The sequence below is a fragment of the Poecilia mexicana genome, unplaced genomic scaffold (assembly GCF_051168715.1).
Source record: "Poecilia mexicana isolate PSO_F unplaced genomic scaffold, ASM5116871v1 scaffold_18, whole genome shotgun sequence".
NCBI lineage: Eukaryota > Metazoa > Chordata > Actinopteri > Cyprinodontiformes > Poeciliidae > Poecilia > Poecilia mexicana.
Window position 1 is genome coordinate 26,119,117 of NW_028263387.1, and position 137,793 is coordinate 26,256,909.

General features: G+C 39.8%; 13 protein-coding genes, 2 long non-coding RNA genes and 6 other non-coding genes across 30 annotated transcripts; 13 read left to right on the forward strand and 8 right to left on the reverse strand.

The window, feature by feature from the left end:
- Window positions 1-1,954: 1,954 nt before the first annotated feature.
- LOC106926820 (tripartite motif-containing protein 2-like) lies at window positions 1,955-14,428 on the reverse strand. Its single transcript, XM_015001959.2, has 13 exons — window positions 14,271-14,428; window positions 13,256-13,404; window positions 12,185-12,365; window positions 11,821-12,080; window positions 6,605-6,743; window positions 6,158-6,343; window positions 5,020-5,215; window positions 4,711-4,814; window positions 4,447-4,614; window positions 4,184-4,352; window positions 3,907-3,977; window positions 3,681-3,821; window positions 1,955-3,606 (listed from the first exon to the last, which is right to left on the reverse strand). The coding sequence occupies exons 1-13, from the start codon at window positions 14,367-14,369 to the stop codon at window positions 3,454-3,456; spliced, it is 2,016 nt and encodes a 671-aa protein (XP_014857445.1). The 5' UTR covers window positions 14,370-14,428; the 3' UTR covers window positions 1,955-3,453.
- trnaa-ugc (transfer RNA alanine (anticodon UGC)) lies at window positions 10,135-10,207 on the forward strand. Its single transcript has one exon. It is a non-coding gene; the product is annotated as a tRNA-Ala (tRNA).
- A 7,254-nt stretch (window positions 14,429-21,682) lies between the features above and the next one.
- Window positions 21,683-25,396, forward strand: LOC106926807 (uncharacterized). 2 transcript variants are annotated; one of them, XR_001420152.2, is made up of 8 exons: window positions 21,701-21,764; window positions 22,470-22,505; window positions 22,707-22,820; window positions 23,750-23,828; window positions 24,030-24,077; window positions 24,279-24,325; window positions 25,054-25,116; window positions 25,312-25,396. It is a non-coding gene; the product is annotated as an uncharacterized LOC106926807 (long non-coding RNA). The 2 variants fall into 2 exon arrangements; XR_015766136.1 differs by lacking the exon at window positions 23,750-23,828 and having other exon boundaries at window positions 21,683-21,764.
- LOC148154362 (small nucleolar RNA SNORD14) lies at window positions 22,546-22,638 on the forward strand. Its single transcript, XR_015766319.1, has one exon. It is a non-coding gene; the product is annotated as a small nucleolar RNA SNORD14 (small nucleolar RNA).
- On the forward strand, window positions 23,865-23,956 carry LOC148154363 (small nucleolar RNA SNORD14). The gene has a single exon (XR_015766281.1). It is a non-coding gene; the product is annotated as a small nucleolar RNA SNORD14 (small nucleolar RNA).
- On the forward strand, window positions 24,116-24,207 carry LOC148154364 (small nucleolar RNA SNORD14). Its single transcript, XR_015766292.1, has one exon. It is a non-coding gene; the product is annotated as a small nucleolar RNA SNORD14 (small nucleolar RNA).
- On the forward strand, window positions 24,394-24,486 carry LOC148154365 (small nucleolar RNA SNORD14). The gene has a single exon (XR_015766313.1). It is a non-coding gene; the product is annotated as a small nucleolar RNA SNORD14 (small nucleolar RNA).
- LOC148154366 (small nucleolar RNA SNORD14) lies at window positions 25,151-25,242 on the forward strand. The gene has a single exon (XR_015766302.1). It is a non-coding gene; the product is annotated as a small nucleolar RNA SNORD14 (small nucleolar RNA).
- Window positions 25,397-26,380: 984 nt separating the features above from the next.
- Window positions 26,381-31,971, forward strand: rnf175 (ring finger protein 175). Its single transcript, XM_015001960.2, has 9 exons — window positions 26,381-26,492; window positions 26,820-26,857; window positions 26,939-27,080; window positions 27,758-27,912; window positions 28,299-28,406; window positions 28,905-29,025; window positions 29,292-29,425; window positions 29,564-29,665; window positions 31,209-31,971. Exons 1-9 carry the CDS (start codon window positions 26,472-26,474, stop codon window positions 31,327-31,329), a joined length of 942 nt encoding a protein of 313 aa, XP_014857446.1. The 5' UTR covers window positions 26,381-26,471; the 3' UTR covers window positions 31,330-31,971.
- Window positions 31,972-34,552: 2,581 nt separating this feature from the next.
- On the forward strand, window positions 34,553-50,011 carry LOC106926823 (serine protease FAM111A-like). Of its 3 annotated transcripts, none has more exons than XM_088015454.1 (5): window positions 34,553-34,736; window positions 45,447-45,527; window positions 45,657-45,719; window positions 46,817-46,864; window positions 46,969-50,011. In XM_088015454.1, exons 1-5 carry the CDS (start codon window positions 34,734-34,736, stop codon window positions 48,853-48,855), a joined length of 2,082 nt encoding a protein of 693 aa, XP_087871580.1. In that variant the 5' UTR covers window positions 34,553-34,733; the 3' UTR covers window positions 48,856-50,011. The 3 variants fall into 3 exon arrangements, with proteins under 3 accessions (XP_087871580.1, XP_087871578.1, XP_087871579.1); XM_088015452.1 differs by having other exon boundaries at window positions 34,561-34,648; XM_088015453.1 differs by lacking the exon at window positions 34,553-34,736 and adding an exon at window positions 35,440-35,642.
- Window positions 50,012-53,879: 3,868 nt separating this feature from the next.
- Window positions 53,880-60,910, forward strand: LOC106924265 (serine protease FAM111A-like). Of its 3 annotated transcripts, none has more exons than XM_088015455.1 (6): window positions 53,883-53,987; window positions 54,515-54,660; window positions 56,998-57,071; window positions 57,192-57,245; window positions 57,823-57,876; window positions 57,978-60,910. In XM_088015455.1, exons 3-6 carry the CDS (start codon window positions 57,003-57,005, stop codon window positions 59,841-59,843), a joined length of 2,043 nt encoding a protein of 680 aa, XP_087871581.1. In that variant the 5' UTR covers window positions 53,883-53,987; window positions 54,515-54,660; window positions 56,998-57,002; the 3' UTR covers window positions 59,844-60,910. The 3 variants fall into 3 exon arrangements, with proteins under 3 accessions (XP_087871582.1, XP_087871581.1, XP_087871583.1); XM_088015457.1 differs by having other exon boundaries at window positions 53,887-53,987; window positions 54,515-54,609; XM_088015456.1 differs by lacking the exon at window positions 54,515-54,660 and having other exon boundaries at window positions 53,880-53,987.
- A 691-nt stretch (window positions 60,911-61,601) lies between these two features.
- On the forward strand, window positions 61,602-67,419 carry LOC106924274 (uncharacterized). 2 transcript variants are annotated; one of them, XM_014997889.2, is made up of 6 exons: window positions 61,602-61,803; window positions 63,007-63,063; window positions 63,147-63,218; window positions 63,336-63,398; window positions 65,565-65,636; window positions 65,715-67,419. In XM_014997889.2, the coding sequence occupies exons 1-6, from the start codon at window positions 61,777-61,779 to the stop codon at window positions 67,035-67,037; spliced, it is 1,614 nt and encodes a 537-aa protein (XP_014853375.2). In that variant the 5' UTR covers window positions 61,602-61,776; the 3' UTR covers window positions 67,038-67,419. The 2 variants fall into 2 exon arrangements, with proteins under 2 accessions (XP_014853375.2, XP_014853376.2); XM_014997890.2 differs by having other exon boundaries at window positions 65,718-67,419.
- Window positions 67,420-70,567: 3,148 nt separating this feature from the next.
- LOC106924266 (DLA class II histocompatibility antigen, DR-1 beta chain-like) lies at window positions 70,568-79,155 on the reverse strand. Of its 3 annotated transcripts, XM_014997875.2 has the most exons (6): window positions 79,054-79,155; window positions 75,688-75,960; window positions 74,824-75,037; window positions 72,303-72,370; window positions 71,262-71,387; window positions 70,568-70,950 (listed from the first exon to the last, which is right to left on the reverse strand). In XM_014997875.2, exons 1-6 carry the CDS (start codon window positions 79,097-79,099, stop codon window positions 70,922-70,924), a joined length of 756 nt encoding a protein of 251 aa, XP_014853361.2. In that variant the 5' UTR covers window positions 79,100-79,155; the 3' UTR covers window positions 70,568-70,921. The 3 variants fall into 3 exon arrangements, with proteins under 3 accessions (XP_014853361.2, XP_014853360.2, XP_087872266.1); XM_014997874.2 differs by lacking the exons at window positions 70,568-70,950; window positions 71,262-71,387 and having other exon boundaries at window positions 72,017-72,370; XM_088016140.1 differs by lacking the exons at window positions 70,568-70,950; window positions 71,262-71,387; window positions 79,054-79,155 and adding an exon at window positions 76,977-77,245 and having other exon boundaries at window positions 72,017-72,370.
- Window positions 79,156-80,570: 1,415 nt separating this feature from the next.
- Window positions 80,571-81,983, reverse strand: LOC106924267 (RLA class II histocompatibility antigen, DP alpha-1 chain-like). The gene is made up of 3 exons (XM_014997876.2): window positions 81,598-81,983; window positions 81,068-81,349; window positions 80,571-81,000 (listed from the first exon to the last, which is right to left on the reverse strand). The coding sequence occupies exons 1-3, from the start codon at window positions 81,950-81,952 to the stop codon at window positions 80,861-80,863; spliced, it is 777 nt and encodes a 258-aa protein (XP_014853362.2). The 5' UTR covers window positions 81,953-81,983; the 3' UTR covers window positions 80,571-80,860.
- Window positions 81,984-85,439: 3,456 nt separating this feature from the next.
- On the reverse strand, window positions 85,440-90,635 carry LOC148154367 (toll-like receptor 2 type-1). Its single transcript, XM_088015867.1, has 11 exons — window positions 90,377-90,635; window positions 90,150-90,306; window positions 89,725-89,874; window positions 89,214-89,417; window positions 88,999-89,121; window positions 88,435-88,585; window positions 88,019-88,183; window positions 87,763-87,942; window positions 87,552-87,681; window positions 86,989-87,517; window positions 85,440-86,306 (listed from the first exon to the last, which is right to left on the reverse strand). The coding sequence occupies exons 1-11, from the start codon at window positions 90,633-90,635 to the stop codon at window positions 85,910-85,912; spliced, it is 2,445 nt and encodes an 814-aa protein (XP_087871993.1). The 3' UTR covers window positions 85,440-85,909.
- Window positions 90,636-92,234: 1,599 nt separating this feature from the next.
- On the reverse strand, window positions 92,235-100,707 carry LOC106924268 (toll-like receptor 2). The gene is made up of 12 exons (XM_014997879.2): window positions 100,548-100,707; window positions 98,844-99,112; window positions 98,358-98,514; window positions 96,694-96,843; window positions 96,399-96,605; window positions 96,196-96,318; window positions 95,378-95,528; window positions 95,073-95,237; window positions 94,809-94,988; window positions 94,578-94,718; window positions 94,001-94,503; window positions 92,235-93,298 (listed from the first exon to the last, which is right to left on the reverse strand). The coding sequence occupies exons 2-12, from the start codon at window positions 99,109-99,111 to the stop codon at window positions 92,905-92,907; spliced, it is 2,439 nt and encodes an 812-aa protein (XP_014853365.2). The 5' UTR covers window position 99,112; window positions 100,548-100,707; the 3' UTR covers window positions 92,235-92,904.
- A 1,432-nt stretch (window positions 100,708-102,139) lies between these two features.
- eslec (eosinophil lineage-specific marker) lies at window positions 102,140-104,799 on the forward strand. The gene is made up of 5 exons (XM_014997881.2): window positions 102,140-102,425; window positions 102,946-103,037; window positions 103,227-103,361; window positions 103,635-103,740; window positions 104,545-104,799. Exons 1-5 carry the CDS (start codon window positions 102,140-102,142, stop codon window positions 104,610-104,612), a joined length of 687 nt encoding a protein of 228 aa, XP_014853367.2. The 3' UTR covers window positions 104,613-104,799.
- Window positions 104,800-106,121: 1,322 nt separating this feature from the next.
- Window positions 106,122-111,422, forward strand: fgb (fibrinogen beta chain). Its single transcript, XM_014997884.2, has 13 exons — window positions 106,122-106,314; window positions 107,387-107,410; window positions 107,511-107,617; window positions 108,486-108,585; window positions 108,896-108,964; window positions 109,114-109,228; window positions 109,456-109,562; window positions 109,657-109,771; window positions 109,871-109,990; window positions 110,073-110,195; window positions 110,281-110,375; window positions 110,523-110,713; window positions 110,804-111,422. Exons 1-13 carry the CDS (start codon window positions 106,231-106,233, stop codon window positions 111,033-111,035), a joined length of 1,482 nt encoding a protein of 493 aa, XP_014853370.2. The 5' UTR covers window positions 106,122-106,230; the 3' UTR covers window positions 111,036-111,422.
- A 997-nt stretch (window positions 111,423-112,419) lies between these two features.
- LOC106924272 (fibrinogen alpha chain) lies at window positions 112,420-115,137 on the reverse strand. Its single transcript, XM_014997885.2, has 4 exons — window positions 113,990-115,137; window positions 113,455-113,638; window positions 113,231-113,376; window positions 112,420-112,841 (listed from the first exon to the last, which is right to left on the reverse strand). Exons 1-4 carry the CDS (start codon window positions 114,287-114,289, stop codon window positions 112,464-112,466), a joined length of 1,008 nt encoding a protein of 335 aa, XP_014853371.2. The 5' UTR covers window positions 114,290-115,137; the 3' UTR covers window positions 112,420-112,463.
- A 130-nt stretch (window positions 115,138-115,267) lies between these two features.
- On the reverse strand, window positions 115,268-123,159 carry fga (fibrinogen alpha chain). 2 transcript variants are annotated; one of them, XM_014997883.2, is made up of 9 exons: window positions 122,954-123,159; window positions 121,469-121,693; window positions 120,977-121,081; window positions 120,165-120,348; window positions 119,827-119,972; window positions 119,020-119,118; window positions 118,591-118,743; window positions 117,471-118,089; window positions 115,268-116,467 (listed from the first exon to the last, which is right to left on the reverse strand). In XM_014997883.2, the coding sequence occupies exons 2-9, from the start codon at window positions 121,517-121,519 to the stop codon at window positions 115,794-115,796; spliced, it is 2,031 nt and encodes a 676-aa protein (XP_014853369.2). In that variant the 5' UTR covers window positions 121,520-121,693; window positions 122,954-123,159; the 3' UTR covers window positions 115,268-115,793. The 2 variants fall into 2 exon arrangements, with proteins under 2 accessions (XP_014853369.2, XP_087872387.1); XM_088016261.1 differs by lacking the exon at window positions 122,954-123,159 and having other exon boundaries at window positions 121,469-121,702.
- Window positions 123,160-124,530: 1,371 nt separating this feature from the next.
- Window positions 124,531-128,306, reverse strand: LOC148154368 (uncharacterized). The gene is made up of 3 exons (XR_015766276.1): window positions 128,217-128,306; window positions 126,246-126,418; window positions 124,531-125,766 (listed from the first exon to the last, which is right to left on the reverse strand). It is a non-coding gene; the product is annotated as an uncharacterized LOC148154368 (long non-coding RNA).
- Window positions 128,307-137,793: the final 9,487 nt, after the last annotated feature.

Below are 137,793 nucleotides of genomic sequence, written 5' to 3' on the forward strand. Positions count from 1 at the left end.
TACACAAACTGACAATCAGCACAAAATCGAAAAAGAAACAACAGATTGATGAGAACTATAATTTTAATCTACTTATTCTGTTAAACATGCAACTGTTGGATGGCTACAGTAAATCTGCGAGTGGACTGAAGAGCCACAAGCTAGTTAGCATTTAAAAGAGACTGAATGAGTTTTAATTAAAAGCTTGACAACATAGATTTTATCTAGTGAGCTGTAGTAAGTGTTTAACCGATAGTTAACTACCTACTATTAGCTAGCTACCTAGTTTTAACTAGCTAATTTGCATGTTTAGCTAGCTAGTTTTAGCCAAGTTAAAACTAGCATGGTGGCTAGCCAGTATTAGCTAGCTAGTTAACCATGAGGTGCAGCGGTCACTGTTTTCAAACTGGCTAACTTTTGTGTTATTCCTTTAAGACGTGACAACTTTATTTTCAAAATTAAATAAATTAATAATTAAATAAATAAGACTAATTATTCCAACCACAACAGACGAGGCAATCGTATTTTGTTTCAGACAACTTGATGAAATGTATAAAAAAACAATACGGGCACTTAAGAAGTTCAAAGCACATGGTGGAAACAATCAAACTGCAAGATAAAGAACCAAATGAAAGGCAAACAATAAACTAAAGTCATTTGTCAGTGGGATCGTCAAGCCTAGATATGATTAAGATAATAACTTCCTATTTTTGATTTATTGTGGAAACCACTGAAAGATATGACAATATTTAAAATGTTTTAGCTCAGTGCTGACATCATCTAAATGGCAGCTAACTGGTTTATGAGTTGTTGGAAGATATTCACTGAATCCTCAGCACCAGTATTGCTCTTCAATGCTCTGTGCTAATGAGACAGGATCTCAAGAGACATTAAAAATTAAGATTGGCATCATAACTGCAGACCATTGAGAGAGGAATCGACCCCTACAATAAAAATGGATGGGCATTAAAAAAATCAATGCAGGAGCTGTGAATATATTGATCATTTATCATGATTGATGACTGATACAGTGTCCAGGCAGTTTATTACGGTGTTCGAGAAAATACTCTGCAATTTTGCAAAAATAGTGACTGAAATGAATTGGTTATCAGTTTTAGGCGTTTGGATACTGTCAGCAAAATAACCAATTTATTTTTGTCATGGTAAGACTTTATGCGACTGGACCAGATCATTTCCTCTCATTAGTCAATCTGTCCAGGATATTATCTACAATCTCATGGAAAGGAAAACAAAACCCAAAAAACTGCAAGATCAGTGTAATATTTGCACAAGTATTGATGGTGTTGTCTCCTTTAAATCCCTTTAAAATCATCACTTTGGAAAACATTGTTTTTGAAATTTCACTGCGTTAAACCTTTAGACCAGGTTTTGGGCTATCCTCAGTACATTCTGCAGCATTCTGTCCCTGAATGGTCCACATTTGGTGCAGCCTAAATATTTCAACAGAAGGCAACATGACTTCTAAATGCTTGAATGGAAGCATAAGGTGATAACAAGAGCATGCTTCTCCAACACTGAGGTATTGTTTCAACATGAAAAGACGTGTGAAATTCTACAGTTTGAAACTCGATGGAACTCTAAACGCGCTCTAGAACCGTGGACGTTAACAAAAACCCAAATCTGAACATTCTAGAAGCCCCGCCTTCTCTTCACAGTTGCCAAGACAACAAGCAGAGATATACGTCAGTGATTTGAAATGTTTTTACCCGGAAATGTTAGAAATGTTCTCACAAATATATAGGATAGATTTATAGAGCATTTTCATTCTTCTGTGTAAGACACAACTGCACACACCAAGCTGTGGGTCGAAGCCGTTTCCAAAGTCCCATTCCACGAGTCAGACAGTCAGACAAGCAGTTGTTTATAATGATGAATCTATTGTTCAAGATCTTTAAAGGATTCAATCTTATGGGAGAAATAAACATTCCATAATTAAAACAATCCATATGTACAAACAATGTCCAACAAGCTAGAAGTGGTCCAAAGCAAAGGAATTCATCCAAATTTACCAAATGCCATCCTAACTACAGAGCCGTCACTTTCAAAATGGAGGTTGGAGAGTCGCCATTGGTCTGCAGTTTGCAGACTATTAGGAGCATTGAACATGATAAAATAAAGAAATGTGGCTACAGAGGGGAAAAAAAAACCTCATATGGAGTTGATCCTCCTATTCACACTTCAGTTTTTATGGATTTTTTATTTGATGTAAATATCACTGAAAATTTGCCTACTTTTTAATATTTTTGTAAAGCATGTTTTAAGTATTCAAAAGAAAACAGAGCTTAGAGAATTTAAATATGTTGACGCATTGATACGCCAATCAATGGCGCCATTCATTTTCGTTAGCACTAACTGGCCGTACCTTGAAGACGATGGATGTTAGCATCAGCAGTAGTCCTGAGATGGTTTCCACTGTGTGTATTAATGCATATTAAGGTATATTTGATCTATTATACTAGGTAACTATAAGAGTTTTTAGAGAGGGTCTCCGGTAGTAAAAGATGGCTGAGGTCCCTAACCCTTCGTAAACTTCTGAGGTTTTCCATTCAAATTTCTGAGTTTTAATATTGATAAATGCATACCTTTAATTTTACAACTTTACCACTCTTCCACATTAGAGAATATCCATCATGTTTCTAGTAAATATGTAAAATTAACTGCTCTGTGGCCATATTATTATTTTTTTAATCTACAGTGGCCCTAATCCTCTCATACTTTTTTAATTTAGTGAAATTAAGTGGAATTCCTTGGGTCGTAATCTTGCTCAGATATTTACATTTCCATCACATCTCCACTGAAAGCCTGATCAGTTAAAGCTGACTGCTTCCTTAAAGACCATCTGAGCCGTAGATATGAAGCTTTAGAACAATAAACAAAGAAAAGTCAAAGCTATGGACCCCTTTTACCTCACCAGACATTATTTTGTCTTTTACATACAATACATCAAGGCAGAACATTGTCAAACTATCAATAATTCAAATCATTCCCACCAAATTACATCTGCATTTATGCCACTGACGTTTCTTCAATCCAACATTCACAACATAGATTTAATATGCAAGGTTTCCAACGTAGGTCTTCTTCCTTTTTTGCAAACATTTATATTCAATACTTGGCTGGTCAATCTTTTCCGCTTTAGGTGAAGGCAGACATCTTTCATTAAAAACAGGAATTTGTTGCTGCAAAGTACTGCAGACATACGCTTCTGGAGGGGGCAACACTTCACCTTCACCTCTGGCTTCATTCCTCCAGACCTCACCAGGATTAGACGTCTCCTCTGAAGTTCAGGTCATGTAAGGACGGAGGCCGAACGTTTTCCTTGGCATTTCTTTCCTTCAGTTAATCCATCAGGACAAGTTCATGCAATGGATAGATGGAGTTAAACGTTGTGAGCTTTAGCTTTCCGCTCTCACCACTGCCCTGCTTGTTCTCCTACTTCTTCACTAGTCTTCATCATTGTAGGTAGCGGTAGACCTTGAAGCAATGGTTACCAGAGTCGGCGACCACCACATGACCGTCCGAGGTCAGCGCCAGGCCTTGTGGGCCGTACAGCGGGTCTGCTGATGTGTTGATGTAGGACAGGAAGGAGCCGCTGCCATCAAAAACCTGAGAAAGTTCAATGAAAATGAGAAATAAAACTATGGTTTGTTGCTAACAAGCTGCATATATCAGTGTTGTACCTGGATTCTGCTGTTGCCCCAGTCAGCTACAATGATGTTCCCATTTACGTCCACAGCTACACCAGTGGGAGCGTTGAACTGGCCGTTTCCTTCCCCGTTTGAGCCAAACTTCAACACCAGCTCTCCCTCAGTGGTAAAAACCTGACAGCACACAGATAGCAGATTATGTTCAGTGATTGATTTGCCTCTATTAAAAACAAAGGGGTGACTGTAATTGGTTGCGTACCTTGACAGAGTGGTTATGGAAGTCTGTCACGATGATCTCATTATTCTTGTTCACTGCTGCAAAGTGTGGACCTTCAAGACGAGAACAAGGAACCAATCAGATGTTTCATATCAAAATGTCTTCCCTTCTTGAAAGGATTAGCCAAAAGATTAAAAGCTTCAAATGAAACCTGTTCTGTGTGTAGAACTGAACAATTAAACTCCAAACATACTTAGATTTACAGGAGATTCTAACACATTTTAATTTACACAGCAGTTCAGTGGAAAATCCGGTTTACCTGCAAACTGCTTGTCACCATTTCCCCGACTCCCAAACTTAGCAATTAGCTTGCCAGTCAGCTGGAAGATGAAGACTGTACACGCCTTGTTGTCGACCACGATCACGTGACCATTTTGGTCCACAGACACGCCTTTTGGCCCCATAAGTCTCCCTGAGCCAAGTTTCGCCTGGGACAGAGCAGATGTACCAGTTATGTCCAAAACATGCCAAACCAGCCATGATGGAAAAGAAATGTAAGCATTGAGGAACTGAACAACTTACCTTGAACTTGCCCTCGCACGTGAAGATGCTAACCCATTTGTTATCATAGTCAGCAATGATGATGTCACCGCTCGGGTGCACAGCGACCCCGGTGGGCCGCTGCAGCTGGCCAGGAGATCGCCCACGCACCCCAAAACGACTCCTAAACTCACCTTCATTGGAGAAAATCTGAGGATCAAATGAATTTCTGAGTCTGAGCCTGAAACTTAGCTTGCATTGAATTTACCTTTGTGAGACGTGAAGACTGGATGAACTGAAGTTTACCTGAACACACTGATTGTTGCTGTCAGCTATCAGAATCCTGCCGCTGGAGGAGGCAGCCACTCCCTGAAGGTTGGTGAACTCACCCTTATTTCTACCCTTAGTTCCTAAAAAAGAGAAGAACATACTACTAAAGACCAAGAAGTTGTCCATTGTGTTGCTAATGAAGGTACAAACTATTGACCCAAAGTCGCCTCCTGAGTCTGTGAACCTGTACCAAGCATCACCAACATATTTAACTCCTTCTAGCACGGTTACCATGCAGATGGGTGGCCCAGATTATATGTTCAAGAGGAAATTATTTCTTCTCACCAATCTTGAAGATGAGGTCGTCCTCGATGGGATTCTGAGTTTTTCGTCGTGGGGTTCCCAGAGCGCTGCTGGCCCTCTTGGAACCTTTCTTCTTCTGGCCGGGGGACTTTCCTCGCCTCTTTGTCCCGTCAGAGGAGCCTGTGGACGGGGTGGCATTGGCTGCTGAGTTAGTTGCTGTGGTGGTGGATGGAGACACCTGGAAAACCCACAGAGAAAAGAAAACAATAGATATTGGTTAAACTTTGACAGCCACATCAAATCTATCATAAAAATATTTAAAAAATATTTCCAAAATTAGACGACTGATGTCCCTACAAGATTCTGAAAAACTAATTCATGCCTTTGTCTTTAGCAGGCTCGATTACTGTAATGCCATTTTTACTGGATTATCAAAAAAAGCAATAAAACAGCTGCAGCTTCTTCAGAATGCAGCTGCAAGAGTCCTGACTAAAACAAAAAGAGATCAACATATCAGTCCAGTTCTGAGATCGTTGCACTGGCTCCCAGTTGCTAAAAGAATAGAATTTAAAATCTCTTTATTGGTGTATAAAACTCTACACAACAAAACCCCAGATTATATTACGGATCTTCTCCAGCCCTACATACCTCCCAGACCTTTAAGATCAACTGAGTCAAACCTATTAGTCATTCCGAGAGTCAGAACAAAATACGGGGAAGCAGCTTTTAGTTTTTATGCTCCAGCCCTCTGGAATAAGCTTCCGGCTCACTGCAAGTCTGCCCCAACTTTGAGTTTATTTAAAACAAGGTTAAAAACATTTCTATTTGAAGTTGCCTATTCTTGAATTTTTTTTTTTTTTTTTTTTTTTTTGTGTTTCTTGTCTGATTGGTATTGTTTCTCTGTAAAAGCACTTTGAATTGTCTTTGACTGAAAGGTGCTATATAAATAAAATTGCCTTGCCTTGCTTTGCCTTGCCTTGCCTTGCCTTGCCTTGGTGTAAACATGTTTCATAAATGATAGCCTCAAAGTGTGGGTTGAATTTTTGGGCATCATAGAGTAAACTGTATTATTTTTCAATATTTTCCATATATATGTATAAGTAAGCATACTCTATCAAAGTTACAAAATTTCAATAAATCACTGATCCTATGTCAGATCAGGTGTGTTAGGTCGACCCACCTCGACCTCGACCTCGGACGCCTTGGTGACGGTCAGCTTGAAGGGACTTCCTTTGATGTGCTGGTCGTACAGGCGGAGAGCCAGAGAGAAGTTGCCCTCTTTGGGCACCGTGTAGACGAACTCATATGTACCGTTCTTGTGGTCCAGAATCTCGCCATCAACAATGCTGCCGTCGGGGGTGAATACCTGCATCGACACACGTTTTACTGAATTTTCTGAAACATTATCAAGAAAATAAAATCATGCAGTCAATTTGTAGATTGATTTATGCCTTCGCAGGTGCTATCATTGTGTAACATCAGCAAATAAGAAGTATTATTTGATATATAGAGATGGACACATCTGCTGAAGTTCAAATAATTAAGTATTTTACTCAGTGTCTTTAAATCCAGTAGATCTCTGCTTAGATTTTCCCTCTGTCTGTACTTTTATTTTTCTGAAACAAACCTCAGCTGATAAGATGGCATTGCCAGTCTTGCAGGCTCCCCCTGACTTGTCTCTTGTTACTATAGTAACTGAAGCAGGATGTCCCACAATGCACTGCTCCAAGCCGGTGCCCATGGCTTCACTCTGACTTGCCACAGCACTGAGGAAGAAAATCAGGATTAGAGCAGGGTATGCTATAGAACACATGTGCCAAACTCAAGGCCCGCGGGCCACATGTGGCCCGCCATGTCATTTTATGTGGCCCGCCCCATCATTTTATAGGCCGATGATTTACTTAAAATGGGTTTTGAGCACAAATTGACTACAAACTACATCTCCCACAATGCATTCCGATTTTTACCAGCCAACATTACGGCTTCTCGCCACTAGAGAGCAGCAGAATCACCTCAAGCTGCTTATTGATTTTCCCAGCGAATAAAACTGAGACATCGACAAGCTAACATCAAAACGTCCGAGAAAAGAAACATCAATTTACAAGTAAGACTGTGAATGAAGATGTGTGTGAGTTGGTGTCAGGGCGGCAGGTGGCGCTAGACGTTATCTTGACCGACAACATTAAAAAAAATAATAATAATAATCGGTCATGTACTATTTTATCCGTGAAATTACAATCATATTAACATCGGCTATTTAGTCGCATTTTATGCGGTTTAGTTAATATTCACCGTGAATCCAGATCCCATCACAAATTAAGCAGATAAATGTATCCACATCTAAGCGACGTCACATTTCTAAGTCTTCGCAACGGCGGAGCCACGTCTACAGTGGTAGAGCAGCGCACTGCGCATGTTACAGTCTGATTAGCTTCTGCATCGTCATTTATTTCCTCCAGATAAACTACCGGCTCCTCAAATGGATTAACACAACGTTGCATTCTCTTTAGTTTTCTCTGGTCTGTAATGGAGACTTGAATTTTCAACCAAAAGTTTGTAATGCTCTTCCTAACCATTTTTTATTTGTAAGAATTGATTTTACTTTTTAGTCATTTAGCCAAGACTCTGTAGAACACATGTGTCAAACTCAAGGCCCGCGGGCCACATGTGGCCCGCCATGTCATTTTATGTGGCCCCCCCAGCGTTTTATAGGTCCATGATTGACTTAAAATAGGTTTTGAGCACGAATTGACGACAAACTACATCTCCCATAATGCATTCCGATTGTTACCAGCCAACATTACGGCTTCTCGCCACTAGAGAGCAGCAGAGTCACCTCAAGCTGCTTATTGATTTTACCAGTGAATAAAACTGAGACATCGACTAGCTAACATCAAAACGTCCGAGAAAAGAAAAATCGATTTACAAGTAAGACTGTGAATGAAGATGTGTGTGAGTTGGTGTCAGGGCGGCAGGTCGCGCTAGACTTTTTTTGTTATCCGTTATCTTGACCGACAACATTAAAAAAAAAAAAAAAAAAAAAAAAAAAAAATTGGCCCTGTACTATTTTTATCCGTGAAATTATAATCATATTAACATCGGCTATTTAGCCGCATTTTATGCGGTTTAGTGAATATTCACCGTGAATCCTGATCTCATCACAAATTAAGCAGATAAATGCATCTACATTTTTCTCCGTAGTGACAAAAAAACCACTGACTGAGGCCCCAATAACTTTTAATAAATTAAATTAAGCGACTTCACTTAAATTAACATCACTTCACCTGCTGGGGTCTGAACAACTTCCTCCTGGTTCCCATCTGCAGAAAAATCTGCGCTAATTCATCAGTCAGTTGGATCTGTCTGATCCAAACAGATCAACTGAACTCTGAGTGTTTTACCCTGCGGGGTCCGGTGTGCGCTTTAAGGATTTTTTTTTTTTTTCGCTTCTCCGAAACGGACATATGTTACGTCTGCAGCTCCTCCAGAGCGCCGCTCTCCTGGGTAACGTGAACCCAGAAGGCTCCATTTGTTAAATCCGCTGGATGAGTTACTTCCAGCGGTTTTTAATTCTTCGCAGTGGCGTAACGTAACTGCCTCCGCAGTGGTTGAGCAGCGCACTGCGCATGTTACAATCTAATTAACTTTTGCATCGTCATTTATTTCCTCAAGATAAACTGCCAGCTCCTCAAATGGATTAACACAAAGTTGCATTCTCTTTAGTTTTCTCTGGTCTGTAATGGAGACTTGAATTTAACGCGCCATTTCAAACAAAGGTTTTGAATGCGCTTCCTAACCAGAAGCTCCAAAGAGTTGTTTAACAATATGAGGTGTTCAATTTATTTTTAACATTGTATTTTCATACATTTTATGCTAGGGGTGCCCAAGTCTAGTTTTCCAGAGCTACTATGTGCAACTTAAATGAGTTCCTTCTCTAACACACCTGGATCATTTACTCATCATAAGGCTCTACAGAACTGAGTTGCTGCTAATGAGGGAAGTCAACCTTTTGCCTGGGGTGTGTTTTAGCAGGGATGCATCTAAAAGTTGCAGTCTGAAGGACTGCAGCTGGGCACTCCTGATTTGTACCGTCAATGTGGCCCTTTGAGGGTGGCCAATATGCTGAAGTGGCCCTCGGTGAAATTGAGTTTGACACCCCTGCTGTAGAACAATTTGTCTCTGCTAATGACATTTGCAATATATTGTTTGATCCCAGGCTTAGTTTATGGACTGAACAGACAGAAACAGTTACCATTATACATTTTGAACTGTTGATTTTGTTTTCCAACCATTTTTAATTTTAAAGTGTTGATTTTATTTTTGAAACCTTATTTATTTGTAGTGTTGATTTTACTTTTGAACCATTTTTTATTGTAAAGTGTTGATTTTATTTTTGAACCATTTTTTATTGTAAAGTGTTGATTTTATTTTTGAAACCTTATTTATTTGTAATGTTGATTTTATTTTTGAACCATTTTTTATTGTAAAGTGTTGATTTTATTTTTAACCATTTTTTATTGTAAAGTGTTGATTTTATTTTTGAACCCTTTATTTTGAAGTGTTGATTGTGTGACCTTACTCATGAATTGCCCCACACGGGGTTTGAACCGACGACCTCCGCATTACCAGCACGGTGCTCTAACCTGCTGAGCTAACTCACCTACCTTACAAACTGTTGAGTTTCCATGGATTTAAGAAGAACTTACATGATCTTACCACAATGAAGATTTGATTTGATAAAAGTGTTTATATTCTAATGTTTTTCAAAACAACATACATCATATTTTATTTTCCAGAGATTTTGTATTTTGAAGTGTTGATAGTATTTCACAGATATTTTTTATTTTAATGTGTTAATTTTATTTTTGAACCATCTTTTATTTGTAAGTATTGGTTTTATTTTATAGCCATTTAGCCAAGTCTCTGTAGAACCATTTGTCTCTGCTAATGACATCTTCAATACATGTTTTGATCCCAGGCTTAGTTTATGGACTGTAATGTGAAATTAGGCACAAGTATAAGTCTGACAGTTTGTTCACCAAGTTACTGTGCTCTCTGAGAGGATCTGTAAGTATTTGACATTGTTCCATGCCCATCGTTGACTTTAGTCTCTAACAAAATGTGGATCATCTACCAGGAACACTGCAAACAGCATGAGTTTCTGTAGTGTAGTGGTTATCATGTTTGCTTTGCATGCAAAAGGTCTCTGGTTCGAAACCAGACAGAAACAGATTTTGCACATTCTATTCATCACAGGTGTTTACTAAAGGTCAACAAGGGTCTGTGGTGTCATGGTCTGTACTCTGAATCCAGGCATCTGAGTGCAAACCTCAGTTGAAATTTCCGTGCGTTGCATCTCACATCATCAACTTTGGAACCTCAAACTGAAACAAAGCAGAGAAGTTCAGTTCCTGTAGTGTAGTGGTTATCACGTTTGCTTTACATGCAAAAGGTCTCTGGTTCGAAACCAGACAGAAATGGTTTTTGTAGGTTATGCATCTCTTGGGGTGCAGTGAGACAACAAGAGCCTTCCTCTTTTGTGATGGTTCATTTGCCAATCGACTTCAATGTCGGCTTCTTTGAAATCGAAGCTACTTTACTTCAATTACCAATTCTATGGCGTAATGCATATTTGTCTACATCTACATTTTTCTCATAGTGACAAAACCCACCCCAATAACTTTTAATAAATTAAATTAAGCGACTTCACTTAAATTAGCATCACTTCACCCGCTGGGGTCTGAACAACTTCCTCCTGGTTCCCATCTGCAGAAAAATCTGCGCTAATTCATCAGTCAGTCGGATCTATCTGATCCAAACGGATCAACTGAACTCTGAGTGTTTTACCCTGAGCGGTCCGGTGTGCGCTTTTACCAGGATTTTTATTTTTTTGTTTTGCGTGGTTTTGCTTCTCCGAAACGGACATATGTTACGTCTGCAGCTCCTCCAGAGCGCCGCTCTCCTGGGTAACGTGAACCCAGAAGGATCCATTTGTTAAAGCCGCTGGATGAGTTACTTCCAGCGATCATCGCAGTCCGCAGTGGTTGAGCAGTGGACTGCGCATGTTACAGTCTAATTAACTTTTGCATCGTCCACAACGTAGCATTCTCTTTAGTTTTCTCTGGTTTGTAATGGAGACTTGAATTTAACGCGCCATTTCAACCAAAGGTTTGTAATGCGCTTCCTAACCAGACGCTCCAAAGCGTCCGGTCCATAACTCTTCAACTCGCTGTCAGCTCCCGGTCAGAAAGACGCATTTAGTTCAGAGACCATGAGATGATATTCAGAAAGGATTTTTTTAAATTAATTTTTTTCAGTTGCCTCAGAGACTAAATCTTTGCATAAAGTCTATAATGTCTGCCCATGTGACTTGTTTTTATTATTTGCTTGCTCACCTTTAAATATTTAAATATTGTAATTTTTAAACTGAGCTGTGATTTTATATCCATGGAAACTCAAATGTAATATTTTAAACTTCAATACATAAAATCAGTTATTTAACAATATGAGGTGGTGTTTAATTTATTTTTAACATTGTATTTTTATACATTTATGCTGGGGCTGCCCAAGTCTAGTTTTCCAGAGCTACCATCTGTAGCTTTAGATGCATTCCTTCTCTAACACACCTGGACCATTGACTCATTATAAGCCTCTACAGAACTGAATGAGGGAAGTCAACCTTTTGTCTGGGGTGTTTTAGCAGGGATGTTCTCCTGATTTGTACCGTCAATGTGGCCCTTTGAGGGGGGCCAATATGCTGAAGTGGCCCTCGGTGAAATTGAGTTTGACACCCCTGCTATAGAATAATCAGCGCTTTGTTGTATTTTCCATCTGTATCGTCACCTGGTTGTTACTATGGTCCCCAAGTTGTGAATGGACTTCCTCAGTCCATCCGTCTCCATCACCAGGTCCAGCTGGTCGTTCTCCTCCGGCTGGCACGGCATTCTCAGAATAGCCAGCTCCTTCAGCCTCTCCTCCAGCTCATGCTCCACCTCCAGGGTCGCCACGCTCGCCTCCTCAGCCAGAGCTTCCTCCGTCTGGGTGCAGGTGGCCGTGATGTCCCCGTCTCCACGCGTGAGGTTGTCTATCTGGGCTTGGAGGACCTAAAGACAGGTGGATCATTCTTCAATACTTCAAAGTTTCTCTTCCTGCAAAGTCAGAGCACAGTCCAAATGACTGGGAAATACACTGCTACATCTGTCTACACCTTTTGTTTGAGCCCATATGTGACTTCGAGCTCCATGAGAAGGACGCTCTTCCGAACGTCCAGCTGCTTGTGCAGGTCCTCGAAGCTGGACTGGATGTCCTCTTCGATGGAAGCTCTCTGGTTGTTCAGCTGCTGGAGAATCTCCGAAACGAGGGACAGAGCATCTGAAATCTGGGGCAGTCTGCAGAGGAGGACGGGAAACGATAATTTCATACTTAACTGCTCTTGTTTTTGTCCATTTCATGTATTTCATTCTTAAACAATCAGCAAATACTTAAATTTGTGCCCTTCATGTGTTGTGTTTCCCCACATGGCCACCAGATGTCAGTGTTTCCCCATTTGCTATATCTCTGTAGCTCAGAGGAAGCCAAAACCACCATGCTGTGCTCCGGTTTCCTGGGAAGTGGAAACTCAGGGCTGGATTTGACATCAGATTCAAGGTAAAAGAGCTCTAATTAAGAAGTTGGAATTCCAATATGGCGGCGTCCATAGACATTGTTTGCAGTAGCCCTCACAAACATCATTTTAATCTTTAATTTCCTCTAGCAAACATTACTTTTAATTAGTTCAGCTCAGAGTTGCAGGCGATACATTTAACAATGATTTTAGACTCACTTTTACATGTGTGTCTTGTAAAATAAATATCTTTCCACCACATCTTCTATTGATGTGTGGAGCGGCCATATTGAATCGTAAAGTCACCCTTACAAGTCATAACTGGGGAAGTTGGGGTTGCTCCAGTTTCCCAATGGGAAATCCCAGTTCGAGGTGCGTTCCAGTTGATTTTTCTGACTGGAAAGTCAGAATTTAGCATTTATGAGTACAACTGGAACACAGTATTAGTCCTAAAAGGCCAGTATCCTGCATGTTTTAGTTCTTGTTTCCAACACCAGAGGCGTGCTAACAACCAGGAAGAGAGCTAAAACATGCAAGATACCTCCTACTGGACTTTGGTCACCCCTACTCAAGCTTTACCTCATTTATGTTCTTTCCTTTTCCTGTTTTAGATCTCAACAGAAATATTATCATAGAAATGTCCATGTGTGGTCTTCGGGGTTTCTCTGCTGGTACCTGTTCTGGACCGCCCCGAGCCTCTCCTGCAGCCGGCTCCGGTGCTGCTCCAGGGCCTGGCTGAGCGCCACCTTGGGGTGATCCTCATGGGCCGGTAAGCAGTCCTCACACAGGGCACACTCACAGGCCGAGCAGTACAGGTCAGCCACCTGCAGGCAGGTTATATGCAAACAAAATAAATGTAAAACAAACAAAGCAAAGGAACAGTAGTAAAATATATTTGCATGTTCAAAGGAGTGGGCAGAGGTGTGAACTTATTTTTACACCCACCCCTGTCATGGAAAAAAACCACTTTAGCAAGAGTCTGGATGAGAAGAAATAAGAAACGTATTAAAACCTTGCAAGGTGAGAACAGAAATACAGAGTCAAAGGGTCTGTCAGTCGCCTCTGACCTACACTGGATCTGGCTTCCTTTTATAGGTTCTGGTCAGACAAGAGAGACTTGATTGGACAATAGGTGTGAATCCCTGATTGTTATATCAGGGATTCAGTGGAGCCCATTCAGATGGTCTGGCCATTTGTCTATTGTTAAGGAAAGGAGGTTGTTCTCTGCTAAAGAGGGCAGATAAGTTCTGCATGGGGAAGCAACACTAGCTCGTCTCCAGGATGAATGACATCCCCTGATGGCACCGTAGACGTCTATAGGAGAGCAGCTGGACCAATCTGATGATGAGATCCTGCAGACACATGATCTCATCATCAGACACAATCTAAAGCACAAAAGGGGTGAAGAGCTCATTATAAAATGTTCCTTTACAACCCTCTTACATCACCAGCCAATAAATGTCTATTCATGTTACCATTAGGATTAATATATGGATTCATTTTGTATAATCATACACACATTATATCTATTTCACATATTTTATTATCAAGGTACCCATATTATTAAGCTCTGATGTAAATACTGTTGTGTTTTTGGTTTAATATTCTTTTGTAATGTTCTTATTCACTATTGTGTGTTTTTTAAATGTCCAGTTTGGTTCTTGTGTTGGTAAATCTGGTGTCATCTCACCTTCCCTGCATGCTGCAGGCAGCTGTTCTTGCTGGGCGCAGCCTCCAGGACGGTGCACTCCTCACTGCTGCTATCTGGGGAGTGTTGGTGGGCCTCCATCTGCGCGGGGCAGCCTGCTGGGGGGGAACCTCCACACACGCCCCTCCCTCCTCACCGCAGCCAGGGGAAGACGCTTCACGGTCAAGCTGAGGGTTTGTTGTTGCTTTGGTTTCTAACAGGTTCTTTATCGCGACTCTTTTTGTGTTTTACTCCATTATACATTCAGGAACATTTAGAAAACCACTCCAGTAGAAACTGTTGGCACATTCTGAACATAAAGATCTGCACTGATCTTAGGTTTGATTGGTTTTAGTCAGTAATCCACATCAGTGTTATTCTTCTGTAGAGTCTGCTGTCCCACATTCCTGATTAAATATGGAGTCCATGTAAATCACTCTTCCAGTTCCAGGTGTTATTTATCCATTGAAACACCAAAAAGAAGCAGGTGAGAAGCAGATTGTTTCCCTTCAGGAGTAATTTAACTGTAATCAGTTCAACTGATTTCATTTGAAGAGATCTGAGGATGAATCCACCGATTCCTGCAGGGGAAAAATAGAAAAGAACGACAGGAGATAAAGATTTAGATAGGAAGGCAGATAAACATGTAGAGAAATAATTAAAATCTTGACCACATGCTTTCATTTGAACAGCAGATACGATCAGTGACACCAGCAGGCTCGCTCACACTGCTTATGATAAGGAATAATTTAGTCCTTTGTGTTTTGATCTGTTATCATGCTAGCAGACAAAAGGTATTCAAAATGAATTTTATATTTTATTCAGTTCTGCAGATAATCCCTGGACCCATTATCACCACAATGCCCCCTCTGCAGGCCTGAGCAGCTGAGAGGTTTGCTTTAAATAAGCCGAAACTCTCCTTTCCTCAACTGGCCACCAGGTGGCAGTCTACTAATGCCTGGATCTCTCTGCTCTCTTGATCCACTGATATTTGACGCGTATTTTTTTGCATGTGTGGTTTGAAATTTACTTTCTTACTTTTGATGACTTGATCATTTAACAATGAAGCACTGAAGTCTTGCAATGTCTGAAAATCTCCCAGATTTTCCAACTGTCATCCTTTCATATGCTAATCAAGTAGGTGTCACAGAAGAACATGAACAAAGCGATCAATAATCTGGCTGCCCTCCATTTCATATTTGTAGTTTTAGTCATTTTGTGACTGACTTTTAAAGCTTTCTGCCACATACAGTATGTTTTACCCTCCATGCTTTCACACAGCCAAACATTCATGTCCACCTTTAAAGTAGCTTTCCACATTTTACGTAGTTATGACCATGATTAGTAATCGATCACCAGGAGACTGATTGGCCAAACAGGGATCACAACCTAAATATGTGGATCAGGATGCAAAACAAAGGTTTCAGAAATGTACGTTTACAATAAACTATGTGAGATTTTTATAGTTATTTACCGTTTTAAATAAAGTGACATTGATGGTTTAAGTACAAGGACAAACTTTTATAAAATCTGGGCTTTAAGTTGGCAAAGGGGGAACTGATGTGAAGTTTAATAAAAGTGACATCAGATAAGATCTAGGATTTTTATCATACATTTTTTTTTATCAAGCATTAATCCAGAAAGATCTGAAAGGTTGTTCAGTTGTTCGCAGTGTCTCGTTGCATGCATTGGGTTCCCTCCAGGTATTCTGTCTTCTTTCCACTGTCCAAAATCATAACAGCGGCAGTAATTCTCTAAGAGACAGACCTCAGCCTCCATGTGACCCTGAAGCAGAAGCAGGTATGGATGATGGATGGCTGGATTACTCTCGCTATCTGTGGGATTTATTGATTTCAATCTGCTTCAATCACAGTTTCTCTCCTTCTGAATTAGCTCTACTAACTTACTGCTCACACAAAACCAACGAAGACACCTTTAAAACCCACAGCGACAGGAGTTACTGCATGTACGCACTGAAGAAATGACAGCAGAGCAAAGATGAATCAATTCTCTGACTGATGTACAGCTCCGTTATCTCCCTAATGGTACGGCCCACAGAGCAGGGAAAGCCTCTGCCACGGTACGATCCTCACAATGAACTTGTAAAGTCAAAAACTAATAAAGAGCTTTCAATGTAGGTCACCGAACGGACTTCAAAGTGATGGAAAAAGAGGAAGGGAGGGAGAAAGGTTGGGGTTTCCATGGCAACAGACTGCACAGAGGGAGTGGGGGTGTGGTGGCACCAACCAACAAGAAGAAATGGAACGAAAATGTGAAGCGGCGACGGCTTCTTTAATCCCCAGAATCCCCTATATTTATCCTTCAGCATGTGAATGAGTTCACACTGACGCTGCAGAGCATTCTGGGTCGCCGGCTCCCCTCTTCATCAGCGACGCACACATCGTGATGATGATGACGGTTAGGTGTGAACAAGAAATCTGTCTGGGCCTCAGTCAGGAGGAGATCAAGCCTCTGATGGGAAAATATGTCTAAAATATGAATTTCAGCATCAGGAAACTGCAGGTAACAACTTTCATGAAGCAGGTTTGATTCCTTAGACCGGTCTGTTGATCGACTTTCTGCCAGCCAAGCAGTTTCTGCTCCAGTGTCTCTGTAAAACCACGAGGCCCGATGTTCTGGTGAATAATTCATAGAGGGGAGGGGTTGCAGCTCCGTGTGATTTTACTTGTAATCCAGTTCAAACGCCTCTGTCCCCTGAGATGTCCTGATCAGCCTCACCTCCTGCAGACAAACACACTGCTAACGTCTGAAACACACATCTGCTCAGCACACACACACACACACACACACACACACACATCATACAGCAGAAGATTCCTCTGAAGTCTTCCAGGATGCACACCCCCACATCTCCATTCACTGATGCTCTGATGTTACAATGCAGCAAAGGATTCTGGGACGCTCCCTTGCAGTGGGTTGTGTCTGGTGACGGTCTGTGGCTGCTACGGCTCTGCAGACAATTCAAGCCCTTCTTGTTTTGGGTTTTACAAAGAAGAAACTCAGAGGGATCTTTGAGAGGAGCTGATTGTTTCATGCTCCAGAAAATGTTGTTTCATCTTTTTTATGAAATGATTTAAAGTTTTGAATGGAGATTCACCAGAACAGGTTTCCAATCTGATACTCTGGTTTTTGGAGAATCTGTGTGACCTTATGTGTTTCCATGTCGTGAATATAGGGATGGTATCCTGCATGCGTTGGTTGCAACAAGTTCTCATTTAAGCTAGTGTTCCCTTTCTGTCATGTTGAACCAGTTTGCCCATCCTCCTCTGACTGACGGGTTATATTTGTCCTCATTCATTGGCTGTTTTTACTTTGCAAACCTGAAGGATGGTTAGATCATTACTTTCTACACCAATAACTACGAGACGATCAAAGTCACTTCCATCTTAGTCCTTTCTGATGCTCAGTTTGAACTTCTGCTGGTTGTCTTTTTTGCTTCTGGAAGTTTTGAGTTGTTACAACAGGATTTGCTGATTCTCTGTTTGCACTAACAGGTGGTGTACCTTTGTGTCTGATTTTGTGTCTTCAGCCATTACTTGGACTTTTCTTTGCTGCACAGATTGGCTCACTTTCTTCCTGAAACAACTGTTTTGCTGCTGTCATCTATTGTCTCTACTTTAGATGGGGTATGGCTGTAAATATGGTTGTCATGCTTTGACTGAAAGCAATCAGACACCATTTAAAGACTGGGAAACCTACTGGACCGATGCAAACTGAGGAGGCTCAACAAAAGGCTCACCAAACAGACACACCGACGTGGCAGCAGAACAATAGTGGTGTACCTGTTGGTGTGGCCTCACAGCAGCTGACTCTCACTGATAAAACTCATGAAAACACAATCAGATGGAGGCTTTCACTGCGACATGCAGACATGGAGCTCACGTCTGCAGAGGCAGCACTGGACAAGCAGCCTGTCCTGAGAGCTTTTGTTTATTAGTGACACAGAAAAAGATAAGATGGATTTCAAGTGTCCACACAAGCATAACGGCATAATCCTCTGTGTTCTGCAGCCAGACACGACTCCAGACGCTCTTAGTACAACAGCGAGGCAGAACAAACATTAAATACTAAAATATATTTATGAAGGCAACTGACCTCTGATATCTGTTCACATATATTCAGAATTATAAAGGGAAATTCATCATTCTTGGCACTAAATTGTGGCTGAGTTTTATTTGAAACGAGAGTTTAAAAGGTCAATGTTTAACTCAGAGACATGTGGTGCCTCTTTATCATGGTGGCTTTATCTCCTACAAGAAGCATGAAAACTCAGAGACTTTGAAGAGTTTGGTACCAAACGTCTTGGATTAGAGCTGATTTCAGATTTTAGTTTAACAAATCAGCTCCACAGGTTTGTGTTTCAGGTCAGCATTTAAACATAAAGGCCATCCACGTCCGAGGGACGATGTGTATCTAATTCACTACATTAAAGCAGGCACTGACATTTTCGTTAAATTGTTTCACCTGCATACCGGCTTGATTATCACCTAAATCTCACCTCATCAGCAACAGGCCGACGGACAAGACCTTTTCTTGTGAGAAAAGGTCGCTTCTCTTCAATTAAATGTCAGGAATTGATTCTGCAATGAGATAAAAATGGGGACTGAAACAGAGCCCTGAGGGACCCCTCATAACAAGCACTTTTACAAGTAAAAGAGAAAATACTTTCTCCTTCTGAAGCAAATAACATTTTAATATCCAGTTTTTGAAAATGAGGTTAATCTCTGTTTAATTTCAGGGTTTTTTTGTTTTTTTTTGCAGCGATCCAGTTCATTCATGACTGAATGAGCTTCGTCTGACGAACCAGAACTCACTCAGTTAATTGAAAAACTGCTTATTTCTGTCTGGATCAGCAGACGAGGCTCCATCACCTGATTACAAAGCTCAATAAAAACTAATTTCAGGGAAACCTGCTGGTAGAAAGTCCATAAATCAACAAAACGGTGGCAATCAGACAAAGAAAACACAACACACACACACACACACACACACACACACACACACACACACACACACACTCGGTTCATCTGATCCGTCTCCTCTGATGTTCCCACGGGAATGTTTGCGTCCACTTTCTGTTTTTCTGTGTTGTAATCACTCATTCATCACGTACTGGTCCCACACATACTCTTCCTCTTCTCCCTTTCGGGGATGAAATCAATAAGAAGCTTCAGTTTTGCTGCTGTAAGTGTTGAAGGTTTAAAGTATCCCAACATCTTCAGTGTTTTTGGGATGTGTGGGATTCAGAAAGAGGTTATGCTAACTTTATTCTGCAGCAATAAAAATTGACTGTATACTTTCATAGTGGTTTAACTAATAACTTTGTTTTTTATTGAATATCTTTTGTAGCTGTTTTGATGGAAGAATCCTGAAATGCAGTAAAATAATCTGACTCTTCAAAATGAAAGACAATCTAACATTTATTTAAAAATCCCCATGATAAAAAGAAAAATATATTTTGTTTTTAAAGTTGCTTTGTCTCATTTGTTGCCATTTTTGTGTCTTTTAGTTATATTTTGAGCTATTTCATTGCTGTGTTTCTCATGTTTTATCTCTTTCTAGCTGATTTGATTCTCTTTCTACTTCAAGTTCCCGTTTTGGTTGTTCTCATCTTCTTATAACAACTTTTTATTCAGAGTTTCTGGTTCAACTGTTCTGTCATTTTAACATTTATTCATCAGCTGCTTTTTAGAAATTAATCTGAATCAGTTTATGAAGCTTTTGTGATGTTTTATCGACTTTATTTTGCATTGATTTGCCTTTTCTTCTGCATCTCTTCCTAAATACAGTTATTGTTGAATTTATGATACGTTATATTTTCCCCTTTATGTTGATGTTTGTATATTTTTGTGATATTTTCAGCCGTGTTTTTCTATTTGCGCTCATTTTGCATCCATTTCCTCTCACTCAACTGGATTTTGCAGCTTTAAACATCTTTTTTTGCAGAATCTGTCGATCGGTTGCATCTGATCACTCATCCATCTGAATCCTGCAGGAGCTGCATGTTCCTATAAACAGAATATGTCGCTGTGATGAGACCTCAGTTTCACTTCAGAGAAGTGACGTACCTTCTGTTTCTGTTAGCAGACAGGATGCTAGCGTGTCAATGCAGGCCTGACAGCACACACACACACACACACTCACACTTATCTATCCACAAATAGCTGATCAGTTTGCGCTGCATTCAGTCGGTCCATCCTCATTTCCTCCATCCCTGCTCCCATCCTGCAGTCATCTTCCCCCTCTCTGAGGCATGCTACAGCTGCTGCTGTCACCCCCAAACATTCCTCCACCCATCGATCACTCATCCATCCATCCACCCCTCCATCCATCCATCCATCCATCCATCCATCCATCCATCCATCCATCCATCCTTCTGTCCTCAGGAAATGCATCCAGCTCTCACCCTGTTTTCCAGGCCATCAGTGGGAGCGTCTGTTTTCCAGCCTGAAGCCATCGCGTCATGATACCGTCTTGTTTGCTGCCTCTCCTCTCCTCTCCTCCTGGTCTGTGTGTGTATGTGTGTGTAAGAGGGGGAGGATATCATCGTCACGGCAACACCAGCAGCTTGCAGCAGCAACAGCCACCACCGAGGAGGAGGAGGGATGGAGGCTGTGGGGGTTAAATAATCTGCACTTTGAGCATCCAATCAGGAGCAAGATAGCGGGAAAAGGAGAGAGGGGATTGGTCCATATGTCCACATACTCTCTCTCAGTGACACTCTATTCATTTTAGTGTCTCTTGACCTGCAATAGTCACAAGGTTTTTCTTTCTTTTTTTCTTTTTCTTTTTTTGCAGATATAGATGGTATGATATGTATAGCAAGAATATTATATAATATTATATTATAATAAAAGAAAACAGTAGTAACACTAAATGTTTTAAAGTACCAATAATAATAAAACAAGTTGTAAAATCTAAGAAACCCAAGCAGGAAAGGATAAAAATACAATAATTAATTTCAATAATGAAAATGTTAAAAGATTGATTAAAAACATAAATACTTTGGTGTACAATGGCTGCTGGAAACATTTTTAGATAATGAAAAAGTATTTCAGTGTCTGAAATGCATTTAACAGAAAAATAAGCTTTTTACCATTATCAGTCCAATTTTAACTCAGACTAGCATTCATAAAACATAAGAAAAACTATTAAAGAAACAAAATGTAAAATATATAAAGTATTTTGCTTACAATATGTGTTCATATAAACATTTGATTTAACCTGAAAACCCTTGGATAAAACTCTGGAACTTTTCTAAATATTTTTGTTCTTTGTTTAGAAAGAAAGAAAGAAAGAAAGAAAAAGAAAGAAAGAAAGAAAGAAAGAAAGAAGAATCTAAACAGTGTTTTGCAGCAATATATTTTGTCCCACTCCACCTCCCGTCCGGCAGGCGGCGCCCGTCCGCCATGACGTATTTAAGCAGCGACGGAAGGCTGGTTCGGTCATTTTACCACAGCCGGGCGAGAGGAGCAGGTAAATCTGTCTTTACTGCTGATTTTTTTGTTTATCTCATAGATTAAAATGTATAATTTAATCTCAGTCTGTTTAAATGTGCTACATTTAATCGTTACCTGATAATGTGAAGACGAGATGACGAGTTTATTTGGTGGATGGAGTTAGATTGTTTCACGCTTATGTCTGTCACGAACTTTCACCTCCACGTTGTGACGCGTCACGTGGTCATTTCATGATCCTTTATGATGAAGTTGCGTTTAACTCTTTGCGTTTAGACTTACAGAAGTTTTCTATAACATCATTTATTTGTAGCTTTGCCGTGTTTCTGTGGCTTCAACCTGTATAATCTATATAAGAGCTGTTGAGCTATGGACCAAACATTTCTAGATTATTGCAATAGTAGGTTAATTTACTGAACATGTGTGGTAGAATGAAGTGTGTTCATTATGAATTCCCTATTTTAGTAAAATAACATGATTTATAATTTTTTGTGGCTAAAATTAATATAATTTTAATAGAACATTGTAGTGAAACCCTATAAAATGTTTCCTTTGAGAAAAACCTCTTTAGGAGCAGGAAACTAAGCCAACCTGTTACTCATACATTTAGTAAATGTATGAATTAGCTCAAATGTCATGTCACCTTTATTTTATTACATTAATTAGGAAAATGCATCTTGATGTGTAGCTCTGAATAATTTGGTTTATTTCTCCTTTTTTCCAGGATTGAAGGCGTTGAACCAGCAGCAGCTCAGACCAGGTTAGCCTCCTCCATGTGATCTCGGCTACATTCATTTCCTGCGCTGTGATGACGCTTTTCCTGCCATTCGTAGTTTCCACCAGAGGTCTTAAGGACCGAAGATGGCTTAAATCTTCCTTGGATGTCTGAGCGACTTGCTGTCCTCACCAGACTGTATTATTATTCTTTCTGGTTCCTTTCTGACGACAACTCTTTCCTCAGGGTTCTGCTGGTTGGGACAGAAAATGGCCCTCACAGCCACCGTAGAGGCTTGGTTGACTTCTATCAAAATGATGACTGATGTATTAAGGAGAAGAAAAGCAAGAATCTCCTCAGGTAGAGTATTGATGATATAAGATGTTCTTTTATGGTTAAATCTGAAAGGTGGGGAGAAATTCTGCCAATAAAAACTAGTACGTTTCAATTATTTTAAGTATAATCAAATAAAAGTTTAATAAAACCTGAGTTTTAGTTAAATTATTGAACATTATAAACATTTTCCTTTCTGTGTTTCCACCTTAACTCAATGAAACTATTTTAAAGTAATTGCTTTAAAAATGTGGTGAAGGATTTCTGCAAAAGCTTTGGAAATGCATTTTATTTTAAAGATCATGTTAAAGGTAAATCACCTGTGTGGTGATTGCTTTATTCATTATAGATGTATTTTATGGGTTTTTGTCGGTGCAAATCACTTTTTAGAGCGTCAATTTCCTAAACTTTCTCGTGACTGTTTTTTTTTAACCTCCAGGGGGCGCCATCGAACTTTCAAACTACAGATATAGGAAACCTTAAATCATGGCCTCTGGAAAACCACTGAAAATTGAATGCAATTATAATTGTAACCTGGGTGTCAATTGGAACAGCATGTGTTGAAACGGGGCTCTAAACTTCTGTCAAAGGAAGGTTTTCTGCAACCATGTTAGAAAGCAACAAATCCTGGTGACTTGGTGATTTTAGGGTGATGATCTGAAATATTATCACCCTGAAATCATATAAGCAGAACTGGCATTTAGGGTCCCTGCTTTAAAGTATTTTTTTTAAATTAGAACCTCAAAAATGAGTTTGCCTAAATTATTATTACCTACTAGAAATTTGAGAGTAATTCTAATAAGTCTTAAAATGAGCGTTTAATGTGGCAGTGCTGCTGGTTCTGAGTGCTGGAACAATATTTTCAGTTGAGAGAAATTCAGTCTTCTTTGGTTTACAGAGAACAGATTTGTTGTTTCACCATGAAGGGAAAACTAATCGTATTCGTCTGTTTACAGGCTGAATCCTTGCTGCCGTTTCTCTTGCCAAACGATGAAGCTGCTGGTCTTTCTCCGCTCATATCTGCTCATCTAACTGGTATGTTTGATCCAGTTCTTATTAAACTGGTTTTGGTCGCTGTGATGACGCTTTTCCTGCCATTCGTAGTTTCCACCAGAGGTCTTAAGGACCAAAGATGGCCAAATCTTCCTTGGATGTCTGAGCGAATTTTAAAACCTTTTAATTGTACAATCATATATTTATACATCATAACTAAATATTTATTCATTTGTCTTTTAGGGAATAATGATGTGGCCTCAAAGCAGCTGCTGCAGTGAAAACCTTCAGGTTAGTATTGTGATAAACGGTATTAGGTGTCTGATTGGTCGCTGTGATGACGCTTTTCCTGCCATTCGTAGTTTCCACCAGAGGTCTTAAGGACCAAAGATGGCCAAATCTTCCTTGGATGTCTGAGCGACTCTAAACTATTATTTGGTGTAATAATCTTCATCCTTTGCTTTAAATCTAATGTCGTTTTGCTTGTTTCAGGTGGAGGAGTTTCTGCAGGAAGGCCTTTCAGTATTGGAGGCATACAGGTTGGTATCTGACGACTTTATGATTTTTTTAACCATCTGACTGAGGTGTAGAGAAAGACGATGTCTGTTCGCTGTGATGACGTTTATTCCATCCGTTCGCAGTTTCCACCAGAGGTCAAAAGACCAAAGAGGGTTCATTCCTTCCTTGGATGTCTGAGCGAAAAATATTAAAACTATACTGTGTTTGGGACAAAATGTGTGTAATTGATCCGTTGTGTAGTGAGGTCCAGTCCACCGTCTGGGCTGGTCTCTGATATTCCTGCTCTGGTTAATGAGTGAGAGCTGAGCGGCTCAGTCTAATTTAAACAGGTCTATGCTTTTTGAGTCGACTCTTAACTCTGTTGTGGAGCGATAACTGAGCCAAATACAACTCAGGGCGTCTGCATCCCTAGAAAAAAAATGTAGGTAATTTAAGGCCTTAAATTGTCATGAATTATTAAGAAATGTTGGTAATTTTAATCGCAGGTGTTTCATTTTATCTATGTAGTTTATTTCCCTTGTGTGACTTCTCAGGCAAATGTTTAAATAAACATCCTCATGTTCTGAGTGGAGGTGGTTGAGGCTACCGCTAACTACGTACATTTCAGTTTAAGGGAGAGCAGAATAGAAATGATATCCGTTTTCTGATGCGTTGCTAAGAGCAGCATTATGAAGGAGGGCAGATTTCCACTTTTGTTCAGCCCACAATGAAGGAAAACCACTAACCAGACGTTTCTTTCCTCTTCCAGGTGGTGAAATGTGGCTAAACTGCTGGATCGTCACCGTTGGTTACGAACCTCATGAATCTGATGGTATGTTCAGGTTTATATTTACTTTTATTTTGAGTCGCTGTGATGATTTTCCTCCTTCCATTCGCAGTTTCCTCCAGAGGTCTAAAGACCCAAGATGGTTCACACCTTCCTTGGATGTCTGAGCGACTTTACTTCTGCTTGTAACGGTTTAATCAGATTCATATTTTCTTACGTTTTCCGCTCTTCTTCCCACAGATGGACTGATTCAGTGACTGCTGCTGTTCTCTGGGATTATTTTGTAATTTATTAATAAAGTCTGATGTAAATGAAACTGAGAAAAGTGTTTCTGTATGAATAATTTTATGTGCCGTCATTCATCTGGATTTAACTTTAACATGGACCAATTAAACAAAGGCCTGGAAAATGTTTTAATTAAAGTGATGTTAGTTTTTATTATTTTATGATGGAACGAATTGAGAATAAATTTTAAAATGTCAACTTTTTAGATTTTAACCAACGGGGCTGTTAAGATTTTGGCTGATGGCTTGTACTTTCTAAAGATTCATTTTCGATTTTACTTTTTTCTGGTGAGGAGTGACATTTATAGATCAGTATGTAAAATAAAAGAACTTCTGCTAGAAAGACTTTTTCCTTTCATGACTTTGGTATGACGGTAGATTGGGTCAAACTAAGATTTATTTTACATTCCAAGAATAAAGTAAGCATGAAGTCACACTGGCAGAATGAAGACTACATATTAACGGGCACAAGTCATAAAGTTACCAGAAGTTGATTTAATAATGGAGAAAGAAGCCAGTGCTTCCATCATTTTATAAAACTTAATCTAACATTGATGCTTTAAATACTTTCAGTTGCCCTAACCTTCCTTATATAAAGACTCGCTATTTAATGACAAAGCTTTACTAGTATAAAATCTATAGTTTAAAAATGATATTCAATGTGCTTATTTAGGAATATATATACACTGCTCAAAAAAATAAAGGGAACATTTCACTTTAATTTTGTGTGTGGCTCCAAATCCAGGCCTCCATTGGTTAATAAATTTGATTTCCATTGATGATTTTTGTGTGATTTTGTTGTCAGCACATTCAACTTTGTACAGAACAAAGTATTCAATGAGAATATTTCATTCATTCAGATCTAGGATGTGTTATTTGAGTGTTCCCTTTAGTTTTTTGAGCAGTGTATATTTAAATGTATATACACTTACATTGTATATACAATGTAAGTGTATATACTTACACTGTATGTAAGTACAATGTATACAAGTACATTGTACGTATGTATAATGCGATGTTGTGCGTATTGTCCCTCATGGCTTTGCGTACACTCGCCTCGTAGCCGCTAACGCCGCCGGCCGGCTTGTCTTCAGCAGGAGGGGACAGGGTGAGGCCATGGCGGCGGTTCAACCTCAGGTCAGTGGTTTACTGTTAAAATATGAATATTTTATTCTGGTCTGACTGGGAACTGTTTGATGTTGTACGTTAAAAAGCGGAAATGAGCGCGGACAACTCGTTAGCTAACAGGCTAACTAGCTGTTGACTGCTGGTGTTTTGACGTGGCATTACAGCGATGTTATTACACACGTTTCCACCACATTTATATCATCTACCCGCTGCTAAATGGCGTTTAGTTGGGTTGTATCGGCTGTTTACCTGAGCGGCTGAGTCGTGTTGACCTACATTTAAATGTCCAGAGAGAGTTCAAACCTCCCAGCTGCTGCTATTTGTGTCTCATTACAGGACGACCTGCTGAAGATGACCCACCGGGAGAACTGGAGGTGAGTGGTGGCAGCTCCCTTCATCATGCTGAGGGAAAGGCATCACCAGCTGTGACTCCAGCTTCCTCCTCCTCTCTGCAGGGTGCAGCATGAGCGGCTGCACATCAAGCACCGGGGTCATGAGGCCATGCATGCGGAGATGGTGCTGATCCTCATCGCCACGCTGGTGGTGGCCCAGATCGTCCTGGTGCAGTGGAAGCAGAGGCATCACCGCTCCTACAACGTGAGCATGATCTGATCCACTGATCCAGACAAATTCAGCTGCTCTCCATGGAAACACAAACAGAGCTGCTGGTTTGTCTGACAAACTTTACACATTGTCTCCTTACGACGTCAAACTTCAATTTATTACATGTCAAACCAGCATGAAGTAGTTAAAAAATGTAAGGTGCAAGAAAATTGAAACATGCTTTTTTTTTTTTTTTTGGCAACAGAAAATCTGAAAAGTGTGGCATGCCTGTATATTCAGCACCTGAGTCAGTACTTACTATATTTATATGCTAAGAGTGGAATTTAGTTTAATATTTACTAAATAGCTCATGTCTGCTTCCACTGCTGAGAAAAAGCATGCTCACAGCATCATGCTGCCACTACCATGTTTCACCATGGACATAGCGCGCTCAGGGTGAAGAAACTGCCCTGCTCAGTTTCCTCAGGAAGAAATCTTTACAGTTTTTTCACTCAGCATGGGGTCTGTTCTTAAACTCCTTTAATTTAAACCAAAGATCAGAAAGAAACAACTGATGCCTCCTTAACAAAACTCACTTAAAACATCAAAATTTTCACTTTAAACATCCTAAAAACCAGATTGATGTAAAAACTGTTGGTGGTTTTTAGCTAAGGTTTTGCCAGAAGTGGGACTTGGAGTGAAGCTGTGATCTGCTCTGTCGTTTCCTCCAGCTGGTGACTCTGGTCCAGATGTGGGTGGTCCCACTTTACTTCACCATCAAGCTGTACTGGTGGAGGTTCCTGTCCATGTGGGGGATGTTCTCCGTCATCACCAGCTACGTCATCTTCAGAGCCACCCGCAAGCCGCTGTCCTGCAGGACCCCCAGGTAGGAGGGCGTCTCAGAGAACTAAAACTACAAATAATAAAACTTTTTTTGCTTGGACTTGTAACCGTGACAACAAAGTGTTATTTATACAGCCAGGAGCAGCTGATTAGCATCTTAAAAGCTCAAATAATACCCGAACTCTGCCCAAAATCCCAGAAGAGATTAAAAAGAGACTTCATAGATGCAGAGAGAGAGCAGGAAGCTCAAACCATGACCAGACAGAGGTTTAAAACACAGCAGCAAAAGCAAAGGAGGTGGATCAGCACAGCTGTTAACAGTTGTGAAACATGAAATTTTTGGTTTTATTTGTGAGACTGAATAAACATGGATCTCTTTGCTGATGTCTTGAACTGTTTTTATTCACCGTGTCTGTGTTTCCTCTCCAGGATGGTCTACAAGTGGTTCCTGTTGATCTACAAGCTGAGCTACGCTGTGGGCGTCCTGGGCTACCTGGCCATCATGTTCACCATGTTCGGCTTCAACGTCTTCTTCAGGTAACATCTAGTACCAACTAAGCTGAACCTGTGATCTGAAACTGGGTTTAAAATGTCAAGCAAAGCACTAACATGACAGTTTTTCTTCAATTCTTTTTAAAGAACATCAGGTTTCCAAGTGCTCATAAACCCCACCTTACAGAATCTGCATTCAGTTTTGTACTTTCTAGACTTTATTTAAAAAGTGCCAGAGTTTCTCACTTTGAATTAGAGCTGATTGAAGGTTTTCACACTCTGAAAACCAGAAGCAAACGTCTCCCTGTTCTCATTACTTTTGGTATATATAGATAAAACATCTTGTAATTTTCTACCAGTATAAAGTTTATGCTTTTTACAGTAATGTGTGCAATGTTCTAAAACTACATAGAAATCTTGAAATTTGAGTGAAATGGAAACAAACCTTATTTATTTGTCTGCCTACTTTTTTTTTTTTTTAAATGAAGTGAATTTTTACTTTTTCAAACGTTTCCTCCTGCCCCTGTTTGTTTGCCTGTGCAGGATCAAGGCGGAGGACTCCATGGACGTGGGCGTCATCATGCTGTTTTATGGCCTCTACTACGGCGTCATGGGCCGAGACTTTGCAGAAATCTGCTCTGACTACATGGCTTCTACGATCGGGGTAAAGGAAGCCGCTGCTGCCTTCAGCAGAGACCATTTCACTGCAACCCAACATGAAAACCGTCCAGTCTGAGTGAATATTTACTCTAAATGCAAAAAATCCTGCAGAAAATAACAAAAATTACTTCAAGCTTGCAGGATCAACACATTTTATATATTTACAGATAATTAAAGAAAATTGTTTATGACTCCATACAGTTTTCTGGTTATTATCTTGATGGTCTTATTTGTATAACACTAACAAAACACCCATCTATGTGCCTTCAGTACTACAACAAGGGCGGCATGCCCAGCAGGAGCCTGAGCGGAGACATCTGCGCCGTGTGCGGTCAGAGGATCCTGGTGGAGGTGGAGGAGGAGGGACTTATAGAAGACACCTTCCAGCTGTCCTGTGGTCACATGTATCCTGCTGCTCTCTGAGGCTCGTTTCTCCCTGCATCAGGCTTTTCTCTTAGCAGGAACCAGGAAACGCTCCTTCTCTCCATGCGGAGCCTGTCAGCCATTCCTGTTGCTTCCTTAACTCACAGACTCTCCGCCAGATTCCATGAGTTTTGCATCCGGGGCTGGTGCATTGTGGGTAAGAAGCAGACGTGTCCGTATTGCAACGAGAAGGTGGACCTGAAGAGGATGATGAACAATCCGTATCCTTTTTTGTTGCTGATGTTTAATGGCACAAATTGTGCTCATCCGCTCAGTTTGAACTAGGGCTGAAACGATTCCTCGAATGATTCGAGTACCTCGATTACTAAAATTCCTCGAGGAAAATTTACCTGCCTCGAAGCTTCGTTAATTTATGTTTTATTAGTTAGCGCACCGTGTTCCGGCCGGGACTTCATTTGCGTTGCGCGGAGCTCTCACTTCCGCCTCTGAGTTGTTGACAAAAGCTAAGTCTCAGCGGCATAAAGTCCAATCTTCAAGATTGGCCCGTGGGGATTTTATTGACTGATGATAATGCCCGACTTTTTATCGTTTTTGGGGAACCAATAAGCATCCTTAAAATGACTGGGGGAATGCCTGGAGTACGGCAGCATTTCTCCTCCGGGGCTGCTGGTTGAAAGCGAACGGCGGGAAGAGCGCTGAGGTGAGCGGATAGCCTGAACAGGGCGGGCGGCTGAGTAGCTGATGCTTACCGTGTAAATGTAGCTTTACCGACGAACCGCACAATACATTTCATATCCCGGTCTGAAGAAACGGGTGGCGGAGCGCATCGTACATGGCTGGTAGATGAGTTTCTGAGTGTGACCAGTGAAGGTGTCGTAAATATCCCGTATTGCTTCCCCCGTGTTCGTCCCCCGGTCTAACGGTTCGTCAGTCCGCTGGTCTATTTCCTCCCCTCCACCCCATGTTCGTTCATTCGCCCTCTCCTCCCACTCCAGGCGGCATTTCCCGTATTTTCAAACCCAAAGCGTGACAGGTTAGGTGGCAAGGTGAGTTTAATTAATCTATTAAACTCACTGAAGATGAATACATAAACTAAAAGATGGATTGTAGACATTTTTTATAAGCATATTTGTGAGCCTGCCTCTTTGTTATTAAATTCAATATAATTTCAGATTTTTCTATAACTTTTCTTCTGGTTAACTTAGAAAGTGAGCTATTATTGTTACAGGTTAGTTTTCTAAACTACAAAAAAGCAACTGTTAGGGATGCTCAAATATGAAAAATTGGACTGACATTGATATCTGATAGTAACACCGGTATTATGCCAGATTTACCAATATTTCATTTTATAATTTTTTTTAATCCGATTACTCGATTAATCGTAAGAATAATCGATAGATTACTCGATTACTAAAATATTCGTTTACAACAGCCCTAGTTTGAACTCATTTTCTTTGTGCATCTATTGTGCAGTCTGTACATTTGAATGCATTTTCAAATATCCTAATAGAAATAACTGTCATATTCTCAGAAAAAGAAAATTGGGCAATGAAAGTTCTCCACAAGTTTACTTCAGCACCATTTTTGTTTAAATTGCAAAGAATAATTACAAAAACATGTTTCATGTGCGTTAAGAGCTACACAAAAGCTTAAATCACATTGACTTTAAAAGCCTGAGGATAAAAACTTGTTTAATCTGTTCCCGTTTCATAAGAACTGAGGAATCCTGAAATAATGGATTTTCATATTCTGATGTGAACCAGCAGTTCCTCTGCTGTTCTCCTTAACTCCTTCTGCTTCCAGCTGGGAGAAAACCCACGTTTTGTACGGCCAGTTGCTCGACTGGCTGCGGTATTTAGTCGCCTGGCAACCCATCATCATCGGCATCGTTCATGGAATAAACTTCTCTCTGGGCCTGGAGTAGAGCCCAGAGGAACCCCGCTACAGGATTATCTGCAGTCAGCGCCACAAAGGACTGCTTCAGGCTGCTGTTTTGAACTCTTGATGAATTTCCTGCAGGATTAATTCTGTCCCGTAACTTTAACTTCAGAGGTTGCTGCAAAATCAAGCTGCTGCCAGCACAAAGGAAACTTCAGGCACAGATCCAGTATTTTATGCTGTTTCTTGCAATCGGGTTTTGTTTAAATGAAACATTAATTCATCTTGTATTATCTAATTAGGTTTTATTTGCACACTCTTTGCTGCTGGATTTTTTGACTCCAGTATTGAATTTCTGCTTTATTTATCTAAAGCTCTTTGCACAGTGTTTACATAAGGACTTCTCTGTCCACATGGTTCTGGTTACTCCTAAAAGCTGTTTTTCAGGTCTGCTTGTTTTAAATGTTTCCTTTGGAGCTCACGTTTTATTTAAATATTGTCCATTTAAGTTAATTTCAGAGGTAAATTATTGGTTTGTCCTAAACCATCAACTCAGAGAATAAGTGCTTTTCTGAAAAATGCGGGAATTTGATTTTAAAGTGTCAAAAAAGTTTGTTTTGTCAAATGAAATATTTAATTGCCAAAACCTCTGAATCTGACTTTGTATTTAATAAATAATTCAGAAATATTTTCAAAGTGTGATGTGCATGTAGTTAAACCTACAGTTTAGTCCAACAATCTTATGAATCTTATCAAAAAAGCGAAAATACTCGGGTTTTTGATAGCGAGTATTTTCGTTGTGGATTCCAACGCAATCATTTCCGGTTGAGTTCAAACTAAATCAGAAACAGGAAATTTACAACAATTTGGATTCGCTCTCTAGTTTGACGGCATGTAGAAAATTAACTTTATGAACATAGACGAAACTAAAACAGAAATTTAAAAAAATCGGTAAACTGATGATGCAAACTTTTGATTTAAAGTGGATGTTTGCTCGTTTCCGTTTTAGAATTCCTAGTTGTAGTTGAATGCACCATATAACACGTGGTAGCCGCTGATTGGCTCTCGACACACGGCGCCATTTTATAAATCCTCTCGCAGCTGCAAACTGGGTCAGTGTCGTATGAGAGAGAACAGAGATAGGAGCTGCTGCGAGACTGAATATCCACTGGTGGGTAAATGTCCGCCGGTTAGCAACCATAAATCCTCTCGGACCTCTCTTCCTCCACTGTCGGCATCATCCCTTCCGGTTGTTTATGGTATTTTTCTCACTTTTCATTGTGCAGCTAAAGCAAACAGTCTAATTAGGTTTTATTTGCACACTCTTTGCTGCTGGATTTTTTGACTCCAGTATTGAATTTCTGCTTTATTTATCTAAAGCTCTTTGCACAGTGTTTACATAAGGACTTCTCTGTCCACATGGTTCTGGTTACTCCTAAAAGCTGTTTTTCAGGTCTGCTTGTGTTAAATGTTTCCTTTGGAGCTCACGTTTTATTTAAATATTGTCCATTTAAGTTAATTTCAGAGGTAAATTATTGGTTTGTCCTAAACCATCAACTCAGAGAATAAGTACTTATCTGAAAAATGCGGGAATTTGATTTTAAAGTGTCAAAAAAGTTTGTTTTGTCAAATGAAATATTTAATTGCCAAAACCTCTGAATCTGACTTTGTATTTAATAAATAATTCAGAAATATTTTCAAAGTGTGATGTGCATGTAGTTAAACGTACAGTTTAGTCCAACAATCTTATGAATCTTATCAAAAAAGCGAAAATACTCGGGGTTTTTGATAGCGAGTATTTTCGTTGTGGATTCCAACGCAATCATTTCCGGTTGAGTTCAAACTAAATCAGAAACAGGAAATTTACAACAATTTGGATTCGCTCTCTAGTTTGACGGCATGTAGAAAATTAACTTTATGAACATAGACGAAACTAAAACAGAAATTTTAAAAAATCGGTAAACTGATGATGCAAACTTTTGATTTAAAGTGGATGTTTGCTCGTTTCCGTTTTAGAATTCCTAGTTGTAGTTGAATGCATAGACATAATATAAGGATAGACGCCTCATGGACCGCTCTCGCCTATTGTCGCTGACGAGATTTAGGGCGGCCATCTTGGAGCGGTACTCCACTCCACTCAGCCTTATGTGTTTAGCAGGCACAATGACGTATCAGCGGATTTAATCGATCATAACACACTTTTTTGTTACTGTAAACCATATTGAAACATCTATCAAAGCAACATTTATAAACAATTATATTTTTTAAGTATGTTTTTAATACATAGTTCATCATATTTAAATATGCTTAGTGGCTATAACAATAGAATCGGAATGGAATATTCTGATATCGATGTATGAAGAGCATATTACAAAGCACACAGCCGTTCATAATTTATTTAATAAATTATTTAGTAATATCAATATATATTTATATAACTATACAAACACTAATAAATAAAGATTAATAATGGCACAAATAAATGATTAATACTGAATTTTATATATATATATATATATATATATATATATATATATAAACTAAAATATGTTTTTAAGCCGACGAGTCCAAAATCCGATGCGAGATTTATCCGTGCTGCAGTGAATCCGTCTCTCTTTATAGATATCTCCCTCTTCTTCCTCACATCGTGTCTTTAGGAAATTTTCAAAACAAAAACGGAAGATTTAGGATGTATCTTACTTTTGACAGAGTGAAAGAATATAAATAATAGTCTTTACCACCTGTGTAAACTTTGCCGGTGAATGTTATAACACATAATATAAGTTTTATAATATGTGTTATATTGTTTCATTTCTAATATAGGCCCTTGTGTCAGATAATCTAAGTCAATGTTAGAGAATAATAAATGTTTTTAGATTAACAGAATCTCAGTTAGCCTTCATAGCGGGGCTGAACCCGTATTACACCAAGCACTGTAGCTAATATTAGCTGGTATCTCGCCGGTGGACATAAATCAGTAAAGTAATATTCTAATCACAATATATACACAATAATATGTCCAGCTTACTTGTGAAACGTTGTCTGTGGAGCCCTCGCATCAATAATCCATAGATCAGAACAACAATATCCCTCAGTGCTGAGGCATCTTCTGCTGTTTTGATTGAGCAAAGTAGGAGGGTATACCGCTCCAAGATGGCCGCCGTATTTCCTGCGCCGGAGCGGTCCATGAGGCGTCTATGCTTATATTATGTCTATGGTTGAATGCACCATATAACACGTGGTAGCCGCTGATTGGCTCTCGACACACGGCGCCATTTTATAAATCCTCTCGCAGCTGCAAACTGGGTCAGTGTCGTATGAGAGAGAACAGAGATAGGAGCTGCTGCGAGACTGAATATCCACTGGTGGGTAAATGTCCGCCGGTTAGCAACCATAAATCCTCTCGGACCTCTCTTCCTCCACTGTCGGCATCATCCCTTCCGGTTGTTTATGGTATTTTTCTCACTTTTCATTGTGCAGCTAAAGCAAACAGTCTAATTAGGTTTTATTTGCACACTCTTTGCTGCTGGATTTTTTGACTCCAGTAATGAATTTCTGCTTTATTTATCTAAAGCTCTTTGCACAGTGTTTACATAAGGACTTCTCTGTCCACATGGTTCTGGTTACTCCTAAAAGCTGTTTTTCAGGTCTGCTTGTGTTAAATGTTTCCTTTGGAGCTCACGTTTTATTTAAATATTGTCCATTTAAGTTAATTTCAGAGGTAAATTATTGGTTTGTCCTAAACCATCAACTCAGAGAATAAGTACTTATCTGAAAAATGCGGGAATTTGATTTTAAAGTGTCAAAAAAGTTCGTTTTGTCAAATGAAATATTTAATTGCCAAAACCTCTGAATCTGACTTTGTATTTAATAAATAATTCAGAAATATTTTCAAAGTGTGATGTGCATGTAGTTAAACGTACAGTTTAGTCCAACAATCTTATGAATCTTATCAAAAAAGCGAAAATACTCGGGTTTTTTGATAGCGAGTATTTTCGTTGTGGATTCCAACGCAATCATTTCCGGTTGAGTTCAAACTAAATCAGAAACAGGAAATTTACAACAATTTGGATTCGCTCTCTAGTTTGACGGCATGTAGAAAATTAACTTTATGAACATAGATGAAACTAATAAATAGAAGTTTTAAAAAATCGGTAAACTGATGATGCAAACTTTTGATTTAAAGTGGATGTTTGTTCGTTTCCGTTTTAGAATTCCTAGTTGTAGTTGAATGCAACATATAACACGTTCTCGACACACGGCGCCATTTTATAAGTCCTCTCTCAGCACTAAACACTGGGTCAGTGTCGCAGGAGCGAGGACAGAGATATGAGCTGTAGCGAGACTGAATATCCACTGGTGGGTAAATGTCCGCCGGTTAACAACCATAAATCCTCTCCTCCACTGTCGGTATCATCCCTTCCGGTTGTTTATGGTATTTGTCTCACTTTTCATTGTGCAGCTAAAGCAAACAACAGTTTCTAAGAGCAGAAAAGCTTCGTAAGTTACAGTCGAGTGTTTAGCAACATGACAAAAAGAAGTAATGCTAAATTTAAAACGGGAAAATGATGTAATTTATGTAAATAGTGGATTTTTTTTTAAATTTATTTAATTAATTGCTTATACACCCGCTACTATGTAACCCAGCTGTATTTTATTTGTTTGTTCTGTGTTATTTGCTTTTCTGTATTGTTTTTACCTTATGGGTAGTGTCCCTTTAAGAGCAAAGCACGACATCACTTTACGGCAGCGTTCCGACTGCAGTTACTAGGGAAACTCCCGGGCTTTGACTTCTTTATGCCTGATATATGATGTTTTCCTGCTAGGTGAGCATTACTGGAGATTTGTGATGTCGTATGTGCTCTTAATTTTATGTACCAAGTCGTCGCTAATTCTGTAATGTTTTAGAAACCAAACTCCAGTCGAGTGTTTAGCAACATGGTAAAAAAGTATTGCTTAATTTAAAACGGGAAAAATATGAATAAAAATGTAAATGCTGGAATTTTTATTTAATTGCTTATACACCCACTGGTGTAACAGAAGGGATAACCAGACAGCATCGAAGTTGGCTTCTGATCTGTAGCTTCCTTTGGAGCGACAGTAAAAGGCAGTTCCTCTTTTTTGCAAAACATGAATACATTTTTGGATAGTTAGTTCAAACTCCATGTAAAATTCAACTTTAGATGCATGAAGCATTCACTCTAATAGGGGGGAAAAAATGAAACTCACTTTCAGTGTTTTATTTGGCAATTAGCCTCCTTACTTGCAGCGCCCTTATTGGGGCTCTGTATAGTGGTTGAACAGTTTTAATGAGGGTTTAAGCATAGACGTATTATAAGAGTAGGCCCCGCATTGGCCGCTCCGGCGCAGGAAATACGGCGGCCATCTTGGAGCGGTATACCCTCCTACTTTGCTCAACCAAAACAGCAGAAGATGCCTCAGCACTGAGGGATATTGTTGTTCGGCTCTATTGATGTGAGGGCTTCACAGACAACATTTCACAAGTAAGATGGACATATTATTGTGTATATATTGTGATTAGAATATTACTTTACTGTATTTATGTCCACCGGCGAGATACCAGCTAATATTAGCTACAGTGCTTGGTGTAATACGGGTTCAGCCCCGCTATGAAGGCTAACTGAGATTCTGTTAATCTAAAAGAATTAATTATTCTCTAACATTGACTTAGATTATCTGACACAAGGGCCTATATTAGAAATGAAACAATATAACACATATTATAAAACTGATATTATGAGTTATAACATTCACCGGCAAAGTTTACACAGGTGGTAAAGACTATTTATATTCTTTCACTCTGTCAAAAGTAAGATGCATCCTAAATCTTCCGTTTTTGTTTTGAAAGTTTCATAAAGACACGATGTGAGGAAGAAGAGGGAGATATCTATAAAGAGAGACAGATTCACTGCAGCACGGATGAATCTCACATCGGATTTTGGACTCTTCGGCTGAAAAACATATATAATGTATATATAAAAAAAGATTCCCTTCTCACCCTCCACGGGTGGTCTCTTTCATCCTCTGAGCTCGGGTCCTCTACCAGAGGCCTGGGAGCTTGAGGGTTCTCCTCCAGTATCTTGGCTGTGCCTAGAACTGCACATTTCTGGACTGAGATATCTGATGTTGTTCCTGGGATCTGTTTGAGCCACTGCTCCAGTTTGGGGGTGACTGCCCCGAGGGCCCCAATGACCACAGGCACCACTGTGGTCTTCACCTTCCAGGCCTTCTCCAGTTCCTCTCTGAGGCCCTGGTATTTCTCCAGTTTCTCCTTTTTCCTGATGTTGTGGTCACTTGGTATTGCTACATCCACCACAACGGCTTTCCTCTGTTCTTTATCCACCACCACAATGTCCGGTTGGTTCGCCATTACCATCTTGTCTGTCTGGATCTGGAAGTCCCACAGGATCTTAGCTCGGTCATTCTCCACCACCTTTGGGGGTGTTCCCCATTTTGATCTCGGGGCTTCCAGTCCATATTCTGCACAGATGTTCCTGTACACCAGGGGTCCCCAAACTTTTTCCTGCGAGGGCCACATAGCTGTTCCTTTCTCTGGTCGGGGGCCGGTCTTAGTTTTTGGAGAAAGAAACCTTAGACTCCGGGGGGGGGGGGGGGGGGGGGGCGGATGCTGTTATCACTTTGAAACTGTTGAGCGGGGGGGACTACTACGACGACACATTCACGCTTTTAGATAGATTTTTACCCAGAATGCAAATGGAAAAAAAAACGTGAGTGAAACGGGGGAAAGTTAGTTTCACATCTGCTCAAGACCCCCCCTGGTGGTTGAAGAAAAATCCACATATAAACCGGAAAATAGAATATATGGAAAAAAAAAAAACACTGAATGCTCTCTGGTATGAGGAGGCGGGCCGGATCCGGCAGTGTTCAGGGGGCCGGATCCGGCCCGCGGGCCGTAGTTTGGGGACCCCTGCTGTACACTATGCCCGCCACTTGGTTATGTCGTTCCATGTACGCTGTCCCTGCCAGCATCTTGCACCCCGCTGTTATGTGCTGGACTTTCTCAGAGGCCTCCTTGCACAACCTACACTTTGGGTCTTGTCTGGTGTGGTAGATCTGAGCCTCTATTGCTCTGGTTTTTAGGGCCTGTTCCTGTGCAGCCAGGATGAGGGCCTCTGTGCTGTCCTTGAGTCCAGCTTTCTCCAGCCATTGGTAGGATTTCCTGATATCAGCCACTTCAGTTATTTGTCGGTGGTACATCCCATGTAGGGGCTTGTCCTCCCATGATGGTTCCTCCAGCACCTCGTCCTCTGTTCCCCATTGCCTGAGACATTCGCTGAGCACATCGTCCGTTGAGGCTTTGTCCTTGATGTATTTATGGTTCTTGGATGTTTCATCCTGGACAGTGGATCTCGCACTCACTAGTCCTCTGCCTCCTTCCTTACGGCTTGTGTACAGTCTCAGGGTGCTGGATTTGGGGTGGAACCCTCCATGCATGGTTAGTAGCTTCCGAGTCTTAACATCCGTGGCCTTTATGTCTTCCATTGGCCAGCTAATTTTCCGGCAGGGTATCTGATTACTGGTAAGGCATAGCTGTTTATTGCACGGATCTTGTTCTTGCCATTGAGCTGGCTTCTCAGGACTTGCCTTATTCGTTGGAGGTATTTGGCTGTGGCTCCTTTCCTTGTGACCTCATCAAGGTTGCCATTTGCTTGTGGTATTCCCAGGTACTTGTAGCTGTGCTCTATGTCTGCTATTGTTCCCTCTGGGAGTGAGACCCCTTCTGTGCGGACGACCTTCCCTCTCTTTGTAACCATCCGACCACACTTCTCTAGTCCGAATGACATCCCAATGTCAGTGCTGTAGATCCTGGTGGTGTGGATCAGTGAGTCGATGTCTCGCTCGCTCTTGGCGTACAGCTTGATGTCATCCATGTAGAGGAGGTGACTGATTGTGGCCCCATTCTTGATTCGGTATCCGTAGCCAGTCTTGTTGATGATTTGGCTGAGGGGGTTCAGGCCTATGCAGAACAGCAGTGGGGACAGAGCATCTCCTTGGTATATGCCACATTTGATGGATACTTGTGCAAGTGGTTTGCAGTTGGCTTCAAGGGTGGTTTTCCACAGCCCCTTTGAGTTTGCAATGAAGGCTCTTAGAGTCCTATTGATGTTGTACATCTCTAAGCATTCAATGATCCAAGTGTGTGGCATTGAGTCATAGGCTTTCTTGTAATCAATCCAAGCGGTGCACAGGTTGTGTCGTTGGTGTGTCGTGTTTTGCAGTCTTGGCTCCTCTGCTATTTATGCCGATGCCCTTCTGTGCCGTGCTCATGTATTTATCCATGTGCCCGCTTATCTTAGCCGCTATGATGCCTGACATGAGCTTCCATGTTGTAGAGAGACGACATGGACATCTGCCACAGTGATGGTTACCGGGGCTTGTTCAGGGAGGTTGCTGTGGTCCTCTCGTAGAGAGGTTAGCCACTGTGCATTGCTGTTGTGGGACGCCTCCCTTTCCCATATGCCTTTCCAGTATTGTTCAGTCTCCAGCCTTGCTGGGTCTACTCTGTTGTTATTACCCTGCCATTGAGAGTACACTTTAGCTGGTTGGGTGGAGAACAGCCGGTTAATCCTCCTGGCTTCATTCTCTCTTGTGGCGGCTTTAGGCGGCTGGCCAAAGCTTGGAGCCTTTGTTTGGCAGTTTCGAGTGCTTCAGGTATGGGCATCTGGCTGTACTTCTTGGGTACTGATCTTTTCATTGCACCCCTTAGGAGCTCTGACAGTTGGCTCACTTCCCTCCTTGTTATCTTGATTTTAGCCTCTAACCGTCTTTTCCATGGTGGATATTTGGTCTCATGGTTGCTCTTATAGCCGAGCATCTCAAGGATCACTGATGCTGAGTTGTATATCAGCTCATTGGTTTCTGTTATGGTGTTGGTAGGGATCGTTCTCAATGCTGCATTCACATCTTCAATGAGACTTTCTGATGGTACTTCACTCAGCCGTTGTAATTGGCGTCGGGGTTGCCTGGTGTTCATTCGGGCCACGATTCTCTCTCTCAGGTCAGTTGCTGCCTCGTTCAGCTTTGGTGGTTCGTTCATTGCTGGGGCTGCATACCCAGTCTCTGGGGTAGTTGTAGTTAACTTGCCCCTGTGCTGACATCCAGGCTCCTCCCCCTTGCCGTAGCATTTGTGTTGTACCTCGTCAATCTCAAGTTGTGATAGCAGTTGCCGTTTGCGGATGTTGGAACACTGAGCTACTAGTTGTTTGGCAGTCATTGTAGACTGTGGGTGTCGAAGTAACCATTCCTCCCACAGTCTTTGCATGTAGCCCCTCTGACTAGGGTTACTTGAGTAGTAGCATTCCAACAGATCCATGTTTTCGTCTCTCGCCCATTTCCGTCTTGTTCCAGTAGCCCATTTTTCATCAGGGTGCTCTGGTTCCCCAGCACCTGACGCAGACCTTGTTTGGCCGGGCGACGTCTGAGCCGGCATGTCGTGCTTATCAATGTCTCTCATGGTATGAGGTAGGCTATATAGCTCCAAGGGTCTTGCCTAAGGACCCACACTGCACAGCTCAGTTTCACTGTTGTAACTGTTTGCCCCAGCCTGGATTCGAACCCGGGTCGAAGACTGGTAACTTACCCACTGAGCTATACAGTCAGCATATATATATATATATATATATATATATATATATATATATATATATTATTCACTATTAATCATTATTCATTTGTGCCATTATTAATCTTTATTAGTGTTTGTATAGTTATATAAATATATATTGATATTACTAGGTACCGGCAGCGATGCTCTTTCCACTCAGGAATGGGAGAGAACGCGCGCTGATCACAGAAAATGCCCTAACTTCCCACCATCAAAAGTCCTTTTTAGAATATTTTTTTTCCAAAAGCAACACTGCTGTGTTAAAGTTCATTGATTTTCCTTTCCAACGATACCAGTTTTATGTATGTTTAAGTAAATAAAACACTTTAAATGTTCCAGTAATTTTCATAAATTTTTTGAAAAGCCGCATTTATGCTAATTCAAACGCCCCCCCCTGAAAGGTGCTGAAACATTGTCCAAGAAAATCGGTTCAGCCGTCACGAACACATGACCAAATGAGCCAACAATGATACCATATTAATCCTTAAACTATTGGCTTTCTATACATACCCGGTTTGTCAGGGGTTATTTTTTTAGTTTTTTTGTAAATCATAAAAGTATCAAAACTTTGTCAAATAGCGAACAAATTATAAAAAATAAACCCGACAAAATGGGTATAAAAATAAAGGTTAATTTGTTAGCTTTAATATAATACTGGAACCACACTTGCAGAATCAATGTGCGTGACGCCCCACGCATATCAACACACGAACGGACCTCCCCGAGGCGCCCCTTCCAGCTTTCGCTCTTTCTGTAAGCTAAATGTGGCTACGTGGTGAAGCTAGCTAAAAACGAATAACCGGAGTTTTAAGCATCCGGTAGCTCTAAGAGCGGATCGAGTGAACCCCTCCTGAGCTTTTTACCGTGGGCACGGTCTAGCGGGGACCTGTTTTAACAATTTTATTTTTGTGATATTGCAAACTGAAAAGCGGACGGACCGCCCGGCTGGCTGATCATGACATCTACCGCGCTATGCCGAGCTCCACAGCGTTCTAACGCGACCTGCCGGAGCCCCGCACAAAGCCTGCGGGAGGAGTTAAATCTAAAGTTAAATCTAGTCGAAACTTTTATAAAAGAGGAGAAATTAAGCAAACATGGTTCCTTCCCCTCCTCACCTGAACGTGGGGTTGTTCATCCTCCTCCTCCTCCCCCTCCCCCTCTTCCACAGGTATGCTTTGTCCTTATTATTTAATAATAATAAAAAAGCGGATTAGATCCGCTGTTTTTATGGGCCATGGGAATTATGTATGATGATCTGCATTTGTGTGGTTTAGGTTTGTGCTGATTTTGTGCGATTTGTGCAACAAGGACAAGAAGCGCCTTAACAGACGTGCTCAGTGGCGGTTTCTGATATGGGAGGCATGGGCAACCGCCCAGGGCATCATTATGTGGGTGGCGGCATGATGAAGTGACTGTATCTATACTAAAATGATACATTTTAAACATTTTTTATAATAAACTGTACTTTCTTTGGCACTTTTTCAGATGGTTGATAGTAGGGAATTTTCCATAAAGAAAGACATCTAAAAAAACAATCTCTATTTTCTGCCAACAATATAGAAAAAAACTACTAAAGATGGCCATAAATAAATGTTTTTATATGATGCTGCAGCCTAATTGACATCTAACCCTAACCCTACCCTAACCCTTTCAATGAAATGCATTAAAAAATAAACATTTTGGTGCAAGTCAAAAATTCTCTAAAATTAGATTTTTTTAAAAACAAACAAAAAATCCCTATTTCCTACCAGCAATATCAAGGAAACTATTAAAGATGGCCAAAAATGGATGCCTTTATGTTATTCAGCAGCCTAATTTATCTGTAGTAGAGAAGTTTTATTGAAATCTGATGAAAAATACAAGTTTGGGGAGTGGTCAAAAAATACTTAATTTTGTCAATTTTTGATTTTTTTTTTCTGTCGGTCAAATTAGCTTTGGAAGCAGTTTTGCAGCCTAATAAATCTTTATTGAACAGTCCCAGACCCCTACAAAAATTGAGCCTGTTAAGACCACATAGCAGGATGGACAAAATAGTTTTTGGGGCTTGGTTTCAACATATATTTTTTAATATAGTATCCCAAACATGCCATCTCTGCTGTCAGTGTAAATATTGAAATTTGTTTTATTTTTAAAAATTACATATTTCAAAGAACCTTCATTTTAAAAGTAAACTATTTATCCTGTACATATTCATGTTTTTCATTTATATTTAAAGGATGTCATTACAAATAAGTGTCAAATTTATTTATTTTTTAAGTAATTGGCTTTCAAAAACCCCATCTTTTTCTACTCAAAGGTGGGTTTGTGGCAAGGTACACCTACCCCCCAAAATCTCGGAAACCGTTAGAGATAATGGGCTGAATTTTTTTCTGCTCTTTTCTGATAATGCACTTAATAGAAAAATGCATTCAGAGTACAAAAAATATAAAGAAAAAAAATTGGTTGCCGGTACCTAATATTACTAAATTTATTAAATAAATGATGAACGGCTGTGTGCTTTGTAATATGCTCTTCATACATCGATATCAGAATATTCCATTCCTATTCTATTGTTATAGCCACTAAGCATATTTAAATATGATGAACTATGTATTAAAAACATACTTAAAAAATACAATTGTTTATAAATGTAGCTTTGATAGATGTTTGAATATGGTTTACAGTAACAAAGTGTGTTATGATCGATTAAATCCGCTGATACGTCATTGTGCTGCTAAACACATAACGCTGAGTGGAGTGGTGGACCGCTCCAAGATGGCCGCCCTAAATCTCATCAGCGACAATAGGCGAGAGCGGTCCATGAGGCGTCTATCCTTATGTCTATGGGTTTAAGCTCCCGCTCTTCCTGAGAGCTTACACCATCCCACTATGACTCAAACACCTGATCAGGTGAGCTGTTGAGTCACACAGTCTCCATCGGAGCTTTTCAGCATGTTTTTTTTTTTTTTTTTTCTCGACTACTACAGTTTTAAAAAGACCACTTTAATTTTATTTGTACATTTTATTTGTACATTAAAAAAGAGAGAATAAATTTGCCCTTCATGTATAAATCCAGATTATTTTCAAATCTCTGCAAATTTAGATTTAATCAAGTTTATATATTTTGACAAATTGTTTTATTTGCTGTATTTTTATTTTTTGCAGCATTTCAAGATGGATAACATTGAAGGTGGTCTACATGGGGGAAAAATAAAATGGAAATGTCTTTTGTTTAGCATTGTTGGCACTTTAAATTTTGTACATACCATATTTTCTGCACTATAAGGTGCACCTTCAATGAATGGCCTATTTTAAAACTTTTTTCATATATAAGCCGCATAGAATAGATCAGTGTTTCTCAACCCTGGTCCTCACCCCCCCTGTCCTGCATGTTTTAGATACTCTGTATGTTAACGTAGGTCAACAGCAAGCCAAACTCAATTTCATGAGCCAGGAAGCTGAGCGTCTTGCTCCTTTAATACGTTTTCTTGACACAACTTGAGCAGTAGTGTAGAAAGCTCAATGAAAAGTTGAGTGAAACTACAAGAAACAGAAAAACAAACATACATCAGCTCTGAATACAAAGAATAAACCTCTTGTGTCTGAACAGAATTAACCTGAGCTTCAGTTAAAAAGCAGTTATGTAGCAACTGTTGCTATGTAAATAAAAACTCAGAATATGGCTTTTCTAGAACACAAAAAACATTTAAAAAACAATCTCAAAATAAACCAACAAAACAGACAACACCAAAACAGAAGATTGACTCACAGCCATTGCTTTCGGAGGTGCAAGCAAAGATTGACAACAGAGGAGGTGCAGTTCACACATTAACAGGCAGGCTCTCTCTCTACCAACAGGTATTCCAAACTGCAACAGCCTCTGATACCCACAATGCACTGCTCTCCAAAATTCTCCTCCAAAATAAAACACAGAGAAACCAATAGAACTCTTTTTAAAACTAATCAAAACATCCCCAACATCCAGCCTGGGCAGAACAATATATAAGCCGCATAGAATAGATCAGTGTTTCTCAACCCTGGTCCTCACCCCCCCTGTCCTGCATGTTTTAGGTGTTTCCCTTCTGCTACACACCTGAATTGTATCTCTGGGTGATTAACAGGCTTCTGCAGTACTTGGTGGTCATGCAATCATTTGAATCAGCTGTTCTGGAATAGAGGCACATCTAATACATGCAGAGCAGGGGGGCGGTGAGGACCAGGGTTGAGAAACACTGGAATAGACGCTACAGTCGAGACTGGAGTTACGTTATGCATCCACTAGATGGAGCTGCACTAAAGGGAATGTCAACAAAACAGTCCGACTCCAGTCAGCGAGGATAGCAACCGGAGTTGGTTACACAACAAAAGTATGGTTGTGTAACCTTTAGCTCAGCAGGGAAATTTGACTTCTCGTGTGATGCATGTCATTTCTGTACTTGTTTATGAAGTTAAATACTGTTTTGCAAATTCTGTTGAATACGGGGAGACTCTTCTAATTCAGGTCGTTTTTAACAGTTCTGTCTTTGTCGTTGTCACAGCCCATCAAAATGGCTCCCAAAAAACAAAAGATTTCAGAAAACATGAAAGACGGCTTCAGACGCTACTTTGGGAAGGAAAATGTCAGTAAGACACTGGTTTAACAAATCTGTTTTTTATTTATTCAGTGCTTGATATTTATGACCTTGACTTTGGGAGTGGTACATTGAAAAGGATTCTGCAGTTGTTGTACATTTGCCTTCTTTTAACAGGTTGTTCCTGGCAGTCCCTTCAAAACGCCAAGAAATGATCTACAAACTGGTGGAAAGTTCCAGGTGAGCAAGTTCATAAGGAATTAGTATTATGCACCTCCTAACTTTTTAACATGACTTAATAAACTGAACTTGACTGCATTGTATTATTAGAAAGTGTGTAGACAAATTTCAATCTGTCTGTGATCTGCTTGATTTCTCTTGGTCTAAGATATTTGTTGAGAGTATAAAAAACTGAATTGAGCTAAATTCCTCCCTCTTTTATTTCCTCCCTTTGTTGTTCCATTGGAGCAATTATGACCAAATCATAAAAACAGTGGTTTACCTGTGTCTATGGAAACACAGATACAGGTAAACCACTGCGTCTGTGGTTTACAGATGCAGTGTTACATTAATAACATTGGGAGTTATAAACTTTATAATTATAAAACATAACTCATGACATTTAGTCTGGATGTCCAGGTGCTGCCTTCAGTCACAGAATGTCATCACTCATGTTTGTTCTGTTTAACTGTAATGTTTCATGAAAAATGGAGATTAACCCTTTGAAGACGAGGTCTAAATGGCCATCCTGGGCGCAGTCTCTCTTCTCAGTGCGTCAGCGCTCGCTATGAAGCCACGGAGCGATAGCTAGCAAAACTACTACTAACACTGCACACACCACGAACTCTAACAACACACTTATAGTCTAAAAAAACCTAGAAAAATCCACAGCATGGCTGCGCCCTAGTCTCTTGCCATATCCAAGTCCTCTCCCCCCCCCCCCAACGTCTCTCTCTGCGTGTCTCCGTTCTACCTAGCAACAGACCGTCAACACATTTTCATTGGTTGTTTCGAAATGTGGTACATTTAGACCCCACAAAATAAGTCGGAAATTATCAATCTTATTTCTGGCTTTATTTTGAAGTAAATAACCACAAAACCAATAAAAACACCACTTTTATAAAGTTTGAAGTCCGTGCTGTCCAACAGAGTTGAAATGAAAACTCTGTATGCGTCCATGTTATTACGAAGCCTTATAAATGCGTCACATGCTTGTACGCCGCACGGCGGGCAGCGACTACATGGGGTTAATTATGAACCTTTTATAGAAATGGATTTAGTATAAACATGTATAATGTATCTGGACCATGTGGCTTATTTTGTTTCCATCTTTACAGATGAATTCAACTAAGGTGAAGAAACAAATGATGGATGAAACTTCAACGGTTTGTGTTTTTGTAATTTCCTTTTTGGTGTTTGCATCGTTTTGCTACATTAGCCTACTATTATTATTTTGTTTTCTTACTTTAATTACTAATTTTATTAACAGGATGAACATCTTCATCGCTTCAACGTCAAATTTGGTTCGGATCCCCAGAAATACACCACTGACTGTGAAAAACCATGCACTGTACTTGAGGTGATAAAATCAAAGCATTTCACAAATTATCAAAAAGAAATAGAGAAACCAGGGGAGAAAAAGAGGTTAGAAGAAAATGTCATCATAAAGGTGGGTGAAGGGAATGATTCCTACATTGTTGCAACACATTTCCCTTGTTCTTGTTTACCACCCGGAATGTGTCTGACAATATCTACATCAAATAATGTCATAGAGAAAAAGCAACAACAGGTCAGAGATCCCCCAAGAGAAAAATATTCTGTTTTCTTCATAGATAAAGAAGGAGGGAAGTACAGCAAATCCAAAACTGATATGATATTTAGATGTAAGAATATTCAGCAGCAGTTTAGGTATTTCTGTGTCTATGGGACAAAAGGGATGAGGGTGGAGGAAGCTTTAAGACAGGACGGTCGCTTTGTTGATGGCCTCACAAACTTCACATTGTCTGATAACAGGACTGGAGACGTTACAAACTGTACAGAAGTAGTTGACAACCTATATGGGAATAAATTCCAGATATGTCTTCCAAGGAAGGGGAAAACAAAAGCAACAAATCCATCACAAGTAGTTCAAGAGCAAGACTCGACACAACAGACCAGCCAGGAGGAGGAAAATGCTTCTGCATCACCCAAAGCACAGAACATTGAAGTTACAAAGGTTCTAGAGAATGCAAGACAGAAGGGTGTCAGTGTAAAGGCATCAATAGAAGAATTAAAAATTCAAATTGACCTTAATGAGATCAATGACCTTCTGCGGAAGCAGTTCCCAAAACTGAAAGCATGGATGGAGAGTAGATTTCCTGGCCTTTCCTTTGAGGAAACCCTGAAACTGAAACGGGAGAACTTTGGAAAGATCCAGAATTCGTTTAGTGAAGTTCACACTGTGAGAGGGTTGCTGGACCTCAGCAAGTCCATTTGTCTTTTGATGATAGAGGAGAATAATTCAGGTTTAACTGAGTTAAAGAAAACTGTGCAGGGCACAGGCTTTGTTCTGTTTGACAACTTTGTCCTAACCAATGCCCACTTGTTTGAACCTTGGGAGAAAATAAATAACTGGGTGAACTATCTGACTATTACTGCAGAGTTCAGCTTCGAAAGTAAAGGTAAACCAGGGATGAAATATCAGGCTACATTAGTTGGTGGAACTCATGATTTAGATTTTGCTCTGTTAGAGCTCATCCAACTCCCTGATCAGCTAGAGGTAGAGGAAATGCCTCCAGGCCTCCTGAAGATATTTGGTCCTGTACCTCTACCTGTTTATGATGGTGGGGCTTGTATTATTGGACATCCAGCAGGAGGAGTGAAGAAAATGGATGTTACATGTATCATCAGGAAAGAAGACAGGGAGCAGGCTGTCGAGCAGAACTTAGAGGCCTATAAGGATTATCTTTTTACTGTCTGTTCAATTAATCAAAATATCAAAATGAACCCCTATGCAGATATCCATGTGACCTACAACAGCTTCATGTACCATGGCTCCTCTGGCTCCCCAGTGTTTGATGCTTCTGGACGGGTGTTTGGTTTGCACTCTGGTGGATTTTTCTATGACAAGGTGATTCCTGGTCACAGTGTTGTGGAGTATGCCTACCCACTGCTTGACATATTCAAAAAGCTCCTGGGTGAGCTCCAGAAAACTGGCAGGGGGGATTTGTTGGAGAGAATTATGAATGAAGCAACTGGAAATCCATACCTTGAGACAATCCTTGAATCTGTTGGACTGAAACAAACTAAAGTTCAGGCTCTCAGTGTGGAGAATCAGGGGAGAACAGATGAAACAGGAGAACAATCAGATTCTGAGGAGGAAATGGACCAGAGTTAGTGTTCAGATTAGGTGTAAAGAGAAATGGCAGATCACACACGACATGGATTACAGTTATAAACAAACATCTAGCAGCTCATTAATGAATTTCCTTTACAAATGTTGGTTCTACTTTTTTTAATCTTAGAAATCAGGGGTGTTAAACTAATTTTCGCTTTGGGCCAAATCAGCATCATGAATGCTCTTAAAGGGCCGGTTGTGCCAGAATGTATTGATAAAATCTGTTCACAAAATTCTGAAATTCTTAAGAATTGAATTCTTAAAATTAATATTTACAACATTTGCGCTCATTTATGTGATGTTTAATGTGGATCATGGACTATAATCTGACATCAATTAAGGCTGAGGCAGAGGCTTAGTACAAGTTTTTGACATTTTTTGTGAAAAATCTGCAATAAACTCCCAACTATGCATTAGCACAAAAGAGTTGGGATTTCTTGATTTTTCTTGAATTTCTACAATAATTCTCAGGAAACTGGAGGAACGTATTGATATAATTTGGCAGTAAACATAAAAACTGCATTGATTTTATTGATAGCATAATATTTAAGCACACTTAGTGTTTAGAATCTAGAGGGCCACATAAAAATCTTTCGCGTGCCAGATTCGGCCCACGGGCCTTGAGTTTGACACGTGTTCTGAAATAATAGTTTTATTAAATTCAATCTGAATGTTGGATGTTTTCTGGAACTGGATTATTTTTTGTTTTCATTATTCAAGTAGAAATGTGTTGCAACAAATATTCTCTTCGCTCTGACTATTCTGATCCATTTAAAGAAATGTTTTGGTTCTGTTTAAGAATAACCCAGAGATTTATATCCCTTGGATTAATCATGTGTAAAGTTTGCTTCCAGTTGTGCCAAACAGGAAGCAAACGGTTGAAACTCCTTTTAAGAGACTTTTCTTAAATGTTAAAGTGTGATTAACTAACTCAGTGCCTTCTGTTATAATGATTATTAAATTGTACTGCATGTTATTTGACTAAATCATGTTAATGTTTTTAACTGAATTGCCTTTGAATGTGCCTTCAGCTTTATTTACTAATCAGATTTAATGATCTGTACTTTAAATGAACATGTCTTGGTTTCTGTAATATTATTGCTGATCATTCTGTCGTGTTTCTGCAAAAGCAAAATAAATGACATAATGACTTCCACCTTTTAAAATAAATACTAGATTATTTTATTTGCACAGCAACACTTCATTGCAGGTTTTCTGAAGATCTTCCAGAGGTTTTCTTTGGACTTTTAGTGGTCCAGTACCAGAACATCTTTAGAGGAACAACCGTTAGTTAAACCGTTTTTACTCTGAGCTGTGAATCATTCACACAGAAATAATCTCACAAACTCCAGATATAATCCAGTGTTGCCTCAGAACAGATTATTTCTGATTAAACAAATTTCTGACGTTTCTTTACTGCTGAGTCTAATTACAACCTTTCATTCTACCCTCTAGTGGAGGATCTGAGTACTACAGCTGGTCTGTGTCTGATGGTTTTAGTGGCGTTCTCGGCATTATTCTGTGGTTTTATTGTTTTCCTTTGTTTAATCATCTCATCTATAGATTGTCTACATTCATTCCTTAGTTGCAATTAGAGGTGCACCGATTGCAGTTTTCGCCCCTCCAAGTTGTGTCTGCATGTTTATAATTAACAATGTTGACCCCACTGTTGCCAATTCAGCAGCTTTCTTGCTATATTGAGCAACATTTCAGACAAAAAAAATTTATCAGCCAAAATTGGAATCGGCAGGTTAAGCTTTTTAAAATATTGGTAATCGCAGGTCTGTCAATCAAGCCTTTCTTATCAGAGAGCAAAAGATGACAGTGGTTGATTTTTAGGCCTTTCCCAAGTTAGATAATATCGGTGAATAATATCGGCTTCACATGTAAAACTCAGCCAATCACAGACCTCCCAGAATTAAAAAATTGGCACCAATAAATCGGTGCACCCTTAGTTGCAATCATTGCATTGAACACAACCAGCTGAAGTTGTACATGAATCTGCATGTTTCAGAGACACCTGATGGAAGTGTTTCACATCTCATACAGATTATGTTCAGTGATGGAAATTACTTCATTTATTCTTAGTTGTAAGGTTTTTTTTTCTTCAGTGATTGAAACCTAATCAGTTATCATGTATCTTCACTACTGTTGCAGAGCTCATGTGTTTCCTATCGTACTCTGAGATGACTTTGATTTTTCATATTCACGTCATTTTAAACCCTCTGTAGCCCATTGGTTTTTATTTTCATTGTTCATTAATTTGGATGTGACTTAAAGGGAAATCATTTTCTCTTTTTCAACAAATAAATATGAAACCTGTCAGTTTACTGACGGCTTATATGAAATGTCTTGTACATTTTTTTGTATAAATGTAAAATTTACAAGTTTGGGTTGAAATACTTTGCCTTCACGAAAGAGTCATATGAACTATTCACTTTCATTTTAAGTAAAACAGCTGCTGTCAGCCCACCAAAAATAATCAGTAATTATTAAGTTAGAGAAAATTACACCAATGTTCTCTCATTTTAATTTCAACATAAAGCAAAATATAGAACAGATACTGAGTTTATTCATATAAAGTAAATGCCCTGATTTTATAAAAATCTAAAGTCTACAAAGTGCATACTGCAGTAAAGGAGGAAAATATTATTAGATTTAATCATCCAGTGATGCCGACTGTCAGTAAACTCACAGCAGACTAGGTGGTGTTACTGTTGGTTCCATAAAATAATAGATGCAGAGTTTTTGTTTTAAAATATAATTATCACTTCTTGCATTACAATAATGAAAAAGGTTCATGATATGATTTTTATTCTAGACTTTATGTTGATAAAACAAACATCATCATTAGGTTGGATTAAATGAAGGATTCCCACATTTATGCAACATATTTTCCTTCATCTTAAAATGAGGGAAAATGTCTGACAACTACATCAACTAAAGAAGAGCAAACTAGAAGAATGCACAGTGCTCACAAAATACATTATTTGGTTTTCTTAAAGAAGCAAAGAACATTTTTAACATTACACCAAATTATTTAGACCTTTCTGTGTTTACAGGACAAACCAGATCTATAGAGTCATTGTTCACTGTGATCCTCAGGGAACAGACTTTGTGGTTTGGCAATGCAAATCCTGTTCAGTGCACACCTGTTTAAAGAATGTACGGTACGCTGAACAGGAAAAGTCCGTTGCACAGTTTAACGGCCAGTTCAGTGCACCTGAACCTGTAGGCCATTTAGAGGAAGTGCCCAAGGAAAGAACTTGATGGACCAAATAAGAATAAAAGAAAAATAGTTTTTCTTCTCTGCTAAGAAAACATTTGTTGGCATTGATGATGAGCTGGATTTTGCTGTATTCAACATGACCAAAGATCCAAAATGTAAAAGTACCTCCAGGGCTGCTGGACAGATTTGGTCCACTTCCTGGAAATGGAGAGGCCTGTCTTATTGGACACCCTGCAGGAAGTCTGAAGAAAATTGATCCTACATGCATCATTGAGCCAGAAAAGAGAGAAAAGGCTTTAAGGATCATGTAGCTAAATACAAAGACTGTAAATTCATCCTCCAATCAGTCAATCATGAAATCAAGAACCAAGGCATTGATGATATAATGATGTGTGGAGAAAAAGCGGCAAAGGTGGCTTCTTACAACACTTTCATGTATCACGGAGCTTCTGGTTCTCCAGTGTTTGATGCTCATGGCCGGATATTTGGGATTCATTGTCACGATCCGTGTTTCTGTGTGTTTATTTTTGAGTTTCTGTGTAGTCCTGTTCCCTGTGAGTCTGTCTCTGCGTCTTCCCCGTTGATTGTTTCCCAGGTGTGTCTCATTCCCTTAATTACCCCATGTGTATTTAAACCCACCTGTTGTCTGTGTTCCTCGTCGGGTCCCTGTCTAACTGTGTCTTGTTTGTCTAATGTAGTCCGCACTCTCCAGTAGAAGTCCCAAGTCCTGGTTTGTGCTTGCTCCCGTTCAGTCCGTATAGTCTGTTGCTACCGGCGTTTAGCTGCGTGCTTGTTTCTGCCGTGCTGCCTTTCCTGGACTGTGTACCGAGCATCATCATCATTAAACTCTTCTCACTCATCTTACCTGGGTCTCGGCGTCGTCTCCTCACCACCAACCACACGCCTCATGACATTCATACTGGAGGATTTACTTATGAGTTACTGAACATAAAAGACAGCGTTATTGAGTTCGCCCATCTTCTGCTCACTATATTTGAAAGGTTTGATTCAATGCTAAAGTTAAGGAGGCAGTGACCGAGAACAACGTAGATTAGCCCAACTAGATATGCTATGGTTGCATAGTTCAAGGTTAAAATGATTTTGAGCTATATGTAACTTTCTCAAGATTGAGAAATGTAATTATTTCAGCTGAATTACTTTATACTTTTAGAACAGTGGACATGAGTTTATGTTCTTCCACAGACAACCTGATTTCTTCAGTAATTCATTTAAAAACTATATTTCTAAGCCTTGTTTAAAGAATAATGTATCACGACATGTAATTCAGCTGCAACTTGCTGAGTCTTAATAATTTAATTTTTGTAGGAAGGCCTGTCACAATAACACATTTTGCTGGATGATAAATTGTTCCAGAAATTATTGTGATAAATTATAACATTGTTGTTTTGAGATCATTTTAAAGTAATACATTGAAAATTTAATGGTAATGTAAGGTCACATCTCAAACACTAATAAACTTTAATTTTGCAGAGAACTCTTAACACTGAAACTGGAAAATATTTTAAATATCAAAAATAAAAAATAAGTACAATAAAAGCTGCACAAAACCATAAATAAAATGATTTGGGAAATCTCTGTAAATATAATATTCAACAAATGTTAATGATCATCATGTAAATGATCAAACTCATTTTAACTTATTATGCTTTTAATTGCCTATTGTTATGTGATAAAGTTTTGTGTAGGTGAGTTTCTTGAACAGCTTTTTTAGTCACATTTAGTGCAGCTACCACACCCTCACTTATTCTCAGTGCTGGAAAATATGCAAATAAAAACTCATATTTACAAAACAGGCTGGGAGGAAGACAAAGGGTAGAAAGCTGTGTAAGCATGAGTACCACCCACTTCCTGGATCGTGCAGAGCTCATCAAGGGAAGCTGAGGTAAGACACATTTCTTGACTTTCATAGAAAAGTTTTTATGAATTCTCTTGTTTGTGGTGATCAGAATAGAGCTTAATGTAAAATAAATGTATTTAGAAGAGATGGCCTGAAACAGTATTTAAATATGTTATATTGAGGAATTAAAAGGTGCCAAACTCATGAAATAAGAAACGGTACACAAACTCCATTCTCTCCGGCTCACAGACAACCAGGAAGACATTTAATGCACATCTGCGGATTCACACATTACATTTTCATCGTCTCATTTTCATCGTCTCAGAATCCAAAATGTCTTGTCTTTTACTTCTGACATCAAGTTTTTATACAGTTCCAGCTCTACTGTTGTGTATTGGGAATCTTTGACCAATGGCATTACTGGACCTCGCTTGCGTAGCACTTCTGGCTCCGTCTTACACTGGATGTGTGTTGGAAGTTCAGAGAATTAGCGGTTGATCTCCTGGAAATGAAATCTGCTCCATCAGAAGAACTATTAGTGAAGTTGTTGGGTTCTTATCTGTCCAATACAGATTCGTTCCCCGTCCTGGCCGACTTCCTCGCACACAAGCAGGAAAAGACGTTTTCCAGAAGTTTCCTGCACAACAACTTAACCTTTCCCTCTTTGGTGATTGCTTCTTCCACATCTCTCCATTCTGAGTTCCTTTCTGACTTCTAGGTCAGTTTGACCCAGTACATTTGACACAGTACATTTCTTTTCAGTCAAAACATATCTTAATGTGAATCAACCAACAACATGCCTTTTAGTATAATTATATTCTTCTACAGTTATCAGTTATTTGTCTTGAATTCTAAAATTAATATAAAAAGCCACTTAAGATTTTTGTTTTGGTACATTTTGGTTTTCTTTTCAACTTTTTGTGCCAGATATTAATTAATAATCTTCTTCCTGGATGTTTGGCTTGAGGAAGCAGAACATTTTGTACAAAAAAACTGAAAAGCTAGCAACAAGTTTCACATAAAATCTATAGTTTTGAGTATTTGGTACAAAAATATATTTTGTATCTGTTACTCAATAAGTAATTGAGAATTGTTACTCTAAATTATTTATCTAAACTAAAGAAATTAGATAAAAAAATAAAATAAAAATTTTGCTTTGATATTTTTCTAAACTCAAATTTGCTCAAAGCTAAAACAATATATGACATTTGTTAGAAAACACCAAAAGATTTACAGTCATGATTTGTTAAAGTGAAGCAAAGTGGAACATTTTTTCCAGATTTCCTGCCTATGAGAAAATTGGCGGGAACTGCACATTTACAGTGACTCACCTCCATTGTTTGCCTGCAGGAACTGGGTGTGAGCCGAATAAACTGCCTGGTGGGAACGTAAAAATATTTTCCCTTTACTAGATTTTCAGGTAGTGATTGTGAATTACTTCCTTTTTCTAAGTTTGACTTTAGCTCATTGTCTAATACTGGTGTTAATACGTCCTAGTTAATGATCTATAATTTTTTAAGAAAGCAATTATTCTTATGATGCTTTATGTTATAAACGTTATTATATTCCCAGATGAAATGGGCCACTGGTTGAAACTCAAAGATCTCAGCTGAAGCTTGAGATCAAATATGCTAGCTCCTAATTCAAGATCAACATCTTCATGTTCTTGGAAAGGAAGTACTTTCATTGTACTTGATAACTGAGAAACACTTTTGCAGGTTTTTAATTGATAAGGATCCAGTTTTCCATTTAAAAACTGGCATTTTAATAGGGGTGTGAATACTTTGTTTACTGGAAAATCGTTTTCCACTTGGCTTCACTTTAACAAATCATGACTGTAAATCTTTTGGTGTTTTGTACAATATGGCACATACTGTTTTATCTCTGAGCAAATTTGAGTTTAGAAAAATATCAAAGTAAAAAATTAAATCCTACCTTATTACTTTTACTTTCCACTTTTTGAATAAAATAAACAGGACAATTCATTTTACAACAGTTGGCAAAACATCAGGACAAAAGAAACAGTGGCAACTTTCACTTGGGTAAACTAGAAGTAAGATCATTATTATGTTTGTTTTCTGAGTGACATGCAGAGAAAGACTCAGGAGAGAAGAAATCAATAAAACTGGGTGTATTTATAAAGTGGAATAATGTGCAAACGTAGTGGTGGTCCAGGGTAGGTAGGCGACGTGGGGAACTGGACTTCTGGAGGAAATAATAAATTAGTGGAGCAGATGAAGGTAAGAGGAAATGTTGGACAAGGGTCTTACACAGGATGATAGTGAAGCCCACCAGGGAGGGGTGAGTGAGGTGTTGGTCTTGAGGTAGAAACTGTAAGATGGTAGGCAGAGGACTGGAAAGCCTGATGGAGGCTGCTGCAGGACTGTTGGAGTGCAGACAGGCGGTACAATGTTAATACTGGAGCTTAAAGTTACTAGTAAGAAAATCTGAGCTGAGGATTATTGCTGGTTTTACTCTGACTATGTTTGAAAGGTCCCACAGACCCCAGGTGGTTCTCAGAGAAACCTGAAGTGAGGGTAAACACAAGGAGTCACACTGGACTGACTCCTTGTCAAAAAGCTAATCAGGAATTCACAAGAAGAGCTTGACGTTACCACATGGGTTAACACTCAGGCAAAGAGTGATTTGCAATCAGCTCTTTATATCCAGGGTATAATGAGTCTTGAGGAGTTGCAAGTGTACAGCCACACCTGTAGGGAATCAGCCCTCAGTCCTGCAACTGGCTCACCCTGAGGCCAGAGAAAACTACACCCCACTTTTCTGACAACTGTGTGTTTTAATCAAACATCTGGAATAATTTAAACTGAGAAAAATCTCTAGTTTATCTTATTTGATACTTAAAATTTTTAAAATAGTTTTTAGCCCCAATGGAACAGAAAGAGCTTGGTTATTTTTTTATTAACACAATGTGTGTTGTAGTCAGTTCATAAACATTTTTTTCACTAGAAGGTAAAGGTGAGTAATTTTCCCTGGTGGTAGAATAGCTCATATTTAAATTGACTGTCTCTTTATCACTTTATCCCTGTGACGGCAGAAACAATGGCTCCCAAGAAGCAAAAGATGGAAGAAAACCAGAAAGATATAAGAGGCTTTTTCACAAAGCCAGATGTAAGATCTGAGTTGATGACAATCTTCTTTACTCACTGATTATTGATCATTATGTTTCATTTATAGCTTGTGCAGGAATGTTAAATAACTGCATGGTTCTTATTTCCATCTACTTTGCAGGATGTTGCTGGTCGTTCCAGCAGCAGAGCCAGAAAAAGACCTGAAGTTTCAGAGGTGAGCTACAGGCTCATAACTGTTACTCTAAACTTTATAATTATAAAACATAACTCATGACATTTGGTCTGGATGTCCAGGTGCTGCCTTCAGTCACAGAATGCCATCACTCATGTTTGTTCTGTTTAACTGTAATGTGTCATGATCTTTCAACAGAGAAATGTTAAATAATCAGTGTGATTTTCGCAGATTCTTTATTGTTGAGAACTGTTGACAGATGAGAGCGACAGTGAGCGCCTCCGCTGATCAGCCTGAGCTGAATTTCTGTTGGCTCGCTGAGTCAGGAGTGTTCACTGTTTTCTATATGCACTCTGGTGGCGATCTGCTGTAACTGCAGCTTAATGGAGTCCAGCCTAGAAATCATTTCTATAGTCAACAGAAGTCTTTAAGTAAAGTAAGAAAAGGGATGGAGTGTAATTATTTCCAATGTCCATTCTGTCACAGAAATAAAGAGAGATGTTTTAAGAACCTTTTATATGAATACATTTCCCTCATATAAATGTGCTCAACATTTATATTAAATAAATATTTATCATGTATCAGAACCATGTGGCTTATTTTGTTTCCATCTTTACAGATGAATCCAACAAAGGTGAAGAAACAAAGGAAGGAAGATGCTGGAACTTCAGAGGTTTGTGTTTTTGTCATTTCCTTCATGGCATTTGCATCATTTCACTACGTTAATCTATTTTTATTCAGTTTGCTGACTTTAATTCTTTACTTTATTTACAGCTGGATGACCATAAGCATAAGTTCAGAGTCAAATTTGGTTCAGATAGTAGAGAATGCATGGTTTACTGTAAAAAACAAGGAACTGTTCTTCAGACAATAAAATCAGAGCGACCCAAAGAATATAACGAATTCATAAAGAAATTAGGGAAAAAGGAAATATCAGATGAAAATATGATCATTAGTTTGGGTGAAGGGAATGATTCCCACATTGTTGCAACACATTTTCCTTGTTTTTGTGTGAAGGAAGAAGAGTATTTGACAATAACCACATCAGCTAGAGTGGTTGAGAAACAGACAGAAGAGGCCAGAGCTTTCCTAACAGGAAGGTGTTTTGTTTTCTTCATCGATAAAGAAGGAGGAGAAAACACCAAAAGTAAAACACATCTCATTTTTAGATGCAACAGAATTCCTGTACAGTTTAGGTATTTCTGTGTTTATGGGGCAAAAGGGATGACAGTGGAGGAAGCTGTAAGACGGGACGGTCGCTTTGTTGATGGTCTCACAAACTTCACATTGTCTGATAATGAGAATAAATTCACTACAAAGTGTACAGAAATAGTTGACAACCTAGATGGGAGGAAATTCCAGATATGTCTTCCAAAAACGGGGAAAACAAAAGCAACAAATCCATCACAAGTAGTTCAAGAGCAAGACTCGACACAACAGATCAGCCAGGAGGAGGAAAATGCTTCTGCATCACCCAAAGTACAGAACATTGAAGTTAGAAAGGTTTTAGAGTATGCAGCAAAGAATGGTGTCAACTTAAAGATGGCAATAGAAAAATCAGAGAATCAAGTCGACCAGAAGGAGATCATTAAAATTCTGCGGGACCAGTTTCCAAGACTGAGAGAAATAATGGAGAGTAGATTCACTGATCGTTCCTATAAAACAACCCTGAAAAATCTGAAAGAGGAAAAGTTTGGAAAGGTCCAGCAGTCTTTCGGTGAAGCTCATAGACTTGAGAAGTTGCTGAAATTGGGCAAATCTGTCTGTAAAGTCCTTGTTAAGAGAAAGGACTTTATAGACGATCAGGGTTCTGATGTTTGTCAGGGAACAGGCTTTGTGCTGTTTGACCGGTTTGTCCTGACCAGTGCACACCTGTTTGACAAATGTGTCCAAGGAAAGAACCTGCTGGATCACATATACATCTCTGCTCGATTTCAATATGATGATCTTGACCCAGAGACAAATTACTTTTACTTCTATGCTGAAAAAACTTTTATTGACATTGACAATGAGCTGGATTTTGCTGTACTGGAGCTCAAAACTGAGGGTCAAAATTTCCTCCAAAACAAACCAGACAATATAAAAGTACCAGCAGGGCTGCTGGACAGATTTGGTCCACTTCCTGGAAATGGAGAGGCCTGTCTTATTGGACACCCTGCAGGAAGTGTGAAGAAAATTGATCCTACATGCATCATTGAGCCAGAAAAGAGAGAAGAGGCTGTCAATGATCATTTAGCTCCTCATGAAAAAACTTTGGTTACGATTATGTCAGTCATTGAAACAATTAAATCTCAAGGCATTGGGAGCATAATGGTTGGTGGAACTAAAGCTGATAAAGTGGAGACTTACAACACTTTCATGTATCATGGAGCTTCTGGCTCTCCAGTGTTTGGTGCTGATTGCAGAGTTTTTGGGATTCACACTGGAGGATTTACTTACGGGTTTCAAAGGCATGAAACGAGCGTTATTGAGTACGCCCATCCTCTGCTCACTATATTTGAAAAGTTTGTGATTAATCTGATAGAAAGTAGAAATGATCAGATGTTGGAGAAGGTTAAAGAGGCAGTGACCAAGAACAACCACCTTAAAAAGATCCTGGATGATCTTTTTCTCCAGGATGAGCCGATGGAGGAAGATTAGGCCAACTAGAAATGATACAGTTCAGGTTAAACGTTTCTGACCAACATATTCAACTTTCTCAAGGTTCAGAAATTTAATTGCCAGACCTGATAAATTCCTGCAGTCACAGAAGACAATGACTAGGCTGCCAGTCCGTTTCAGAAAAAACAACCATTTACACATCTTGGATATGAAGATGCGACTCCTATCCAAACCTGCATTATCAGAAAGAAACCTGTAAATATGTGGACAGACCATCCAGCTCCATGTAGAAAGGTCCAGTTAAGATTTGAGTCCAGGACCTGGACAAAGTTATTGGGTGTATTTTCTTACCTCCTGGTCCACTAACAGAGATTCTTCACAAGAAACAACAAATCAGTTAAAGATTATCTGCTCCTCCATCCATAACTCAATCTCTGAGGTGCCTATCTACGCCGGTCATTGGGTGAGAGGCGGGTACACCTTGGACAGGTCTCTGTCCACATTAGAGACCCCTGACCTCTTATTTGTTGCCTTTTGCACAGCAGGTCGTTGGGTCTGTAAACAGGTTCTTAAATTGGTTTAATTAGTCCTGAACAAAAAGAAAATTAACTCACTAAACCGCAGATATGAATTCATGATCTACAAACTTTCTGTTTTCCTCTCGTCATGCTGCTGCTGCCCAATAATTTCCCAGATTCAATGTCAAAAGTACATTATCTTCTGTTTTCCTTTGACTGCTGAAGGCCAAAGATTAAACCTGGATCTGTCTTTTCTCTGGCCAAACTTTGATGATTCTTTTAAATCTCATCCAGATTATTTTCTCAGTGGTAGAAATTACTTCATTTATTCCCAACCAGGTTGTATTTTTCTTCAGTGATTTAATGAAATGTAATCAGTTAAAATACATCTTCACTACTGATCATGTATTTCTGATTGTACTATTTTGTTTTTCCATATTCAGATCATTTTAAACCGTCTGTAATTCATTCATTTTCATTTTCATTTTCATTATTACATGTTACTGTTCTGTCATTTAAATGTAATTTTCTCTTTTATTCAACAAATAAATATGAAACCTGTCAGTTTACTGACGGCTTCTAATCAAATGTCTCGTACTTTTAGTATAAATGTTAAATTTCCAAGTTTGGGTTGAAATACTTTGCTTTCACAATATAAAAAATAAAGAGTAATATGAACTATTCACTTTAATTTCAAGTAAAACAGTTGCTGTAAATCAACATAAGTTAAAACAAAATATATAACAGACACTTATCCAATTTATTCATTAAGTAAATATTAATCAAAATATTTAATCGTTGACAGAAAAAGACCATCGTAAAGATTTTAAGACTTAAAGCTGAGTTTTATTAACAAAGTGATGTTTTTTTAGACGTTGAAGTGAATTAATAGAAATTGTATCTATCTTAAGGTGAATTACTTGAAGAAACAGCCCACCGTGATTAAGTTCTGAGTTTATGACTCAGTTCATTTTACCACAAGTTTAATCATTTCTCTGCAAGACTTAAATGTCTGCCGTTCGCTGTGATCAAGTTCAAGGCCGTCATGAAACGTGAAAACATGAAGATTTTCAATCACAACATTAATATATGGCATGGCTACTAAATGAACAGAAAGCAGCTGGTGACATTTTAAGAAGAAAAGTGAGATGCATAAATGCAGAGCTGTGGTGTTTAACCCTAATTTTCCTATGGTTGAAGAGTGAAACCGTTAATTCCCAGCTGCACCTGAATGCAGCAAATTTCGCGCCATTTCTTCTGCATTTACATCTGTCAACAGAGAGACAGAGAGAGAGAGAGCGGAGCAGAATGCACCGCGGTGTTCTGCTGCACAACTAAAAGCATTTTAAACTATTTTATCCTCCGTTTGCCTCATTTAAAGACCGTCAGTGTTTCTTTTCTCTTCAGCTTTTAAGTTTGTCTGGTTTTTACTTTATTTTTTCACTTTTTACTGCATGATTCAACCCTGCAGAACAGCCGCAGTAAGTACAAGATGTTTATAACAGAATAATTACAGCTAAGCTATAAGAGCTGATTACATGTAAGCGAAGTCAGATAAACTCATATTGTCAATAATTCATTGCTGGCTTGATTTTAAAGTTTTCTGGTTTTAACAGGAAAAGTTTAGAAGTTCCTCAGTATTTCAGAATTTTATTTCCTATGTGCAACTCATATGTTGCAACATTTGAGTTGCAACATATGAGTTGCACATGTTGTGTTAATGCCTGTGTGAAATCGGTTTTAAATAGGTGAATCAAAGTAAAGCTTATGGAGATTTACTGTGTTTCCGTGTGGGGGAGGGGCTGGCATGTCTTCCTGTTTCTCGGACATTTTAGGCTGAGGACCATTTAACCCATTTGGACCATCCAACTTGAAACTGTCCTGCACGACACATCATCTTAAGATACACAGTATAAAATGAAGACAGTCTCTTAACACATTTAGTGATGTTTTATTTGTTCATCCCAAAGACGAAGGCACAGCTGTTTGGTAAATGAATGGCTCAGATTATTTTACTGCAAGTTTAGTCACCTTAGCAAGACTTAAATGTCTTAAATGTCTTAAATGACATTTAAGACATTTAAGACTTAAATGTCTTAAATGTCTTAAATGACATTTAAGACATTTAAGTCTTAAATGTCTTGCAAGACATTGTCTCGAATTATTTACAGAATCTGTAACTTATTTACAGAATCTGTAAATAAGTTACAGAGTCTGTGACTTATTTACAGATTCTGAAAGTGTGGATTGTAGGCCTTCATGTAAACCAAAAGAGAAGTTAAAAAAATAACATCAGCAGCTGACGTACAAGCAGAGAGTTAAGCAAAGTTGTAAAAAACAAAGAACAGTTCTCACTGACAGACTTGAGTCCTGCCGTTTATGGCATAAACCTTTCAAAATGCTAGTGGCTTCCTCCATGCTCCTGTTAAAAGCAGCTCTTTTAATTTTTTTCTTTCCACCAGTTATCCATCATTATTGTTAAACACAGTCTTTTGATGAGCCACCTGTACGTGTCACACTTTGAGCTGGACTCACGTGAAATAAACAGTCATTTACATGACTGCAGACCCCTGGGGGCCCGGGGACCACAGTGGAGAAAGACGGCGTTACATCAGCAGCAAATTCATCAAGAAAACAACAAAACTTCATCTTCTGAACTTTAATGTTGATCTTTATTGTTTTAGTTGCAAAGCGCCTCAACTTCTCAGCTGAAAGGGTTTAAAACCAGAAGTCAGGACATGGTGAGTCCTTCTCCTCTAAAAACGGTTACTGGACTAACTTATATCTCAGTTTTTGAACTCTAATTTTATTATTGTGTTGGCAGATGAAGACACCAACTAAGAGAACGCAAACAGAAAACAAAATGGACAAGAAGACCGGTTGTGATAAAGAAAATGTTAGTAAGACTTTGGTCATTTCTTAACATTTGTCATATAAATATCTGCATCTTGTATAGGATCAATGAGCAGCTGCACATGTTAGTTATTATTTTATATTTTGTTCTCTTCATCAGATTAATCCTGGAAATGACTCCAGTCCACCCAGGAAAAGAAGGAGGGCCTGTCCAGGTTTTCAGGTGAGCTGCAGGTTAAAGATCTGTTTGACTCTATCTACATCAGTAAGACATGAACCTGTTCTGTTATGCTTGCACATGAAAACTGTAAATGCTACTAGCTTCCAGCAAGAGATAAATCTACCTCTGACTAATGGCACCAAAGACACATCAGTGGCAGGACTGGCCCAGGCCTCCATGGGGCCCTAAGTGAAATGTGGTTTTGGGGCCCTCTAGTTCTGCTAACATTGTGGACTGGCTGCAATCAGCAGTCCGATCATTAGATCATTCACACACCTGCTGTAAACTTATTGCATCTCTGGCTGTTTACATTATATACTATAGAATATATATGGCTAATTGATTTATGACCAGTTGATTTCTGGGCGCCGATGTCCTTCATTTTGGGGGATCGTGATCTGCTGATACTTACATGTGAAGCTGATCTTATCTTCATCAGCAAAGCTTTATAACTCAGCCTCTGTCCTCTTCTGTTCTGCAGTGAGAGGTTTGACTGACAGGCCCACCAGGCCTGAACGTTTACAGTTAACAATATTCACCCCATTGTTGCAACTCAGTGACTTTCTTGCTATATTTAGTGACATTTCAGACAAAAAAAAATATTCATATCAGTAAAAATCAGCAGGTCAGGCTTTTTAAATATCGGCACCAGGAATTGGCCAGAAATCTGCAATCGGTGCAGCCCTACACACACATTCATGACATTCTTTGATTAAATAAATTTCTCTTAAGCATAACTCCAATAGCTAAACATTTTATTTACACCAGGTGAGTCTTTCTTCCCTGGAATGTGGACCGGGACTGGTACCAAACTGATTCTGAGCTTCCAAATGATTTTAACAGAAGTTTCACATAATTTAGAAGTTGATGTAAAAATAATGTTTGTTTTTAGCCACAAAATGCTTCTGCTCAGCAGCAAACAACAAATCCCAACTACAGCATAAAGCAGCTCATCCATGTAGCCTGACGTAGAAACATTTAGCTAGACGATGTCAAACATTGAGAAGTTTTAATTATTGTTATCAAACCTTATCAAACTCGGCGTTTTGAAGCCAAAAATACCTCAGAAATATACAGAACCACCATGAGAATCAACTCATGTAAAGTTAAAACTCAAACACAAAGACCCTAGCTTAAATGTCTGGCTGTTGAACTGGACCGTTCAAGCTAATTTTCTATTAGCAGCTTTACTAATCTTTACATTACTTTACATTATTACCAAGGCTCATTAAAACAAACCTTTATCTTGGTTTTTTTCTATTCTTCCTCCTTCTTCTCTCCCTCCCTGAACAATAAATCCTTTTTTGACACATTGTTTTGCTAACTAAACTTCTGACCGGAGCTTTGGACGTTTTGATGCTCAGTGCAGCTCATGATACCCGCAAAGCATGCAGTACCCACCGCGGCCACCAGGGGGCCCCAAGAGGAATTTATTTTTTATCAATAAAATAATAATTTCTACATACATTATCAAATATATATTATTGTAAAAACAAATCACTTCATAGTGAAAGTGTGTATTTTTGATATTATAATGACAGAAATTATTACAAAAAAAAAAAAAATCAGCTCCACTGAGGGGGCCCCTTGGTGGCCTTAGTTTGCTTTTGCCTTGGACCGGCCCTGATCAGTGATTTGTTTGTTGCATTTAGGCAAAAACCCTCATAGGACATATGCAGTCCAATCTACATGTTTTCATCTGTTTGATTTTATGCAACTTTTTTTCTATTTCTATGCATTTTACTATGTCTTTCCATACTGTTTATTAAACTTAGCAATTGTTGAAGCGCTTGACTTTGTGTTTAATTTGCGTCTCAATAAGGAATAACATAATGTCTTTTTGTAATATCTGTAAAGGATGATTTAATTGTAATGTTTGGTGTAGAAACCCAGGAAGAATAATCTCTGTTATCATAGAGATTAATGGGGATCCTTAAATAAACAGTAAAGATTGTGGGATTTTTTTATAACACCGACCCTGCCAAAGTCCTTCAAGAACCAGAAACACGTTGCCTAAAGGAGTTGATGCTGTTTTAAAGACAAACTAAAATCAATAATTTGCTAAAAATCATCAGTTTCGTATTTTTATCCTTGTTAGCAGGTGAAGTTCTGATAAGAGGGTTAAACGTGGAACCGTTTGGTACTAATAATCTAACTGGATGATCTAAGGTCTCCGATGGGCTGCAGAGTCAAACCAGGCCTCCTCTGGGAACCAGGGACAGAAATGATGGCAGTTCCCTGGTGGGTAGAAATGGAAACAGCTGAACAATTCATTTCTTGATCATAAACCTTAAAATTAACTTCCTAACTGATTGTCAGCAGGTCAAACCTCGTCCACATCCCACTATTAGGGAGAAGAAGAGGACAGCAGGAGAGCAACGTTTCAAACAAGACCAGCTGCCTTACCGAAGAAAATATAAAACATGTTCTCCAACCAACAAACGAGAGACTGAATTAATGCCACTCAGGGGTGTTTCAGGTTCAGTGAGTGAGAGTGAAAATGTTCCACCAGGCTGTGAGTCTGAAACTCTGGGGAAAAAATATTTGGGAAACTCAGAGTGCAGAAATGACCCAGAGAACGAGGATTTTCTAAAACTGAAAGCGTGGGTGGAGAGTAGATTTCCTGTTTGTCCCTATCAGAAACCCCTGCAAATGATAGAGGAGAACTTTGAAATGATTCAGCGTTCCTTTGCTGAATTCTGCAGCACAGGGACACAGCTGGTAAATCCCCGCCAATCTGTGTTTTATGTGGAAATACGGGAAACCGGTTCCAATTTCATTTCTTACGGCACAGGATTTGTGCTGGGTGGCAACATTGTTCTGACCTGTTTCCACTTATTTAAACCTTGGGAGGAAAGAAACTTAAACAGCTTGTTGAAAAATCTGAATATTAATGTAGAGTTCAACTTTAATAATTTGGCTGATAAATCAAAGAAAACCTTTCAAGCTAAGTGGCGTCTTGGGATCCGTGATGTAGATGTCGCCCTGTTGGAGCTCATCTATGAGAACAGATCCCTTACACAAGCAGAGCTGGAGGAAATACCTCCAGGTCTCCTGAAGATATTTGGACCGGTACCAGGTGGTGATGGTAGGGCTTGTATTGTTGGTTATCCAGCAGGAAGAGGAGGGAAGACAATAGATTTTACATTTATCATTAGAAAAGAGGACAGGGAGCAGGCTGTCACCTGTAATTTAATGTCCAAAAACAGTTATCTGTCTGTCTTCTCGTTTCTTGATCAGCTCTGCAGGGACCCCAACAGAGATAATTATGTGACCTACAACACCTCCATGTATCAGGGCTCCTCTGGCTCCCCAGTGTTTGATATTTTTGGACTGGTGTTTGGTTTGCACATTGGTGGATTGTACATTGATAATCCAATTCCTAGTCACGGTGTTATGGGATGTGCCTTCCCTGTGCTCGAGATATTCAAAAAGATTCTGGGTGAGCTCCAGAGAAACGGCGAGGAGGATTTGTTGCAGAAAGTTTTGGTGATAGCAGAGGGGAATCCATACCTTGAAGAGATCCTTGAATCTGCTGGACTAAGACAAACTAAAGTTCAGGCTCTCTGTGTGGAGAATCAGGGGAAAACAGATGAAACAGGAAAACAATCAGATTCTGAGGAGGAAATGGACACAAGTTAGGTGTTTAAATTAGATTTCATAAGACAAATAGCACATCATGCAGCACTAGATCATTTTAACTCATGAAGCATTGATTACATTTAAACACAAACATCCAGGATCATGTTGAATTTCATAGACCTTATATAAAATTAAGATGGTTAATTCAGTCTGAATATTGTCCATTTGGTGGTTTGTGGATTCATGTATGAGAACTGAATTATTTATCTTTTTTCAAATAAAATGTATGAAATGTTTTTCATTGCTCTGATGCTGGATTCTCACCTCTTTGAAGAAATGCTGTTTGATAATAACCCGGTGATGGATCTGGGCTCCAGACTAATGTTTGCTAATCCAGAGATTTTTTACCAAACAACCAAAATAAACATGCAGACTGGAAGGAGCTGGTGCTAAAAGCTTCATGTGTGTTCAGGTGTTGCAATACAAGCAAACAGAAGGTAACAGGTGCAGCAGGTCACTTTCCTCTCAATGACACCAGGAAACAGTCCCACATAAGATACAGCTGCTCTGACTCTTATTGGCATGAGAAGTTAAGGTGTTTTTTTCTTTCATTTAATCTAAATTTCATATAAATGTCCAGATAAGTGTAATAATACCCTCCAGTCATTCTTGACATTTTTTCAAATCCTGCAGAACAGAACAGAAAAACACCAGAACCTTTAAGAAACAGTTGAGATTTTTCGGTCCGACACTTTATCAAGTAATATATTTGACTCAACATCGCCATCAAGTGGACAAAGCTGCGCGCTGCAAGAAAAGAGTTAAACTGCAGGAGAGCGTAAAGTTATGTGATTATTCTATTAAAAAAAACATAATTTATTATTACAACTGAAAGAAGAAAGTAAAAGGCCACAAGGTAAGTGACGTACAACAAACATTAAAGTTCTGAGTTATGAAATTTATAGTTTTATCTACAAAGACCAGATTAATGTCTGAGAATGAGGCTGTATTGGTGCTGCTGCAAATTAAAATTATCCTGATAAATGATGTGTATAACAGGTACATTTTAATAACAGAATAAAAAATGAATAAAAATATTTTGTTTTTTGTTGGATGTAATAAACATTTAAAGCGTTGAAACAAAAAAACCATCATAAAGACCTTAAGACTTAAAGTTCCAATTTATGAACAAAGTGATGTTTTTTAGAAGTTGAAATAAACCATTCCATTTTATTTAAAATGGAATGGTGACTAATTAACTTTCATGGGTCTCCCCCACACTTGGACCATTGCTGCTTTCGTCTCCCGGATTTCTGCAGTCATTTGTTTTTAAGGTCGGACTGCTGAACGCAGTGGGGGAGAATTCCTTGAAGAAACACCCCACCTTTATTAAGTTATGAGTTCAGAACCCTGGCTTCACGCACCTGGACCAAATGATGCTCATTAGAGGCCTGAGGAGAACACTGAGCTGCTGAGAAGGTGTTTCTACCACCAGGGAGAAAACAACCCTAACCCCAGGTATGAAGGATGCCGGATCTCCAGGACCCACTCTGGGCACCACTAGTCTAGATGTTAAACAGTCGGATATTATCAGGTTTATTTAGTAAAATATCATCAAATGTTCCTGTTTCATAACCTTTGACCTTCTCTCCTCTGGTCTAGCAGCTTTGGTCTCAGATCAGCAGCAGAAACATTAAATCAGAGAAACATGAACTAGATTAGCTTTGTATTGTTCCCACATGATGACAGTGATGCAGTTTGATCTGATTAAATATTAGATTATTCATTAATATGGGTTGTTGTCATGAAGCTTAAGCACAAGTTTGAGCTGGAAGACTTCTGCCTCTTCTGTTCTGCCCATCGCTGCATCATGCTCTCCTCCAACCTCAGCTCTGGACCTCACCCGGCGCCGTCCAATCATCAATCAAGCTCTGCATATAAGGATCCTCACTCAGCTGCGTTCAACCCACCACCTCCCCTTCTCCACCCGCATCCTTCGACTCTTCAGGACGTCACCTATTCCCAACCTCCAGCTGTCGGGCCCCTGGGGGAGAGCATCCCTAATCGGTTATCGGGATGTTCACAGCAAATCTCAGCTCAAATCATCTGCTGAGGCCTGAGCGCCGAAGAACTGTTATTCATTCCTGTCATTAAATCCTTTAATCATTCTTTTTTCTCTGAGTCTTTCCAGATTGAAATGTTGTTATACTATGTTTTCAGATCTTGTTCTTGGTTTTACTTCTGAGCCCTCAAAATGCCTCTGCACGGCCCTGCTGCCTTTAAACGTCTTTAATCCCTCAGGCAGAGCTTCAGATCCCATCTGGTACCAACAACCAGGCCACGTTCAGAGTCTCTTAGATCTTTTTTTTCCTCGTTCTGATGCTCAGTTTGAGCTGCAGCAGACCGTCTCGGCCATGTCTAAATGAGTTGCTGCCATGTGATTGGCTGATTCCACATTTATGTTAATGAGCATGTTACTCAGGGACTTTTATTTTTGTGGGCCCACTTCCTGTGTTGTCCCAAACTCTGCCAGCTTCTTTAAAGCCTCCAGCTCTCAGTTTTTACTGACTCCTCCGTCTCCACTGTGGTTGTGATTTGCTGTGTGTGTGTGTGTGTGTGTGTGTGTGTGGGGGGTGTGTGTGTGTGTGTGTGTGTGTGTGTGTGTGTGTGTGTGTCGTCTTCCACACTAATTAATCCAAATCTTTGAACCTACTGATTTGACTGCCTGGTGAGTCTGAATCTGATAGTTTTTGTTTTGAAGTGTGAAACTTTTGCTCGTTGTTTTGTCAGGATTGTTGCCCCCGTTTACCTGGAGCATCTCCTGGATTCTGTCGCCTCCTTGTGGCCAAACCACTCTGATTGAAGAGCTAACTTGTCTGGTGCATCAGTGATTTTATCCGTTTCTGGCCGTTTTGTATTGATGCCGAGGCAGTGAAGTTTAAAATGAAGTTAAAATAGATCAGATCTGAAAAATAGATCAGATCTGAATGTAGCTACACCTTTAAGTTTGATATTGTGAAGTATATTTTTTATATATTTCTCTCTCTCACTCTGCTTGAATATTTGATAATTATTTTTTTATTGATTATTGGAAAGTGCACTTTAAACTGATTAGCTTGAAATATATATACATATATATTTTTTTACTATATTTAAATTATGGTTAATTTAACCTGATTAAAATTTTGGATTATGCCAAAATTATTAGAAATCTAAAAGTTGCATTTAATATGTATACACCAATTGCTCAGCATTAATATTTATTTCTGTGTATGTTTGTACATGATGACAACTGTTTTGGATAAAACATTTAATGTGTTTATGTTCTTATGCAAACTGCCTGCTGTTTCTCACCTCAGGCTCTTTTAAAGGACGAGCTGCTGAGCCTTTAAGTGTTACAAGCAGTTGGACAGGTGTACCTAATAAAGTGGCCAGTGAATATATGTGTTAATGTCAATAGTCTTATGTGTTGTATTAATATTTTTATGCTTTTATCATTTGGACCTCAGGAATATTAATATTATAATATATAGCCAATAAATGAATAAAAATAATTAAACCAGAAACTTCAGATAAAAACATTAAAACAATTTAGGGAAAAATCCCAAAGAAAAAAACATGTTTATTGTGAAACAGGAAGTTAAAAGCCATCAGAAAAAAACAAAATGACACAAAATATTAATATTGATTAATAATCAACAGAATTACATGATCATCACTTGATCTCAGCTTTTCTAAGAAATATTTAAACTTTACATGAAACGTTTTCCTCCATCATGGAGACGAAGGAGAACTGAAGAAAAATGAACCAATGACACATTTCAACTCTAAAAACGATTATCTGGAGCTACAATGAAGATTCATGATGATCAGTAGAGATCAGAACCGGGCTTCAGGTCCGGATCTCCAGGTCCGGATCTGGACTTTAGATCCGGTTCTGTTCCTCAGTTCATGGACAGGATGCGAGGCAGAGCTGAACAAAAACAGAAAGAACACAAGGAAGGTTTGATATGAAGAAAGAATCTACACTCACACCAAATCAGTGGGAAATGTAAACCAGATCTATGCAAACTAAGTCTATATGTAAACAAACCAGATTAAAGATCTAGGTATTCTAGATCCAGATTTATTCACATGTCAAAAGAAATCCAAAAATAAATGGATAAAATCTGGTTTTAATCTGCTCTAGGCTGGTTTTAACTGGTTTAAATGTGTGTCACATGTTTGTGAAGCTGGTTTAAACTGATTTAAACTGGTTTCAAACTGGTTTAAACTGGTTCTGACCTCCTGCTTTCTTCTTGTAGTAGATGAATCCAGTTAGAAACAAAACCAGACCCAGGATCAGTCCTAAAACTCCAAACGCAATTTTGATCTTCTCCGACTCAGGCATGGGATGACCAGGGGGCGGAGCTTAACAGACAGGTGAGCAGACAGACAGGTGAGCAGACAGACACAGATTAAGTTAGAAAACATTAGTTGAACCAGGAAGATGCCAGATTTCAGTTTGCGTTCATCGTCTTATTTGAAATCAGTGACAGGTCATTCATGCTCTCACAGAGATTCATCAGTTCATTTGTGAAAACATGATTTCACATCATCACATTGAAACATTTCAGATTTATTTATTTCAAGCATGATGATAACATAACATCAACATGGCGACATGTCATTAGCTTTTAATAACACATTTTGGCATGTCAAAGTGGCCACGCCCCTTGAGGAGGCTCAAAAATGTTTTTTTAACTTTTGATCCGCCTTAAGAGCAAACTCACCAAATGTCAATAGAAATCTCTAGTTTGATCAAATGTGGACAAAATGGAGTCAAATTCACAACTTCCATCCAGGACGGAGGTTTGGTGAGTTTATAATTTGGCCTCAGAAAGCCGATTTATTTCTGCTGAAAAAATAATAAACATGAGAATTGAAAGTGTTGATTACCTAAATAGATCCGACTGCAGAGAAATGAACAGTTTGAGTGGAAGAAAATAAATCACTGCGGATTGAAAACTGAGTTTCTCCAAGGAGACGACTTCAAGCGCTTCAAGTTCATTAAGAGTTTTATGTTTTATGTATTTCATACATTTCTTAGTTCAGTCCAGTTTACCAAATCATATCTCAGTTAGTGGAATAATTCATTAGAGTTTTTTGCGGATTAATTTAAATCTTCATGTGGAATAGAAAAGAAAAGTATATTTATTTGTGATGTAGGAATCTTGAGCCTCTGATTGAGCCTCTGCTGATTTGCTGTGATTGTTTTCTCATTGAAAGGTTTAATTGTAGAAAGTGTCAGATGTTGAACGGCGACGGAGTCATGCAGGTTTTTACTCCAGTCGATGGTCAGCGGCTCCTCTAAGCTCAGATGCTCCACCATGCAGGAGATTTTCTCTCCAGACCTGCAGGACATCAAGCAGCAGCTCTGAGACCCGTTTGGTTCTGTTCACACCGACCAGCATGAAACCCATTTGGTTCTGTTCACACCGACCAGCATGAAACCCGTTTGGTTCTGTTCACACCGACCAGCATCAGCGTCAGATTCTGAACATGAAGCGGCAGACCGCCATGTTGGCTCCATTTAAACCTCAGAGGCGGTCTGCCCGTCCGTCCGTCCGTCTGGTAGCTTCTTGGTTCTCACCAGGGACTTCAGCTCAGCATTAAACCCAATCAAAGGGGAGCTCACCAGCGCCCCCTGGACTCAACAGCCCCCTGTACAACCGGCTACTGGATTTCCTCCCAGACATACCAACTTGGTCTGTGAGGTTTGGTAAAAATGCTTCATCTCTGATCACTGGTCAGTGTAGGGTCATCAGGGGTCATCAGGGGTCATCAGGGTGAGACCAGGTCACACTGGTCTTTTTTTTTTTTTGTCTCACCTGGTGTGTGTGTTACCTGGTCTCACCTGGTGTGTGTGTGTGTGTGTTACCTGGTCTCACCTGGTGTGTGTGTGTGTGTGTTACCTGGTCTCACCTGGTGTGTGTGTTACCTGGTCTCACCTGGTGTGTGTGTTACCTGGTCTCACCTGGTGTGTGTGTGTGTGTGTTACCTGGTCTCACCTGGTGTGTGTGTTACCCGGTCTCACCTGGTGTGTGTGTTACCTGGTCTCACCTGGTGTGTGTGTGTGTGTGTTACCTGGTCTCACCTGGTGTGTGTGTTACCTGGTCTCACCTGGTGTGTGTGTGTGTGTGTGTGTGTGTTACCTGGTCTCACCTGGTGTGTGTGTTACCTGGTCTCACCTGGTGTGTGTGTTACCTGGTCTCACCTGGTGTGTGTGTGTGTGTGTTACCTGGTCTCACCTGGTGTGTGTGTTACCTGGTCTCACCTGGTGTGTGTGTGTGTGTGTGTGTGTGTTACCTGGTCTCACCTGGTGTGTGTGTTACCTGGTCTCACCTGGTGTGTGTGTTACCTGGTCTCACCTGGTGTGTGTGTGTGTGTGTTACCTGGTCTCACCTGGTGTGTGTGTTACCTGGTCTCACCTGGTGTGTGTGTTACCCGGTCTCACCTGGTGTGTGTGTTACCTGGTCTCACCTGGTGTGTGTGTGTGTGTGTGTGTGTGTTACCTGGTCTCACCTGGTGTGTGTGTTACCTGGTCTCACCTGGTGTGTGTGTTACCTGGTCTCACCTGGTGTGTGTGTGTGTTACCTGGTCTCACCTGGTGTGTGTGTTACCTGGTCTCACCTGGTGTGTGTGTTACCTGGTCTCACCTGGTGTGTGTGTTACCTGGTCTCACCTGGTGTGTGTGTTACCCGGTCTCACCTGGTGTGTGTGTTACCCGGTCTCACCTGGTGTGTGTGTGTGTGTGTTACCTGGTCTCACCTGGTGTGTGTGTTACCTGGTCTCACCTGGTGTGTGTGTGTGTGTGTTACCTGGTCTCACCTGGTGTGTGTGTTACCTGGTCTCACCTGGTGTGTGTGTGTGTGTGTTACCTGGTCTCACCTGGTGTGTGTGTTACCCGGTCTCACCTGGTGTGTGTGTTACCTGGTCTCACCTGGTGTGTGTGTGTGTGTGTTACCTGGTCTCACCTGGTGTGTGTGTTACCTGGTCTCACCTGGTGTGTGTGTGTGTGTGTGTGTGTGTTACCTGGTCTCACCTGGTGTGTGTGTTACCTGGTCTCACCTGGTGTGTGTGTTACCTGGTCTCACCTGGTGTGTGTGTGTGTGTGTTACCTGGTCTCACCTGGTGTGTGTGTTACCTGGTCTCACCTGGTGTGTGTGTGTGTGTGTGTGTGTGTGTGTTACCTGGTCTCACCTGGTGTGTGTGTTACCTGGTCTCACCTGGTGTGTGTGTTACCTGGTCTCACCTGGTGTGTGTGTGTGTGTGTTACCTGGTCTCACCTGGTGTGTGTGTTACCTGGTCTCACCTGGTGTGTGTGTTACCCGGTCTCACCTGGTGTGTGTGTTACCTGGTCTCACCTGGTGTGTGTGTGTGTGTGTGTGTGTGTTACCTGGTCTCACCTGGTGTGTGTGTTACCTGGTCTCACCTGGTGTGTGTGTTACCTGGTCTCACCTGGTGTGTGTGTGTGTGTGTTACCTGGTCTCACCTGGTGTGTGTGTTACCTGGTCTCACCTGGTGTGTGTGTTACCTGGTCTCACCTGGTGTGTGTGTTACCTGGTCTCACCTGGTGTGTGTGTTACCTGGTCTCACCTGGTGTGTGTGTTACCCGGTCTCACCTGGTGTGTGTGTTACCCGGTCTCACCTGGTGTGTGTGTTACCCGGTCTCACCTGGTGTGTGTGTTACCCGGTCTCACCTGGTGTGTGTGTTACCTGGTCTCACCTGGTGTGTGTGTTACCCGGTCTCACCTGGTGTGTGTGTTACCCGGTCTCACCTGGTGTGTGTGTTACCTGGTCTCACCTGGGTTTGAACTCCAGACTGGAGTGGATCTGGTAGAGCCAGGCGCCGTCTGGCAGCTCGGTGGTGGAAGTGACATCAGAGGTGACTTCCTGTCCGTTTCTCATCCAGGTGACTCTGATCTGTTTGGGGAAGAAGCCGTAGACGCTGCAGGTCAGCATGGCGGAAGGGCCACCAGTAGGGGGCACCACTGTGCTCAGAGTGACCGACGGCTCCACTGAAACAGGAAGAGGAGAGTAAGAGAGGCTCAGGTCAACATTTACTGATAGTAACTGTATGACCTTTGACCCAGAGCAAATGTATTAAAGGTCGTTATAAATATGGATTTATTGTTGCAATAAAATGTATTTCCTTCTGCAAACAGAAAATATTAAATATTATTTTCCAGATGAATTTCAGCTGCAGCAGCAAATAAAACATGCAGATTCACAAGAAGGTCAAAATATTAAAAACAAATTACATACAAATTTAATAAAGTGGCATTTAAATACTAAATAACTACAAGATATTAAAATTTCCAATCATTCTGAAATTCCTGATAGAATCAAACACAGATTTTCAATAAAATATAAAATTATAGTTACTGGAAAATGAGATTCAACAAATATCAATAAAATAAAAACCTATTGTGTTTAGCTTCACCCTATATTAAACTTTACTTCACCTGAATGATTATAATTATTATTTATGCCTCTCAGTCGTTGATTTAAGGTTATTTTTAGCAACATGCTAAATGAGTCAAACAGATGATATGATTTTATTATATATTAAGGTAAAATATATAACCGCCTTCTGATCCAGCCAGTGATCATATCAATATATCAATATATATATCAGTGATTATATCAGTCAGAGTGAAGAGCTCACCTGATCTATCTAACACTAATCTATACCAGAGCTCAGCGTTGGGTTGGCAGATCTCCTCTCTGTAGGTTTTCGAGACGTTCAGCCATCCGGTGCCATTGTTCCAGCTCGCTGCCAGTTTCTCACCAAACGAGTTCAGACCAACGAAGGATCCAACACGGCTGTCGAACTGGATGAACTCCACCTTGTTGTAGATGTAGGAGTAGCTGTAGTGAATGTCCTGCAGCTCAGAGGAGTTAAAGTGGCAGCGGAACAATTCATGGGTCATGAAACCAGCTGGAGGGGAACAGATCAAACATTCAGACAATATAGAAAACATCTATTACTGTAGAAAACATCCAGATAATATAACTATAAAACATTAAAACAACCTAACAGTATAAACAGAGCTTCCAGCAGGTCAAAGGTCACTTTCTGTTACCACAGTCGACACCTGGTGCCTCTATCTGGCCTTTTCTATCATTTGTCATATAATCACAGCTCAGTATTTCTGATGTGAATCAGGTCTGAGGTTCTTCTAAACCTAAATTAATATTTCAGTTTTCCCAGCTGTTTAGTGAAAGTTTCTAGGCTAGAGACCCAGTGAAAGTCCTTATCGGTAAATGAGGCAGGTATTTTCTTGAGTTTTGGTTTTCTAAACTGAGGGAACCAAACCTTTAGAGAATCCTAAAGACCTATATCATAAATAAAAGCCCCTCTGAGAGGATTAAGAGGCACAGCGACCACAAAGCTGATTTGTTGGATTTTGCAAAGATGTTTGCAGTCTAAAGAGGAAATCCCACCCATTTCAGGAAGAATGGGTCTAAGAACACAATCTTAATAAACAAATTATTTTATTCCTCAAAATAATCAATCAGTTAATCAATTTTATTCATAACGCACCTTTACAAAGAGCTGTATAAACAATTAGCCCTAAGGTTTCTCTGAAAAACTGTTCCACAAACAGGAGCCATAATACTGGATGGATAATAAATTACTAAAACTATATGATTACGCAAAAGGTTAAAATAAGATTCATAAATAGATATGTATAGAAAAAAACAAGAAAAACAACAAAACAACCAGTAATTGGTTTCTACTTGCTGCTTCTCTTTCCCTCTGTCTGAACCTACTGCAGAGGATCTGACCTCTGACCTCAGCTCCTCTAACCTGTCCTCCCAGGGACCAGATGATGTCCCTCCTATAAACCCAGCTGATGAAAGTGATCAAGAAGATCCTGAGGATCAAGAAGACAAAGAAGACCTCCATCACTTCCAGGCACTCAAGTGTCTGCTGATCCTAATCTTTCTCACCAGAGAACTGATGAAACGTTTCCATTCAGGGGACGACTGTCGGTCTCCTGTTGGACAGTCAGACTGGAAACTGTGTGAGACTGAGATTTAACAACCTCCTGGTCTGTCTGGTATCAGTGTAGAGAAAGAAAAGACAGACATGCTTCAGAAGACGACTCTGAACTGTTGATGCTGTTTCATCAATCTCCATGGACAACATGGACATTCACTAAGGTAGAGGTTCCCAAACTGTGGGGCGTGCCCCCTCTGGGGGCCGCCATGCCATTGCAGGGGGGCTGGGGGGTGGGGGGGGGCTGGAAGCAGTATGGATAAATGAAAAAAAACAAAAACAACAATGAACACTGTGTGCGTTGGAGGTTGGGGGGTTGTTTGAGTGGATGGAAGAGTATAACAGGGAGTCTCTAAACCCCCCCACCACACACACACACACACACACACACACACACCCCCCCACACACACACACACACATCTTTCAAACAGAGAACCAGAGTCTAACTCTCCCTACTTGTAATCCATGGGGGGGCAGAAAATGTTTGGAAACCACTGGTCTAAGGGACGATCTGGACAACCCAAAGATCCAACACCAGAACCAGTTGGACTGACAGGAAACCGGAGGAAAGAGCGGGGGCGATTTTGCTGCAGCAACGCCGACACCAAGAGGGGGAGACGGGCAAAAAGAGACACTCAAGATAAGTTAAACACACACACGCACATGCACACACACACACACACACACACACACACGCACGCACACACACACACCCCCACACACACACGCACACGCATACACACATACACACGCACACACACGCGCACACGCACACAGTCGTGTTTTCATCACTTGTGGGGACTTCACATTGACTTCCATTAATTTCTTCAGCCTAATCCTAACCCCTAACCCCACCCATCACATACCTAACCCTTACCTTAACCTTTACCCTAAACCTAACCATCACAGACCCTAAAACCCAAGAACAACAATTTCCCTCATGGGGAACAAGAAAATGTCCCACAAGGAGCAATGGTCCCCATAACCCCACATTGTAGACAGAAATGGGTTCCCATAAGGATATAAATACCTGGTACGCAAGCACACACACACACGCACACAGCTATAAAACACACACACACTGCAACAAAGACTATAACAAGTAAAATAGATACAGAACATTCTAGGCAAAGAAAAATGATTTTAAAATAAACATTTTAAAATAAATAAGTAAATAATTAAAAGCTGAACCGTTGTAGACACAGACAGTAAATACAATGTTATCAATGGGAATAAAATAACAGCGTCTCTTGTCTAAACATTTTTAAAGAGTTTTTTTCCTCTTCCCTTTTGAAAATCTATACATAAAATAATACAAAATAAATAAAATATTTTTTTCAGTGTTAAGAATTACAGATCATTAATACTGCAGTGTTTATAATACTTGGGTATACTATATGATATTTAGTTGCATTTAAATTGAACAGAATAAATTTCCTATAAAGTACAGCTGTGATCAATTTTAATTAGTGGTTAAAAGATCTTTTGTTGTCAATTATAACCTTTTTTATTATTATTATTAATGAAGCTCTTCAACAGAAACATGATCAATTTGTTGCTGTGATCCTGAATTATATTGAGATCTCATTTAAAACATAAAACTTAAAACAGGATCATTTATATTGGAGTTGAATTCAAACATTAAAATATGTTGTTAAAAGAAAAATGAGAATATTTTGGAGATTCAGTGAATTTGGTAATTACAATTTAAGAAAATAAACACAAAGAGGACTGACTGCACATCTTTGACTGTGATGAAAGTTTGACTGATGGCGTCCAAAGTTTGTTTGTGTCTGTTTCAAGTTGGAGTGAATGTTTGTTTGTCTGCTGTTAAATTTGAAGCTCTTTGTGTTTATTATCATTTCTTATAATACAGATCAGATCCGACCAATCAGAGCTGAGCTGCCGTTGGTCTCAGAAAACAGGTTGAAATGAATCAGAAACATAAAACAGATTTAAATAAATCATAAAGCCTTTCTCCATATCAGCTCTGGTTGATCTCAGGAAGCTGAACGATTGGTTCCTACCTGCAGTCTGGACCAGAACCAGAACCAGGAGCAGAGAGCGACCCATTCCTGCAGGTCAGGAGATGAACTGAGATCCTGAGAGCCTGGTGCTGGAACCAGGACGGAGAATCACACGGCGACGGTGGCGTCACCTGTTACCGGGCAGATTGACCTGACAGGAGCAGAGCAGCAGGTGATCATCGGATCCACTGGATCCACTGGTTCTGATGGTTCTGATGGTTCTACTGAAGATAAAAAACCTGCTGCAGGAATCCTTCTCCTCTTATCTGTTTAATGTAAGTTATATAAATAAAAAAATGGTAAAATTATATTAAATATTCTAAAAAATAACAAATGTTTCCAAATGTTTCTCTAAAACTTAAAGACATAAAAACATTTAATTTGTTTGGATGATTTTAAAGTTTTCTGATCCGTTACAGATCAAACTTTTTACATCCTCAGGTTTATTTTCCCAAATCAGAAACAGACTGAGATATTTTTGGTGTTTTATAAAAGATATTTTAAGAAAATTCATGTTGTTGATTTGGCGTAAGTTAAATAAACTGAATTATTAAAGTTAGAAAGTTTGTTTGACTTGATGGACGTTTTTGTTTCTTGAAATCTGATCAATGTGTTGAACTTTGGTTTCTATTGTCTCATAACTGAATTTATGGATGTGATATGTCATTGTTTTACCTGTGTTTATGATGCTGACGGACATTATGAACGTTTGTTTTCCACCTGAAGGTCGTCTGCCACACCTGGTTTCTGCAGCTGAAGGTCGTGGAAATGTTTTATCATGAGATTAAACCTCTAACAGATGAATATTGTTCAGTACTTTCTAAAAATAAAGTCAGATGAGTTTTATGACTGTACAGGTTTGGTTTCACCTATCAGTTTTATTTTAGTTTTCCTTTTGTACAGATTCATTCTCATAATTTGTGTTTTGGATGTTTTCAGCTTCAGGTTTTCCTTCCTGAGTCTCAGGTCAGTTTCTGCTCCTCAGCCTGTTTTCCTGCCTGTTTCCTGTCAGCCTGGTTCATTTTCAGCCTGTTTTCTGTTTCTGTCGTGTTTTTTCCTTCCTCAGAGTAAAATCAACATTTGGTTTCATTTTTCTCCTCTGACTTTCTATCATCCTGTTTTTATCTCCCTTGTTCTCAGAGAGTTGAACCTCTGTGTCCTCCAGCTTTATCGTTTATTATTATATGTTTCATTTAGTTATTATATTTAAATCATTTTGAATTTTTCTGAACTGAGTAACAAAACGGAGGAAAAGTTTCAGGTTGTTCTTGTCAAAGTTTGGACAGAGCCGGTTTAAAGAGACCAACGTCTTTATAACAACAGTACAGTATTGATGGTTTTCCCACTAAATGAATATTTCGTTCAGGTTCTTTATTTGAAGAAAAGTAAATACTTCCTGCTGTTTGCTAGTCAGATTGTTACACAGTCGATGGAAACTCATTTAATTAACACAACATGTTTAAAGATTCACTCTAACGGTGAAATGTTTTAGATTAGTGAGAACACAAATTCATAACTTCAGAGTGAAAAAGGTTTTAATTTCATTTTAATCAGAAAACAATCATCAGTACCAGCCAGAAAAACTGATTCAGTCCAGAACCAACTGAGGATCAGACGTTCGGGTTTCCAGAACCCGTTTCTTGATCGCCGTGACGTTATGAAATGAAGCGTCAGCTCCAGAACATCTAGAGATCATATTTCTATAAAGACCAGCCTGAGTCCAGGAGCTTGAATGTTGAATCTCGGACTGATCCAAACTGATCGGATCCAAGTGTTGGATCAGAACCAAGACTTCCTGTCAGGAGGTTCAGGATGGACCAATCAGCTGCTTCCCTTTAACCATGAAGAAGGCTCCGGCGGCCGCTCCCAGCAGACCCACCATCACTCCCACCGCACACAGAACCGCCGGGCCGGAGCCAGGCCCGGGCGGCACCTCCGCCTGGAACTCTGCAGACAGGAAACAGTCAGTCAATCACTGCTTCAGCTGCTTCCTGTCTAGTCAAAGGCCACTCACCCCAGGTCCTGGTCAGCGGCTTCCTCAGAGCCGGATGGTCCACCGAACAGCTGTAGACGTCTCCGAACTGAACGACGATGTTCAGCCTGGAGATCTGGGTGAAGGTGCTGCTCCTGCTGGGCAGCGGGACGCTGAGGCTGCTGGCCGCAGTCACTTCCTGTCCGTTCTTCATCCAGTACACTTGGACCGGCGCCGGACAGAAACCAGAGACATGACACACCAGAACGTTCTTCTCCCCCAGAACCGCATGGTGGGCCGGGTAGAGCAGGCTCAAGGGGGGATCTGTTGGCAGGGAGGGTCAGAGGAAACATTATGACCGGAGGACACACACTAAACACACACATAGACACACACACACACACACACACACACACACACACACACACACACACACACACACACACACACACACACAGGATGACATTAAACATCAACAACCAGAGCACACTGGTTGTTGATGAGCCATCAGGAAACTAACGATCAGTCTGATCTAATCTTGTTCTCTACCAGTTCAGGAACAGTTTCCTCACCAAGCGGATCAGGAATGTCCTTCATTTCTAAGCGGAGAGCCTTCAGGTTGTCTTTGCAGAACTTTTCTCTCTCCACAGCTCGCTCATAAAACCCTGGAAACTCTGGATGGACGAGGAAGTGCGGCATGGTGACGACTCCTTTTCCTTGGACGAAGTTGGCGTGCCAAACGTGTTCACCATCCAGAGCCTTCATGTCCATTTCATTAGCAGGTGAACAAGCCACCACCTCTAGGTCCTCATGTTGGACTGGAGGGAGCAGGACCGGGTCAGAGGGATCAGGCTGAGTAACCAGGCTGGATGAGGAGGGCAGACGCTCAGCAGCCGCAGACACACAGAGCAGCAGCAGCAGCTCCATCTTCAGCTGGTCTGCTCTGAACTCATCGAGTCAGTCAGAAACTCTCCATCCAGCAGCCAATCACAGAGCACTGTTTAGTGATGTCATCAGCAGGTAGGCAGATGCTCCGGTCCTGCAGGTTCTGCTCTCTGATTGGTCAGACTGTGACTGGACTCCGCCCTCTACCTGCAGGTCATTGGGTCAGATTCCTCTGACTCTGGTTCACCTGTCCAGGTTTTATAGACTCTGTTAAAGTGTTAGAGGAGATCTTTACTGTCAGCTGAGAAAGGAAAACAGGTCCAACTGGTTCCAGTCAATAAATGACAAACATTATGGGATGAATATTTAAACTGTTTTTCAGATTAGATAACAGGATCAAAGTTTACATCTTTTATCTCCACAAAGTAAAAAAAAAATCTGGTAAAATATTAAAAGAGGAAATATTTTGTGTTTTCCATCATTTCATCATTTCTATTTTCTGTTTTGTCTTTTCATCAGTAGTTAAAGAAATAAACTATCAGTGGAATAAAGTTTCTTCCAACCAGCAGAGGATGAACTCAGAGCAGCTAGCATGGGGTTAGCATCACCACAAGAAACCAGCTGCAGTCAGAACGGACTGAGGGTGATGGCCGACCCGGTTCTGCTGGGTCCATGGTGGGTCTGACCGACAGGGAGGAAAGTTTCCATCCTGGTCCGATTCATCGCTTAGCAACAGCAATGAACCAGAGACAACATGGCCACCGCAAGGACGCTACAGCACAGACAACATGGCCGCCATAGAGAGCTACATGTTCTCCTGTTTGCTTTGTGACCAAGAAGAAACGCAGTAATCCAGACGAAACTCTGGATTACTGCTTTAGAGAACAATTATTCGCCTACAGACACTTCTGCTCATTTCATCTCTGCAGCTTTTAAATCTATATCACCTTTTCAAATCACAGTCATGGGTAGAAAAGTCGAGGAACCGCTGTTACAGAACCTGAATTTTTCCAGAAACCCAAAACTAAATATAAATAATTTCTGCTCCAAACAGAAAAATGGAAAACTACCACTTCCTGTCTGACTGTAGATGGTTTCTGTTCATTTATTTTGTTGGTAAATTTATGTCCCATTAATGTCATGGGATGAAATTTAATGTTTAAGTTGGTTTTAGTCTTTCTGTGAACATGTGAAGGAGTCAAACTGAACCTTTCATGACCATCAAGACATCTAATGCAGGTTGATGGAAACTTGATCTGATCAAACATCTCAGCTGCTGCAGGAAGCTGGAGGCCGATGACTTCATGTGATCTGATGATTTATTCAGTTTGAGACTCAAATGGCCTTCATGGCTAATGTTTGCTAATGCTAATGCTTGCATCATTTATGAAAAACTTATTTACTTTGAACAGCACAAGTTTTTTCTCTTCCTGTTTGTGTCAGACTCACTAACATGTCTCCATTACAGAGTCATGGAACTAGTTGGTTAAACACTCTGACCTCTGACCTGACTGTAATGTTTTCCTGTAGGAATTACCTCACATGTTAATCCTCTGACTGAACCGTTCCTTAATCCCATTAATCCCAGTGCTGTCCCAGTAAACATGACCCATTAATCCCAGTGCTAACTCACTGGGCTACCAGTAAAATGGCCCAGGTCTCTTCATAGGCTGTGATCTCCTAAATATGAATCCAGCTGCTGTAAAAACATAAAACCAGGTTAATGTTCCGGATATTAACCATTGGTTCTCTTAAAAGTGCCGGAATTGCTGTTCAAGGTCAAACATTTTCTGTTTCCTGTTAATCAGATCAGAGATCAGACAACTGAAGAAAGTTTTATCCAATCCCTGCAGTCCATAAAACCAGATAAGATTAATCTTTATTGTCTTTGTTTCTCTCAAATAAAACACTGAAGATGCCATCAACATAAATGAGAAGATATAAAACACATTTAAAATATGAAACATGTTATTTCAGAAATGCTGCTATGCCACCTGCAGCTGCTGCTCCAGACTCTGGTAATATTTGGTCCCAGATTTAACCTGGAGACATTTTCTCTCTGCACTTTTCCTGTCTGGTTCATTTTCCCTCCTGACAGTCAGGATGGTTTGTTCCAGGTCAGGCCTGGATATTTACCAGACTCTCAGAGTCCAATAATTCATAATGCTGAACTGAAAACCTGATAAGACTCAAACCATCAACTGGTCCAACAACCAGTAGGCAAGGCAGCTTTATTTATGTAGCACCTTTCAGCCGGAGACAATTCAAAGTGCTGTTATAATAAATGTTAAAAACAACATACAAGTCAGGGAAAAAATAAAAATCAAGCAACATTTTTTGCTTGATTTTAGAGTCATCATTCATGCTAGCATAGGAACCGGGTGGGAGAGGGGATGTGTCCCCCCCAATCAGTGAGGGCAGTGAGGCTTAATCACAATCAGATTTACAATAAACCCCTGCATGTTATTGTTTATATGAGAAAATTTCAGGATACAGAGAAAATCAGTTAAATAAAGTTATACAAAAAGTTTGGATGTGTCTTCTTTGCCTGGGGTAAGGGGCGGCTGGAGATCTGGAACTCTGAGGACGGAGTAGATGAGAGGTGAGTTAAAGGCCGTTAAAAGGAGAAGCCCCCCTAGTTGTACTTTAACAGCTTCTCCTTTGCTGTGGATCGTAGCACGAAATTAATAATACCTAAATGTCCAAGTTTGATTGTCAATAACGCAGTTATTCTACCACGGCAGTACGGCTTTGGATGGTATGTATGTTGGGGTTCTGGTTTCTGTAGCGCTGCTTTTCTTTTCTCTAGTCATCCACTAGATGGAGACAGGAGGCTGTGTTGTCCAGAGGCGTGTTCAGTCGTCACACCTGCAACCCATAGGCGCCGGGCCAGGGTCCATGGGGTCATATGCCCCTCCACTTCACAGCACTGCCCTGCTGGTTCCTTCAGTACAACTAACTCCTTTTAACGGCCTTTAACTCCTTTTAATGACTTTTAACTCCTTTTAACGACTTTTAACTCCTTTTAACGGCCTTTAACTCCTTTTAATGGCCTTTAACTCCTTTTAATGGCCTTTAACCTCTTTTAACGGCTTTTAACTCCTTTTAACGACTCGTTGCCATAGCAACCGACAACAACGCCCCTAAAACTGAAATATTTCCCACACAAAGAGCAGAACATTCAATCTGTCAGTCATATGGTTTTAGGCTTAATGTTTATTTTGTGATTATTAATAAGTGATCGCTGTGGTAAGAGGAAAAACTATAAATATATCGATGCACTTGACTTTACAGCATGGCTAGATGCTAGCTCACTGTTACCGCCTCTTACTCTGCAGTTGTGGAGTCACAATGTCTGGGATCATGAGCGCCCTGGTGCAGAAACTAAACCCTGAAGCAAAAATCAAATATGTCATGCATGAATTCACATGAAATCATGACATATTTGATGGATTGCTGCATGTGTACAGGCCAACATGCAGCAATCCATCTCAATCTTTTGTCGACTGTCTCTCTGACAAGTTCTTCATTTTCTCTTTTTGGTTTTGTATTTTTTATTTCCTTTATTTAACCAGGTAAACCCCGTTGAGATCCAGATCTCACTGTCAAGAGGGACCTGGGCAGAAGTCTGCAATACACAGCAACCTGATTACAAAATACAAGTTATTTAAAACATATGCACAAGTGTAAAACGGTATAAAACAATTTAAAAACAGTGACACTGTTTAAAAGAATCTTGTTGCCTGTTTTTAAGAATCACTCGAAATAAGTCCAGTGAAATCAATTCTGACGTCTTGAGTTCAGACTGGAGTCGATTCCAGGCTGTAGGAGCATCGCACTGAATGCTTGCTTCCCTTTTTCAGTTTGAAAACGTGGAACATGCAAAAGAAAATTGTTGTTAGAACGTAAAGAATGGGAATTAACAGATCTATGTAAAGAGAGTTTAAGAATGCTGGAGCCAAGCAGAGTAGAGATTTGTAAATCAGAATCATCAAGTGATTAGTTCTCCTGCTCATCGTCTCCTCTCAGAGCGTTGCGGAGACTCCTCCAGAACTCCGGCCTCCTCTCCTCCTCTTGAGGCCACTCCAGGTAGGTGGTGGAGCTCATGAGTTTGCGCAGTTTGCAGAAACGTTTGGGGACGTCGTCCTTGGACAGCGGCTCCAGCAGAATCAAAATGGCAGTGTCTCCACCGGCCTCAAACAGCCAGAAGTGGGAGAAGTCCAGTTCATAGCGGCACCAGTCGGACTGGACGAAGTTCTCGGAGAGGACGAAGACAGTTCGACGACTGCGTTCGATGGCGCTCATGATGTTGTCCATGATCCAGTGTCCAGGAAGGAAGTCTCGCTTGTGGAGACAGAGAGTCAGCGGGGATGTTGGATTCTCTGAGTCTGAGTCACTGGAATAAGATAAGAATCCAGGTCATCTTATGTCCTTTATTATAAATTTGAACAAGAAGCCTTCCAGCACACCTGGGAGCCGGGAAGCATCTACAACCTGCAGGACTAGGTTTGGAGACTATGAAAACTCAGCATTTTGTTGCAGCTTATGAGTCTAAGAAAGGATTTAACCAGGTTTCACAGATTGCAAACATATCCCTTTGTGGAAAATAGTCTAAAAGTGGAGGACAGTCAAAACTACTGCCAACATGCTCCATTCTGATCCCTCAAGCAGGTTTACCTCAAGACAGACTGCAAGATGCTAAAACAAGTTTCCAACAGCCCTAAAATACTATCTTGGGATCTACAGCAGGCTCTTGATACTCTACTGGAAAGTCCAAGGCTTTACAATGACAAAGAAACTTACAAGAAGGAAACTTGTACTTATTTAGATTAGGCTCAAATTTCAGTATATCATGCAATTATCTGACAAAAGACAATATTTACAAAGTGGCTTCATTCATCCTATTGCTTCAGTATCACACTAGTATGACTTTGTTCACTGATAGACTTCATATTGTAATTTTTCCAGTGAAGATGTTTGTATGTTAAGATAAATCATAATTTATATGCACCCATTCAGCTGTGGAAACAGCCAACAGTGAAGAAGCACCAGTGCAAACAAAGACGTTTAAAGGTTACCTTGGCTCCTCCATCTCAGGTACCAGAAAGTTTTCCACCCAGCTGGCATCTTGTTCACTGTAGGAAACAAATGCATCAAAGGACAGCAGTGGATCTGTTCCCTCCGTGTTTCTGTGTCGCCGTCGTCGTTGGGAACTTCTCTTGGCCTTGAGCCATGCCCAGGTCATCTTCAGGAACCAGAATGCGTGGCATCGCCAAAGCAGGCCAGCAACCAGTATCCCAAGAAGCAGTGCAACCCCACAGCTAACAGACACAAACAAAACCGGCTGGCACTGGATGATGGAGAGGTTAACTTGACTCACTGCCTCCCCCTGCAGGTAGAGAGGGGAGTCACAGACATAGGTCTGATGTTTGTCTGTTATTTTCACATCTCCGCTTCCCGTTAGTTGTGAGTGGAGGAATGTGATGAATTCACATGAACAAACAAACTTGTTGTGTCCCGCCTCGAGGTTCTCAAGTCGTCTGTATGACTGAAGGTCTGAAAGGCTGAACGCGTTCAAGGTGTTTGACTGCAATGTGCAAAACCAGACTGGATCAGCATGGAGAACACGGAGAGACACAACGTGACGGATGGGATTGTTTCTTACCTCTATCGTGAGTGTTTGCAGATTGGGGTATGGGCCCCCGGAGCTCTCTCAGAATTGGCATTGTCAGCACAAACTCTTTGAGATCGTTATAGCTTAAATCCAACACCTGTAAAGAAGCAAGAATGAGATAAATAGAAAGCATCTTTTCAGTGGGAAGGTTTACTGGTCCTTGATCCAGTCTCTGTACCTCCAGAGATTTTGGAAGACAGGGAGTGACGATGGTTAGCTTAGCCCGGGAGATGTTCAGGTACCTCAGGGTGGACGGCCAGGAGCAACTGGAGGGCATGGAGTTGTAGCTGGTTCTGCTGATATCCAGCTGGGTGAGCTTGGTGAGTTTGGTGACCAGACGACTCAACGTGGACAAAGACTAAACAGACAAACGTTCAAAGGTTTGCACTCTGAGCAATTTTACACAGATTTTACCTCAGGTTCAACGCTGACACCTTCAGAAGGTTTCCGCTGATGTTTAAAACTCGGAGCTCCTGGAGAGTTTCTTCGCTGTCACACAGCATGTAAGACAGAGTCAGGTCGGTCAGCAGATTATCGGACACATCCAAGTACAAAGTGTTCACCATCATCTTGGTTAAGTAACAGGATAACAGGAACAACTGAAAGTAAAATGAGAACAGAGCTGTGAGGAAAACATTTATCATTATTTTTATATTTTAATGTGATTTAGGATGGAACCACACAAAAATACAGAACTCAAAATAAAATGCTGTTTGGTTAACATGAATGACAAGGAGATGAAAAATTATTTGCCTGCTGATCAAACTATGATTTAAGATTAAAAGCATCATAGCCTGATTCACATTACCACCATGCAGACAGATTTTTGTATGTGAAGTGTGATTTTTACCTTTGCGTTAATAATGGAGAGCTTCTTCTGGTATTGCAACAGATACTGCAGTTCTGAAACCATGGCAAACTTCAAAATGTCTAAAATTGTGACGTCACTGGCAAAGAACTCGTCCATGCTTCTCAGATCTGTCCGGTTAGCCGTTACCCACCTAACGCAAAGCCAGGAAATGTTTTAGCCACATCAAATACTAAATATTCAGGTTTGGAGGAACAGTCAAAATTATTCATCCATTAGAAGTCTCATCAGATGTTTCGCCTGACTGGAATTAGTGTCTTGAGGTAACCCAGTGCCTACTTGAAGCCCAGCTTAGGCAGTCCGACTGTCTCACATAGTCCAAAAAAGTGATTGTCAGGTTAACTGGTGTCTAAATTGCCATTTGTTATGGGTTAATGATTGTTTGTCCCTATGTCTGCGTTGCTCTGATGGACTTTTGTCCAGCGACTGCTGAAGATAGACTCCATGAACTCCACAAACTTTCAAGGATAATTGGGTTCAGACAATGGATGGATGGATAAAGTTTGACTAAAAGAGTGATGAACAGCTGACATGTTGGTTTCCTACCTGCCCTCGCCTGTCAGAGTTAAACCCACAATGGAGAGGGAACTGAGCGGGACTCCATCTAACAGTGCCAGCATAGAGACACAGGCTTCATCAGACAGAGACACATTACGGAGAGACAGATATCTGGAGAGAAGAACCAAAGGAGAATTAACGTTTGCTAAACATTTTGCTCCATTTAAGTTATTCTAACAGCAAAAAGGAGGTTATTATCAAACCTGATCATGTTGATTGAATCTTTAAAAGGTTGAACAGACACATAATGAGCCAGATGGAGGTCTGACAGAGTGAGCCGAGTTTCAGGGTAGCACACATCATTGAGCACAGCTGCAGCCAACGCAGGGTTTGTTAAAAACGGGCCGTGAAGACTTAGAGTGACACGACCCAGAGGCCAAATGTCCCCAAACGTACCAGAGTCGTACCTGCAGAGAGACAGAGTCAAAGGAAGAGGGAAGACAGCGGATCGATCAACAAGGGTTTGGACTTTGGTTTTTGTTTATTTCCATGAATAAACTGCCTGGCAGTTATTTATAAATTTTTAGTTTTTTTAGCTGAAATTTGCCACACTGCTGGACAGGACATGTAAAAAAAGGAGAAGCAATAAACCAATAAAGTCCAGTGAAAAACAAAGACCACCAGAACCTTTGGAGAACTGCTCATCAAGCGCAATTTAAAAGACTCTGAGAACATCTGGGAGATGGAAAACCCAGAAAAATGAGGGCTGGTTACCTGTCCAGATTGTTGGCGTTAACAGTAAGCTCTTCCAGGTGGGTGACTCCTGATAGGTCTTCTCTCCTGAGCTCCTTCAGATCTGGACCTCCAAACATCAGCCTTCTCAGTTCGGAAAGTCCAAGAAACAATGAAGGGGAGCCGAGAAAGCTGCAGGAGGCCAAGAAGGACATGCATGTGATGAGTCTGGTCTTTGTTCAGGCATTTGGTTGCAAAAAGGACGAGAGACGGCATGGAGGTTCACCTTCAGACAGGACAACAACCCTAAATGTTTATCCTGAGCTGGATGGTTTCTATTTAAGCATTTTCAAATGGCCCATTCAAAGTAAAGACCTTCATCCATCTGAGAACCCGTGGTAAGGCTTTGGGGATCTTCACAAAATGGGTAAAAGCCTCTGCATCAGAGCGTAAGCCGCCCTCCTCACCTGTACGGATTGTTGAGCAGGTTGAGATGCTGCAGCAGCTCCAGCTTGTTGAACCACTTGGGGTTGAGAACCGTCAGCTGGTTGTCAGACAGATCCAGTTCCTCCAGGCTCCACAGAGAGTCGAACGCTGACGGATGGATCTCAGCTAACCCGTTAGCTGCAGGGCAGAAACACTGCATTCAGACACGCTCTACTGGTTTTTTCAGTTTGAATCCCTTGATTGTTACCATGGAGATCCAGAAGCGTTAGCCGTGAGTGTCCCATCAGGTCATCTTGGGTCACCATGGTGATGTTGTTGAAGGAGAGATCAAGGCTCAGAGCTTGGTCTGTTACCATGGGAACGCGGGTGAACCCACTGTAGGAGCAGTTACAGGCGTGATGAAGGTCGCAGCGCCTGCAGGTCGGCCTCCCATCATCCCCGTTCGCCGTCTGACCCCAGATCAGCGAGAGGAAGAGGAACAGTGCCAGTACCCCCAGATGCCTCATCCTCTGCAGAGACAGTTGAGTGTTCAAGTTGGTGAAATGCAGAAACAGGAAAATGAGTCAATTTTTTTTTCGTCCTGCAGCTTGTTTTACATGACAGACGCACAGAAGTGAAAGTCTGACAGGAGGTGTGAGGAAATCATTTCATGACAAAATCAAGTCTTTTTAGCTCCACAGTCGATTATAAACACCATCCCATAAACACGTAGCTGTTAAAGAGGGAAGCTCTCTTGAGGTTATTATGGTTTTTATATGTGACTTAGGAACAATCATTCAGGCTAAATGTGATGTTAGGGGATAAAAAGGCTTGAACATAACATGTTAGGAGAGTCTGGTCGCTTGCAACGTGCCTGGGGTTTGTTATTGTTATTAACTGCTGGGAATTCATAAAAACATTGAGAAAGCAGATGTTCCACTTTGTGGTTAAAGTGCAAAATATGAGTAAAATTTGTGCAGAAGATTCCAGGATGGAAAACAAATGACGTGGTGCAAATGATCAGCTGGTCAGCTTAAGTAACATCAACTGCTTTTAACTAGTTTTTAACCTAAAAGACACAAAACAAAGAACCAGAAAAAGAAGTAAAGAGAAAAACAGAAAACTTGTTTGATCCTATGACTCCTGGTGGGACTAATGAAGTTTATAGATGATGTTTCTGAGCAAACAGTTCTGGGCTGCGGTGCCTTTTCACAGGTTCCAGCTGTGGGTCGACTCCATGCAGCACAGATGTGACTCAATGATTCAAATGAAAACTAAGCATACAAGCATTCTTCATGTGTCTTTATGGTGCAAATTGTGTTGTAAAAATCACTAAGAAGGGAAGAAAAATGACTTTAAAAAAAAAAAAAAACGTGTAGTCGAGTTTCAGTACATTGAACAAACTCCATATTATGTTTTTTCTAACTTTATTGCTGTGGCATCTCATTTTGTCATCTGAATAACTGAGAACCTCTGGAAAAGCAACAAGATGTGAGATCAACAGAGGCTGTGTTGGAGAAACTCCCTTCAGGTTATCGCCGATAAAATCTCTTCAATAAGAGTTAAAGAATACAGATTTTTTTAAAAAGCATAAAAAATTAAACTTTGATGGATAAAAACATTTTTTAAACAGCGAAACATACTTTCATCAGTACTCAGGATGTTTCTTACCTTAGTATCTGCTGAACAGATGAAATGGACGACAGAAAAACTGAGTCAGAGAATAAGAAGAGTTTTTGTCCATCTCAAAGAGGAACAACGAGTTCAAGTGCAAAACAGGAAGTAAGTAGACAGAGCAGTTTCATGGTGTGCAGTCTGGGGTCGACGCCCCTCATATGACAGACAGGTGTGTGCAAACAGTCACACAACACAGATTACTTCACACGTCTAATGGAGAAATGCTTTGCTGAACAGTGTGAATACATATTTTCATGTACGTTTAGGAATAATGAATTATTAGACAAGAAAGTGAGTTATTTTTAATGTTTTGTTTTTTCCATATCAGGACAAATTATTCCTGCTCTTAATGAGGATTCATGTCTGTTTTGAACCTGCTGACCAACTTTCAGCAGGGATCCTGTGTTAAATTATTATCTGTCGCCTGATAACACAAAATGACATGAAAATATGTTTTTTATTTGTTCTTTATTCTTTACAGCTAAAACATATTTTTGTCCTCTAAGAACATAAAAGCAAAACAAAATTTTTCATGCAAAGCTACAATTATTAATTATGAATAAAAACATTAGTCATCAGGTCAAGTTACTCATTAGGTGATATTATTGGTAGAATAGTTTCAGCATTGCTCTTTTGTATGTTGTTTTGTTTCAATATGTCCGATACATCTTTTGATTGTTATTAACCTTAAGCAAGGCGTTAATTATGGTTTTCCAGTTTCTATGGTTCAGTCCTTCTCCTTGGATTATAGTCCAACATGAATTACATGAGAGTGTGGGTGTCTTTCTTAATAGTTCAAACACCAAATGTACCTCAACATGCATAAATACACACAGTGAAAGCCGTGTTAGCGCAACTGCAGAAGCTAAAATCCAACATCTTATTGATTTCCACTCTTGGGGGTTCAGCCAATAAGAACCCAGGAAAATGAAATACAATAGAGGATTAGCTGCTTAGAAAACACCAGCCAACAGAGTGCCAAATAGCATTGCACAGCTCTTTCACTTTCCCAAAAGTACACAAATGGGTAAGTTTTTTCATGAATAACTTTAAGTTACACAAGAAATTCCCCAGTGCATCAGATTTTTTCCTTCTCCTATACATAGAGGCTCTATTTTGTCAGTCATTGTCTCCTCTCAGAGCGTTGCGGAGACTCCTCCAGAACTCCGGCCTCCTCTCCTCCTCTTGAGGCCACTCCAGGTAGGTGGTGGAGCTCATGAGTTTGCGCAGTTTGCAGAAACGTTTGGGGACGTCGTCCTTGGACAGCGGCTCCAGCAGAATCAAAATGGCAGTGTCTCCACCGGCCTCAAACAGCCAGAAGTGGGAGAAGTCCAGTTCATAGCGGCACCAGTCGGACTGGACGAAGTTCTCGGAGAGGACAAAGACAGTTCGACGACTGCGTTCGATGGCGCTCATGATGTTGTCCATGATCGTATGTCCAGGAAGGAAGTCTCGCGTGTGGAGGCACAAGGACAATGGCCGAGAGGAGCTGGTACTACTGGAACCATCCTCACTGGTGAGAAAACAAACAGGAAACCAGATTATGGATCCACTTTCTACTGTACTTTAAGGGTCCATCATGGTCAGACTGAAGTCAAACTGACTGGATGGTCACGTATTACGAGACGCTCATTTAGACCCAGCAGAGTTCCTGTGAAACCCCTACAACAGACTTCATGGTGTTTTGTTATGTGTGTGGTTTACAATAATGCATTTATGATTATGGAACAGAGGATTGACTATTACAAATTCATAAGTTTGGACAAGGAGGAAATGACGATTGACAAATTGTAGCGTTACTAGAAAACGGGAGGTGTCAGAGGGACGTTCACCCACTGCATCGGATCAGAACCGAGCAGGAGAAACCAAGTGTTTTGGTCAGATAGTATGTAGTTCCTCAAGACCTCAGACAATTGACCCTCAAAATTGATTGATTGATTAATTGTAACAAGGAGTAGACAACATGAGGTTGAAGACAAAATGACTTGATTTTTGTCAAACAATTATGACAATAAGAACTGATTTCAGCAGTTCGACCGGATCATGCAGAGCCTTTAAAAAGCAGCTTGATCCAAAAACTAAAATTTTGTTAGAGGAATATATAAATTCACCATTTATATATTTGACTGAATGTTTTTCTTACATAACTGCATAGCTGACAGGCATAGTATCGTTGCTGAAGTATAAAATGAGCTAACAGGTTAAAAATACTCACCTTGGCTCCTCCAGCTCAGGTATCAGGAAGCTTTCCACCCAGCCAGCATCCCTCTCACTGTAGGAAACAAAAGCATCAAAGGACAGCAGCGCTTCTGAGTCTGCAGCAGCTCTTCTTTGTTTTTGGGAACTTCGCTTTGCCTTGAGCCACGCCCAAGTCATCTTCAGGTACCAGAAGACATGGAGCCGCCACAGCAGAACACAAAGCAGTAACCCAACCAACAGGGCCACTCCGCAGCTCACAGAGACAAACAAAACCCGGTGGCAAACTTCCACCGAGAGTCGGACCTGACTCACTAACTCCCCCTGCAGGTGGAGAGGGGAGTCGCAGACATAGCCGTCCTTTCTGTCTGTTAACTTGACATTTCCGTTTTGTTTTAGCTGTGACTGGAGAAAGTTAACGAAATCGCATGTGCAGATGAACTTGTTGTAACCAGCCTGGAGGTTCTCGAGCCGCCTGAATGACTTCAGATCTGAGAGGCCGAACATATTCAGGGTGTTAAACTGAAAAGAGAAAGGAGTCACATACTGGAGAAAGCAGAGTTGACTTTATTTAGAAATACAGGATTCATTCTTACCTGCATTGTAAGAGTTTGTAGATTCGGAAAGGGTTGTCCAGCGGGTAATCCTAGGAACTTGTTCCCAGAGAGGTAGAGTTCCCTCAGTAAAGGCAAGTCCAGGGAGAAACCTTTGAGATCGTTGTAGCTCAGATCCAGCACCTGTCCATAATGTTCAGTCAGTTAAGCATGTTTTGGTTGTGACTGCGTTGGATTTGTTGGGTTTGCTTCTGTATGGTTCACTTTCTTTACCTCTAATGATCTAGGTAGACAGGAAGTGGTGGCTGTTAGCTTAGCTCTGGAGATGTTGAGGTATTTCAGAGTAGAGGGCCAGGAGCAACTCGACGGCATTGAGCTGTAGAGAGTTCTGCTGATGTCCAAGTGGGTCAGCTTCAGGAGGTTGGTCACCAGATGGCTAATCATTGACAAAGACTGGACAGAAGTGAACAAAGCTTGAAACCAAGAAACTCTGATTCCTGGTAAGTTACCCAGATTTTACTTTAAGTATAAAGACACCTTCAGAGGATTTCCACTGATGTTTAAAACTCTGAGTTCTTTCAGCGTTGGCGCTCCATGACAAAGCGATTCTGCTGTCGTCAGGTCGGTCAGTAGATTATCAGACAAATCTAGGTACTGCAGGTTTACCAGCAGCTTGGATGTTTCACAGGGCATCACAAACACCTGAAGACAAAAGCAACTTTTACAAGGAATCCAAATAATTTCTAATTAAATGCAACACAGCTTCCTCTTGCAGTCTTTAGTTTTGTTAAGACTTTGGTCAGAGCCTGGAAACTTTGGAGTGGTTGCTATCACATATTTACCCCACAGTTTATGATGGACACCTTCCTTGGGTAATACAGAAGAAAACCCAGCTGTAGGAATGAAACGAACTTGTAGACGTCAACCACCACAGCATTTCGAAGAAAGAACTCGTCGATGCTTTTGTAATCGGTTTTATTGGCTTTCTCCCACCTGCCACAGACAAACAGTGAAAGTTACACAGTTAGCTGATCATAAAACATCAGTAATGGCAAGCAAGGAAAAACGTTACATCTATTCAAAACTAAGTAAAAAATCAATGCTGCAGACAAAAAAATCCTTTCTGTCACATTCATGTTTTGAAATTCGTCACTGGTGGAGCTTTCCTACCTCTACATGAGTACAGATAAGAAGGAGTTACAAACTTCACCAGCCTCTTTCTAAATCTGATCTATTGAAAATGATCTGTCATTCTGTGTAAGGACCAGCAGGTGTCACTGTTGGTCTTTTAGTTGAAAACACCAACACCACCAGTGTTTATGGAAGTGAGTAGTTCAAGTTTTAGCAGGTTTTTAAGTGTATTTCTCCTAGTTATAACTGAGGCATCAAACTGTTTAAACAGTTCACTTCGCTCTGTTGACTGAGTAACGGAAATATGTCAGTAATTTGACATAGATTTGTTCATTTCCAAGAAATTAACGTGGTCGAATTATTACTTTTGTTTTTTAAAAATCCTCTAATCATAAATATAGATGTGGATTTTGTAGCAAATCCCTCAAAGTCCTAAACATTTTCTTATCTTTGGGCAATCTGATTTCTAAGCACAAACTGTATTTACATCCATTGGGTGTTTAAACATTTGCAGGTTTTGGTTTCCTACCTCCCTTCGCCTGTCAAAGTGACGTCTTCCACGCGAAGATAAGAGAGCGGGTCTCCATTCAGCGCCATCAGGAAGTCGACAAGCGTGGCATCAGACACAGAAAAGTTACGGAAAGAAAGAGATCTGAAGGACAACAACAAAGAAAAGTTCATAAAAGCATGTGCTGCTGCAGGAACACACTGAAAAGAGCATGATAACCCAACCTGATCCTCTTTTTGGCTGACTCTCTGAAGGGCAGGACAGACTGATTCCCAATCAGATGGAGGTCCTCTAGAACAATCGGAGTCTCAGGGTACGATACGTCCGCGAGCACAGCTGCAGCCAAGGCCACGTTGGTTAGAAACGGACCATGGAGGCTTAAGGTAACACGACCCAGAGGCCAAATGTCTCCTAATGTGCCAGAGTCATAACTGCAGAGAACAGAAAAAAGAAAGGAAAAGCCAAATATTAACTGGAAGTTAAAGGTCAGTGCATCATACAGGACGAATGTGGGAACACCTGGCCAGGTTGTTCGCGTGGACAGTGAGGTCCTCCAGCTCCGTGACTCCAAACACATCTGTTCTCCGTAGTTCCTTCAGGGCTGGACCTCCAAACATCAGCCTCCTCAGTCTGACGAGTCCAAAAAACATCGAAGGGGAACCAAGACGGCTGGAGGAGACCAAAACACGGTGGATTTACAAGTTTCTGCTCATTTTATTACACATTTAAGATGGTTTCCAACTGAATCTTGCTTTAGGTGAGGAACTATCTATGCATGAATAAATCCAGTTTGATTCAAGCAGGTTTCCTTTGTAAAACCCAATCCACATTAAACATATGAGGGCATACAAAGCTTTTCACTTGTTCCATCCCAAATTAAATAGGAAAACAATTGAATATTCTTGCATGTGTGAATGTCTCGTTTTCATGATAATAAATCAGAAGGAGAATTTAGTTGAAAATACTCCTTATTGATGTGGTTAAAAACTGGAGGGGTAAGAAGATATTTTTTCACACACTAAGATTGTTCATCACATAGATTGATTATTATCAATATTATATTGGATACTTAATGTGTACAGGGAAATGTGTGAGTCAAGTCTGTAGACGAGTCACATCTTACTAAGATACTGGAAACAGAGGAACTCAAATGCTCTGAAACTGGAGTTCAACAAGTAAAAAACAAGAAGTCCTTCAGTCTGACTGGTAATGACGCTATAAGACAAAATGACGTTTTCAGAACATCCGGCCTGTGTTGACTAGTTACACATCACATGTAGACACACATTTTAATGTTTCCACAGGGGACATTTGTCTGGGACCTCATGTGCTGCAAAAAGAAAATACACACTAAAGATACATATTGGACACTTAAATCACAATAAAATAAAAATTACATATATGCTCAATAAAAAAAATCTAATTTCACCTTCCCACATATGTTCCAAACAAGCAATCAAACCAGCAATGCACAATCGCCTACCTTATTTATTATTCTGATGGGTGCAGAGATTAATGAATATTTAAACCTATTAGGTCTGTAGGAGGGGACAGAAGCAGTTCATATTGTGACCTGAGGATGTGAGCGGCACCAGAGTGTAAAAAAATATTTCACCCCTTACAATGTTCTCCTTTTTTTCTTTTTTTTCTTTTTTTGCCTTTTTCAAAGTTCCTTCCGTCTCTAAATACACCACACACTAACAACTCTGCTGCTTTTCTGTTGCAATAGTAACAATAAAAATAATAAGTAGAGGTAGAAAATTGTTGATTTTCTGTATCTTTGTTTATAAATGGATGTGTGTAAGTGTTTGGTGTGAACAATAACAATTTTTTATAGCAACAGCATCACATCATGTCTTCTAGGTGTCCTGACTGGAGAGTGGAGAACATCATCCCAGTCCTTCCACTGAGAGAATAAACTTTAAAATACTTCTGTTAGTTTATGAATCACTGGATGACTTAGCCCCACAACACAGTAAAGATCTGCTGCTGTCAACCTTCCAGTCTTCTGGTTCTGTTCTGCTCTGCATCCCCAGAACCAAACATGGAGACCATGCTTCTCTAATCTGGAACAAACCTGCAAAACTACTCAAACTCAAAGTTCCTTTAAATCAAGGTTATAAACTCATTTCTGGCGTTACGTTTGCAGCAACTGTGCCTCTGCACGGTTCTGAGCTCCTCACCTGTATGGGTTGTTGAGCAGGTTGAGATTCTTCAGAATCGCCAGATTTTTGAGCCACTTGGGGTTGAGAACCGTCAGCTGGTTGTCAGAAAGATCCAGTTCCTCTAGGCTCCACAGAGAGTCGAACGCTGACGGATGGATCTCAGCTAACCCGTTAGCTGCAGGCAGAGGAGGGCAGAGTATCCAGAAAATGTCCTCAAGTAAGAGTAACACTACTTAAACTTATTCTTATTCAAGTAAAAGTAAAAGGTATCTGTCCAAGAAATTACTCAAGTAATAGTAAAAAAAGTAGTTGGTAGAAAGTCTACTCAAGTACTGAGTAACTGATCAAGTAAAAGTAAAAAGTACAGCACAGTAAAAATACTCCTGAAAGTAAATTTTTTCAAAAAAGTCACTCAAGTAAATGTAACTGAGTAAATGTAAATAGTTACCACCAAACTCTTCCTGCAGGACAGAAATATGTGCATACAGCAAAAACCATGGTTACCATGGAGATCCAGAGCCCTCAGCCGTGAGTGACCCATCAGGTCATCTTTGGTCATGTTGGTGATGTTGTTGAAGGAAAGGTCCAGCCTCAGTGCTTGGTCTGTTACCATGGGAACGCGGGTGAATCCGCTGTGGGAGCAGTTACAGCAGTGATGGAGGTCGCAGCGCCTGCAGGTCGGCCTCCCATCATCCCCGTTGACCTCCTGACCCCGGATCAGAGGTACCAACAGGAGGAGCAGGGCCAGGGAACCCGAAGTCAAACGTCTCATGCTGCAGAGTGGAAGAGCAGATCTGTTGAGCTGAACGAGACGCAGAAGTGAAACGCACACATTGGGGAAGTCATTTGTTAAAACAGGAAAGACTGTTTTTCTTTTTTTTACTTTATCTTCTCATGAAGTCTTTATGCATCTGTCCAGAAGAAAGGACAAATATCTAAACAAAAATAGGTTTCACTTTGGCTATTTCCCTTACACTCAGCTCAGGGCTAACATGAAACAGTTTCAGTGAAATAGTATATTTACCACATAACGTCAATATCTGAAAAAGGCTTCAATAAAGTATTAGAAACTCAAAATCACCTAAATTTTAGTAATCAAACTGTAGCAAAATTGAGCAGATTAAAGCTTTACAAAAAGATGCTTTCTAAATGATCAGCTGAAGAGCGATGTGTTTCTCTGATTCTGTTCACATGCAGATTTTCTTTGGCTACCACAGAAATAATTGTGAATATTTCTGAGTATTATAGAAAAAGCAAAAGTGTGTTTCAAGAAAACTAAATTGTGAGCAGTAATAATAAAAGAAAATTTCCATGAATGTTTGCAGTAACCCTCTAGTGGACATGAACACATCTGTTCTGACGTTTTACACACATTTAGTTACTTCCACCAATGTGCTTGATGTTTTCTGCTAATCCTCTAATCTTCTAGTTGTTTCTATGTTCCATGTTTGATTGTTGTAGTTCTAGTTTATTTTCTCTTATTTGATCTGCTCAGCATCAGTCAGTAAAATTCATAGATAATTTCTTTTTTTGAATCAAATGTGCTCCAGATGTGACCCACAGCTGATTTTGGACTAAAGTGAAGTGTCCTCTTATTAATTTTTGCCACTGGCAGTTCTGTTGGTTAAAGCAGATATACATAAAAGTTTTCATGCTTTGAAACCTTTCCAACATCTTCCAGTATTTCTGCCAATCTTATTTTAATCTGTAAAATTTAAAATTAAGCACAGAACTTTTCCTTTAAACTCCAAAAAAATAGACTTCAGTTAAAAAAAAACTTTTAATGAACATAACTAGACACAATCTGAACATTTACTTAAAATAATGTCAGTTTAGTTAAGCAGTTGGTTCACATTTGAAGTTTTATATTTGAGTGCTGTTGTAAATCCATTTAATTTTATCCTGCAATTTATGCTCAGCTTTCAACTGCTATAACATTACCCATCAGTAAACATCTGAGACAGAACCACACCAACCATTGTTTAATTATTATTTTAATGCTACAGTATCTGACTTCCACCTGGGTTAGAAATCAGTCTACTGAATTTTAATCTCTTACTATGTTTAATAGCTTCTCTTTTCTTTTGTTCTCTATTTGAAACAGTTGAATCATTTCAGATGCAATCACAGCTGTCACGAAGTGGAAAGCACTGCTACTGAGGTTCAAAGTTTTACTTCATGACAAGAACATCATGTATGTTGTCTTACCTAGTTTGCTCCAGAGTAGAGTCCTCTAAAGGAGTAAATATTAAAGACTAAAACCAAAAGTGGCAAAATAATGAGATAAGGGGATTTTATGGTTTCAACAAGAGGAAGTTGACTGACATCTGACTGACATCTGGAAGCAAGACTAAAAAGGGGTAGTAAGCATGAGAGTTAGATTGTGGAGGAAAAATCCTCCAGTAAAAGCAAACTTAAAATAAGTTTGACCAAATCACTTAAAAATAAAAATAATAACTTTTCAACTAAGAACTATTTTTCTACCACAAAGTTAAGTGTGAAAGCAAAGTAAAGCAGTCAAAGGTTGTTGTAAACTGTTTGGGTTATGTAAATGTCAGGAGGCACTGAACCATAACCCTAATGTCCGCTTTTAAAGCCTCACTGACAGGATTATTATTACTGGTACATACTCTTTTTTTCTAGCTTATAAAGTCAAGATTGTTTATTCATATCCCACTTCTCAGTAAAAGGACATTTCAACATGCGTTACATGATAAAAACACAATACAGTGAACAAACAACAACAAAAACAAACAAACAAAAAACAACAGTGGCAAAATAAGGAGAAGTGATGAAAAGTTGTAATCCAGATCAGAATTAATTGATGTTCTGGTTATTATTAATCAAAGTGAACTCTAATCAAACAGGTTTTTAGCCCTGATATAGTCAGAGTTTCAGCATTATTTCAGTTTCCAGGATGTTTGTTCCAGATTAGTGGAGCATGGAAACCGAATGTTGCTCTTCAGATGACTGACTTTGTAATTGACTTCATGTGTCTTTGAATGTTCAGAGCTGATTCTCAGCTTTATTTTGAAAGTTCCAGTTTAAACAATTTCTCTTTTCTGCAAAATCTCTCACTTAATTCTAAATTTGATCAGTTCTGCTTCTTGTTTTAGTTCCTGCAAAAGCTATTTATTAATGGTATTGTAATTTGTTGAGATGCATCAGTAAATTTGTGTTCTCACAATAACAGTAACAGGGCTATTTTGGATCACATTCAGACGACTTTAGAGATTTTAATCTACGTTTCTACAAAGTCTGAGAGAAAAGATCCATGTAACCCAGATTTGAACAATACAGAGAAACAAGATCAAAGTGTAAACAGATAGTAGCTGAACACAGAGACCTACAATGTGAAAAGAAGTCAGATTTTATGGGAAGCTAAGATGCATTCAGAAACCAAATAATAGTATGAAAGTGATATTAATAAAAACACAAACCCAGACTTTCTGGCGATGATAACATGAGTCCTGAATGGCTCTTTCATTAATGTACACGTCAGGAATAAAACAACGACATGGGAGCAGATAAGGTTTATTGTTATTGTGAAATTAGAGTCTGGAGCTACTGTAGAGCTCATGGGACAGAAATAAGGACAATCTGCAGAATAAAAGCCAGGGGAGCTGCAGAGACTAAAACACTTTGCCTTGTCAAGAAGAAAGTGAGTTCACATTGGAGCTTTTCAATTTACAATCATATCGAATTTGAAATGTTTTAAATACTTACTTTAATTAGAAATCACTTTGTTAATTTAATTTGTATTTTTGTTGTACAGATTCCTTTTTCCAGCCTCTACCACCATGACCTTTCTTGGTGTTTTTCTCACGTTTTGTGGCGTATTGACGCTGACCCGAGCCGTGCCGATTAACTCAACCCTCACCAGGAGCCTGGGGGGTCTCTGCGACTACAAGCAACTGCAGTGCACGATTTTTCCCGGAATGTTCTGCCCACAGTGCGATGACGACGGGAACTTCCTCCCGCAGCAGTGCTCCGGCTCGACCGGATACTGCTGGTGTGTGGACACAATCACCGGAGAGGAGATCCAGAGCACAAAGACCGCACCTGGAGTCAGGCCCGTTAACTGCGGTGAGTGGTTCTGTCTAAACTATCACAGGATAATAGAACCATGCTAAGAATGACTTTTCCTGTTAGTTTTCCTGTATATTTTTTAACCAGCTGTGTTGCAGACACCAGTATTTATTTTACTGGTACATATTTTATTAAAAGTTAATATTTTTATGTAAATATCTTGTTACAATGTCAACACCCATGACTTACAGGCAAGTGCTCTCAATAATCCAGAAATTATGACAGATCTTTTCCAGCAATGACCACTGATTGTATTATTCTTTGTCTCCATTTTGATTCTGTTGATTTTTTTTGAGTTATTTTATGTTTGCATGATCTGTTTTTAATGTTTGTTTTTGTTGTAAAGAACTGCAGTTTCCTTACCTGTGAAAATTGCTATCTAAATAAAATTTGGATGACTGAATGTTCTCTAGTAAACTTCATGTAAATCAAATTTGAGACTAAAATGAGTCAAAAGTTAAATAAAATAAAATGAACTTTTCAGCTATATGTTGAAATGTGTGTCTATGCTTTGCAGCAAAGATTATGCACTGCCCATATGGCTGGAGCGGCTTCGGTCATCGGTGTTTCCTCTTTATCGACACCCCAAAGACATGGCCTGAAGCTGAGGTGGGGCAAATTAATCATCTTTAACCATTGTATGTCGAAATGGGGTCCAACCGACTCCACACACGTAAAACTTGTATCATTTGCCATAGTCCTCTACGTTTGCCTCAGTCCTCGTACACACAAGGGTTAAACTGTTTATATATGGTAAAATTCAGATCTTTGGAAACTGTTATGTGTTTTTCTGTACAGTTTTACTGTCAGTTTGAAGAAGCCAACCTGGCGTCAGTACACAGTTATGAGGAAAATCGCTTCATCCAAACTTTGACCAGAGGAGAGACCCACAGCTTCCCAGAAACCTGGATTGGAGGAACTGATGCCATACACGTATGGAAATCTTTAAAACATCGTTTACCACTAAGAAATTATCTGTCAAACATAAACTCAGTCATCTTTATAAGTTTTGCATGATTTCTTTCAAACATAAAAATAATTATTTTCCTGATAAAGTCAGACTATAACTAGTTTGGTAACTTAATCAGATGTATGTATCCTTCTTCACAGCTGTTTTAACATATTTAAGCTGTTTGACACCATATGATGTGCAGTGTAGTTAAGTATAGAGGTTTGTATGACTTCATATAATTTTTGTTCCAACAGCTTGACTTGTGGATGTGGTCCGACGGCTCCAAGTTCTATTATGAGAACTGGTACAATGATGACCACGACGAGAAGGAAGAGCGCTGCCTGAAGATGAATTATCACTGTAATGTCTACCACACATACACACAGAAGTTTATATTTCTACTCATATTAGAACTTTTAATTATCTTCCATTCTGTTTTGTACATAGTAACTATAGTAACTATATTTATGCCTAACCCTAACACCTATAATAAAAATGTGGGTCTTCCACGTTAAATCTAGTCTTTGGTCCCCATAATTACCCATCTGGTACATACACCAGAAAGGGCCCTGAAGAGACAATAAACAAGAACACACACACACGCACACATATGTATGTATATATACACACACATTCTTGTATTTACTGCTTTCTTAGGACTACCAAGAAATCTACCTTTTTAACCCTTGTATGTAGAAATGGGGTCCAACTGACCCCACACACATAAAACTTGTATCATTTGCCATAGTCCTCTATGTTTGTCTCAGTCCTCGCACTCACAAGGGTTAAGACCACCCTTTCTTTTATTGTTAGTTTAGATTGCTGTAAATACAAAACAATTATGAAAAGATGTACACACACAAACACACATAATATTATGTCTTTCTATCCTCACAAAGACTTTGCATGTTTTCCATTCATTTTTCATTCATTACTATATCAAGCTGTTTTTCAGTTTTTCCACAGAACTGCAACACAAAAATAATGTGTAGAAAATAAAATATAATGTTTCTCAAAATTATAAATTGATACATTAGTAGTTAAATACTTATAGTTTGGAAACAGGAATTACCTTATAAAACTGGATGATTTCCATCTTCCTTTTGTATTAAGTGAAGTTAATGATCAACATCTTTCTTTGCTTCCTGTCTGCCTGTTTTTCAGATACCCTCAAATGGTCTGCTGCCCCCTGCAACCACACTCTGCCATTTGTTTGTTCCAAGGACAACTGAACGCATCTTCATGAATGAAACCTGAGCAAAAACAAATCTCACCCATGACACTAACTGGGATTCTAGACACACGAAAGCTGCAATTTTTACCACATTTTGATGTTTTCTTTCTACATGTAATCTTTTTTGTTGTATAAGCAAAATAAAAGCAAAGAAATAAAACCAATAAAAAAATAAAGCAACAAAACCTGTTGTAGTGTGGATTAAGTTAGACAGTGGTTTCATAGAGAATAATTAAAGGTCAAAAAATCTAAATTTACCTTCAAGAGTTGGCACACCTTTCTTACCTGACCCTTCTGCTCTCCCACTATTCAAAACATAAATGTTTTGAATAGTCATTGCAAATGTTGCAATAACTATGCCAGGCCACTATGTGACAGTGTAAATTCTCACTGAAAGACATAAAACAGAGAAGGCAGCTAGACAAACATGCTCATTGTAAAGGTAATGACAATATCTGCATGAAAACCTCAGGGTAACATAGACTTATAGGTTATCTTTGGAAATATGTGATATAAAGTGTTCACAGAACATTATCTGCATATTACATGAACATTTTGGGGAAGACAAAAAGTGAGGCCTTGGTTACTCTGTTATGCTCAGAAAATATGTTGATTACAACTTCAAGGGGAACATTATCAATGCTATTGATGATAAATTACTGATACTTTATACAAATTATGTGAAGGTGTCCACTCTTCTAAGTTTATTTGGAACAATTCACAGATGTTGAGCTGCAAACACAAAATTCTTAAACTGGTTTCAGCCGTATTTAGTCAGCAGAATAAAACAAAAATTGGCCCATTTCTGAACTCATCTACTGTCCCTCTGCTTCTCTGTGTGGATTAAAGAAAACAAAATGTTTCCTCATTAAGTGGCTGAACTGTTTGTTAGCACAGGTTTGTGGATGTTTGTGTGGGTTAGGGTTTTGTCATGCGATACTTTTACCCTTTTGGACTCAGCAGTGACTCTGAAGTGAGAACTTCCAGGCAGTGACATGCTGTGTTTAACTGAATGTGCCCTGAAACCCTCTAAATCATCATTGAGATCATAATCAATAATACAAATTCAGAAAAACTAAGTACAAATGTTACATTATGGCATGGAGTGGATGAAAATTAATGTTTAAATGTGATGCAAGACAGTGTGTAACTGTAAATTAATCTGTCTTCATGGGCTTTATTTATAAATGCTTCAGTGACTGAGTAATAGTTATAAAACTATGCAAAAATACTAAAATCTAAAAGGACATCCAATCTGAAATAAAAAGTATATTTCATTTATTTCTGTTTAATTCAAAACCTTTCAAAGTGTTTTTTTGATGTTACATCACTCAGACTGACAGTAAACCACATCATCAGCTTCTTTCAACACATTCATTAAACAAATTGTGACTCCTCGCTCCTTCTGCCCTTTTGTTCCTTGACTGATTTCAGAGCTGAGTCAGGTTTGGTTGGACCGACCTCGGCGGTCGGTTACTGATCAACTGCAGCAGATCAATAAAACCCGGGGGAGGCAGGTGGAGCAGAAGATCAGAGGATAAAAACCTCCACAGCAAAGACCAGAGGGTCAGAAGGAGGCAGAGAGAGGAAAACAGAAAGAGATCACAAAGTTGAAGATGAAGACGTTATTGTTATTGTACCTGTGCCTCTATGTCACCTGGGCTCAGGATGTCTTAGAATACGACGACGACTACGACACAGTGAGTATTTTAATGTCGGACAAATCTGTGAAATCAGTCAGAGGAAAATAAATTCAAGTTGTCATAGTTTATCAGTAACAGTAATATTAAATGATTATTTTGTTCTGATTATTATTTCCAGAAAAGATAATGCATTTTATGGTATTTATTTTGTTCCTAAAAGATTATTGTTTATTGTTTAAATTAAAATATGTCAACAATGGGCTTTTTTAATGTGGATCATGATGTCTGATAATCAATCCAGCAAGTAAAAAATATATCATTAAATCATGTGGAGAAGCTAAAAAACAACAAAAATATTTTGGATGGATTGAGATTAATTTAAAAATAATAAAAAATTCAATTCAAACTAAATATTTTTTCAAGTGAATGCTGTTTTCTTCATTTTTATTTTTTCAGTAATTCCTGTAAACATTTTAAATCATTGGTATCTTTAAAAATATATAATCTAAATTATTTACATAATAAAATTAATGTCATGCATGTTATATTAAATACAAAATCCAGTTAGATGTATCATTAAAGATAATTTATGGATTCATTAGATAATATTTCTCATCTGTTTCAGGGAATCAAACTTTGAGCAGCATCATTAAATAAAAATTTCTGATTTTTAAAAAGATTGTGAAACAAAAAGTTATTTAAAATTGTAATGGTACTAAACATTTATTACGCATCTATTCAAATTTTATTTGATCGTATTGAATCATGTAAATTTAAAAGTTATACAATATAGAAAAAATAGAATCAGAAAAATTCAGAATTTTGCAAATAATTGACAAAACCAATAGATGTAAACTTTATGGTTGAATTTCAGCTTACTGAAGCATAATTTTATTTATTTATTTATTTTACTTTAATTAATAGCTAATTTCTTTTATATCAGTCGATTATGTCTTAAAACTGCAGTCAATAAAATTTTCTACAAAAAATTATTTTACATTATGCATTTATCTTTTTGTCATATTAATCTTAGTAAACCACAGCAGAGAAACAGGGCACAAAAAAATGTGCTTAAACACCAACAGACCAGATTGAATTCCTAACAATTATTTGTAATATTTCTCCACAGGACACCAAGGCAAAGAATACCACAGTATGTAAAACCATTTATCTTGAGGAATATATTAAATTTGGTGATAACGATGTGATAGTAGTTTCTCTTTGTTAACATATTAACTTTGTTTTCTGTGCAGAGCGGAGGAACAGCTGTTGATGCTCGAGGTCATCGGCCGGTGAGCAGAGGCAGAGATTCGTACAGCCCAAACCGATATGCCCCTCCACCAATCACCTCAGGCCAGAGGTAAGCTCCGCCCACAGCCTCACCTGACTAAAGCACTCAGAATCACACATCATCGTTACTCATCTTACTGGAAATCCACATTAAAGAATCAATCTAGAAAACTGATAAAATCCAGTGAACACTTAGAAAATGCTTGAACAAAATGATTAAATAGTTTAATTAAAAGTTGTATTTAAATTTAGGACATTATATGTCTAGCTGAACATCCTCCTCCTACACCAGGAACCCCAACTCCTGTTGTTCACATGAGAGGAAATAAAATATTTTTCAGTTTAAAGGCAATAAAAAACTAAATAAAAAAAGTTTCTCTAGTTTTTCTGTATGTTTTTAGGAAAAGGAAATCTACAGCAGCTGGACAAGGCTTTTAAAAGAAGCTTAATGTTTGTTTTTTTTTATTTATAGAAGCTCACTCAGTCTGAAAATAGAAATATATTTTATATTTTAAATTCATTTTCTTAACTGTCAAACTTAAACACCATTCACTACAAAAAATTATTCTTATTTTACAACTCCTCAAAGACCATTATCTGCATATTTCATGAAACTAAACACAACAAAAATAAACTGAAATGGCTTTAATAATAAAGTAGTTTGTTAATAGATGTTTAAAATTGACTTTACAATGACAAAGCAAAGCAAATGAACCAGTTTCTGGTCTATTTTTAGCAAAAAAGGTTGAAAACTGATTATTTTTTATAGCTGATATTCCCATTCTAGACAAAAAGCATTTAAATGTCAGACTTGGTTGGACCATTTCAGTTTAATTTGTCCAAATTCAGACCCTGAAAACTCTCAGTGTCAGAATGAAGACTTGCCTTGCTGTTGTGTTTTCAGTGGGTGGATGGTTTTCTGATGGTTTTCTGTTCAGGTACCGCGGTCGGCCCACCCCAGCTCCCGTCGGCCGTCTGGCGCAGGAGAAAGAGCCGCAGCCCGATGCGGGAGGATGTACGCATGCTTCAGAGGCAATGGTAGGAAAATACTTTCAGCATTTATGAAACAAAATTGACTCAAGTTTTAACAGGATTTTACATTTTCAGTTTGCATATCAGTCTGTAGACTTGAATTTAATTAGGTTAAGTGTCTGAGAAATCAGCAAAGAAAGATTTCAGAAATGACAGACTTTGAGTTCGAGGTCTTCCAGAACAGCTTTGTCATTAAGCTGAAAGTTTTCAGAAAATTTTGACTACAGGTTAACAGTTTAGAAAACTTTAGGACCTTAGAAAACAAAGAGAGGATTTTGTTTCTGGCCACTTATCAGAGTGTTTTGTTCTCCATCAGGGTGCTTTGTGTCCGACTGGCTGCGAACTGAAAAATGCTTTGCTGAAGCAGGAGAGGAACGTTAAAACGGTAAATTTCACTCCTTTTCTTCAAGTTATTCGAATGGAAATCATCTCTGGAGATTAAAGATTCAAATCTGTTCAAGCTTCAAAAATAAAAAAAAAACATTGCGATGCAGATGTTAATTTCTGTTTTCTTAATCTTTTTTTCCCTGTAAGGTTATTACTGAACTGAAGCCTCAGATTGAGGAATTGTCCCGCTCGTCCAACAATGTCTACAACTACGTCAACGGCATCTCCAACTCTCTGAGGGAGAGACAGCGTGTCTTCAACAGTAAGGACAATTGGTGCAAAATATGATGCTACTTTAAGTTAAAGAGAAACTCATGACAGCAAGATATCCCTGTTTGTGAGGTTGGATGTTTATTTTATCACTAGTAGTCTACATGTTTGTTGTGTGGATATTTATTCTGGACTACAAATGTCCCCTTTAGAAATGAGTTTGTTGCAGTCTCTTTATAGACAATCACTTCTCCTCTTCCCATTTCCTGACGTTTTCAGCCAACAACCAGGTGGCGAGTCAGTACACTGATCAAGTAGAGGAACAGCACGCCTACATCAAAGAGACCATTGACACGGTCTTCCCCTCCAACATCAGAGTACTGCAGGTGAAACTATTTTTTTTAGTTGTATTATATAAAGAAAAGAACCAACATGACAAATAAAAAGGCGATTCTAGTGTTAATGGTGTCGTGGCTACAGGGGGTGCTAGACAAGATCAGGCAGAAGATCCAGAAGCTTGAAAAGGCTATCCTGTCCCAGAATGAGCAGTGCAAGGATCCGTGCATAACAAAGTGTCCGATTCCGGTGGTTTCTGGTGAGTGAGAACAGCAAAATGTTTTCCACAAAGAGAAAAACAATGGGTGACAGAATTGCCTCTGGTTTTCTTTGATAACCTCCCTTTGTTGCGATCCAGGTAAGGAGTGTGAGGACATTTTCCGGCGTGGAGGACGAGACTCCCAGATGTATCTCATCCAGCCGGATCCATTGCTCCCACCGTACAAGGTCTTCTGTGATCAGACCACCCAGAACGGAGGTTAGAGTGCAGCTCACACAGGATGTTTCCAGTATTTGTTTTTAGTTAAAGTCACAGTGGTTTTCAAAATGTCTACTTCCAGGATGGGTCCTTATCCAGAACAGGCTTGATGGCAGCGTTGACTTTGGCCGCCGATGGGACGACTACCGCCGTGGTTTTGGAAACATCGCCTTTGCGTCCAGCAAACGTTTCTGCGAGACTCCTGGTAAGACTTTAAACAACTGTAAGAACTGTATCCCAACCATGCCATGAAGATGAATATCACACTGTCTTTTGTTGTCATGTGACAGGTGAGTACTGGCTGGGAAATGACCGCATCAGCCATCTGTCCAAGATGGGCCCCACCGAGGTTCTCATCGAGATGCAGGACTGGACAGGAGCCAAGGTGAGTCTTTTCATAAATGTGGTGATTTTAATTCTAATAAATATAAAGAAAAAGTAGGAATTATCTTTCATCTTTAAATTTACCTGTGAAAACTTTGACTTCAACTGAAGCTAAACCTTCCTGTTCCTTTTCCTATTTTCCTATAAGGTCCATGCCCAATACCAGCAGTTCACCATTCAGACAGAGACGTCCAACTATGTGATGGCCGTCAATGGTTACTCTGGTAACGCTGGTAACTGCTTCCTGGAAGGAGCTCTGGAGCTGTACGGAGAAAACCGGACCATGACCATTCACAACGGCATGATGTTCAGCACCTACGACAGAGACAACGACAACTGGTAGGCAACCAAGCAAACACTGAACCTCACAGATGTTGCTTCAACTATTCCTGTTTGTCATCGCTTCCTGTCCATGTCTGCTGCTCCCAGGACGCCGGGCGATCCCTCCAAGCAGTGCGCCAGGGAGGACGGAGGTGGCTGGTGGTACAACCGCTGCCACTCAGCCAATCCAAATGGGCGATACTATATGGGCGGAGCCTATACGTCAAAGATGGCAAAGCACGGCACAGATGACGGTGTGGTGTGGATGAACTGGAAGGGCAGCTGGTATTCGCTGAAGGCCATCAGCATGAAGATCAGACCTTTCTATGCCTCCAGATAATCATGCAGAAAGGGCGGACACGAGCAACACAAACAGGGAACTGCCAAAATAAAAGACCAACCAAAGAGTTTTCACTAAGGGATCAAACTCCTTAGTTTGGAAGAATAATAATATGGTAAAAGCCTGTTTGTCCATAAACACAAGCATATTTATGCACAACTAACTTTGAGTTTTTAAAAAATGGTGTAAAAGCTACCAAAAAAGTTTTATTCTTATATAATAAAAATGTTTTCCAAAGGTTTAGCTTCAAAAGAGGAGAAATCAGATTTGTTGTGAAAATATGTGATGTGATTTATCTTGTTGTGCGTGACGACGTTGTTTGCATGAAAGGAACAGTGAATAAAACTGTCCTGCGCTACTCAATAAACACATTGAGGAACCTATAAATATGTTGGTTGTGTTTTTTTTTAATAATAATCCCATTAATTTCCAGTTAACATGAACATGTCACAGCTTATTATGAACAAACATTTTGATAAAAAAAATAGAAGAAAGAAAAAATCTCTCCAAATGTCTTCTTACTAAAAGAAAAGCAACTAAACGTCAATCAATCATACATGTAAATAACTATTTAAACACAAAACAGGTAATACAGAGAAAAACTTGAAGTCATGAGGTAACAAGTGGATCTACAAATTAGACCACATCAACTTTAAACATATTGATTTCAAATTTAGCATAATTTTAACATGTAAAATACATTTTTCTCCTTTGTCTATTTATAGTTTTACAGTTATTTAGGTTTGCAAAACTGTAAGCCCCGCCCCTAAACGCTCTCTTTGCTCTGATTGGTCAGCTCTAGTGGCGTGATCAAGCTCCAAATTCACTTTTTGCTTCAGCTCAGCTAATGTTCAGCACAAACGGTTCACCTTCAACTTCAAGTCCACCTTATCAGAAGCAATGTCGTACTTAATCTATTGCTTTGGGACAAATTTTATAATTAGCAGCTGCACAAAGAACAAAGCCAATAAGATGCAACACCAGAGATGTTTGCAAAAGAGTTATAAATTATTTACAAACACATAAATGACTTTTTTTTAGGTGAAATAAGTTAATTATATGTCAGACCGCATGACTGTAATAAAACAATGTTACAATAAATAACAAAGTTATATTGATATTTAAATCAAGGGCATTATTTAAATATTTATCCAAACAAACAAGTTTTTTCCAGGTTTGGTTCTATCATGTCTTAGTTCCAGAACGCCACAATCATTAATTTTAAACTAAACTAAACTGATCAGTTAATTTAAATGAATGTATTTTTGGCTTGTACCTTTGCTCTTTGTCTTTAAGACAAACATTTTCTATCAATTTAAATCAGGCTAAGAGGAAAAGTAATAAATAATATGACAGAGGGAAAAAACTTGAAAGGTAGGAGGTATTTTTGTCAGGAAAACATAAATAAGTGAAGTCTTTCTGTCTTTATTAAGTATTACTACAATGATCCCCCTCAGCTGTTGGTTCCAGATTGGAACCTGCAGCTCTGAGTGTGTTCACCTCGTCCGACTGATCCACCAGAACCATGCGGTTCTGCTCTATGTCTTCAAACTGCGTCAGCAGCTCTTTCTGGACCGTCGGGATCTTTTTGTATTCTCCAGGCGGCGGCGGGCCGACGTTCGCCGGCTGCAGCGTAACCCTGGGAATGTTCTGGGGAGGCGTGGCGGGTTTGGTTTTCTGTGTCATGGTTTTGTCCATGAGGCGCAGGTCTGTTTGAAGAGACTGGTAACCATGGTGATCGACGCTGAACGGCAGCGCCGCGCGGCAGGATCCCTGGCAGGTCCTCAGCTTCATGTCTATGTCCACCTGATGATGTAAGGCGTGAGGTGTTAGCAATAAATCAATTAAGGTGATGATGCATTAAAATAAGCTCAATCATTTTCATTTGCATGATTGTTTTTCTTGTGTCTTTCTATAAAAACTGGACACAAAAGGCCTCAGTTTGGTGCTTCGGTCTCAACTATCCTCTTTTTTGAAGGACAATTTTGTTTACAGAGATTTAAGTATCTATTTTATTTCTTTTGGACATTTCAAATGTTTTCCAGTTAGAAATTAAAGTTTGTTGATCTCTAAGAGGGTGTACTTGCACTATTATGTCTCTACAATTATATCAGATAAAAATGGTCTCAAAAAATGAACCAAATGTCTAATTTCCCTTCACTGTGTTTCCTGTCTCTGTTTTGTTTCATCCTCACCTCTGTTCGATACAGCTCCTCCACCTGTTTCCTCACATGGCCGCTCAACTCCTTTATCTTCTGCGCCAGAGATCCTGATCGCCGTCGTAGTTCTCTGAGGTTCTTGGCCAGTTTGTCGGCACTTTCCACAAACTTCAGTTCTGAAACTAAACACAAAATCCAGCTTTAGTAGGTCGTTATTTATTCCAGAACGCCTAAACCAAACACTTTGTGTGAATCTTAACTGTATCTGTTGACCATGACTCTGCGGTTAGAGTTGTAGACGTGCGTCATCTCCGTCATGGACTTCTCCATTGCGATTTCATAAATACTTGACTTTTGACAGAACGTCTGCAGTTTTTTTTCCACCTCATTTTCCATTTCTGACATCAAACCCTGCAGCCTGCAGCCAGACGGGCATTTGGAGACCTTTGGAGGAGGAAATGGGAGCTGGAAGTGAGAAAGTTGGAGCCAATGGCTCCTAGCAGAAAGAAAACACTGATCCAGTTAAAGGTGGAGCACCACAAGGCTCTACCCGCGGTCCTGCATTATTCTTTATTTATAAAAAGGATTATCAATAAATCAAAGGATATTTACTAGAAATAAATCTTTGGAAACAATCCTACCAATTTCAGTTGTCAGTAACGACACATCTACTTTATTTCATTGCATGTTTTCTGTTTGTTCATTGTAAACCACAGGAAGCAACTTAATATTCATCCATTAAAAACTGATCAATAACTGATTAAAAGAGCATTTCCTCAGACTCAAACTTCTTACCCAATCATCATCTGAACACAGAGAGAGATGTGATCCAGCCGAGCACCACTGCATCCTGTACCTGTTGGTGCCACTTGCAGAGCGGCGGCCATCTTGTTTCTGCTGTCTGAACCTCTGACACACTGAAGAGGAAGAGAAAAACAAGGCAGAGGTGGGTTTATGTTTGGACAAAGGAAAAGATAACTGTGTTTGTTTCTGTCTGTTGGTCAGACCAGAAGGACCTTTGGCCCAGTCAAAGACCCTGATGCTGTTCAACCTTTTCAGTATTTGAGTTGCATTTACATAACATGTTTTTGCCATCTTTACCCTTTTAGTCCATTAGGAGATTAAAACACTTTATAAACCTGTTTGAGACTAAATGTGACTCGGTTTATGAACCATTTTTATTGTCTCCAATCGCCTCAAGGTTTTTTATTGTATATTTTTTGTTTAGGTAGAAAACAGATAGTTCAACACTTTATCAACTGATAAAGTATCTATTTTCCTAATATAGAAATCAGCTTTATGTTTCAAAGCCTTTACCAAACAGTAGTTTATTCAGCAGTACTCTGGGTACGCTTTATTCTAAAAGTAATGAGGCAGTACAGATTTATAAACTAATTTTATACAGTTAGGAACAGAATAGTAACTGAGATGCTGAAAGGTTTAAAGAGAAATCTAAAACAAACATAAATACTAAGACATTCACTTATTGTATACTTTAATACTAAAGCTTACACTTGCATTTTTATGTACTTCCTGCCACAAAGTACTAATACTTAGTATATCTTGATCCAAGTACAGACTCATGCTGACATTTACGGTTTATAACAGAGATGACTCCTCGTTTGTTGATATTTATTGATCTACATTTTGTTTTTGCTTTTCTTTGACCTTCAGTTCTCAGACACCATTTTCTTTACATTTTTTAAGGAAGTGCACTTTTTCCTCTCCCACTTTTTGACAAAGAAAGCTTTAACTTTGAGAGAACATTGCATTAAAATCTTGGATCTTTTCCTTTCATTTTTCAGGTAGAAAGTGTTGCATTTGATAAAGGATCTTGCTTTAAAATGGATATTTGTAAATAGGCTGTATAGTATATTTTAAAACATTATGTTCTCTTTCTTGTGAGTTTATATAAGGAAGTATACATGCAGTATGGCTTAACCTCAAGAACACACATTGGCTTTGGCTGATTCTATTTGGATCATTAACACATTAGAGTTGCTGTAACTTTACCATTTCAAAATGTTGCCTTTAAAGTTTTTAAGTTGGAAAAACAGGACAACAAACAGCAGCTGAAGTGAACACAGCATCTTTATTGATCGATCAGATTTAATCCTCTGATCCTCATGGAGAACATTGGGTCACTTTGGGAACATTGGACAGCAGATCGATGCAGTTCAGTACATTGGTACATTGGTTGAATGATTCACTAACAGGTAAACCGTCACATCCTCATTTCGGTTTTCATGCAGTAAATGGACAAACTTCTAGATGTTTATGAGGTTTAGTGGTTGGATCATGTGTCAAACCTGAGGCCCGGGGGCCAAATCCGGCCCACGACAGTGTTTTATGTGGTCCTCTAGTTTCCAGATATAAACATTACACCAATCAGTATTTCTTACTTCTACTACTCTGCTGCCTCAGCCTTGATGTAAAGCTACAGTTCATGATTGGTGCTGGGAGCAACGTCATAAGTGCAAATTTACCTAAATTAGAACATTGTAAGAGGTTTTAACGGTGTATCCTGGAATGATCGGCTCTTTGAGAACATTCATGATCCTGTTTTGGCCCAACTTGAGTTTGCCCGCCCTGGTTTGGATCAAAAGGTGGCCGGTCGGATGAACATCCGCGCCGCCTTCAGGCTGTACGTGGCCGGTTTGAACGTGGGCCACACCACGCCGTTCGCAGTTTTGTAAGGTGTGTTTGTTTCTGGGTCGTATGTTCCTTTGTAATAAATCCCGTTTAAGTTAGCCGCCTGGCAGCTGTTGTACCACCACCCGCCGCCGTACGCCTCCGCACAGTTCTCCCCCGACCCGTCGTTGTCTTTGTCGAAAGTGCTGAACTTGACGCCGCTGTGGGACGCCAGAGCGTCCCCGGCGTCTCCGGTGTACCCGGACACCTGCAGGGGGAAGCCCTCGACCTCGGTGCCGACCCGAACCGTGTACTCAGCCGTGGCTACGCCCCCCTCCCAGTCCTCCAGCTCCACCTTCAGGATGGTCTCCCCCTGGTTGGTCAGCAGGTGGAGGTTCTGGTTGCCCAGCCAGAACTCCCCCTTCCTCAGAGCGTCCGCCGAGCCGAAGCCGTCGCGGTACTCGGCCCAGGTGCGGTTGAAGCTGACGGAGCCGCTCTCTCTCTGCTGGACTAACAACCACCCGCCCATTATGCCCTCCTGCTGGCAGTAGACTTCCACGGCCGCCGCGGAGCCAGCGGGTTTGATCCTAAAAAGACCGTTCGCTTCGCCTTTCAGGTGCTTCTGGTAGGCGTCGACGCAATCTGGGGACAGAGGGGCACACACCGAAGACCGCGAATTAGCGAGGACCGGCTTTGGATCAGCCGGCTCAAACTTACTGCAGAAAAAACGATTTCTTCCTTCAATCAGTTTTAAAAAGCAAATCTCCCAGTTCTACTGTGTCTGGACCAGGGCTGGGCGATAAATCGAATTTATCAATCGATCGATTTGTGGCGCTCTTTCCGCCTGATAGTCTGGTATTCTCAGTTCGATTTGGGACCAAAATTACAACATTTGTTGCATTTTCAGTTGCTGTGTTTCTCTTTCTCACTGCACTGTCAAACTAAACAAACTAATTAAAAAACTGTTCCCCTCCTCGCCTGTGGGGGCGCTGCACCAAGAACTACTGAAGGAAACAACAGGACAACCTCTGAACACGCAACTTCCTCCTCCACAACATGTGAACAAGCAGCTTCATATCTGAGTGGTTGTCGGATTTCTCTCTAGACTTGGTAAAAGACAACAAGCCATTTCTTCCGTTAGCGTTAGAGTCTCACATTTGTTTTGGTTGCATTTACCCAGAATGCCCTGCGCTGTAGTCCACTTCCTGATTTTGGAGCAGCCTCTGGTCTGTTTGGCGTTTGCATTTGAACCGCACCAGAGTTAACGTCAACCGAACCAGACTTTTATTTTCAGGCCACATCACCCAGCCCTGGTTGGACCAATGGAAACATTTAAAGTTATATTTGCTACAGAATGGGTCGATGTTAGAGAGCCGATAACGGTAATTAAAAAGGTTATAAAGTCCTCGGAGAGTCAACGTGTTAGCTAGTTTTGCTCTTCAGAAATGCTAGGCATTCTTATGTCACATTAAATGTTTAAATGTGGAAACTAGGACCAATAAAGTAGCAGCTTTGTATTCACTTCCTGTTTTTGGTACATATGGCTAGTTAACAAGCTAGCTAGCTAGCTGGCTAGCTAGCTAGCTGTCTGGCCTCCTCCTTCCCGTCTCCTACAGATCCTACTCCAGTTCGGCTGTTTTGGTACCTGTTCCTACAAAGTCTGCCTGCCGTTCCACAACCGTGCTCTTCACACTGCGAGCATGGAAATCAGGAATGTCGTCCTCCGCGTCGTCGGTCATGAACGCGCCGAAGTCGGCTCCGAACGGGTCCAACCCGGATTTAGAATCTGCCAAGATGCTTCCCTTGGTTCCCCCGGAGTGGAAGGATGAAGAGGAGGATGAGCCGGTGAGCGTTGGGAACAGGGAACCCAGGCCGCCCTTTGTGAAGCCACCCAATGTTTCACATTCGGGTCCACCGCCCACTTGCTCCACCCGCTCCACCGGCCCGTTCTCGGTCTGGACGACCGTCCTCCTGATGGTTCTGGTGCAGCTGACGGTTTTGGTGCTCACGCTGACGCTCGGCTGGCCGGAGAGTCCTTTGCTGTTGAAGCCGCTGAGAAAATCGCCGTCGCCGCGTCCTGAGACCTCCGTGATGGATTTAGACGGGGATCCGGAAGAGGAGGATGAGGAGGAGGACGACGAGGAGGATGAGGAGGAGGATGAGGAGGAAGACGTAGAGTGGGAAGAAGTACCTGGGACCTTGGAGACGGTGGCTGGAGATGAGCTGGAGCCTTCCTCCTCCAGGATGAACTGAACAGTATTCACCTGGAAACAGAAGAAACTACGTTTTAAGAATGGGAGCCAATCATTTCATCATTCTGTGGGTACAGATTCATTCAGGAAGGTTCATTCTGAATCAGGCTGAGGCCTGGGAAACAACCTGAGAGTCACATCAGGAAAGTTTAATCTAGAAATTAACACTCAATTCACTTGTTTTTCAGCTACTAGTGGGATTTATAAGATAGAAGCTAATGTAACAAGCTAACAGATATATCAAACTGCACTTTGGACAGCCGGTGTCAGACGTTCCTCTGCAGAACCAGATGAGGTTCTGATGAAAAAATTCAGCATTTTCAATCAACAGAAAGACGACATCAAAAACCAGTATGGCTTTGAAAACTGGAGCTGGAAACCCCTTTCTCTGAGGTAATTACATTGTTTTACTATTTACTGGGATTTATTTCTCATGTCCTTCAGTTTCCTTCTGCTTAAATACGTCGCACCTCTATAAACGGTTGTTTCCGGAGAACCCAAAGCGTTCCTCACCTGGGGGAACACGTCCTCTGTCCGCTGCGCCGCCACATCCTTGGATTTGAACCTGGAGTCAACAATCACATCCTGCAGCGGCCGGCTCTTCATCACGTACAGCGTCCCCACCGTCTCCACGCTCTGGGCCTTCTGGGCGTCCAGCTGGTTCACCTGGGGGAGGCAAAACATTTTCTCCTATAACAAACTACCAGCTGATCAAACATGAAGTTCTGTTGCTGATAAAATTTGTTCTCTTTATTGTAATTTTTGCAGCGTCAGTTATTTTTTTTAAGTGGAATTGCAGCTTTTTACTTTTTTATGTAAACTGGATGCAAAAACAACAAAGTTTGCACACATGACATAAATTACAATAGATACATTTTACGAATCATGAAGCTTCACTGATGTTAGAAGTGAGATATGAAACATAATCAAACGGGTGTTCACCTGCTTGTCCAGAGCCACGTAGCTCTCCCGGTCCACCTGGTACTCGGTGTGTCCGCCGCAGGATCCCTTACAGGAGCGCAGCTTGATGTCGATATCGACCTAAAGGAGGAGCAAAAAGTTATCAAAATAAAAATCTGTACAAAGATACATCAATACGTTTTGCTGCTGCCTTGTTTAGATGTTGCTCTTTCCCAGACAGTGACATTTACTTTTCTTATGTTAAACCAAATAAAAACATAGATATAAAAAACAGATCACATTATATGGCTTTGCTCTTTTTCCTCAGTCTCTATCCAGTTTTTGGCTGTAAAAGGAGAAAATAAGCATCTAAAATCAAATTAAAGTCAGAGAGATAAAATGCTTTCTTTAGTTTGTTTTCATAAGCACCAAGTTTTAAACCTTAGTCTTAATTATTGTAGCTGAGATTTATGATTTAAAACCTACTGATTTAATTCAAATCTGTTTTAAAACAGACAAAAAGCAGCTAATTTTTTACAGTGTTGGAGTTCTCTTAATTTTGAACAACTGGGCCCAAAATAATTCATGCCTGACAGGATGAGGTAGGAAATATAACAAAACTATGTAAAATAAAGATCCGTTTTAAAAAGATCAGGGTTTTAAGTATATTTTCTAAAAAGACAGCACATCAAGAACGATTCAAACCCTTATCAATAACTAATGAAACATGTATTGTCAGTATTACAAGAATAAAAACCTTGTTTTAACTGCCAAATGAGATGCAAATAAAAACAACCAGAGTAATTAATTAGTCTGAGTGAAGCGCTTGTAGTTTTTGTCTGAGCGTACCTCCAGTTTCTGCATCTCCACCACCTGGTCTTTGACCCGGTCCTTCAGCGCGGCCAGAGCTTTCTGCTGCCTGTCGATCCGGACCTTCATTTCAGAGATCCGCTGACGCAGCGTCTGGGCCAGGTTGTAGTACATGTTGTCATTTCCTGCAGGAAAAAGAGACGACCCGCTAGCATCAAACTGGGAAATAAGTGGATACTAATCATAAACTAAAAAAGTTAAAAAATGTAATTTCTGGGCCTTTGTGGTTTAAAAACTGTATCTAAACGCTGTGCTACGTTTAGTTTTCCTGTTTCTACCAAATGTTCACAAGGCCAGAGGCGGTGCTGAAGGCTGACCCGTGTCCAGGGTGAGTCTCTCCGTCAGGATGTCGTAGGTCTGCTTGGACACCAGGTCCACGGAGCGGTGCCGGGCCCTGTGCTGATCCAGCAGGCTGCGGATCTTCTCGATCTTCTTCAGCAGCTCGTGGTCGTTTTTATCCATCAGGCCCTGGATCCTGCAGCCCGACGGGCATTTTGAGTACTGATGGGAAACACATGGGAATAGAAAACTTTGAACAAATATAAACCAAAATCCTTACAGGAGAATCCTGAATTAATACAAATAATAAACATTTTCATTTCAGTGGATCCTTCAGATCAACTAAAACCTCACCGACTCTAAAAACAAATGAATAATTTAACAATAACAATAAGCAAGCAAACTAAAATAAAGCCTCTGAGTTGATCCTTCAGCTTAGTTTTGTTTTTTAGTTGAGCTGAAAGCTGCTGACACAAACTGTTGCTCCCCAACAGGCTGATAAAGAAAAATCCTCATTAAGATAAAACCTAAAGTTCAAAAGCTTGAAAATCTCCATCAAACCTAAAAATCATCTTAAAAACACAAAGTTGTGAAAATGAGATATTCCAAGATATTTTTATGAAGCTTGAGCATTATTACCAGAAGCTCAAAATGCATCAAGGCTTTAATCAGAAAGCTAAGAAATATCTGAAAAACTTTCATTGTATTTCATTGTTGGTTGCTTTAAATTCGTAATAAAGCTTTTGGCCTCATATCAGGCTTATTTTTACAGATCTTTAGAAAAGTCATTGGGACCAATTCCACAGAAGGCTAACTGTATTAAACATGTAGCTTTCCTGTGATTATTTACCCAGTCGTCGTCTGTGCAGAAAGGCCACTCTTTCTGGGTGGCGCATTTCTCGTCTCTGGTGGACGGTTCCACCGGTCGGGCTCCTCTGGGGTCCAACAGCGCAGCCTGGACAAAACACAAGAGAAACGTTTATCTTCTGTTTGGAGACGAATGAAAAAAATACGGATTTCAACAAAAACTTTATATAATTGAGCTGTTTGGTTCAGTAGAGCCATTTTAGGAAAATCTGAGTTTATAGTTGATTTTAAGGTTTATATTGTAAAATGTTCAGTATCTAAAAAAAACAACAATTATCTACTAGTGATGAAGAAAAATGTGTAAATTTGGACTAACAAGAAAAAAGTTTCAGAGTTTTTATTAGAACAATCCATTATTACATTAGATCAGGTTTTATATTCCTGATCTAATGTACTGATTTTATATTCACCATGTCGTGTTGGAGACGTTTCCAGCAGATCTTAAGGTAAAGTTTAAAGATAAGTTTTGTCTCACCTGTGTTAAGGCCACAGAAACCAGACAGAGCAGTAAACTGAGCTTCTTCATCCTTCTGTCGTTCTTCCTCTCTGAAGATCCTGAATGTCCCTGCAGCCCGGCAGTCGGATCTTTTGAATCGTCCTGGTTGTTTGTTGAGCCTCTGACTCAGTCAGTCGGGTCTGATCGGAGTTGAGCAACAGCTGAACGTTGCGTTGGCCGTTTTCTGTACTTTGTGTCTCTTCTCTGCAGTAAATAAACACAAAGGGAACTCAAACATGCTGCTGGATATACAGGCATCTCAGGCTGTGCTGCTTCAGTGCAAACAGTGACAAACCTCTGACGGTAATTATGATAATGACTAATCAATATTGGAACAATCACCAATAGGTAAATAATTTATCATTTCATTTGTTTAAAAGGGGACATTTCTGACTCATGAACTCTGTTGTGACTCTGTAAACCTGCCAAGAAAATAAGCAAATTTTCATTGAGAACTCAGTCAGGTTGATATTTTACCATTAAAAGAGCAGAAATGGTAAAACCAATAACTAATTATTTGTTTTTCTTTGTTGTCTGACCGTCCAGTTATGATTTTCAGCCCTAGTAAAGATTGTACGTCTTAACTCGAAGATAGTTTAGCTGTTAGCATGCTCATGATTTTTATACACAAACTTATCATGAATGTTTTAACTATCATGCTAACAGCTACATTAGCTCATGGCAAACAGTTGCCTTAGCTGTTAGCTTGCAATGTTAGGCTAATTAGCTCCTCGTTAACTGATTTTCAAGGTCTACCAAACTTTAATTTCTCTGATTCTGGTTTTAAATCACAGCAGAAAATGCTAAATTATCTTGAATGTGCTAACAAGCAAGCTAACAGTTACATTAGCTCATGGTTAATACGTACTTTAGTTGCTAGCTTGCAATATTAGCTAAATTAACTCCAAGTTTACTGATTTTTATGGTCTACTAAACTCTTATTTGGCTTATACAGTTTTTAATATGCAAACTTATCTTAAATGTGCTAACAAGCAAGATATAAAAGCTACATTACCTCAAGGCTAGCATTTACTTTAGCTGTTAGCTTTTAATACCAGCTATAAAATGCACAAACAGAAGTTATGGTAAAATGAAACTTATCGTATGGGAAGTTTATTATAGCTTCTATATTAGTATAACTCTTGTTGTTGGCTTGTGTTGTTTTTGACCCTTCTGGGTTACCATAGATTTTCAATGTAAGCGTTTCCCTGCTGACCAGGTATAAAAGGTTTCACTGATCTTGTTGCAAAGTTTCTAAATGATTTATCGTGATATTTTTCTGTCAGGTCCTACAGAGATCTGAGTGTTTGTTGCCCCCAACGCTTCATAAAGAGAAGATTTTTAATTTGAAGCAGGAATGATTTAATAAGCTAAAATATTTTCATACAAATAAATATTAAAATCCATAGATCTTCATTAAAATGAAATGTTTCTACATCAGAGTAAAGAGATAAACATTCAAACCTGCACATTTCCTCCTGAGTGACTGCGGTCGTAGATAATGAGGTTCAGGATCAGCTTGCAGGACTGATTGTGGGTTTGAATCCGGGATAAATAAATAAATCTCCCTCTCTCTCTGGTTCGGTTTGGGCTGCATTGTTCCTTCAGGTCTGGAGCAACGCAAGAACGACGTCCTGGTCTCATTTCCACTCCGGTCACAGGCCTTTGGATCCGACACAGGGGAGGCTTGAATCTACCTGAGGAGAAAAAGATGACAGAATAAATTTAGATTTGTTTTAAAGTGTCATCATGTCTCCCTGTGAGCTTTAGCATCTCAGACCCTTGAAACATACATGCAGTGCAGGAATCAGAGTCTGAGCTACAGCAACAAATATGTGATTGGCATGCAGAGCAGTTCTAGCTTACAGTAAAGGCTGATAAGCAAAGCTTAGAGAAACAAATGTGTTGATGCTTCATGTTAAAACGATCATGTTAAAAATAGAATAACTTTCATCCTTTACAGACTGACTGCCAGCTAAAATAGCTAAATCTGTCAGTACTTTAAGTTATCTAACCAAAACTGTTCCATAAATATAATTTATAAAACCTAAAACTTAACCAAGAAACCGTTTCTGTGCTTCATGAACGTAACAGGATAAGGGCCAGACACCAGGAGGCCTGCTGATCATGATACGGGATCAAATTAGGAACAAAGATTTGAAACTGAAAAAATAAAAAATAAAGAATCAACTTGAAAGTGAAAAAAGACCTGAAACTGAAAAGACAGATTTGAATCTGAAAATGAAAAAATGTGAAACTCACAAATTTCACAATTTCAATTTTGACAAATTGCAACAGATACAATTGAGTAATAAATAAACTCAATCTTAATTCAAAAAGAAAGATTTGGCTTCACTCCTTTTTATTTTAAATAAACTTTTCATACTTCTCAGATCTCAAGAGCAAAATCTGACATTTGGCTTCAATATTTATTTTTTCCAGTTTCCGCATTTGCTGCCAAATATTCAGTAAATATGACCCTTTCCTGGCTCCTGATGCGGCACAAACTGAACGTTCAGGTTGAACTGAATGATTCTGCTGCCACCTGCTGACTGTTTGGTGGAACTACAGAGTGAGGACTGGAATGTTTTACCAGTTCATATTCTTCAGTGAAAGCAGATTATAAAAAGATTCAGTGAGAATTTAAAAACTTTAGCTGTGAAAACAATGATTTTAAAGCAGAAATTTTAATTTTAAAAACAGGATGTTCTTGCATTAACATTAACAAAGGCTAACTCTGTTTCTCCTGGGTTACTGATATTTATTTTTTTTATTTCTGCGACTTTTTAATTGTTTTTCCCACTAATTTCTTTTTATCTGTAATCAGAAATAAGTCGTAATCTTTCACATGAAACCTGTGCAGCAGATTGACATCAACCTCATAGTGCAGAGATTTAAAGATGGCCGCCTTTTAATGTTTTATTTTTTTCACAAACAAGTTGAGGTTCTAAAAGAAATGTGCCTGATATTCCAGTCAAAGTATATGCACATGTAAATTCTATATTTCCCTCTGTATTATTTTTATATTCATTCTCTTAAAGTTTTCAGCTGATATTTTCTGCTAAATGAGATCAGAGGCTTCATTGATGTGACTGAATGCAGAAAGATTCATTCACCTCTGAGACTTCGATGCAGATCGGAAACTATAGCATCTAAATGTTTTGTATATATAGTCAAATATATGTAAGATATTATTTTTGAAGAAAATAATATCTTCAAAAGGACACAAAGTCCAGCCCTTCTCACTGTTAATAGTATTTTTGTTTACAGAGTAATAATCAGCAGCTTTAGGTTCTAATGTTGCTGTTTAACAGCAGGAGCAGCATTGTGCTGCCCAAAAATAAGCCTGCTTAAAAGCACTGACAAGAAGCCCAACAGCAACAGTTATTGATACTTAAAAAGATCTGAAAGAATATATTGTCTAATTATTTGTGTGTCTCATAATGTTGACCAACTTCTATCTGTCAAGATCGATTCATTTATTAAAGGGATCTATTATGAAAAATTCAGTTTGCATGTTTTTTTTTAATAATTTCATTTCATTCTAAAAACAGCAAAAGCACTTTAAAAAGCTGATGTTTGTCCACAAGTTCATGTGAAAACAACCCTCCCAATTGTTGAGTCATAATCAACTGCCGTTACATAGCAACCCCAGCTGGTCACCTAGCAACCGACGCCATAATCAACTGCCGTTACCTAGCAACCCCAGCTAGGCACCTAGCAACCGACGCTGAGCTCCAGGACTTTGGTCAGCTGGTTACAAAGTCTGACCAAACAACAACAATCAATCAAATCAATCAAATTTTATTTGTATAGCACATTTCAGCAGCAAAACATTTCAAAGTGCTTTACATAATTAAAATTAAAACAGCATGTGAGAAAGAGTTTTAAAAAAAAAACATTAAAACGCAAACAGTGAGAAAGAGAAATAAAAAGCTGTCTCCAACCCTTTTGACTTTAGTCAAACGCCGTTTGACAAGGACTTTAACCTCTCGGAAACAGTGAGAAAGAGAAATAAAAAGAAAGTAATAAAAAGATAAAAAGAAAAGATAAGTGTCTTCCTGTTGACTAACCATCCAGAAACCACTCGCTGCCTTCTTGTTGGTTGTGCAGGAGGCTCTCCTTCTGCTTTTCAAAGATGTACGGTTGAATAACTGCAGACATTTTCTCTTGCGAGTGTAAATGTTGAGTTGGGGGGAGTGGCCAGCAGCAGCGGCAGCTTCTGGCCGCAGCTTGTTTTAGAGCATCTTGTTTTAGACGCTCTAAAGCAGCTCATTCTGAAAACAGGCAGAACTGAGCTGACTAAAATCTCATTAAATAAGAATTCTTTACAAAACAGGTTCTGCAAAGAACCTGTTTGGTAGAAACCTATCCCAACCTGAGCAAGGAAGCATAATAGATCAGCTTTAAACAAGTAGAAGGGTTATTATACTTCAGTTATCCTCCTATAATAAACAAACAAACCAGATGTATTTATTACTTTCCTTTAGTGAATGGTTGAGTTTAAGGTTTGGATTTTGTTCCATAAGCTCAGATAAAAGCAGATTAATATTAATAACAGCTGATTTTCTCCTGCATGTTGTAAATCAGCCTGTAAGCCGAAATAATTCACCGGGGTGAAATCAAATCAGTTACAATCTCCAGAGATTTTATCTGAGCTCCTCCCACACAGCTGAGGAGGGAACTCCACCAGGTGTCCTGCCTCTCCTGCACCCACCACATCTACGCTGCCTGAGCAGCAGAGAACAAACCAGACCTGCAGGCAGCAACCAGAGGAACACAAGATGACGCAACGACACCCAACATTCCTCCTCCAGGCGGCGGTAGCCGGGCCGAAAGGTGCTGTGGTGAAACGAGTCCTTCAAGAACCAGACAGAGACGCCGGAGGGGCGAAGATCGGCTGATCCAAACCAGCTTTACAGACAGAGCCTGGAGGTAGACATGAAGAAACGAGAGGAAACTTTGTTTAGTTTATTGTTTGATGTCTGAGGAAGTTCAGAGAAAGTTTTGATGTGCGTCAGGCTGCGGCGCTGAACTGAGGTCTGGCTGAGGTTTGGGCTCAGGCTGCAGCGTCGCATGAGACGACATCTACAGTTCAGCTCACTGAGCGTTACGAAGGCCAGATAAAGGAGCAGCACCACCATTCAATTGTCTGCAAGTAGCTCCACCCGTCCGGTTAACTCTGCTTACGATAACATAAAAAAAAAAACATGTTGACACCACATAGAATTAGGACACTACTGGCTGTTGCTTGGAGACATTTTGACTCAAGCTGTGAAGCAATCCTGCAGCTCTGCAGCTGTAATTTCTGCAAAGCAACCAGAAACTGTTCCTCCCGTTTCAACAACAAGGAGGAACAGCAAGCAGCAGCCTGGGTCAAAGGTAACATCACAACCCAAACCATTCTGACCAAATACCGACGCTCAGAACCTGCTCTTAAACTAACTGTTGTCAACAGCGTTTCTAAACAGTTAGACACTGTCACCTAACTGTGTTTAGACAAACTGTTTTAGACACGCATGAAACAGAAACACACACCAGAGAGCTCAAGGCTGCCGCAAATAGTCGGCATTTTCGACTAAATTGACCAGAATAACACGAAGAGGTAAACAGAAACTGAATTTATGTCTATTTCCGTTTATTTCCTGTTAAGCTGTTGCAAACCCAGAGAGCTGCTTCAGTCTGCAAATGAGGCGCACAAACGAACGCCTCAGATGAACTCCTCTGTCCGTATCTGAGGTGCACAAAGGAGCGTAATCACAGATCCTTCCTTCCAGCAGCTGTTGAGACTTTAGAACAACAAAGTGTTTTACATCCCTGATGTCATTTACAGGTTTTTCATTTCTTGAAAACAGCCTGTCGGTTTTTTATGCATAAACATGGTACATTTCTAAAATTATTCTACTCAGCTGCACAACCTTTCAATCTTAGTGTGCTATTTTTATTCTCATTTTTACATTTTATAGTAGTTTGTATCTACATGCTTCTGTTCACCTTTAACTTGCTGCTGGCTCAATTTCCTAACAGTGGAACAATAAAGGATGTTTCTATTCTATTATTCTGTTCAGTCTCATATTTCAAATTCACAGCCTGAATGCTCAGCTTCAGTCCACCGTTTAAACCTTAAATAAAAAGAGCTTTCTTTAATTTCACTTAATGTCTCTACTTAATAACTTCTGGAAAGGAAACTCAAAACATTTCACCTAATTGCTGTTCCAAAAGACACTTCTACTAAACAGTAAGGACATTAATGTAGCATTTAATTTAGAGCAAATCTAACTTAATGTCACAAAGTGAGTGAAAGCTGCTGATAATTTACCATTTTTTGAATTCTTTTGTTTTCAGGAGATGCATTAGTTAGAAAAACATTTTTATTTCCCTATTCTGGCTGTTACTGTTCAGCTCTCCCCGCTTGAGCTGAGCGACACACGGCTAGAAATACACAACAATCCCCGCCTTCGTGTGGTGACGCTTGTCTCGCCGGCTAAGAAATGGTGTGGAGCAACGGCTACCCTCTTTTAGCCCCAACTTCAACGGAGGATACGAAGAGAAAATATTTCAGTGAATTACTTTAATATACGTGTCTGAACTTCAGAATCAAAAAGCTCAGACAGACGTCAGGCTGTGTTTTAGCTGCTTTACTAAAGCAGCCGGTCGGCCTCCGTCAGTTTAAACTCCGGTCGTTTAACACCGAGTGAAACAAATAAATTAACCGCTCAAAACTTACCAAGTCGTAATCACATATAGCATTTAAGCTGGAAAAAACATGATAGAAAACTCAGCTCCTCCAACATCACCGTTTGTTTTTCCGCGTTTCTTCTTCAACTACGTGTAGACGGCAGCCGAGGGGCATAACTGGCGTTGTGCTGCCCCCAACCGTCCAAAGTTTAGCACTACAGGTGAGACTTCTGATCCATTTAGGAGCTGCACAGGAACATAAGATACGATAAATTGGGATTACAGAACAGGTCAAAGGGAAAAATCTTTGATCAACCATTTGAACTTTTGAATATTTTAAAGGTTTTATTGACATCTGTAAGTCCGGCAGTACATATTCTTCTGCTGTTTCACTAAGGTTATTATTATAGCTTTCAGAGCAAAGGCAATGCAACAAACTCTGTATAAACCATGTAAACATCAGCGATATCTAACAATTATTGTCATATTTAGTAACAAACTGATTATTGACTATATCTGGTCAATATATCCTGAACTTAGAGAATGTCGGAATATGGAGGTAAGACTTTATGAAAGTATAATAATTCAGTTCAGTTTATTTATCCACAATATAGAACAATTTCACAACAAATATCGTCTTAAGGTGCTTTACCGATAAAAGTAATTAAAATCCAATCACACAATCAGATTCAAAGTCAGTTTCACAGAAACTCATCCAGATGTCACTCCTGTTTAAACCACTAGAGGGAGGAAAGAGATCAGTGAACTTTCCTCCGCTGGCATTTAAATGAATGTTTGTTTCTGCTGGTGAAGCTGCTGCAGGGCAGCCTCACTGATGCACACCGCTGTTTACACTGAAACAATAAAATAACGCTAAAGTAAATATATTCTGCAGCTGACGAAGTAGTTTACACACGTTCACCCACAAGCTAAATTATTTAACCGACACCTGAATTAAGAGACAATTATTTTACAGTAAAGTTGATCAAATATGAAGCAGGCAGGGCCAGAGACACTCAGGGACAAAAACTTTAATCCTCTGAGCAGAAATATGAGTTTATGCAGCAAACGTTGCTTTACGAGTGTAATGGAAAACTTTACTTTCGACTTTGTATTTTCTGCACATAATAGATAGATAATAAAACCAATACAGAGAAGGGAGTGTCTGTTATTTAAAAAGTGGAGTAACTTGGAGCCTTGCTCCGACTGTTGGTATGTGAAGGTCATCTGGAGTGGGAGTGGGAAAGAGGATGTGTGGTTTCAAAACATGAATTTTCTGTCTGAGTGCAGAGGAACTTTGTTTATGTTACATTTCTCTCCTCGATACAAGAACATTCAATAAAATTCTCAAAGGATTCAGCTCTTATCGCCTTATCTAAAGATGACCCGTTATTCTCCCTTTACCAGGTTGGGATCGGTCAGTAGAGGATGGCAGAAAACCCAAAAACTGTTCAAGTTAGAGTAGCAACACTTCAACATATTTTACTCAAGTGGGTAAGAGAGACAAGTTTTGGTAATAAGTTTACTGAACTGATGAAATTAGCAATCATTTAATATTTAAAAATTACAATATAACATTCAGTGGAAATGTTGGTATTTTAAGCATGAAAATTACAATAATTTATATAACTAACAAAAATTAACAGTAACATTTTCCAAATAAGTTTATTTGGAAACTTATGAAACTTTAAGAAAACAGCAGGTGTGTGTTTGTGTCTGGTGAATTTTTGGTGTTTGCTTTTCATTTAGTGGGTCGAAAATCCATAAATTTTACTCAAGTAAGAGTAAAAATACTTCATAATAAAATTACTCAAGTAAAAAGTAAAGTGTAGTGAAAATACTCCTAAAAGGTATTTTTAATAAATGTAACTAGTTACTGCCCAGCTCTGCTCGATCGACCATGACAAACATTTCCATTACATTTTCTTGCAGTTATTGTTATAAAATTAGATTTTCTGCTCACTTCTGAGCTCCTTTCCAAATGAAGCGAATTAAGTAAATTTATTTTTGTAATGTCAAATTGAGCAATTATATGGCCAATGGAAACGCAGCTACTGAAGCTCCTGACCAGGCATTTAACAAACAGAGAATAAAAGACTATAAAGAAGATAAACATATGAGTTTAAACACCGATTTTCTCTCTGCTGTTTTAAGACTCGTGTTGTCACTGCTGAGGGTTAAATAGGCCGTTTTATTACTGAACCACCTCCTGTATTAGATGTTTGGTTTTAATTAAGCAGAACTCAAAGCACACTTTGGTTGGTTGAAATGAGGCGTCTAAATTTGTTTGCTTTCCCAGGCATCATTAACCCACAAGTCACTAATTATGACTTGAACGAGGATGTAAGCTGTGTAACAGGAAGAGGTAATTACGGTTATTCCCAGATGACAAAGAAGGTGGGATTTCATGTTCAGAGCGTAAATGTAACAAACACTGAGCATCAGCGTTTCGTGATTTAAACCCCGGAGGCTCCGACAGATGTCACGTCTGGAAAAATCTGCTTTTATTAGCAGGAAGTCATTTGAAGCTTTGCCTGGAACTGAAGATCATTTCAGTATTTGGCGTTATGAGTGAGCGGTCAGCGTTAAACAGCCACGTTTTATCAGTAAACTGCTCGCTTCCCCTTCCTTTTACAGAGCAGGACACACTTTCAGTTTACCTTCAATTACTTCAGTAAATCAGAGTAAATACACTTCAGTTTGGTTTGGGTAAATTAAGGGAAATGAGGAGTTTCAGTGATGAGCATTTTAAACAAATAAAGCAATAAAACATTTATATGAGCAGGAGAAATGAGCATTTTAGTAGCTTGTGGAGAGCTTAGAAATAAATCTTATTACTGCAGACCACCAGTAGGAAGTAATGCAGCATCTGTGTGAGATAAATAAACCAATAAACATAAAGTCAAGCTATGCAGCAACAGTGGGGCCCTCAGGGGCCACCATTACACTGTAAAACATCTGAGCCCCATGTAGTTGTGTCTGCAAACTTCTAAACTTTAAGACAAATAAATCATGTGAGCTTTAGATTTTGAACTTAAGTTTGTGAAAGATAAACTTAAGTTGTGTTAACTCTTGATTAAGATTTATTAGCACTTAAAAAAGATAAAGGTGGAAGTGGGGATCAAATCAAATCAAATTTTATTTGCACATCACATTTCAGCAACGAAGCATTTCAAAGTGCTTTAAATCATGGAAACACAAAAATACAAAGCCATAGAAACAATATGAATAATGTTTCTTAAGGTTGCTTGTCCTGTTTATTTAGTCACAACTCATTGTGACTTTTAATAAAATGGGAATCTAGAATTTCAATTTGCTGAATGGAAACAGAGAATTTTTGAAAAAACTCCCATTTTTCTATAAAACGTTTGTGGTTGGGATGAGGAGGTTTGTATTCAGCCGTACCTCGTTTCCTTGTCAGTCTGCTTCCTCCAGAGCTCTCACAGCAGCAGATGCTTCATCATAGCCAGACTTATTCACGTGGGATTTTAATTACATTTAATGGAAACATCACAGCTGCAAAACTGAATTTTTTTGACAGCAGAATACTGAAAAAGTTTTGGCCACATTTGTAATTGAAACTCATGTAGTGGGAATAACTGAAAGCTGCTGCAAACACAAAGTCTAGATGTGAGGAAATGAGGGGAAATACTGGAGTTTACATGGACAAATGGGAACCACTGGAGTCACTGCACAAAAGTCAAACCACCATTAAACAGAGTCCAGCTTTCCCAACATGCTGTCTCTGCAAACTAAGGAATTTGCAGCTTTATAAGTGGTTTGTTAAAAACTCTCACAAAGTTCAGAGTGAATACAGTCATTAACAAATGTCCAACGCTGAGCTCACTTCCTGTTTCCCACCTGCCTCATCAGGATTCAGTGCTTAAACTGCTTGAGTGTTTTGTGGTGAAACATTTTGACCCCAATTTTACATCTGGCTGAGCAAACATCTACTTCACAGGCACTCAGGCTTCTTTCACTGCCGCTGCACCTCAAGGACCATAAAGGTTTATAAAGTCATTTAACGTCATTGAAAGGCCTTATAAAGCACCTTACAGATAGCATACAGTGCACCTAATGGTGCCATTCATTAAAAGCGGCGTGGCCGGGGTCAGCTTTCTTTCACAGAATTTGTTTTGTCCAAAACGTACGGAGAAAAAAACGTGCCGTTTTGTGTCTGTTTTTGGAAAGAAAAGGAAGCATTTTTCAGAGAAACCTGGAGGATTCAATTCTTCTTCTGACCTGAAAATATGCATTAAGGTCAGCAAAGAGATTCAGAAAATTTGACAGCATGTAAAGAAAAACGAGCTAAATGTATAACGAGAGAACGATCAGTTAGTACAGAGAAGACCTGATGGTTTCCATAAATCCCTCTGCACATGATCCTCAAAGGAGCATTTTATGCACCGAGGGTCAACTGGACCAACGGTTTTCACTGAGGAAAAGTTTCCAGTCCCTGCAGCAGTTTTAACAGCTTTACCGACTGACTGCTGGTGTCGAAAGGTTGAGCCTCTGCTGTGCAGCAGTAAACGTCGATGTCTCTCTAACTTCTTCTGTTTCTCCTTTTCCCTGCACATCCGCCTGTATTAACAAGACATAAAAAATGAGTTTCAGGCACATTCAGTCAAGCAGCCAAATAAATCTAGAAAGACAATTTGATTTATAGTTCTACTGAGCTCAAGGAAAAACTCTCGTAACGAGTAGCCATGAGGTTTTACCCTGGTGGGAAACCAGTTTGGTCTCCACACAGTCGTCTTAGTTCAGCCATGTTGGAGGGTTTTAGAGTCAAGACTTTAACAAGCTTCATCTTATTTCTTCATTTTTCATTTACTTATCATTCAGAGGCCGTCTTGCTGGTGTCCTTTGGACCTTTGTCCTGCTGCCAATCTAATCTTGATTTGTCCATAATTCTGAGGTAAAGAGGAGAATTCATGGCTCCATCCGTCAAAGCAAGTCGTCCAGATCCTACAGAGGCAAAGCAGCCAGAGATCATCACACCACCAACCACCATGTTTCCCAGTTGGTCTGATGATGCTAATGCAAACTGTGAGGAGGTAAATGCTGCTCCATAGCACTGACTGAGTTTCATACTGTAATGTTTTGCCTGATCTGTAGGAGTTGGTTTCCAGAGCCTGAAGTATTTATGCTGCTGCCTCCAAATAGATTTATTGGAAATCAACTTCAAGCTCGAGGTCCAGTTTAGTTCCCACTTATGAGGTGAAATTCCCTTTTACAAATAATAGATTACGAAGCAGAGAGTCAGCATGCCAGGGTCAACACCACTCTGCAGCCCGGCTCACACAACCCGCCGTCGCTCCTGATCGTCCTGCCTGAGCTTATTGGTTGAGCTCCACCCACATCGGAGCGTTCCCTCCTCTACCCGACCCAGGGAACAGATTGGGTCTGCAGACTGAGTCCAATGGCTCTTCATGAAGTTGTTGAAGTGATTGTAGCCATTTTGGCACTGGATGCCCTTCTAGGACCCAATGCCTCACCAGGATCTGTTTGTGTTTTGAGTCTTTCTGACAGAAGATCTTCATTGGAGATCTGCTCCACCGGCTGCTGCTTATGCACCACTGAGTTGTCAGCACTTTTCGTTTTGATGGCGTTCTTAGAGCAATAGATGGACGGGGCACTGCTTTGGGGTAATAAACGATCTGAGCTCAAAGTTTTCTATTTACCGGTTTATCTCTGTAGCATACATGGCATCTGATCAGGATGTTTGCTGTGGAGGTTTTCCTGACCTGTCTGACAGGAAGGAGACTCTAGAGCAGAACCAGATCCCGTTGGACTGAGTACATACTTCCTTTCTTTCCCAGGAATCTCTTATGATTCCTCAGGGTTAGCTGGGAGCATCCCTGAGAGATGAAACTGAAAGACAATGAACTAATGACTTATTGGGAGAGAGGTTAAAGGAGTAGTTTTACTGCCTGAATTTGGATTTCTGGACTGACTTTGGAGTGTAGTTATCAGCTATTAAACCAGTCACTGATGCTGGTAATTAAGCAGTGTTTAATTTCCCTGCTGGTTTTCTCACTTCCTTCACTTTTATCTCCTCTGTACTTCCTCTTTTCATCAGCTCCTGTTTTCTGTCCCGTATCTTTCTCTCCTGTTCCTCCACCTCCAACCTGAAGCCGATGCTAATTGGCTTCTGATGCATTTTTAATGTCCAGCCATCCAAACCATGCTTTCCCAGTGAGCTCGTAACTCACGTCTGTGTGCGTGCGTGTTTGCTCTTCAGTTTAAGGATGCAATTAGGGTTGGTGTGTGCATGTTTTCTTGCGACAGGAAGGTAATTTGTACTCATCTTCTCCCGCTCCAGTCCCTGCGGACGCCTTAATGGCCGAAATGGAGAGCTGAGAAACGGGAAGTCAGATGAGACTTTTTTGTGTTGTTGTTGATTGCCGTTGGAAAGTTTTTTTTATATATAAAAGCTTTTCCTCCAACTATTTGACGGTGGCTGCACTTCAGTGAGTCAGCTCACACTGTCCTGCCATGCTGCCAGCAAACTGGGTCACTCGTGTGTTTGTTGGTGTGTGTGTTTGTGCGTCGTTGTACCCTTGAGTCCAAAATATCCTTAAAAGGGTAGAGTAAAATAAAAAAAATCTTTGGCTGAACGGTGTGAGCAATCTTCCAATTTATCTTCAAGGTTAGACTCATTAGGTTGGGAAGAGCCTTTGCTCGTTATTTGTATTTTGTATCAGGAACATTTAAACAGAAATGTTTTAACAAATGCTGGTTTCTGTGAGCAGTTTCCCATCAGGCTGGATTGACACCAAGCGGATCTGAGCTCACTGGGACACAGTTAGTCTATTCATTAGTTAGGGCTTGGATCCTGCATGTTTTAGTTTGTTCTCTGGCTCAACAGCTGAATCAGACGATGGTTCATTAGCAGAGCTTTACTGAGGAGGAGATACTTGGACCATTTCAATCAGCTGCCTTAAACCGTAAGACATCCAGGACACTGGAGACCAATAACTACCCACACCACACATTATGATGTGTTAGCTGTCATGTTTAATCTGCTATAAAGTTAAATGTAAGGATGCTTTCACACCAACCCTGTTTAGTCCAATTTACTTGAACTCTGGTAGAAAGTCCGTTTTATTTGGGGAGGTATGAATGTGTAGACAAACTCTGATGAGAAAAAAGCAAACTTTGGTCAACCTTCAAACCTCGGTTTTGGTTTGGTTGAAGTGAACTCTGGTGCTGAATGCCAGGCGGACTAAAGCGCACAGCATTCTGGGTAAATACAACCATAACAAAAGCCCAAGTGAGAGAAATGGCTCCTGGTTTTTAGCTAAAAACAAAATAGAAAACTACTAAAGTCTGACACAGTTTTTGTTTAGAAGGAAGTTTGCTCACTTTCTTCTTCAGAGGTATTCATGTTGTTTCCTTCAGTGGTTCTGGGTGCAGCGCCCCCTCAGGCGAGGAGGGGAACAGGTTGGTCAAAGGGTTTAGTTGGTTTGACGCAGTGCAGCGTGAACGAGAACCACAGCAGCTTATAACACATTTACTCCACCATCAAACCGACGCTACCGGACTGTCAGGCGTTTAGCTTTAACTAAATTTAGATTGATAGCTCTTTAGTTTTTAGTTTCTTGTTTAAAGTTCTTGTTTTATTTTGGTGAGTATCAGTTCTTCCTGCTCCGGTCTCATTACTTCCTGTTTCCTTGCTCTCTCGTTTCTCTCATTTTGTCTTTGTTTTAGTCATCCTCGTATTGAGTTGTGTTTTCTAGTTACTGCATCTTTACTTTCTGCTCTCCCATTCATTCACTACATTATCTCCTACACTGTTCGCTAATGTTTCATACTTTAACCTGCAAAACTTGGTATGCAAAGTTAATGTAAAAGATTGATTTATACAATGTGTGGAGTAAATATATGTTTTACTAATGTTAAAGATGTGTTTCTTACTCTGATTCTTTATTAACCTGAAACACAAATATTCACCAACACAAGCGGGCGTTTGAGATCTTTTCTCCTTGAAAACTTTAACAATAAAAGTAGAAACTGCTGACATATAAAGGACTGCATCCAGTAAGCTTGACCCAGTCCAGCTTCGGTGTAAATCACAGCCGAGCAGCAAGAAGGTCAGAGCGGCATAACCTCCAATGACAAAATAATAAATTACTCCAAAAGGCCAAACCAAGTCAGCAAGTAGGGTCAACATCTGAGCCTCGCTCCTGAATTAACCATGAGACAAACTTTTCCTTCTGCGTTACATTTTTTTAATTTTAAAACAGATTTGGACACGGCTGAGCAAATATCCTGAGAACAATACTGGAGAGAGAAAATATTACTTTGCTTAAAGGGAACTGTGAGTTGGTTAATCAGAAATTTGAAGCTAATCAATAATGAAAGAGATGGAGCAGAACCTCCTGTATTCTCTGAGCTCTGTAACATTTACATGAAGCTGGAGAAAGCAGAAGATAAATGTTAAAGAGTTACACCAGAGGACTAAAACCGTTGTATTTTCATTCATTATTTAAGGAAGCACAGGAGACCGTCTGATGATGAATGCTAATTAGAAAAGGAGGAAAAAGGCGTCTGACCTGCTGGCCTGGAGGTTCTGGTGAGGTGAAGATCTGCTGAGCTGTTCTTTGCAGTTTATCCTCCAGACAGGAGAATGTCAACCCGACCCATAACTCACGACGCAGAGCATGTGTTCAGGGCGGCAGGTTGATGGAAACCGCATAACTCTCTGGGAATGTCGGGTCCCTTTTCAGAGGGAAAGTCCCATCCTTCAGTCACCATGGAGACGCTTATTACTATTTCATTACCTAATCTCTTAATTCAAGAGCATTTCTGGATTTTCCAGAGTTATGGAGCCATAGATCAGATCTTTATCCTGTCAGAGCTACTAAAGGAAACACACGTGAAGTTCACATGGGAGAACATGTGAATGATCAAATTCACATGGAAACTTCCATGTGAACTCAGTAAAACATGTTTTTCATGGATCCACATGTGGATTTGGAACAATTGATGGTGTAACATGTTAAACTCCTTGGACTGAATATAATGTAGATATGGAAACATGTGAAACTGTTTTATTGTACAATACAAAAAGCAGAATCATGAAGTGGGGTGGAAATTTATCGTATTATTATTTATCAAGTTAAATTTCTTACCATGATTAGAATTTTTTTATTTATTGATACAATAAATTATAATTATGAAAACAGTCTATAATGTCAATATTGTTATTTTTGCTATTTTCTCCACTGTTTGCTTAATGAGACCATCAGTCTCATAAATCAGAAAATATGATTAAATTTAGTTGATGTGCAGTTTAGCGACATAACTTAGACTTTATAGTGTGACTGGTGTCCTAAAGAAGCATTTTTCAAGAGCAGTATTTGTTTTTATTGGGCTGTGAGTGCAGCCACAGCCATGCAGTTACCTAAAAAAGAAAAAATAAATGTCTCTTATCGTTGTTTTATTGTTATCACAGTAGCACCACAAAATATCATAATGAAACTTCAAGTCCATATCGCCCAGCTCTATCATGAAAACTAGTGTTAGTGTTTATTTATTCTTTAATATTCTTCCTAATCTGATGGAAATGTTTCCAGACTGGGTTGCGTGAAGCCTGGTTCCAGTCCCAGCCTGGTTTTTCTGCT

Bases quoted from the DNA above. Each gene is read 5' to 3' on its own strand.
- LOC106926820 (XM_015001959.2), bottom strand. From the start codon at position 14,369: ATGGAGGCCCACCAACACTCCCCAGATAGCAGCAGTGAGGAGTGCACC. The intron at 13,405-14,270 runs GTGAGATGACAC...ACCTGCCTGCAG, and splicing joins GCCTGCAGCATGCAGGGAAG to GTGGCTGACCTGTACTGCTC. The intron at 5,216-6,157 runs GTGGGTCGACCT...TGGGTTTTCCAG, and splicing joins CGTCCGAGGTCGAGGTCGAG to GTGTCTCCATCCACCACCAC.
- rnf175 (XM_015001960.2), top strand. From the start codon at position 26,472: ATGGCGGCGGTTCAACCTCAG. The intron at 26,493-26,819 runs GTCAGTGGTTTA...GTCTCATTACAG, and splicing joins TGGCGGCGGTTCAACCTCAG to GACGACCTGCTGAAGATGAC. The intron at 29,666-31,208 runs GTATCCTTTTTT...TTCTGCTTCCAG, and splicing joins AAGAGGATGATGAACAATCC to CTGGGAGAAAACCCACGTTT.
- LOC106926823 (XM_088015452.1), top strand. From the start codon at position 34,601: ATGAGAGAGAACAGAGATAGGAGCTGCTGCGAGACTGAATATCCACTG. The intron at 45,720-46,816 runs GTGAGCAAGTTC...CCATCTTTACAG, and splicing joins AAACTGGTGGAAAGTTCCAG to ATGAATTCAACTAAGGTGAA. The intron at 46,865-46,968 runs GTTTGTGTTTTT...TTTTATTAACAG, and splicing joins TGATGGATGAAACTTCAACG to GATGAACATCTTCATCGCTT.
- LOC106924265 (XM_088015456.1), top strand. From the start codon at position 57,003: ATGGCTCCCAAGAAGCAAAAGATGGAAGAAAACCAGAAAGATATAAGA. The intron at 57,072-57,191 runs GTAAGATCTGAG...TCTACTTTGCAG, and splicing joins GCTTTTTCACAAAGCCAGAT to GATGTTGCTGGTCGTTCCAG. The intron at 57,877-57,977 runs GTTTGTGTTTTT...CTTTATTTACAG, and splicing joins AAGATGCTGGAACTTCAGAG to CTGGATGACCATAAGCATAA.
- LOC106924274 (XM_014997889.2), top strand. From the start codon at position 61,777: ATGATTCAACCCTGCAGAACAGCCGCA. The intron at 63,064-63,146 runs GTGAGTCCTTCT...TTGTGTTGGCAG, and splicing joins AAACCAGAAGTCAGGACATG to ATGAAGACACCAACTAAGAG. The intron at 65,637-65,714 runs GTGGGTAGAAAT...ACTGATTGTCAG, and splicing joins GAAATGATGGCAGTTCCCTG to CAGGTCAAACCTCGTCCACA.
- LOC106924266 (XM_014997874.2), bottom strand. From the start codon at position 79,099: ATGGGTCGCTCTCTGCTCCTGGTTCTGGTTCTGGTCCAGACTGCAG. The intron at 75,961-79,053 runs GTAGGAACCAAT...GTTCCCCTCCAG, and splicing joins GGTTCTGGTCCAGACTGCAG to CTGGTTTCATGACCCATGAA. The intron at 72,371-74,823 runs GTGAGACCAGGT...GATGTCCTGCAG, and splicing joins AGTCTGGAGTTCAAACCCAG to GTCTGGAGAGAAAATCTCCT.
- LOC106924267 (XM_014997876.2), bottom strand. From the start codon at position 81,952: ATGGAGCTGCTGCTGCTGCTCTGTGTGTCTGCGGCTGCTGAGCGTCTG. The intron at 81,350-81,597 runs GTGAGGAAACTG...CCCTGCCAACAG, and splicing joins GGACATTCCTGATCCGCTTG to ATCCCCCCTTGAGCCTGCTC. The intron at 81,001-81,067 runs GTGAGTGGCCTT...TCCTGTCTGCAG, and splicing joins GCCGCTGACCAGGACCTGGG to AGTTCCAGGCGGAGGTGCCG.
- LOC148154367 (XM_088015867.1), bottom strand. From the start codon at position 90,635: ATGAGGCATCTGGGGGTACTGGCACTGTTCCTCTTCCTCTCGCTGATC. The intron at 89,122-89,213 runs GTTTGATAATAA...TCTTCTCTCCAG, and splicing joins GATTCAATCAACATGATCAG to ATATCTGTCTCTCCGTAATG. The intron at 88,586-88,998 runs GTAGGAAACCAA...GCTTTGCGTTAG, and splicing joins ACTCTGACAGGCGAGGGCAG to GTGGGTAACGGCTAACCGGA.
- LOC106924268 (XM_014997879.2), bottom strand. From the start codon at position 99,111: ATGAGACGTTTGACTTCGGGTTCCCTGGCCCTGCTCCTCCTGTTGGTA. The intron at 98,515-98,843 runs GTAACCATGGTT...CTCTGCCTGCAG, and splicing joins GAGGGCTCTGGATCTCCATG to CTAACGGGTTAGCTGAGATC. The intron at 94,989-95,072 runs GTGTCTTTATAC...ACTTCTGTCCAG, and splicing joins TCAGTGGAAATCCTCTGAAG to TCTTTGTCAATGATTAGCCA.
- eslec (XM_014997881.2), top strand. From the start codon at position 102,140: ATGACCTTTCTTGGTGTTTTTCTCACGTTTTGTGGCGTATTGACGCTG. The intron at 103,038-103,226 runs GTGGGGCAAATT...TTTTCTGTACAG, and splicing joins AGACATGGCCTGAAGCTGAG to TTTTACTGTCAGTTTGAAGA. The intron at 103,362-103,634 runs GTATGGAAATCT...TTGTTCCAACAG, and splicing joins GAGGAACTGATGCCATACAC to CTTGACTTGTGGATGTGGTC.
- fgb (XM_014997884.2), top strand. From the start codon at position 106,231: ATGAAGACGTTATTGTTATTGTACCTGTGCCTCTATGTCACCTGGGCT. The intron at 109,229-109,455 runs GTAAGGACAATT...TGACGTTTTCAG, and splicing joins GAGACAGCGTGTCTTCAACA to CCAACAACCAGGTGGCGAGT. The intron at 110,196-110,280 runs GTAAGACTTTAA...GTCATGTGACAG, and splicing joins ACGTTTCTGCGAGACTCCTG to GTGAGTACTGGCTGGGAAAT.
- LOC106924272 (XM_014997885.2), bottom strand. From the start codon at position 114,289: ATGGCAAAAACATGTTATGTAAATGCAACTCAAATACTGAAAAGGTTG. The intron at 113,639-113,989 runs GTAAGAAGTTTG...CCTCCTCCAAAG, and splicing joins TGTGTTCAGATGATGATTGG to GTCTCCAAATGCCCGTCTGG. The intron at 113,377-113,454 runs GTTAAGATTCAC...TTTTGTGTTTAG, and splicing joins AGTCATGGTCAACAGATACA to TTTCAGAACTGAAGTTTGTG.
- fga (XM_014997883.2), bottom strand. From the start codon at position 121,519: ATGAAGAAGCTCAGTTTACTGCTCTGTCTGGTTTCTGTGGCCTTAACA. The intron at 119,119-119,826 runs GTACGCTCAGAC...CTCCTCCTTTAG, and splicing joins TGGAGATGCAGAAACTGGAG to GTCGATATCGACATCAAGCT. The intron at 118,744-119,019 runs GTGAACACCCGT...TGCCTCCCCCAG, and splicing joins ACGTGGCTCTGGACAAGCAG to GTGAACCAGCTGGACGCCCA.